Genomic DNA, 144,179 nt, shown 5'->3' on the forward strand with positions numbered 1-144,179 from the left:
GGACCTAGCTGGCATTTGGAGAAAGGGGGTTAGCTGTAAGCCACCAATTGGCTTAGAGGGAGGCACGTATCTCAGGGCCTGAGCAGCTCTGGGCCCCAGAGCCTCACTACTCTGTGCCAAGTTTCCACGTGATGGATTGTAACCATTAATTAGACACCTGGGTGATGCTTATGGCCCATGAGTTCAATCTCTGTTAACATTTTTTAATAAATTAAACTCTTCTGAAGCCATCTGCCAATGAAGGAGGAAGAACTAAGTGAGAGGCAGGTAACTAAATGGCAGCGTTCTGGCTCTGAAATCTTATAAACCTGAAATGAAATCCCCAAAAGCTATCAGTCTGTGTTGCTCCTGGGCGACTCCTTAACCTCTCTAAGCCTTGATTTCCTTATATGTAAAGTGGGAATAAAGTAGGAATAATGTTTCTTATTTTTATTAGAATTGCTTTTAGACTACACAATAAATGTTAGCTCTTATACTGTATTGTAATTACCCATTCTCTTGTTTGAATCGCCTAATAAACAATAAATTACGTAAGAATAGAAACTGACTTCCGTGCTCATCTCTTGGCTTAGGCTGGATTGCTCCAGAAGCACCGCGAGACAAGGATTTGAGAGCAATGAGTTCATTTGGCGGTGGTCCCAGGAGGCAGGAGTAGGGGACTAGGGAAACACAGCAGGAAAGGGGGAGGGAGTGGTGAATGCAGTGTCTAGCCTGCTACTGCTGTGGGTGGCTGAGGCCCAGTCCCATTAGGATCCTCTAGGACAGCATGCTTCAGGGATTTCCCACTGGAATGGTGAGCGAGCTGGGTGCTTATCTACCCAGCATGTCCGTGTTTGCACGAAGGTAAGAGTTGAGCGAGCGAGGAAGCAGGGCTGTTAATCTACTAATTCCCATTCACTCTTGGGTGAGGGCTGGTCTTGGCACATTGATTCTTTGGCACTTCCACCTGCCCTGGGTACCTGATAGAAAGCCCCCAGGCAGCGAGTTGCAGGAGCTTGCATAGAACATCAGCAGCAGGCACTGACACAGCCAATGCCCTCAGGAAAATGGGCAGGACACCAGTAGTATCTTCTATTTCCCTAGATCCCTGGCTCCTAGCACAATGCCTGGCACATGGCTGGTCAAAATAAATATTGAATGAATGAATAGAGGAAATATACACAGATATTGTTAACTATAATATAATATAGTAACTGATCAGAACAATGAAAAGACCATTAAATTAACAAAAGAGGTTAAAAAGGGATAAAGTTTACTTTTATTGAGGGGGTATCATGAAGGTTTTAAAGAGGCAACAGTTGAACCGGCTCTTTGAGGATAGGTAGCCTCTGAGTTTCTGGGAACCATAGGCTATATTCATTGTTTCTCTGGAACCTAGCATACTTAGCACATTGCAGGGGCTTAATACATTTTTGTTCTCTGGTAAATCTGGCCAAGTGGCAAGCAGAAGAAATGTATCCCAGCAGAGAGATGTGCATGAATAATGAAGACCAGAATGTATGCTACCAACTAGAAAAAGCAAGAAGTTCAGTTTGGCTGGAGTGCAAGTGCAAGCAGTGTCTGGTACGTTGGGATGGTAGATTGCAGTTGGAATAAATTAATATCTCATTGAGAATCCTGGACCTTATTACACGGTGTGGTAAGTGATGAGCCCCTGCAAGAATCGGAGCTCTCTATATCCATGTTGTGATTCTGGGCTTGGCTAACGGTACATTAGCAAATGTGATACAAGCAAAGCCTGAGAAGCACTTGCATATTGGGGCTTTCCTTCTCTTGCTGCACTTAGGAACCCTAAGATCACATTTGAAGAAGCCAAGGCTTCGCCTACCAGAGGATGAGAGACCAGGTACACCAAAGACAAGCTTTCCCCAAAAGGCTCCCATGCCAACCAGCCTACCCACCTTTACACCTATGAGTGAGGCCATCCTAGACACACCAGCCCCAGCAGAAGTGACCCACACCAGAAGGATCTAAGCAACTCTCAGAATTATGAGAAATAATAATTCATTGTTTTAGTCCACTAAGTTTTAGAGTGGTTTAGTATGCGGTGAAAACGAGTGATACAACTGGGGAGTTATTGAAGGGTCTTAGAGGAGGGAAGGATACGTACTGAGGCTTTAAGATTAATCTGAAAATATTTGCGGGATTTAGGGAGCAGTTGTTCTAGCTGTTTCTCACTGGAATAGGTAAACCAATCCTATACTCTCCCCTTCCCTGAATTTGTCTAGCACTAAGACTGAAACAGGACACACACAGGAACGCTTCATTATATTATGGATTCACCACCTAGAGCTACTTGTTCCAGAGAAGATGTGAGACTTGCTCTTTTGGATCTAAATTTCTCAAGTGCAGGGCAAAAGCCAGGGGTGGGATTCCAAGATAATAAGGCAATTGAACTATTACCACGTGCCAATGCAAGAGGGATACCAACAAAATAATCTAAAATTCAGGGCAGCTGAACTATAGAGAAAAATAGTTCACAGATGGAGTTCAGGTCAGGATAAAGGAATGGCTTTCACAACTCTGAGACAGAGCTCATGTTGGAGTTCATTATAGCTGATGTTTATAACCTCTTGGCCCTGACTCTTTTGCCCTTGCATACAGCCAGAGTTACTCAGCAGAACTGAAAGGTAATGAAGATTTGTGGAATTATTTTGATTCCAAAGCTATGATAAAAAGGCTAGGTAAGAAAGGAGGTGTAAATCATTGCCTGATTTTAGCCATGCTACTCTTCTCCCCAACTATTCTAAGAATTGGATGCATTATGCCATGCAAACAAATTCAAGGTAGAGACAGTGTTCCATAACAGTGCCCTTCACTTTTGAAGATTCCACGTTTACAAAGTTCATCACTGTAATCCTTTCAGCAACTTCATACTGCAGCTCTGGGCTGTGTGTGTGGCATTTTACAAATAACCCAACCAAGGTCACGACATGTGACTTACTAGAGGGCCAGAGCAAGTCAGCAACATAACCTGAGTTAGAAACCGCACCTCCAAATGTCCTATCCACATTCTCAGCTCTGTCCTCACTTAACTGCTTATAATTTCCCCAAAGATGAGAACAAGGATAATTCATGAAAATAGAAAAATTGCTCATGTTGTTTTCAATTCAATGTACTCTTCAGCATGCAAATCACATGAGACTTTAGCTAAGGTATGGGGCAGGGAGAGGGTGAAGAATTTGGGTTTCATGCTGCTAAACTTGATTTACCTTAAAAAAATCATAATCTACTATAATTATGATAAGGAACCCAGAACTGATGCTCTGCCCAACCCACTACTCCCGCTACACTCATTTTTCTAACTTCAAAGGGAACTGATCCTCTGATTACTGGTAAGCAGCCTTTCTGACGTGTGTTGAGAGTGTGAGTCTTTGTGTTTCTATGGAACCAATTATCGGCAGACCTGGAAAATTAAAAAGTTGAATTATGTTCTCATGGATGCATATTCAGATGCTAGGCACTAGTGCAGGGGAGAGAGTTCTAACAATCCTCTCCAGATAAATCCTCATCAAAACACAGGACTTCAGCAATCTGCTCTTTTCACTTGCTCAAGATTCAGGCTTCAGGTTTGGGTGTGGACTGTGTGCAGGGCCTATATTTAGTGATTATTTTGCATATGTTCTCTCAAAAGTTTCACAGATGCCTCACGCAGGCAGTTGGGGGTACATTTCCTTTTAGTGGAGACTATCTGTTGTCTGAATTTGCCAAGCCGCTCATGCACAGATAATGGATTTTACATTCAGTTTTGAGTGACATTGATGGGCTTTTGAATCTACGACAAGGAAGAAACAATTGTAGCAAAAGTAGACAGATATAATAGCACAGGATTAAGAGAAAGGAAACCACAAGCACCCCAGGTTTTATTATTAATAATAACATTAAATATCATTGCTGATAATGTTATAAATAATAATAGCAGATAATATTTATTGAGCACTTAATAGATGCCTCCATCCAAAAATCAGCTCTACCACTTGCTGTGGATTTGACTTTGGAAAGTGACTGTATTAGTCTTGTAGGGCTGCCATAACAAAGTACCTAACACTGAGTACTTAAACAACAGAAATGTATTGTCTCACAGCTGTGGGGGCTGGAAGTCTGAAATTAAGGTGTCACAGGGCCATGCTGACTCTGGGGAGTCTAGGGGATAATCTCTCCTCTCCTTTTCTGGCTTCTGGTATTTGCTGGCAGTCCTTGGCATTCCTTGGTTTGTAGATATGCCACTCCTGTCCATTGCCATCTTCTCTTTGTGTGTATTGCTCTCTGTGTCCCAATTTCCCCTTTCTATAGGGACTGCAGTCCTAATGAATTAGACCCCAACAAATGACCTGATATTAACTTGATTACCCCCATAAATATCCTATTTCCAAATAAGGCCACATTTTGAGATACTAGGAATTAGAACATCAATGTATCTTTTATGTGACACACATTTCAACCCATTACAGTTACCTAACCTTCCTCCTAACACCACTTCCCATTTATAAAATGAAGATATAAGTGCTGACCTCACAGGGCTGTGGAGAAGCTGGGGCTATGCATGTAGAAGGATTAGCACATTGCCTGGCACATGGCTGGGAGGCATCAAATGTTAGCTAGTATTATTATGAAATGGGGATATAGAGTCTTAGAGCTCAATTTAATTTGCTTTGCTCATAGAGAAGCCCATATGGATAACATTTTCCTCCAACTCTAAAGGGCATAATGATTTTTCATAGCAGTGTAAGTTGATTTTTACATCTTGTACTTTACAAAGCAACTATATATTTGAATAAAATTTACTTCTTATTTGAATATTGCCACGTATTCATACTATGATACAATTGCCTTGAATAAATACCTTACTCCCAGCAAGTAAATAAACCGTAAATGTTAAAAATCTGAACAATTTAAACAAGGCTAGAAAAGGCTCCTTCTATATTATTCCTAAAATAAAAGAAATAAAGATTCCAAAATGCGATATTGAACTCCCCCAACCATGCTAATGTAGGTAAACTATATTTCAGATATTGGGAAATAGCCTCATACACTGAGAAGAACATGGCTTTTAGATTCAAGTACATACGGATTCAACTTCTACCTTTACCCCTACAGCTCTGTGACCAGTGGGAAGTTATGTGACTTTGTTCAGCCTTGGTTTCTTCATCTGTAAAATTAGGAAAATAATACTCCTTCAAAAGTGAGACAGTCTAACCAGCAGTGGATGAATGGATAAACAAAATGTGCTATGTACATATAATGGAATATTATTCAGCCTTAAAAAGAAAGGAAATTCTGACACATGCTGTAACATGGATTAACCTTGAGAACATTATGCTAAGTGAAATAAACCAGTCATCAATAGACAGATACTGTATTATTCCACTTATGTGAGGTACCTAGAGCTGTCAAATTCATAGAGGTAGAAAGCATAATGGCTTTTGCCAAGGTCTGGGGGGGAGGGTAGAACGAGTAGCTACTGTTTACTGGGTAGAAAGTTTTAATTTTGCAAGATGAAAAGAGTTCTGGAGATGCCTGCTCATGATGGTTTCACAACAATGTGAATATACCTAATGCCACTAAACTGTACACTTTAAAAATGGTTAAGATGGCAAATCTTATGTTATATATTTTACTATAAATTTTAAAATAAATTTAAAAAATAAATCCTAAAACATTTTTTAAAATGTGAAACAGCTTAAGGAAATCCCCTAATGCAATGCCTAGAATAGAAGCAGGTAGCTATTAGACACATTCCATCTTTAATATTCTCCCTCCTCCCCACCATAAATAGTTGCAAAAATAATTGGAGTGTGCACATAGCCAAGGATTTAATGCCACATAGCCAAACAAACGCCCGATAATTCACTCACCCTTGATTTTGAAGTAAAGCTTATAAGAAGGTGAACCACATTGGATCAGGAGATAAGAAAACCAGTCCATATGTTGGAATTAACTTGTTCTGTGATTGGGAACAAGTCACTTAGCTTCTTTGGACCTGTTTTCTCATCTGCCAAATAAGGGGGTTGAACTAGATAATTTACATGAAATCCAAGTCCTTAGAGGCTTTTATTACATAAATCAAGTCAAGACATGGTATTTAAGAATGAAGGGTCATAGTTTAGCATGCTAATAGTTCTTCACGCAAAAAAAAAAAAAAAAGGAGGGGGAAATAAGTATCTCTTATCATGACAGCATGATACATTTGCTATGGAGGGAGGGAATAGATTATAAGGCTGAAAGGAGCAATTAATAGCAAAATGTCACACTATTCTATATCAAATGTTATTATTTAAAAGAATATGTCAGTTTTGCAAGATGAAAAAGTTCTAGAAATGTATTACACAATGATGTAGTTAACAACTCTGTACTGTACATTTAAAATGGTAAAGACGGTAAATTTTATACTATGGGATTTTTCGCCACAACTTAAAAAAGTAATATGGGCACCTATTTTCTTTCTTTAACACCCTCATTTTTCAGAAACAACACCAGTGGTTTTCAAATTTTGTTTTAAATAGCAAATTCGTTCTTCTAACAAAGTTTCATGAGAAAAATAAAAGTAAAAAAAAATGGAGTTGAAAGTGAGGCAAGAGATGGAGGTAACAAATATTCCCAGTCTGAGCCTCTCACGCTTGTTCCCTGGACCTGTTCCTGAGTTGTGCAAAGACTCCCCAGTGCTCCAGGAGGCGAGTTTGAGAATCAATGCTTTATACTCTATAAAGAAATGTAGGCCAGGCACAGTGGCTCACACCTGTAATTCCAGCATTTTGGGAGGCCGCGGTGGGCAGACCATGAGGTCAGAAGTTCAAGACCAGTCTGGCCAACATGGCAAAACCCCGTCTGTACAAAAACCACAAAAATTAGCCAGGTGTGGTGGCACATGCCTGTAGTCCCAGCTACTCAGGAGGCTGAGGTGGGAAGATCACTTGAGCCCAGGAAGTCAAGGCGGCACTGAGCCAAGATAGTACCACTGCACTCCAGCCTGGGTGACAGACAAGACCCCATCTCAAAAAAAAAAAAAAAAGAAAAGAAAAGAAAAGAAAGAAAGAAAGAAAGAAATGCAAATGGCCACTCACAGTGCATTCAACTGGGAATTAATAGTGGGTAGAGCTTTATTCATCTGAGCCTCACAATCCATCTAACCATTTACTGTAAATACTGTAAAAGTGGACCTTGGAGGGGGTATTTCTGTCTGCTTTCAGGAAGAGATATTATGGATGTACTAGAGGTTAAAAGATGCCTTCAACAACCCCCAAGTTTAGCACATGCTCAATAAAAATGTGTATAAATGACTGAATTCATGAAGGTACCCAAGCTCCAGGAAAGCCATAGCAGGAGAAGTATTTTATTCATCTATCCATTCACTCATTCATTCATTCAAAAACTTTTCTTTATCATCAATTATATTTCAGATTATTGTTAAGCACAGGGGATAAAAACACACATCAGATACAGTCTCTACTCTTCAGGAACTCACTCTCTGGTGCAAGAGACATGCTTCAACAGGTCATTGTAAAGAAATGTGGGAAAGGCAAGAATTATGCACAGAAGGCTATGGCAGTACCAAGCCAGCTGTGAGGGAGCCAGGGAAGACTTCTCAAAGGAGGGATTAAGAGTTAGCTGCCCAGCAATGGGGGAAGGTCATGGAAGGTGTAAACAAAATAATGAGCATGTGTGGGAAGCGGCTTGGTGTGCTGGGAAGCACACAACACAAAGAGGGAATGGGAGACGTGAAGCCACAGGCAGGGCTGTGGAGAATTTTGCATGTGAGTAGGGCCTGTCTGTATTTTTCTACCTTGGTTTGCCTGGCTCCTTTCATCCCATCCTAGGGAACCTCCACCTGACACTCCCACAGAGCTCTGAGTTCTATAATCAGTAGTTTACTCCCACTCCATGGAGAAAGAGGAAAGAACGCTAAGAGGAAGAAGGAAGGTGCCTTTCACCTCCTTAATGGAAGCCACCATAAAAAGTCAGATCAGGCCAGGCACGGTGGCTCACGCCTACAATCCCAACGCTTTGGGAGGCTGAGGCAGGTGGATCACCTGAGGTCAGGAGTTCAAGACCAACCTGGGCAACATGGTGAGACCCTATCTCTACTAAAAATACAAAAATTAGACAGGTGTGTTGCTGTGTGCCTATAGTCCCAGCTACTATGGAGGCTGAGGCAGGAGATTTGCTTGAATTCAGGAGGCAGAGGTTGCAGTGAGCCAAGATAATGCCACTGCACCCCAACCTGGGCAACAGAGTGAAACTCCATCTCAAAAAAAAAAAAAAAAAAAAAAAAGTCAGATCACAACATTTACCCATAAAAGAAAACAGCAATATTGCTTTATGAGTCCTTGATGGATTTCTGAGAGGCAGAAACATTTGACCTGAAGGTGCTGTGTGGAAAGGGCCCACTGATAACTCCTGCTCCACCAACTCCCTGGGACCAAGCTATCTATAGGTGCTGGGTGTTCATGGCTGACTTGCCCAGCATGAGGCAGGCCTGGTACCTCAGCCTCAGTTCAAGGCCCTCAGATACTTTGAGATCAAGACTTCCCCTCCTTAGGACACGCTACTTTCCAGCTTTATGTAATGAAAACATTCACTTCTGATTCAATAGCATTAGAAAACCCAGATTTCATTTCTCTTTACACATTCTGATTTACACCTGAATCATTCCCCTACTGGGAGTCTCTTTGGAGTTTGAATCAAAATGCTGACCATAATGGAGAGACTTCTCTATCGTATATGAACATCCACTAGATAAACATCAAACAAACATACATATGAAAATGCTGACATGGGGCAAACGGGAATGAAAATCTGTTAGCAAAGACCTCAGAATTCCCTATACTGTTTCTAAGCAGATAGAGATACAGATAAACATCCCAAATTTTAAGTTTTTTAATCTTTTAGTTGATAAAAATCAAAGCAGTGGCTGATTCCATGTGGTCCAGACCACTGTTCTCATCTAAGGCAACCTCAGAAACCCAACAGCCCCATTGAGTAGATTCAGACCACAGGTTCCTGGGAGAAGATGGATTTCAGAAACAGCAAAAATCAAAAGCAAATATCCTTTTGAAGCTTACAAAATCACTGTTTTAGAATCTGAATTATATTGGCAACCAGAGAGAATCAAGCATTTTCCTTCGTTGCCCAAAATACTAACATTTCCCTTGTAGAAACTGATTCTCAATTTCTATTTATTACAAAAGGAAGAAAAACATGTTGAAGTCTTACATTCTCCTATTTTTTTTCCTTTTCCATTGTCCTGAATAGCAAAGTACTGTATTACTCAGAACATGATTTTGCATATGCTATCAGATAAATCTGAAACATTTTTGTGGCTAAATTTAGATGTTTGTATAACATACTGGGGGGAAATCACTTAAGTGATTTTGGCACCAATACTCAAAAAACATGTTTTTACACTTACAGTAAAACTACAACAAATGTGTTTAATATTTGGTAAAAACAGAGAGACATGGTCAAAATTTGAAAATCAAAAAGTCTTAAATTAAAAAAGATAAGCTGATGGATCCACACACCCATGAACTACTACAACAATTATTTTAAAAAATATACATACACTGTTTTTAGAGCAGTTTTGGGTTCACTATGAAATTAAGCAGAAAATATAGAATTTCCATATAACCATCCCACCCCATACAAAGCTTCCCTGATCAAGATCCCTCACCAGATGGCACATTTGTTACAACTCATTAACCTACACTGATACATCCTTAGCACCCACAGTGCATAGTTGAATTAGGGTTCACTACAGCCTATGGGTCTTGACAGATGTGTAATGCCATGTAGCCACCATTATAGTATCAGACAGAATAGTGTCATTGTGCTAAAAATCTCCTGTGCTCAACTTGTTAGTCCTTCCTTCTCCCCAGTTCTGGACAACCACTGATCTTTTTCCTGTCTCCATAATTTTGACTTTTACAGAATGTCATACAGTTGGAATCACGCAGTATATAGCCTTCTGAGATGGGCTTCTTTCACTTAATAACATGCATTTAATATTCTTCCATAATTTTTCACTGTCTAGATATACCACAGTTTATTTATCTATTCACCTACTAAAGAAGAGCTTGGTTGCCTTCAAGTTCAACAATTTGCTTTTAAACTTAATTATTTAAACAGTGGCTACCTCAGAATAATTGCTGTCTTTATTTTCTTACTTAATTTCAAAGGTGACCAAGACAACTCTTAAGGAATGCATGAATTCCCTTTAGCAACAACCCCAACAGACTGTCAGATTGACTTTGCTTGCTTCTTCCTCTAATGATAACTCATTGTTTTCATAAGGCAATCCATTTCATTACAAGACATTTCTATTTATTATTAAACAATTCATCCTAATGGTGGGTTTTTTTCCCTACACCTTTCAAGATAAATCCAGTTCTTTTCTATGTGTTTACAAATGTATCTTTTTACATGAAAATCGCAGTATTTTTCTTTGTTTTTAACTTTTAGTTTCAGAGGCTTATGTGCAGGATGTGCAGGTTTATTACTTGGTAAATTTGTGTCATGGGGGTGTGTTGTACAGATTATTTCATCATCCCGGTGTTAAACCTAGTATCCATTAGTTATTTTTCCTGATCCTCTCCCTCCTCCCACCTTTTACCCTCCATAGGCCCCAGTGTGTGTTGTTTTCCTCTGTGTGTCCAAGCATTCTGTTAAAAGAAAAACTTCAGCTGAATTAAATTGAAAGGAGTTTAACTGAGCAACAAACGATTCACAAATAGGGCAGCCCCCAGAATCATAGCAGATTCAGAGAGACTCCAGGGATGCCTCATGGTCAGAACAAATTTATAGACCAAAAAAAAAAAAAAAGGGAAGTGACGTACAGAAATCGGAAGTGAGGTACAGAAGCAGCTGGATTGGTTACAGGTTGGCGTTAGCTTTATTTGAACACAGTTTGACACTCAGCAGTGTATGAGTGGTTGAAGTATGGCTGCTGGGATTGTCCGAGACTCAGCTATTGTTATAGGTGCATACTCCTAAGCTCCTAAGTTAGATTTTCAGTCTTGACTACCTATTACGTTAGGTTACAGTTCGTTCACAAGGACTCAAATATAGAAATATAGAGTCCTTCTCAGGCCATATTTAGTTCATTTTAACAATTCTCATCATTTAGCTGCCACATATAAGTGAAAACATGTGGTATTTGGTTGTCTTTTCCTGCATTAGTTTGCTAAGGATAATGACTTCGAGCTCCATCCATGAGAAAAATCTTAGTATTTTTCTATTGTTGAAAGAAAAAAAAGTAACAATTATTGCTTTATTGGTTTTTCAAGCACTTTTAAAATTTATTCTCTTAAAATATTTACAATAAGCAAAGACTTTCAGATGCCCAGCGCGACCCCTCCCAGAACCACCATCCCATCTGACCAAGCTTTCTTTCCTCCAGGATTAGCATTGCTAATTCCTTGAAGTTTGCTCTCAAAACATCTTTTGGGGTCTCCCACATCATTCTGGGCATCCTCCTTTAAACACAGTTTCTTTTTCTCTACATTCTTCCTCCAGAATTGGGCACAAGCTTCCATGAGTAGTCAGCTGAATACAGAGTAGAAGGAAACAGTGATCTTTCACGTGGAGTGAGTATACACGTTTCCACGACTGCAGTTGGAGACTGCATCAGCTTTCTTGCCTCGCCACTCTGAGACCACATGAAACCTGCAGTTCATTCAAACTCGCTCCTTCCCCATCTGCTCTCCTCCGCCCCCACACTTCATCACATTTTCCCCCTTAAGTTTCATCCTATTGCATTTGGCCCATTGTAATTAATCTGTCAAAGTAATTTTGGAGGGTATATCTGTGATCTAAAATGCTAGATCCCTCAAACTATTCCGCATTTACGGTTTTGATCAATTGCATTTAATTCACTAATTCATTCGTTCAACTAACATATATTGTCAATTATGGTATCAGACTCTGGGCGAGGCTCTGGGGATAAATAGTGAGCATTGGTCCCTGCTCTTAGGAAATATACAGTCTAATCAAAATTGCAGGTTATAATTGATCAGAATAATGAATGTGTAGCTACAAACTCTCTGAAATTAAAAGTACAATTTTATTAGTGGTTATAGCCAAGTATTCTAAGGTAGATAGAGGCAGGAGAGTGGTAAGGAAAGGCTTCCCTACAGAAATGATGATTGAGCAGAGACCTCAAAGACAGAGAAGTTAACTAGCTAAAGGGGCGAATGGGGGAGTGGAGGGGAGCAGTCCAGCCAGAGGAAAAGCCCTGGAGAAAGGGCCCTGGAGGAGAAGGAGCATAGCATAGTTCAGGGACCTGAAGCAAGCCCAGGGTGTCTGGAATGCAGAGCAGTGGTCACAGAAGGAATCCCACAAGGTGATGCCATAGACACAGACAAGGCCAGACCATGTAAGGGCTTTGTAGGGAGGGTTAATGGATTAATGATTTGGCTGCACTCACCCCATGAAGAGTCTCTCTGAAGCAGAATCCTTTATTATAAATTTAATCTTCATTTCCCCACATTTTCAGAGCCCTCCCCGCCTTTATCAGTCAAGTCCAAATCCTCTAGCTTGCCACACAAGGCCCTCAAACTTTGATTTGCCTTTTCAAGTATAATGTGAGCCCCTTGTTCCCACAGAAGGGACCAATCAAGTGGGGTATTTTCCCACCTCCCTGTCTTCACCTGGAATGTGCTACTGCTCTGCTCCAGCCTCAACTATGGTCCATAAATTGAATACATGGTCAGATGCAAGACCACGTAGCATCTCCTCTAATAAGGGCCCTGTCTTCTCAGAGTGAGACTGTAACTTCCCAGGGGGCAGGTCACATTTTTGTTATTTCTTTTGGATGCTACCTGGCTTCTGTGACTTTTACGCCCAATACATAGCTGATTCCTGTTTATAGATTGTATAAGTAGCCCCGCCCCCCACCAATAGCTCCCTACTGATTAAGATTACTGCTTTTGCACAGCAGCATGTCCTATGTAGTAGGCACAGCAGTAACACCCAATGATTGTGATTATGATTATTTTAAACAAATTTTAAAAATTTTTTGTAATTTCCCTGGAATAGGTGCTGTGGGAACTTCTGCATTAGGAGTCTTTGCACAACACAGAAGACAAATTAGGGCATGGATACTTCCTCTTCCCTAATGTTTAGGTAGTAGTTTTCAAAATGTGCTTCTCACTAGTTCTGAGTGATAGAAACAGAAGCTACCTGAAAAGGAGTGCCTAGGCCACATATGTTTGGGAGTATCAAGTTATGTATGAATTCGATCTACAGAACTCAGAGCATTTACCTATGGGTGAGTATTTTGGTTGCCCAAGAGAGAAACACTATGTTTATTCATTCATTCATTCGACAAACATGAGGAATCTACCATATGCCAGGTAATATGTGAGGTGTTAACAAAGGTATATTGGTAAATGTTTTAAAACCAGCTCTCTTAGAAAAATAAACTAACTAAAAAAACTAATTTGTAGTGTTTGCCAATTTCTGTGGTGTAACTATTCCCACATGGCGGATTACAAGCTATCAATATGACATCACTGAACTCTGAGTAGGGAAGAAATGCACAGAACCAGCACTCACCAGCCAGTACAAGCTGGTTCCAGCACAACATAGGTGATAACCACTAATGAATCAATAATGAGCAAAACAGCTATGCTCTCTGGCTTTGTAAACATCCAGTCTAGTGAGGGAGCAAAAATAAATAAATAAGTGAATAAACCTCATGAGTTAATGTACAATGAAGCTGAATTGTGCAGAGGATGGCCAAGGGGAAAATTACTGAGCCCTCTGAGACAGCCAACCACCAGAAACTAGGGAGATGGTCATGTGAGTCCTCCCACAAAAAATTGAGAACTAAATTATCGGAAGGAACCTGTCAGGGGAGCAAGGAAAAGAAAAGCATTTTAGGTGAAAAGAACAGCACAGGCAAAACCTTGAGCCTGAAAAGGCTCATTTAAGGACTCATTTAAAGGACTAAAAAGGCCATTTTGCCTGGACTGGAGTGGGTAGCGGGAGAGAATGAGAGATGAATTTGGAAAGGCAGGCACAAGCTACATGTATGGTCTTGGAGCTCCTAGTAGGGAGTTTGGATTTTAAAATGCAAAAGCAAGCACTTGAAGGTCATTTTGATTTAGTTTTAGAAGGAAGTGAACTCTCCCTAGCAGTTTTACAAGTTCACTCTGACTGGGTGTGGAGGATGGCCTGGGGCATTTTCTACTGTGTTTTGACTGTAATCCCTGCTTTCTCCAAGGATCTTTCTCCAGAGTGTCCCTCACAGTGCATTTTGGAAAATGTTAAATCAGGAGTTATAAAGAGGCTTGTAACGAGTTAATGTATAGGTTAGTACAAAAGTAAATGAAGTTTTTGCCATTAAAAGTAATGACAAAAGCCACAATTACCTTTGCACCAACCTAATATTATTTCTCAATCTCTCGCGTAGTAAGAAACAAACACTTAAGTGTGATTCATATGGGTTTTTTTCTTTGCTATTTCCTACCAAACCAACCTAGGCTTTCCCAACAGGCTTAGTAAAATCGCTACCATTCATGCAAGTGATAAAAGTGAAATTGCTTTTTAAAAAATCCAGTGAAAGACCTAAAGGCACTGTGAAATCCAAGTCAGGTGACACTGGCTATTGATAATTAGGCCCCAAACCTGGCTGGTTTCAAGAACAGCACTGCACAACAGAACTTTCCATCATCGTAGAACTTTCTACTTTCTGTATCTGCCCTACTCAATATGGTTGCCATTAGCCACATGTGACAACTGACCACTTGAAATGTGGTAATGGGACTGAGGCATTGAATTTATATTTTATGCAACTTGAATTCATTTAAATTAAATTTAAAGAGCCACATATGACTTGACCTGCCATAATGGGTGTCACAGTTCCAGAGGATATTAATGGCAAAACAAAAAGTGGTGACTTCCCTCTTTTTATATCTGAATGAAACCCCTGTTCCCAAATAAACCTAGTCCTATAGGAGAGAGGTAATACATTGAAAGCATTTTAAAGATCACTCAGCAATTTAGTCTCCTGATGCTATTTTCTGCCCATTCCCAGCCACCCTCCCACCCCCCATTCAAAGCCGTATATACACAGAAGAGCTTGTTAATGTCTATAAAGAATAGATTAGCATTATTTATTACTCATGCTTCTATACACATTTTCTCCTAAAAATATCACCACATTTTAGACATAAAGTCTTCCTCTTTTATGGAAGAAAAAAGTTAGAAGGCCACAGAAAACAAAATAGTCTTGTGACTTTGTACACAAGTTTGTTTTGTCAATATGTAGCTGCAATCAACTGACACAGCAACTATTGCCCAACCCTCCTATTTCTCATGTCACCACTCAGAGTTCCTTTAAATTTGCTTTGAGCTCCCCAGGCCCTTTTACATTACATCATACCAAGTGGAGGGATGGGGAAAATGGTCAAGAATATATGGTCCATTAGAAATTCCCTACTGACCTTCTATTGCAAGGTGTTTCTCAAACTATTCTGCTATTTTACAAGATAAATCTTTCTTATTGATTTCAGTCTTTAACACTCTAATCATGAAGAAGTGAGCTTGTAAATGGTCCAAGGCATAGGGTTGCAATTTGCTGGGTTCAGATGACGCTGTCCCATCGTTTTCCAGGTAGGCTTGCATTTCTCTCTTCAGTCCTTTATTTTTAACCTTTCCTGTTTCCTTCCTTTCCTCACCTGTCCAGGAAATTTTTCCTGAGTGCTTACTACGTGTCTGGTACTATGGCAGATGGGTCTCCACACTCATAGAGCAACGGAATGCTACCAGACACACGACAGCCTGCTAGGCAGCCCGAGAAGGTCTATAAACAGAAATGTTTGGGAAACAGATCAAAGTATTTGTCTCCAAGAAGAAAGAGGAAATGAAGAGATGGGCTTAGAGAACAAACACACTGGGCTTGAATTTCATCCAGAAATTTTGCCTTTGTAAAGGAAAAGGAAAATGTTTCCCAGAATCATCTTCAAGAACCACTGAAAAGATTATTTGAAAATTATTGAAAATCAAAGCAAATCTCAGCCCATCATTGAATAAAGAAGTTGCCTCTCTCTGAATAGAATAAATAAAAATCTCTGTGTTTCAGGAAGCTGATTGTTTAAAATTGATTTGTAGGCCATTAAAGTTTCCCCATATTGCCGACCGGATAGTCTGAAATCCTTAGCCAGGCATTTAAAGCTCTCCAACATTAATCTCCATCTTACTCATACAATTTCACATCTTTCTGCCCCCTCAGGAACCTTCTGTTACAGTCAGGTGGGTCTATTGACTATGTCCTAGATGTTAGGGTGTTCTTTGCCTCTGTTCATTTATTTTCTTTTCAAATTCTTAACAATTCCTTAAAGCCTAAGTTAAATCTGAGCTCTAATATATATCTTTGCCTAAACTCCCTAACTCTTTTGTTTGTTGGTTGGTTGGTTTGTTTGGTTTGAGACGGAGTCTCACCCTGTCACCCAGGCTGGAGTGCAGTGGTGCTATCTCGGCTCACTGCAAGCTCTGCCTCCCGGGTTCACGCCATTCTCCTGCCTCAGCCTCCCAAGTAGCTGGGACTACAGGCACCCACCACCACGCCCAGCTAATTTTTTGTATTTTTAGTAGAGACTGGTTTTCACCGTGGTAGCCAGGATGGTCTCGATCTCCTGACCTCATGATCTGCCCGCCTCGGCCTCCCAAAGTGCTGGGATTACAGGAGTGAGCCGCCGCGCCTGGCCTGTTTTGTGTGTGTGTGGTTTTTTTTTTTTTTTTTTTTTTTTTGTTTTTTTTTTTTTGAGATGAAGTCTAGCTCTGTCATCAGGCTGGAGTGCAGTAGTGCCATCTCGGCCTACTGCAACTTTTGCCTCCTGGGTTCAAGCGATTCTCGTGCCTCTGCCTTCCACGTAGCTGAGATTACAGGCACCCACCACCACACCCAACTATTTTTTGTATTTTTAGTAGAGACAGGGTTTCACCATGTTGGTCAGGATGGTCTTGATCTCCTGACCTCGTGATCCGTCCACTTAGCTTCCCAAAGTGTTGGTATTACAGGCGTGAGCCACCACGCAGCCAATTCCCTAACTTCTAGGGCATGCTCTTTTTCTCCTCGGAACTTGTAAGGCCCCTCTTGAAAATGATTCTTTTTTTTTTTTTTTTTTTTTTTGCAATGACAATTTATCATTTAGGAGTTAGCATATAATAGGTATGTCTGTCTAAGTCATAAGAGCAATGTATCTTATACTCTTTACTAGTAAAACATTTGTATATACATATATAGTATATAAAGCATTTTGACAAATTTTATCTCATTAAATTTGATCCCTATTACTTAGGTAGGTATTTTCGTTACCTGTGGACAGAGGGGAAAAAAGACAGGCTCAGAAAAGGGAACCAACTAACTTGGGATTGCACAGCTAATCAGACAGAGCTGAGTTTTAAATGAGGACTTTTGACTCCAAAACTAGTGCTCTTTCATCGTAACAGTAAAGAGTCTTCAAATACAGGACCCTTGATACAAACGCCTCTAACCACATCATAGCTTTAACCACATCGTAGGTATTTAGTGGGTAGTATTGAAAGATGAAGTGACTGCTGGTTAATGATTAAAATGAGGCCTCCTTCAAAATCAGCTTTATCGGTAATGCAAAAGAACTGAGGATGAGGATTCATCTTTTATAGTGCCATGGACAGTAATTTTTGGATTTAAAAAACAGCCACCAAAAAAATTATCTGTGCTTGTGGCCAAGGTTGCTCAAGATACATCTGAGTTTCCTAACCTATGGGTCTGGTTTTTTTTTCCTACTGGTTTCCAGCCACACAATCCAACCCTTAATGGTATAACAGTTCCTCCACAAATGGAGACAGATCAGAATAGACTATTAATACCCAAGCAGATGCAGAAACCACCCAGATGGATAATTTCAATGTTAATACAAAAATATTTAAAAGAGCTACAGAATGTCACATAGAGGATTAGCAATACAAAAGAAATAGAAGGCATTTATTTTTGGAAAAGTAATTTTTTTTCTGTGTATCACTAGTACATTTTAAATAGAGCTTCTACAGCTTACACACAAATTCTACTTTCTGAGAAAGAGGTATTTTGCATGGTAGGTAAGTGTGCTCCTGGGTTATGTATGCTTAATCATATTAGCTTCCATTTGCCAAATGTATCCTCTACTATGCATTGTGAGAGTTCTTTTCTGCTCCTCACAACAACCCTGCAAGCTGCGTGTTATTAGAATCATTCCACCGAGGAGGAAGAAACCCCCAAAGTGACTACAGATTGGTGGAATATGAGACTATATAAGAATTGTAACAGAGATTATACTATTACAGCTTGGTTGCGGGAAAACTTTTTTTAGTATGGAGAAAATTAATTAGAAAATCACATTTAAAGGAGAATTGAGTAATATAATAGTTAAGTTGGAAAAATCAAAATGAACTCAATTTACCTAAAAGGAAAATTTTTTTCAGTTTTTTTTTTTTCCTCTAAAATTGACCCAACAATGTCAGCAGCACTTTTACCTCATCAACTCTTTATGTGGATCTCTAGGGTCCAGATATCAGTTTCCAGTAAGTTTCTCCTGTAAAGAAACCTAGGATTATTAGAGGGTGGCTGATCCCCTGCCTTGAAACTGAGTAATATCAGGACATCCTGGCACAACCAAATTTGCTTAAAAAAAAAAAAAAAATGCTGCTCTTGAGAACATAGGGAAAAACAGTCAGCTTAACGAAGCTTATACTGACCAACTTCAGGTAATTTGAGGATCAAAAAGAGAAAAATAATTATGGCTAAATGGAACCGGTTTGAGTGTGTAAAAGACCATGATTCTATTCTGAAAACAAATGGAGAAAGTTAACACAAAGTGGTCTAAGCAGTCATTCTATTGTAAAAAGAAGAATGACTATAAATATGTATGTATTCTTTTCAATTGGTTATAATAATTAGAAGAGAGATTACATGTAAGTGTATTGTTTCTTCTATTTATTCTCCTGTACATCTGTTCATACGTTGTAGATATATACCTTCTGTCTAAGTAGAGAAAGGTAGATAAAGGAATTATGAGTCACACAAGTAGTTCCAAGGAACTTCGGAATGAAACTCCAAGTTAGGAAGGATTCATTACGGGTAGTAATCAGGCAGCATGAAGATGCAGTGTGTGGTCACACTCAATAACCAAACAGAAAGAGGGTTCTACAATACATTTTGAAATGATTAGTGAACCAAATGTCCTTGGAGAGCTAGATGCCCTACTGAGTATAATAAAATACTAAGTAGTATTTATCAATACTAATAAATAGATAAGTTTTAAACAATGCATTTAGGACAGGGCAATTAATAGTCATTGACAAGGCAGTGAAAATATGGTTCTGGCCTTGCAAAACTTTTTAAGAGTGCTTCATTTTGGAGATAAAAGAAACACAACTTACAAATATATAAACCTGTGGGAAGACATAAGATTAAACTATGTCACATGTATAACAAATAGAGTAGAGTTTTATAAGGAACCTACTCAAACGATCAGTTTTTTTTCAGTTTTTTTGAATCACTTTGGGATGAGCAATTCTACATAGATCAGAAATCAGCTGGCTGTTAATCCAGATCTTATGTTGGTTAATATGAGAAAGTATTGGGTGTTTGTTTTTTGAATCAGTGAAAACCTTTGTAATCCTGGGATGGCATCAACATAAATTCTAGTATAATTTTCAAGTTAAATTAAAACAAATGTTTTTATAACCCTATAAAGGTATTTAAAAACATATGTAGGAATAATCAAGAAATAAATCAGAGCACAGATAATTTTGAATAGTGTAAGTATAATTATAGGAATAAGTTTAGTAAACATTATAGTTATTTTGTCTACTTTAAGGTATTTATAGTGTTCAAAATTTTAGTCATATTAAAATTCTAATTTTAATTTATATATTCTAGGAGAATGTAATGAATTCCATTTGTAGTAACTTTTAAATGTTCCATTTGACATTTCAAATTCTGTTTATTAGAGCTGTAGGTTTTCATGTAATAAATTGAGAATCTTATAAAATATAGATAAACATTTTTATTCCTCTCTATTAAATAAACCCCCAGGAAATTAAGGCATCTCAGCAGAAGCAATCCGAGAGGGGGTAAATAATTTACCCTAGGTCATACTGTTAGTGAGTGGCAGATCTAGGACTCACGCCCAGATCCATGAACTTAAAACCTGTGTTTCTATCTTCTGCACCCCAACTCTTTGCAGACATTTTTTGAAGTAGCTTTTTCACATTACTTAGGACGCTGTTTTCTTTTTTTGTTTAGTAGTACGTGATTTAGGATTGTACAGACATAGCGCTCTGTACAGGTTCCCATAGGCTGCATTCAGCCATTAGAACTGTTGGTTTGGACCACGTAATTTTTTATTAAGAAAGAATTAACTAATTGATAACATTTTTAAGTTGGAGGATTGCCCATAGAAAGGTAGATGTCTAGCTTCTCTTGAAAAACTGGAAGATTTGGTAATATTGGGCCCTCATTGGCAAAAATCAATAGAACTGAGTAGGGGCTGCCCCTGGAATAGGACACTTGTCTCCAGTTTGCCACTGTCCCCATCCAGCCAGTTCACTAGTTTATGTCTGGCCCCTATGTGCATGAAACATGCTGTTTCTACTGCAAACTGATATACTGAAACCAATTGCTCAAAGATCCTCAAGTTACTGCATGCTTGTAGAAACCATCGTCAAAGGGGAATTTAGATGTTACAAGGCACAATGAAGAGACAGAATCTATTTCAAGTCCTTGAGAACCATGTTTCTTGAGTTCTAAGCCGCTGTTAAAAGAAAAACCTCAGCCAAATTAAATTTAAAGGAGTTCAGTTGAGTAAAGAACGATCCATCAATTGGGAAGCCTCCGGAGTCAGAGTAGGCTCAGACTCCAGTGCATCTGTGTGGTGGAAGAAGATTATGGACGAAAAGGGAAAGTGATGTACAGAAAATGGAAGCGAGGCACAGAAATAGCCATGTGGGTTACAGCTCAGTGTTTCCCTTATTTAAACACAGTTTGAACTGTTGGTCACCTTTGATTGGCCAAAATTCGGTGATTGGTACAACAGTAGACTGCAGTTTGTTTACAATTCCATTAGGTTATAGTTCACAATGTACAGAGAAACCTTTAGGCTGAACTTAAACTATGTAAGGAGGCAGATTTAAAATGTGCAGACTCTAGAGTCTCTAGAATGGTCATGTAACCTTCCTTCCCAAAGGTCCTGGCAGACACAAGGTCTCCTCATACCTGTTTGTTGAATACATCCATCCACTCACCAAATGGGTTTGAGCATCCACTCTGTTTCAGGCACTGTGGAATATGCACTGGATACACAGCAGTACACCAAATAGATAGGGTACCTTTCATCTCCTATCAGCCCCTAAGTGGATAATCATACCAATAATGTCTTAAAACTGTGACAAAGAAAAAAGTACAAGATGCCATGAAAGTGTATACCACAGGCTGCTTATCTTAACTTAGGGACTCAAAGCAGTTTTCTGTGGGAACGTGACATTAATTAATTAGGACCCACAGGGCACTGACCATCCCTTTCCAAATCCTGGTCTGCATCATTGTCTGTTCACTTGCCAACTGAACTAATAACAACAGTTAACATAAACTGAGGACTTAGTATGTGTTCAGCTTTGTGGTAAGTGCTTTACACAAATCAGTTATTTAAACTTCATACTAAATCTATGTTAAGACCAGTGTTATTATTTTTCCAGTTTTGTAGATGAGGAAGTAAGTGGAGGCATAGCAGGATTAAGTACTTGCCCAAAGCTGGAAAACTAAAGTCAAAAATCAAATCCAGATCTGCCCTCCTTGACATGCCATGCCCTTAACACTTGACTTTCTTGTAAAAGAGCCATTCCTTTTCTAAAGATGTCAATCTAACTGGTAAATAGCTGCATAGTAAACACACACACACACACACACACACACACACACACACACACACACACCAGAGCAGCTTTTCCCAAAAGAATAAATGTCAATATATCTTAACCCACTTTTCTCGTAATGAGTTGATCCAGCAATAACAAGAATATTCCTCAGGTAATGCCTTTTTATTGAGAACAAGTATGAGTTACAAGACATGATACAGTATCCAACCTCAGAAAGCAATTTTCAAAGATTGAGTATCTCCATTTTATGCTGCAAAATAATGAACACATGGACACCCCAGAATGCTTATCCAACATAGCTTGCCACGTTAGCATTTAAAATAGGCAAACATGTGCTGGGAGATATAAAGAAATGTAACTATACAGATGATTTCTTCCCTGTTTAGCTCAACATTGATCATTCGCTGTTAAGTAAACACTTTAACTTAAAAGGAGTCATTGAGAATTTGGATATTTCTCAAGGAGTCACACAGCAAAAGCTTACAATGGGGAGATGAGAAAAGGCAGTAGAATGTCTAGTCTTGCTGAAAGGCTGAGAAAATCCTTTCAGAATAAGTCATCTACTCCCAGCTACTCAGGAGGCTGAGGCAGGAGAATGGCATGAACCCGAGCGGTGGAGCCTGCAGTGAGCCGAGATTGTGCCACTGCACTCCAGTCTGGGCGACAGAGCGAGACTCTGTCTCAAAAAAAAAAAAAAAAAAAAAAAAGGAACAAGTCATCTACACAAGCAGGGAAGATCACTTGATACGCATTGGCTTTGTGAAATACAGGAATTTTCCCCCTTTATGCAAGTAAAATAAGAGGAAATATTTCCCCCCTTATCCAAGTGCAAGAAAAATCATTTCCATTAACATTAGGAACATAAAAAGATTTTCTTCCTAGCTTGCTCTGCAGCACCAAGATCTCATGGACTTTCTTAACCCTTCGACACTCACACCATTGTAAATAGTGCTTCCTGGGGAGGTTTGTAATGCAGCCTGAATCCCAATCCTTAAATACCCTGCTGTGCAGAGGGAATAACCAAAGCCAGAAAACCCTAGAACTATTTTTCCTCTCTCCTTCAAAGCCACCAAAACGTGGTAGAAGCATGAGTTTCTTCTCCTCTACCTTTTGGACTTGGGAAATCTGGACCTATTGACATGAGATAACATGTACACATTCTGCCTAAATATAATGAACATTTCAAAGGTTTCACAGAAAGCTCAAGCAATGCAATAGAATAGATCTTTTATGGGTTTTGTGTGTGTGTGTGTGTGTGTGTGTTTTGTTTTTTGTGGTTTTTTTTGCATATTGAGAGGGTAGGGGAGGAAGAAATGTTTTTCAAATTCTGTGATGTTGCATGATAAATTACAGCAATGTTTCTGAAGTGTATTTAATTACAAATTGACTTGAGTTTTCAAAAGGACAGGGCTTACATATAGATATGTCCTGAATATAAAACATTGCTGTACTAATGATATATTAAATTGTTTTATAGAACGAAAACCCTGCTTCTAGAGTAAATAAAAAAGTATCCACAGCTCATCATATATGCTGTGTGAAAGAGAGAGGTTCTTGGCTAAATTTCAAATGCCTGTGAGCACAAGAAAATGCAACCATCTAACTAAGCCTTGTGTTTTCATTCACTCATCCCACAAATACTTAGCAAGGGTTTACTATGGACAACACTCTTCTAGGTACTGAGGATACAACAGTGAATAAAATAAAGTCTCCTTCTCCAGGGACAGAGGTTCTATTTGGGGAAACATGATGAAAAGCAAATCAATGTGCAATAAAATGTCAAGGAGGGATAATGGTCTCTGCAGATGAGTTTTGCAGCAACAGAGGACAGGACGGAAGGTGGCTGGGAAGGATAATTGAAGGAAGGTCATATGAAATGGTTTGCCAATGTCATACCTCCTATCAAGAGGGTGATGAAATCCAGAAAGTGTCTTGAGTTAGAAGGCCAGGAGATATGAGCCCTCACTACACCCTTCTCACTAAGGGCTCATTTTTGTTAGGGACACTTATATTCAAGATCTTAGGCAAGCCTAGAAAAGCAAGAAGACTTGAGATATTAAAAAATTGGAAAGAGATCTCTCAATACTGTTTGGTTGAAGGCCCTGTCTTTTGCTTTATTGTGAAGCAGGAAAGAACAAGGGCATTGGAAGCAGAAAGACCTAAGTTCAAATTCTAGTTCAACCTCTTGTCTGTGTGACCTCTGGTAAGGTGCTTTATTACCTTTCTCACTTCAAGTCATTATATTCATCCATCAACTAGAAATCTATAACTGCCTCAGAAATTTCCATGAAGATTAAGTTTGATCATGCATGCAAAATTAGCTCAATGCTTGGCACATGGTAAACACTCAATAAATGGGATATGGCATTATTGTAGGAGATAACAAATAACACAATGCTAATACCTTTAAAACAAAGCCAACAAGCCTTTTACTTTCTCAAGATGCCCTTTCTCTTTTCCAGGTGAAAGAACCTGATTATTGTAAATTATTCTCTTTAGGCTAAATGGTACCTGTCACGTTATAGATTGGTCCACTAAATATTTTCATTTTTAAAATAACAGAAGTAATTTGCAGCTGTTCAAATAAGCTGAAGAAAAAAAAATCTACTGAAAACTAATGCAAGTCATTCAATGACTGGGTACAAATGATTTATAATAGCAGGGGCCAGGTTTTCCCAGGTTTGGACTCACATGAAGACACCAGTCAGAGAGAGAGAGGAGCCATGGGTACTGAGTGGGTGTGTTTATGTGCATTTGATTGATTGTATTCTAAATATAAATATTAAAATAAACTTTAACTTTGACTACTTCATGGATTATTATTACACCGAACTCTCTGCTAAAGCCGGCAGAGAGATTTAAGTGCTGACTTGAAATATATTTCTGGGTATATTTATATACCCTACTCAGAAACAAAAAGGAAAGAAATATTTTTAAAGCTTTGCAAGAAAACAACGTGCAGCAAAGAGGAGATTAGCCATCTGGTGACCACAGGCTCAGCCAGGGGAAAGCGTATGTCAGGAATGTAGACAGTACGCAGCGGACAGACATGGTGCTATTTGGAATAGAAGGAGTTCCCAAGAAGGATCTCTTACATTTGATCCATGAAGCAACAGGTGTTCTTGGAAATAGGATCCTAGGTTTGGCTCAGACCACAACCTCTGTCAAAATGAGAACAAACGACTGGAAAAATCACCAACACACTGACAATTCCCATTAACCTCTGGCATGGAATGACACGCTCTTATCTGCCCACAACTGCTGCCCAGTCTGCAGCCTGCATCTTGTCTCCATTTACAGGCTGTGGAATTACCCTAGCATCTGAAAATTCACCAAGAGCAAATATTGCTGCAACCTGCACCTCTTTGGTGACTAAGACCCCCCTGAGGCTCAGAGGGAAGGGCTGCAGATATATCTTGATGAACACACATCACGTTGCCTGGGCTTTTCAATCCAGGCAGTAATTGTCCCTCTTTGTTTGGAAAATGCACAGGGATTGAATATCCATCAGGTTAAGGCAGTAGATAGGGGAAAGAGGAGGAAGGAACAGGGCAGAAGTTGTTGCCACACATCTGTGGCCATGCTACTTTCTCAGCTAAAAATGTGGGGGTGTATAGTACAGCAATGACATCCTGGAAGAGGTTTCGAAAGAAGGAAAGGCTAATACAGGACACTGCCCAACCCCTAACCCAGGACCGACATCCCAAATTGGTGCAGACTTTTTCTTGGTTGTCCATAAATAGCCAATCTCAACGCAGCCATCCAGGCAGTCATTTCCAACTCATCAGACCTGGCACACAAGAAGAAATCTGCTTCACGTATTTTTGCATAAGGACATAGTATAATCTTTCCCCTGTAGGAGATGAATACCTAAAATAACCTTAAGCTTAGAGATTTTAACACCATTCATTCCAGGCTAGATTTTGACCTACATGGCACCATTCTAGAAATCACATAGTCCATAAAGGAAAATGTTATTGCAAAGTAGCAAATGTGAAGGCTTGAAATGTCAAGTGGATTTAGAGAAAAACTGCACGTCTAAATGGTAACAGGTGGCCTTTACTGTTCACACTCATTTTAAGAGAGAAGATCACAGGGGAGAACACGTTTTTCCCGTCAAGGTGATGAGGGATAATCAGGCAGGAGGTGAAAATTAAGTCCAACATAAGGATGTTACAAATCAAAACATTTGAAAAGGTTATAAAAATTTGTTTTCCATGATACTCAGAGGTTTTGAATCCTTTTTTGGAAGGAGAGTATGTGGAAATTATTGTGTCATTTCAACTATGATCTGTCCTTCAAATAGAAAAAAATGGGTTTTGCAGAGAAGGCCAAGTTGTATTTCAAGAGGGAAAAAATAAAGATAGTAGAAAATGACTGACAAATAAATACTTTGGTGACAAATACTTGCATGTGTCTTCTCTACAGTGTAATCCAACTCTATAAACAAAGTTGAGTCTATCCACATTTCATCGATTCACAGGTGACTTCCTACCTGGAAGAGAACTAAGCCTGGCAGCCAGCAAGAGGCTCACTGTGAAACCAAGGTCTTTTAGTTTTGTGCACAAACCATTGTCTTGTAGCTCCTTATTGGCTGTGTTTTCAATTCTTCAAATCTACCCAGTTTGCATAAGCAAACAATATTTCCACTACACCATTTGATGAACTAATGTCTTGTGCTATCAAAATAGAGAACTTTAAGACAGAAAACCTCTATGGAGGCCTCTAACCCATCTTCCTGCCAAAGTGGCATTTTTGCATAGTATGTATTTTCTAGTACTTTACTTAATCCCATTTTAAATACACCAAGCAAAGAGCCTTTCACTGCAGAAGTGCTCTTCACTGTCCAAGAGCTTTCCTTCCTTATACTAAACATACACTGAATTAAGTTCAAACCATTATTTCTTTTTACTGTTCCCCACCAGCACCCTATTTTGTCCCCAGTAACAACTGTTATGGAGAGAGAGGAGAAAAAGAGCAGAGAATTGATTGTCAGAAGGCTTCAAAAAGAAAACAGAGTTGAAGAACTAGCTTTTAATTCTGCGACAGAATTAATAATGCACGAAGTACTTTATGAGTTAGTTGATTTCCCGCAGTAGCAGATGAATTTTCTACTCAGTGCCCCCAGTTTTTTAAATGTCTTTTATGCTTTCTTCACTCCCACATGTTATGTCTCACCCTACTACATCCTTTGGGTGTTGATTTCCACAGCTGAGTGAACGCAAGATGAAAGAGTCACAGAAATTCTGAACGAGGAAGATCTATTACACCCATTTCATGGGAATAATGTTGTTTTTTATTTTTTCTGCCAGAAACTCCTAGAGGAATACATTTATCTTTAGCTATTCCTTTTAATGATTTTAAAACAGATTTACTATTATTTTATTGTATAACGAAATCCTTTACACAGTTGATCCACTAAAATAAATTCACAAGTTAGGTAAAACGATGTTTAGATTTTGACATTTCAATGATAATAAACAAATTAATCTTAAATGATCAAACCACTGATTAGAGTCGTATGATAGAATGATTTCTAAGGTACAGAGAGGTCACTCAAAATTCTAAGATCTTTTTAAAAAATTGTGTAACAATTTTCAATTCAAAAACTAAGAAGATGTGATGGGACTGACTGTCAGAGAGGCCAGTCATTCCTCCTATACATAAAGGAGGATATAAAATGGTCCCATGTATTATAATTTATGCCTGGAGAAATGCCCAGAATATTTCACATTTCTCCTCTCCATTTCATACTATTTCATAAGTATGTTTCATAAGTTTTCATAAAGTACTGTTTTCTTTTAACAACATGTGTATGCATTTGTGGGAGCCTACAAAAATGCTAAGAATAATAATAAATGAGATTTAGGAGGCATTTACTTTAATCCAACAACTAGAGTAAGCTCTGTAGGTAATAACACATTTCACCCTAACAAAATAGTTACAGGTTTTATATTAAAGTCATTTTAAAAATGAAGAAGCTGAGGTAAAAAGTTAAGTTACTTCTCTAACTTCATTCAGTTAAAACCATTGTGTCCAGAACCTATATGCCCAGCCACCATATTTCACTGCATCCCTCAAAAGAGCACCCTAAGTTGATACCGTCTATTACTCCACAGTTTTTTCTCTCAACCTTGATTGAACATTAAGAAGCAAAAGCTTAGTAGCAATTATATGAGTTGTTTGCCTTCAAAAGTTGCTAAGAAGAAATACTCAGCAATTTTCTGAGGCCAGAGGACCATTTCAAAATAACTCTACTTGTTGAATGTTATTTCACTCCAACTAAAATTATATATGGTCTCAAAATGGTATGCTTGGAAATAATTGGTACCATCTTGCCCATTTCTGAAATCAGGTCAAGGCAGTATTCCAAAGAGTGGTCAGCAGCCATCTTACACTAACATTCATCCTGGAAAGGATTAAAACATCAACAAGATGTAATTGCTTTATTGACGCACCCCTCATTCCACGGAATCCTCACCACCACACTGAGGTGTGGAGAAGCACTTCACTAGATGAAATGGAAGACACAGTTTGAATCAAGGTCTATCTGACTCCAAAAATTTCTCTTTTAACTGCTATACTCACAGAGAGCCTGAAAAGAACCTCTAAGCTTCTGGAGCAAGGGAAGGGCTTGCATGCAGTTTATCTTACTTTTGCAAGAATTAAAAAACCCTTTTCCATCTCAATTCTCTCTTTTGGTTATACTTCTTCCAGATAATCCATTCTCAACAATATGACACCCATAAATCCCTCTCTTCTCTGAATTCCTACAGAATCTACCTGCCACCACGATCTTCTCAGTCATTACAGGAAACTTGTGTGTTTACTGAATAGTGCATGCATGTTCCCTCCCTATAAACGTTTCAAAGGGTTTCTCTTATATTCTTAATAGATTGCTTATGACTATGAGATTCTAGAACAAGAAGGAACTCATGGACAGCATCTGGCAGAAACCAATTATTTTTACCAAGGAATAAACTAGTGTTAAGAGAGGTTAAACAGCATATCTCAGGTCACACAGCTAGTTAAGAAGCAGATTAACACCAGTATTTGGAGGTTTCTACTCCTGATCCAGAGCTCTTCACCCCATATCCAATTTTTCAGATGAAGAGAAGCCTCACAGGAGATTATACAGAAATACCTGGCTGCTTTCATGTGTTCATATTCACATGCTCAAGATAATTATATACAGGACTAGGGGGTGTGAAAATAAAAAGACCATCAGTAATATTTAAGAATTTCAGTATATAGGAGATTTGACAAGGACTGGAGTCAGAAATGTGGGATAACAAAATTTAGCCAAGAATAGACTGCAGAAACCCCAGGACAGTATACATGATATTGAACCCATGCAAACCACAAGGACCAATGATAAAAAAAAATGATACATGGATATTTAGAAACGAATTTCTTCTCCACTGGATGCCAGTGTGAATTTACTGAGAATAAGTCACCCTAAGCTAACCTCATTTCTTTCCTGATAATTTCATTACTGGTAAGAATTAAATCTACCATTTATAGGGGAATCTATTAGTAATGCCATGTGTGTATGTAATTGCTTTATTAGCACACCCCTCATTCCACAGAACTCTCACCACCACACTGAAGTGTAGAGAAGCACTTCCCTAGATGAAGTGGAAGACACAGAGTCTGAATCCAGGTCTGTCTGACTCCAAAAATTTCTCTTTTGGTTCTGCTATATTCACAGAGAGCCTGAAGAGAACTTCTAAGCTTTGGGAGCAAGGGAAGGTCTTAGACAGAGTTTATCTTAATTTTATAAAACATATGACAATCTTCCATAATCATGTATTGTTATGGATATTAGCATTTATTTTAAAAAATCATTCCTAATGAATGCTACATAATAGATTAATATTGAATTGGGGAGACGTCTTTAGGATAGTGACATGAAGTTCTGTTTGGGGATCAGTGCTCTTGAACATTTGATCAATACATCAGATTAAAATGCAGAACATATGTCTGCAAAACAAACAAATAAACAAACAAAATCTCTAGAACAGACAACTCTAAGAAAGATAGCTGTATAATGGCCAAGAAAATAAAGTTTCAAAAACATCTCCACAGGCAGCGATACTGGGCCAAAACTAATCAGAAGAAATTTAACAATTGTGAAAGTAGGTTCCTACCTTTAAGCTTAAAAAAAAAAAAAAAATCAGTTAAACAAAAGGAAGATGAGAGAAACTCAACTACAGAGCCATTTCTTTTTTTTTTTTTAATAGTAACTTTTATTTCATTATTATTTCATTATTGTCCAAGCTCCCCTTCCAGACAGAGAGTACGTGGGATGCCAAACTAACAGATGAGGCTGGATGGGGATGTGGATACAGCTAGATCATAAGCTGCTGATCTACCCTGAAAGGAAAACATCTGGGTTCAAGCCATGCAGAGCCCTACTGGGGTGTCACACAAAAGGGACTGGGTAGACCAGAGAGAAATAGATGCAAGGCAGTGGCACATCCTAGGAACAAGAGCCCTTAGGGCAGTGCTGGTGAATTTGGAGCCATGAGAAGGAGGCAGAAGTCCTGAGTTACTAGACTGGCCATGAGGCTTTTCCAGGCCACGAGCAGCCATAAGCAATAGTAAACAGATGAGTGTGGCCCTGTTCCAATAAAACCTCATTTATGAACACTGAAATTTGAATGTCATATAATTTTCATGTGTCGCAAAATACTACCCTTCTTTCAATTTTTTCCCTACCATTTAAAAGTGTAAAAAGCATTCTTAGCCTGCAAATGGTACAGATACAGGCAGAGAGCCTCTGTTCACCAACTCCAGTGGTAGACAATAGTTGAACAAATGAATGAATGAATGTCCTTTATTCAATGTTTTAGAGAACAGAGATAACACCAAAAGCAACGGAAGATGAATTTCAAAAGAAGAGAAAATAATTATATGATCATTCAGCTATTTTAGAACAATTCTGGGGAACATGTTAAAGTATAAAAGAAAACCACTAAAAATAGTCATAACTGTGCAGTAGTACCCTGGGCCAAAAATTGACTCAAGGAAATGTGGAATTTCTTCCAACAAAAAGAGAGGAAGTTCATCATTCCATAGCTTAAGACATTCCTTGAAGCTGAGGCCATTAGGAGGGATACATTAGCATTGAACGTGTGCAAAGAACAGAATACATTAGCATTGAACGTGTGCAAAGAACAGAACAGAGCAGCATTTCCATGACAGGACTGGGTTTCTAATTAGCAGTATTTCAGACCGAAACACAAAACTTTCTTTCCCCCAGAAGAAAGGCTTTTTAAAAATACATACAAATTCGCCACTGCACTCCAGCCTGGGCAACAGAGCAAGACTCCGTCTCAAAACAAAAACAAACAAACAAATAAAAATAAATTCTTTTCTAGGACACTTTGGATTACTATAAGGTGAATTTTTAGTATTTACTCCAACTTATTTGACTATTTCAATTTCATTCTGCTTGCACTGAGAAACTGAATCAAACTTAGCAGTACAAATAGCAGCAGCCCCCTTGTTGGAGGAGAAATATGAGAACAAAGCTAATGGGTTTCCTTATTAGATGTGTGCTTTCCTTGGAAAAATATGCTCCTGAGTTTAGTACCAGGGAATAAATTGCTCAGAGTTGAAGACTTTCCCATGAATCATGTACTGCAATTAAACACTTGAATGCTCTATCCATCAAATACTGCCTGTGTGTCAAATATTATGTTCATGAATATGGCGTGTAGTCCACTAATTTCTAAACGGACAATGTTAATACCGATTCCAGAGCAAGAGTGACAGCCTGGTTGTGTATTACACAGCAGAGCTTGCCATCATCCTCTTTACATGAAAAAATAATGAATCTCATGTCATTTGCAGGTTCTTAAAAGCAGAGCATCATGTGGTCACATGACAATATGAAGCCACAAGTCATAAATAGTAAATGCAAGCAGAATTTTCTTATCTTACGACTGAAAGCCCTTTGGTCCTCCTGGGACCCAAACTTCTTTGCAAAAAGTTTGGAAGTTCAAGGGAAGAAAAAAAAAGCCTCTGAATAGTGTGGTAAAGCAAGAGGTTCTTTTCTCTTTCCCCTGGAAGTCAGCCAGTCATTCTATAGCTATAATCATTTCTAGGATAGAAAAATCCATCACCTGTGGAAAACCTCAATGTGCTCATTTTCATAAGTAATAGAAATATTTCTTTTTTTCTAGAGTAACTCTAAGAAAGCTACTTTTCTAGAGTAGCTAAACATGCTCATTAAGTTTAGCATAGTACTTGTGTTAATTTCCTAGGGCTGCCATGACAAAATACCACAAACTAGGTGGCTTGAAGCAATTTAAAATGTATCCTCTCACAGTTCTTGAGGCAAGAAGTCCAAAACTGAGGTGTTAGCAGGGCCATGCTCCCTGTGAGATTCTGGGTAAAATCCTTCCTTGCCTCTTGCGAGCATCTGCTGGTGACAGCAGTCCCTGGGGTTCCTTGGCTTGCAGCCAGGTCACGCCAATCTGCCTGTGTTGTCACATGGCGTTCTTCTCCCTGCATCTCTCTCTCCTCTTCTTATAAGGCACCAGTCACATCAAATTAGGGGCCACCTTACCCCAGAATGACCTCATCTTAACTAATGACATCTGCAACAATGCTATTTCCCAAAAGGTCGCGTTCTGAGGTTTTGGGAGTTAGGATTTCAACACATATTTTAGGGGCACACAATTCAACCATACTAGCACTTCAGGAAATTTGACTCAAAAGATTTCAGGCCCAAAAGAGTTTTCATGTCAATGAAAAGCACAAGCACACCCTGTTTTATTGTGCTTCTCCTTATAGTTTTCAGATACTGCATTTTTTTTTTTTTTTTTTTTTTTTTACAAATTGAACATCTGTGGCAACCCTGCATAGAACAAGTCTATAGGTGCCATTTTTCTTCAATTTATTTCATACATACTTTTTATTTCAATGGCTTTAGGGGTACAAGTGGTCTTTGGTTACATGGATGAATGGTATAGTGGTGAAGTCTAAGATTTTAGTGTACCCATCACCCAAATAGTGTACGTTGTATCCAATATTTAGTTGTTTATCCCTCACCCCTCCCCTCTTCTTAGTCTCCAATGTAGGTGTCATTTATCTAACAGCACATGCTCACTTCAGGTCTCTATGTCACATTTTGGTACTTTTAACAATATTGCAAACTCTTTCATTATTATTTAACCTATTACAGTGATCTGTTATCAGTGATCTTTGATACAACTTTTGTAATGGTTTTGGGACACCATGAACCATGCCCATATATAAGATGGCAAACTTAATAAATACATGTATTCTGACTGCTCCACCAACCACCCATTCACCTGTCTCTCTTCCTCTCCTTGGACATCCATATTTTCTGCAATACAACAATTCTGAAATTAGGCTAAAAACCCTATGGTGCCCTCTAAGTGTTCAAGTGAAAGGAAGAGTCATTCATCTCCAACTTTAAATCAAAAACTAGAAATGATTAAGCTTAGTGAGGAAGATATGTCAAAAGCTGAATTGGGCCAAAAGTTAAACTTCTTGTGCTAAAAGCCAAGTTATAAATTGCAAGGAAAATTTCTGGAAGGCAATTAAAAGTGCTTTTTCAGTGAAGACACAAATGATAAGACACCAAAACAGGCTTATTTCTAATATAAAGAGTTTTACTGATCTGGATAGAAGACCACACTGGTGGCCAGGTACGATGGCTCATGCCTGTAATCCCAGCACTTTGGGAGGCTGAGGCAGGTGCATCACCTGAGGTCAGGAGTTTGAGACCAGCCTGGCTAACATGGTGAAACCTCATCTCTACTAAAAATATAAAAAATTAGCCAGTCATGGTGGCAGGTGCCTGTAATCCCAGCTACTTGGGAGGCTGAGGCAGGAGAATCACTTGAACCCAGGAGGCAGAGGTTGCAGTGAGCCCAAATCACACCATTGCACTCCAGCTTGGACAACAAGAGCAAAAAAGAGAGAGAGAGAGAGAGGAAGGAAGGAAGGAAGGAAGGAAGGAAGGAAGGGAGTGAGGGAGGGAGGGAGGGAGGGAAGAAAGAAAGAAAGAAAGAAAGAAAGAAAGAAAGAAAGAAAGAAAGAAAGAAAGAAAGAAAGAAAGAAGGAAGGAAGGAAGGAAGGAAGGAAGGAAGGAAGGAAGGAAGGAAGGAAGGAAGGAAAGAAAGAAAGAAAGAAAAGAAAAGAAAAGAAAAGAAAAGAAAAGAAAAGAAAAGAAAACCATGCTGGCCACAACATTCCCTTAAGCCAAACCCTAATCCAGAGCAAGGCTCTAATTCTTCAATTTTATGAAGGCTGAGAGAGGTAAGAAAACTGCAGAAGAAATGGTTAGAGCTAGCAGAGGTTGGTTCATAAGGTTTAAGCAATGAAGCCATCTCCATAACATGAAAGTGCAAGGTGAAGCAGCAGGTGCTGATGGAGAAGCTGCAGCAAGCTATCCAGGAGATCTAGCTAAGACTGAAGAAGGTGGCTACACTAAATAACAGATTTTCAGTGTAGATCAAAGAACTTTATGCTGGAAGAAGATGCCATCTAAGACTCTCATAGCTAGAAAGAAGTCCATGTCTGGCTTCAAAGCTACGAAAGACAGGCTGACTCACTTATTAGAGGCTAAAATGCAGCTGGTGATTTTAAGTGGAAGCCAATGCTCATTGGCTGTTCTGAAAATCCTAGAGCCCTTAAGAATTATGCTAAACTTAGTCTGCCTGTGCTCTCAAAATGGAACAACAGCACCTGAATGACAGCATATCTCTTTAAAGCATAGTGTACTAAATATTTTAAGCCCATTGTTGAGACCTACTGCTCAGAAAAAAAGATTCCTTTCAAAATACTACTGCTAATTGACAATGCAACTGGTCACCCAAGAGCTCTGACAGACATGTACAAGATGAATGTTGTTTTCATGCCTGCTAACAGCATTCATTCTGCAGCTCATGGGTCAAGGAGTAATTTCAACTTTCAAGTCTTAATATTTAAGAAATATGTTTCATAAGCCTATAGATTGTGATTCCTCTGACAGATCTGGGCAAAGTAAATTGAATACTGTCTGGAAAGGATTTATCATTCTACATGCCATTAAGAACATCTGTGATTCATGAGAGGAGGTCAAAATAAAAGATTAATAGGGGTTTGGAAGAAGTTTATTCCAACCCTTATGGATGACTTTGAGGAGTTCAAGATGTCAGTAGAGGAAGTAACTGCTGATGGAGTAGAAATAGCAAGCTAACTACGATTAGAAGTGGAGCCTGAAGATGTGACTGAATTACTACAATCTCATAAAAATGAAACAGGTGACATGTTGCTTCTTACGGAGGAGCCAAGGAAGTATTTTCTTGAGATGGAATCTACTCCTGGTGATCCTAATGAAAGTGCGTGCACATTGCTGAAATGACAACAAAGAATTCAGAATATTGCATAAACTTAGTTGATAAAGCAATAGTGCTGTGCCAAACCCCTATTAACCTCAATAGTGAAGGCACCATGTTCAAGAAGCTGAAGATGACACCCAGAGTCAGCAAATGAGATGTGGGGTTTATTAGGGGATTACATACAGTGGAGGGAGTTCAGTAGCAGAGGGCTGGACAGGAGAACCACCTTACATACATAAATGATCCCGTGGTGGTGGGCTGGACAGGAAGGCTGTGACAATTTGCAAACAGCATGCAGTTTACACTGCATTTTCACTTAATACGCTCCCCTTAACGACCTCCACCTGGCAACCTCTATTTAACCCCAAACTCAGGGTCTCAATCCCCAGTATGGCCCATGTTCCATGGGATGGGACAAGGACTCAGATGTTCCTCATAGGCAAGGAATTAATCTCCAGGTTGGCAACTCCTAGAATCCCTGTCTCAGAACAAATATTCAGGTGCATCTACCATATAGGGTCATTCTCAGGGTGTGTTTAAGTTAATGCTATCAGGTGCATTTACCATACAAACAGCAGAGTTGAAGAGGATTGACTCCAGTTTTGAAAGAAATTCTACTATGAGTTAAATACTATCAAACAGCATCACGTGATATAGAGGAATATTTCATGAAAGGAAGAGTTTATCAATGCAGCAAACTTCATTGTTGCCTTATTTTAAGAAACTGCCTCAACCATCATAAACCTTCAGCAGCCATTACCTTGATCAGTCAGCAGCTATCAACACTGAGGCAAGATCCTCCACCAGCAAAAAGATGACGACTCAAGGAGGGCTCAGATGATTGTTAGCATATTTTAGCAATAAAGTATTTTTAAATTAAGGTATGTACATTTTAGACATAATGTTATTGCACACTTAATAGACTACAGCGTAGTGTAAACACAATTTTTATATTCACTGGGAAACCAAAAAGTGTGTGTGACTTGCTTTATTGTAACATTCTCTTTATTGTAGTCATCTGAAACCAGACCCTCAACATCTCTGAGGTGTATGGCTATACTAAACAGAGGCCAAGACTAAATTAACAAATATTTGTGGTGAACTCCTTCCATGAAATAGAAAGCATAGATCCCTCTTCCTGGGCATCTTTTCCATTCCAGCCACCACACAACATGTCCTTCATACAACACTGCTAATCCTTTTACTGTTCTGCAAGGAAGATGTATTATATCATCTCTGTTTTATAGATGAGAAAAATGAGGATCCAAGAGGTGCAATGATTGGCCCAATGACACACAGAGAGCAAGACAAGCAAGCAAGCAAGATTCAAATCTAGGTTTGTCTGGTAGGCAAAGCAGTGGGTAAATGTATAGGGCCCTGTGACTAAATCACAATAAAACAAATTATTCTTATTAATTGACACTAGAGTGGTATCATTTAGTAATGTTGTAAATGTTCAGAGAAATAAATAAGTGTGCGGGCTGGAGGTCTTTATGATGTTTTATTCTGAACCCTTTCATTGACAAGGATGACCTGAAGAATCACCAGTTATTGAGCACTTACCATTTGCTTGGTCTTGTAGCAGATACTTGAGATAGAAGATTGAACAAGATATAATCTCTGCCTTCAAGATGCTTATAGCCTATGAAAGGGGAAAGCCAGGTAAATGGACAGTTAAAATTTGGTATAATAAGATTATAGGTAACATTTGCAGGACATTTATTCTCTTCCTGGCTCTATTCTAAGTGTTTAACATACATTTGTGCCTTGGTCCTCATATCAGACCTAAGAGGAGGTGCTATTTTATTCTTCATTTTACAGATAAAAAAAAGGTGCAGAGCAAGTTTATCTTACCTGGAGCCATATTGCCAGGAAGTGGCAGAGTAACTCCACACCCTTGGCTGTTAAATGTATTATCGTCCCAATAATATGTGGAAAAACAGAAGTTAGCACAGACGTTGCAGAAGCACAAAGGTGAGGCACATCACCAAGACCATAGAGTAGGCAGGAGTGCCTCACAAGGGGAGAAATACCTGAGCAGAAACCTGGAAAAGAGTGTGTTTACAGCAAATTCAATGACTTAAGGGAAAACGAGGATAATAATCTTGTTTGTCTCTAGAGATTGCTATATATATTAAGAGTGATAAATTAGGTAAAGCCCTTAGCTCAGTGACTGACAATTAGTAAGCACTCAGTACATGTGAGCTTCTGTTGCCATCACCAACACCATCCCTTGGCTGACCAAGAGCCCTGCTGGTGGAGGGAGTGGTGAGAGATTTAAGTATGTGATGAGTGGGGCGGTAAGGTTTACAGGTGGACTGAATTGAGTAGCAGGCATAGGATCAAGTGGGATGGAAGCAGGTGAATTTAATCCAGATTTCTCAAAGCAGAGTGGTTAAAAAAACACTTGGGAATATTTTTTTAATTGCAGTTTTTGGGGTTCCATAGCAAACAAATAAATGGAAAAAACTCTGAGAAGTGCAATACAAGAATATGCATATTTGAAATGCAGCCCAGGTATGAGATTTGGGAACTGCTGAAGTGCATGACCTTTAAGGTTCTTTCCAAGCATGACTTTCTATGATTCCAACCTAACCTGACATTTGATCGGTATCCAGAAGTGGGAAAGACGGATATAAGTGGGAAAGATGGATATAAATGGAAAAGAGAGAGGCAAGCTCATCAGAGTGCATCAAAGGCAAGGTCAATGACATTCTGATATAGTCACTGTGGCAGGGGATCGTTTTGATGCTGCCTGAAACAGAAGGCATCACATGTTATCTAAAAATTACATACCAAAAAAGTCTGTCATATTCACCCCAATGCTAAGCTTTAACTCATGCCTCAACTCAATCCACCTGTGAATCTTACCTCCCCTCCCACCACATACATGAATCTCTCACCATTCTCGACTCTCGTACTCTCCCTGAAACTCCTGTGGCTCCTGAGTCTTGCCCACGGCAATGGCGCAAGGGAGACTTAGGGATGCAGTGTGTCCTGGTATCTCTGTTACACACAATCCTTAGGAATTACATATAGTATTTTCATGTCTGACAGAGCAAAAATAAAATATCAGTATTCCCAGCCTTACCTTCCTTTGTCCTCTTGTGCAAAGTCTGTCTTCGATAGCTTGTTGGTTCCTGGGATTGAGGAGGTGGAGAATTCAGGCAAGGCTTGAGAGAGGCAATATTTAAAAATAAATAAATAAATAAAGACCTTAATTTTAAGGTCAGCTCCTGGTCTGAGAGATACTGGGTTTGAGAGAATTAAAGAGATATTATTTTAATAAAGGTGGATGGGATTTTCAGATTTTTATCTGCCTTGACATTATTCAAGAGATTCCAATAAAGATTTGAATTGTCTACATTACTTTCGATTGATACCTTGTATTTTTTTCAAAGGCAACACTGAACAAGTACTAGGGTATGTCGAGCGCCAAATTCTATTTCGGTTACATGCATTTTGACACAGCCGGTTTGATGAGATCAGATCTAAATGACTTGCCTAAAAGTCCCATGAGCCCAGGCTTATGGAATGGGTTCTTTTTTCAAATCGCAAGCTAGATGTTCATAACCTACACAGCTCCAACTGGCATATTTCCACAAGGAAGAGGGTAATTTCTACTTAGTTATAGCAGTTAATTTGCGCAAAGACACAGGTGTCAACTATATTTCCGTTTAATTTCAAATTTAATAGAAACCTGGGTCTTGTGCCATCTCTTTGCCTCTTAAGTGTTAATCACCTCCCCAGTTTAAAGGCATTTGCTAAAAATATCTGGCCTCAGTTTAACTATGTTCTCAGTAGAAGTTAATATAAATATATCAAAGTGACTTCTCTGAGGTGTAAACAGGTGTCATGGATATTTCACAGCTGGCAATGAAGTCTATGAGAATAAGACAGAATTGGGTTCAAATCCTGGCTCTATAAGTTGTTAACTGCAAGATTTTAAGCATTTCTTATTTGCCCTAAGCTTCAGCTCTTGCAAAGTGAAGCCAGATAACAATATCTACCTCATGAGATTGTTGGGATGAAGAATGATTTGATTTTTATAAAGTCCTTAGTGCACAGAAACCATGCAAACAAAGAGTCTGAAAAACACACTTTGCATAAACATACAGAAAGAATGCACAAAAACTTCAACTCCCCATTGGAAGAAAATTATAAATGTTGAAAATGTGATGTGTCAAAAACACATCAATCAACATAAATTTATGAAACACAAATTTTTATGTGATACATAATTTATTCTTCTGTTTATTATGTTAAAAATGTTAAAAATAACAAATTTTTCATGAAAAAAATAAAAATCAAAAATTCAATAGCTAATGGTGCTTCACCTGTTCCTCTTATGGCCAAGTGTAAAATGTGTTCTTCAATCTCCCAGCCCCTCCCAAAGCGTATTAATCATGTTTTATCTATGACAATGTGAGACAGGCTAATCCAGGTGAATCTGGATAAAATATGTTAATTTCAGCTTCTGTGTAGGTCACAGTTTCTGCTTGAATTCTAGCTTCCCCGGTCTAATAAAGGCAAATCTGAACAAATTTACCAGTCACATCTTTAGTTCTTCAGAACTAGTGAGTGATCACCTCACACTGTTAATGTCAACCGTTATGCCATTCATTTAAAAATCCTCAATAAAATACTGGCAAACCGGATTCAGCAGCACATCAAAAAGCTTATCCACCATGATCAAGTGGGCTTCATCCCTGGGATGCAAGGCTGGTTCAACATTCACAAATCAATAAACATAATCCAGCATATAAACAGAACCAAAGACAAGAACCACATGATTATCTCAATAGATGCAGAAAAGGCTTTTGACAAAATTCAACAGCCCTTCATGCTAAAAACGCTCAATAAATTCGGTATTGATGGAACGTACCTCAAAATCATAAGAGCTATTTATGACAAACCCACAGCCAATATCATAGTGAATGGGCAAAAACTGGAAAAATTCCCTTTGAAAACTGGCACAAGACAGGGATGCCCTCTCTCACCACTTCTATTCAACATAGTGTTGGAAGTTCTGGCTAGGGCAATCAGGCAAGAGAAAGAAATCAAGGGTATTCAGTTAGGAAAAGAAGTCAAATTGTCCCTCTTTGCGGATGACATGATTGTATATTTAGAAAACCCCATTGTCTCAGCCCAAAATCTCCTTAAGCTGATAAGCAACTTCAGCAAAGTCTCAGGATACAAAATTAATGTGCAAAAATCACAAGCATTCTTATACACCAGTAACAGACAAACAGAGAGCCAAATCAGGAATGAACTTCCATTCACAATTGCTTCAAAGAGAATCAAATACCTAGGAATCCAACTTACAAGGGATGCAAAGGACCTCTTCAAGGAGAACTACAAACCACTGCTCAGTGAAATAAAAGAGGACACAAACAAATGGAAGAACATACCATGCTCATGGATAGGAAGAATCAATATCGTGAAAATGGCCATACTGCCCAAGGTAATTTATAGATTCAATGCCATCCCCATCAAGCTACCAATGAGTTTCTTCACAGAATTGGAAAAAACTGCTTTAAAGTTCATATGGAACCAAAAAAGAGCCCGCATCTCCAAGACAATCCTAAGTCAAAAGAGCAAAGCTGGAGGCATCATGCTACCTGACTTCAAACTATACTACAAGGCTACAGTAACCAAAACAGCATGGTACTGGTACCAAAACAGAGATATAGACCAATGGAACAGAACAGAGTCCTCAGAAATAATACCACACATCTACAGCCATCTGATCTTTGACAAACCTGAGAGAAACAAGAAATGCAGAAAGGATTCCCTATTTAATAAATGGTGCTGGGAAAATTGGCTAGCCATAAGTAGAAAGCTGAAACTGGATCCTTTCCTTACTCCTTATACGAAAATTAATTCAAGATGGATTAGAGACTTAAATGTTAGACCTAATACCATAAAAACCCTAGAGGAAAACCTAGGTAGTACCATTCAGGACATAGGCACGGGCAAAGACTTCATGTCTAAAACACCAAAAGCAATGGCAGCAAAAGCCAAAATTGACAAATGGGATCTCATTAAACTAAAGAGCTTCTGTACAGCAAAAGAAACTACTATCAGAGTGAACAGGCAACCTACAGAATGGGAGAAAATGTTTGCAATCTACTCATCTGACAAAGGGCTAATATCCAGAACCTACAAAGAACTCAAACACATTTACAAGAAAAAAACAAACAACCCCATCCAAAAGTGGGCAAAGGATATGAACAGACATTTCTCAAAAGAAGACATTCATACAGCCAACAGACACATGAAAAAATGCTCATCATCACTGGCCATCAGAGAAATGCAAATCAAAACCACAATGAGATACCATCTCACACCAGTTAGAATGGCGATCATTAAAAAGTCAGGAAACAACAGGTGCTGGAGAGGATGTGGAGAAATAGGAACACTTTTACACTGTTGGTGGGATTGTAAACTAGTTCAACCATTATGGAAAACAGTATGGCGATTCCTCAAGGATCCAGAACTAAATGTACCATATGACCCAGCCATCCCATTACTGGGGATATACCCAAAGGATTATAAATTATGCTGCTATAAAGACACATGCACACGTATGTTTATTGCGGCACTATTCACAATAGCAAAGACTTGGAATCAACCCAAATGTCTATCATTGACAGACTGGATTAAGAAAATGTGGCACATATACACCATAGAATACTATGCAGCCATAAAAAAGGATGAGTTTGTGTCCTTTGTAGGGACATGGATGCAGCTGGAAACCATCATTCTTAGCAAACTATCACAAGAACAGAAAACCAAACACCGTATGTTCTCACTCATAGGTGGGAACTGAACAATGAGATCACTTGGACTCGGGAAGGGGAACATCACACACCGGGGCCTATCATGGGGAGCGGGGAGGGGGGAGGGATTGCATTGGGAGTTATACCTGATGTAAATGACGATTTGATGGGTGCTGACGAGTTGGTGGGTGCGGCACAGCAACATGGCACAAGTATACATATGTAACAAACCTGCACGTTATGCACATGTACCCTAGAACTTAAAATATAATAATAATAAAAAAAAAACATGAAATGCAACTGTTCCCAACACAAATGACGTGGGTTGGCTGTGTCCCCATCCAAAATCTCATCTTGGATTGTAATACCCACAATCCCCATGTGTCAAGGGCAGGACCACGTGGAGGTCATTGTATCATGGGGGTGGTTTCCTCCATGCTGTTCTTGTGATAGTGAGTGAGTCTCACAAGATCTGTTGGTTTTATAACCATCTGGCATTTCCCCTGCTTGCACTCACTTCGTCCTGCTGCCCTGTGAAGAAGATGCCTGCTTCTCCTTTGCCTTTGTCATGATTGTAAGCTTCCTAAGGCCTCCCCAGTCATGCAGAACTGTAAGTCAATTAAACTTCTTTCCTTTATAAATTACCCAGTCTCAGGTATTTCCTCATAGCAGTGTGAGAAAGGACTAATACAGTAACAAAGAAATGATAAATGTTTGAGATGATGGATATGCTAATTACCCTGATCTGATCACTTTAAGTACCAAAACATTACTATGTACCCCATGAATATGTACAATTATTAGGTTGGTGCAAAGGTAGTTATGGTTTTTGTCTAACAAAAACCGCAATTACTTTTGCACCAACCTAATATTATTTGTCAATTAAAAAACAAAATAAAATAAACAATTTTAAAAATGCAACTGAAATATATACCCTCTACCTTTTCTATTCCACCCTACAGAATACAATGGTAACCATGGCCAGATTTGTTATTTCATAGATAACGTACATAGTTAATAACCAGTGAGAAAATGGCCCATTGCTTCTCTTGTTAATGGGGCTAGTCCACCTACATGGTTTAGTTGAGACATTTATGTAAAAACTGTTAAAAATAACATTTTTAACTTTTAGCATGATATAGGCAGCAGGTAAAGATACGAAATTTGTGGTCCAAAAGGAATAGGAGTTCCAGCCGGGTAATTCCAGTAGTTACTCAAGAGCCACAACCCAGCGATTGAGCATGTGCATTTCTTTGGCCAGGACACAGAGCAGGCAAGGTCTTTTGTGTTGCAGATGATGCTCTGGACATAAGTTCAAAGCATCAGCAGAGAATCTGGCCCTAGTCCACTACGAATCCACCCTGGGGAACCTCCAGATAAATCGCTTTAGTCACCCTCAAGTTAGCAAGTAGAATCCAGGGGGTTTTATTCCCCTTACTTCTTTCCAGAGGAGGCGCAAAATACTCCCATGTCATGTGCAGCAGAATACACTAAAACTTTCCACTGTAAGTGGAGAACAAACTCCTCTTACTCCCCACCAAAATTATATTAATTGCATGGGTGTCACTCATTTGTCTTTACCTATCTGTTACATTAAGCAAACAGAGTCATTATTATTAAGAAGTCCAGGCAATCTATACTATATTAGTCAGGGTTCTCTAAAGGGAAAGAAGTAATAGGGTATATGTATATGTGAAGGGGAGTTTATTAGGTGAACTGACTCACACAATCACAAGGTAAAGTCCCACAATAGGCCGTCTTCAAGTTGAAGAGCAAGGAAGCCAGGGGTGGATCAGTCTGAGTCCCAAAACCTCAAAAGTAGGGAAGCTGACAATGCAGCCTTCAGTCTGTGGCCAAAGGCCCGAGAGCTCCAGGCAAAACACTGGTGTAAGTTCAAGAGTCCAAAGGCTGAAAAACTTGGAGTCTGATGTTCCAGTACAGGCAGCATCCAGCACGGGAGAAAGATGAAGGGAAGAGAGACAAGAAGGCAAGAAAGATGAAGGCAAGAGATGAAGGCAAAGAGTCAGCAAGTCTGCTCTTGCATCTTCTGCCTGCTTTATTCTAGCTGTGCTGGCAGCTGATCAGATGGTGCCCACCCAGACTAAGGGTGGGTCTGCCTCTCCAAGTCCACTGACTAAAATGTTAATCTCCTTCAGCAACACCCTCACAGACACACCAGGAACAATACTTTGCATCCTTCAATTCAAAAAAGTTGACATTCAATATTACCTATCGCATACACCAATTGGTTATTTATGTGAAATCTCAATTTAAAGGACTCCTGTAACTATTGGCAAATACACCTTGATTGGGTGAACACTACTTATTAGAAGAATTTACAGGCCGGGCGCGGTGGCTCAAGCCTGTAATCCCAGCACTTTGGGAGGCCGAGACGGGCGGATCACAAGGTCAGGAGATCGAGACCATCCTGGCTAACCCGGTGAAACCCCGTCTCTACTAAAAAATACAAAAAACTAGCCGGGCAAGGTGGCGGGCGCCTGTAGTCCCAGCTACTCCTGAGGCTGAGGCAGGAGAATGGCGTGAACCCGGGAGGTGGAGCTTGCAGTGAGCTGAAATCCGGCCACTGCACTCCAGCCTGGGTGACAGAACGAGACTCTGTCTCAAAAAAAAAAAAAAAAAAAAAAAAAAAAAAAAAAAGAATTTACAAATGAGAAGCCCATGAGCAGGATGTAGCCCAAAGACATTGAGTCATTCTACAGAGCTTTTAAAAATTTGACTTAGCTGCTATCTTGACATTTTTAAATAGAATATTTCACCCAAATTTTGGATTCCCAGTTTCTCTTGGCAAAGCCAGACCCACAGTCTCAGAAGATGGCAATCAAATAGGACTGAATAGCAGCTGCCCACTTTAGACAGGGCACATCCTCTGCAATTTGGCACAGTCCCTAACAGGCCACTTTGCTCACTTATCTGCCAGCCCCCTGCAGACATCTGGGTTTGTAACTGCTGGAGTATAGAATCTAGCAGTTCCGGGCCGGGCGCAGTGGCTCACGCCTGTAATCCCAGCACTTTGGAAGCCCAAGGCAGAGGGATCACAAGGTCAGGAGATTGAGATCATCCTGGCTAACACAGTGAAACTCCATCTCTACTAAAAATACAAAAAATTAGCCAGACGTGGTGGCAGGCACCTGTAGTCCCAGCTACTTGGGAGGCTGAGGCAGGAGAATGGCATGAACCTGGGAGGCGGAGCTTGCAGTGAGCCGAGATCACGCCACTGCACTCCAGCCTGTACAACAGAGCGAGACTCTGTCTAAAAAAAAAAAAAAAAAAGAATCTAGCAGTTTCATGAGCCAAACTAGAAAGCAGTAGCCCCTCAAAGAACTCTCATTTAATACAATTTACATCTGTCTTGCTGTGCTACTTATTATTTTTGTATCTCTCACAGCACAGTGCCTTTCACCGAATAGGTGTCATATATTTTGTCGAATAAATGAATAAATTAAAGACCACTGCTCATGTTCAGCAAAACCTCTCCTCCCCTGTTTTAAGCACAATACTTCATTTAACGAAGTCCAAGGTCATATTAGCTCTTTTGGCAATATTCAGCTGAAGCCCACCTCCCTTCTGCCACCCTAAAAATAAAATGCTGAAAATCACCTCTTTCAATCTATGGGCACAAACCCAGGAACATCTTTCAAGCAGCAGAAGGGAATGTTTCTAGTTAAGTGATTTTAGCAGATTTCTCCAGCCTGGTTTAGGGGATGATCCCAATGACCAGGGCTGAACCATGTCTCAGAATCTGCAATGCCTTTTGCCATCAGAGCTTCTGGCTCTCCTGATTCAATCATCTGGAGGACAGACCTAACGTGCAGACCAGCACAGCCATCACACAACAACATATGCCAAGGATGCTGAATGAACATTTGGCATAAAGTCAATCACAGAAACTGCTTGGTGTAGAAGAGATGGAGGGAGGGAGGAAAAGGAGAGAAAGCGAATTAATATGGGAAGAGTCAAGCTCAATGCTAATGGGTGACATTTTCTCCCCTAGGTACTTTTAAAGAAAGCCCTTAAGAGTTTCCCAAATGAGCAGACCGACTAACCTATTATGTTAACAGAAAATTAGAAATTACAAAGAAGTTTATCTCCATTTGGCTAATGTGGGGTTGCATGTGCTGCTTGTTGCTGCTTATAAACTCCAGGCCCCACAGTTAGCTTTGACATTTCAACCATGTTTTCTCAGGCTCATGGGCACAGAAGGATTTCTGCTTACTTAGCATGGCAAGGTATACATTTGTCCTGTCTCTACCACCTTTCACTGCCCTTGCATTTGCACATGGCAAGGAAATCACACGGATAAAGGGATTAAAATGCAATAATTTAGGTAAGATAAAGGCTTCAAGAGGATATGTTCTGAGTTGGCTCCTCTTATATATATATATATAACATTAACATTCACGATGGTAGGCTTGCAGTATAAAATGCAGATCAAAAACTAAATATTTGCTGCATATTTTATTCTAAGGGCATTACGAACCAATCTCGGCAATTTGTGTTCCCAAAATTTGACTACACTAATTTCTAGAAGCTTTTAGGAGATAGCCAAGACATGAAAAGATTAACGCTTGCATTTGGGGAGCTTACAATTTTGTTAGTAACTTGGAACACACCCAATTGAAACATTTAAATAGCATTACCAGGTCTGTACATGAAGCATAAATGAAGAAAGGCTAATGCAGACAAGTGTGTGCGTGGAACTTCTTATCTCTAAGCCAATGTGACATGTTTTCTTATTCAAAAGAAAATTAAAACGTAAATGCAGTCCCTCTCTGTGCTAGGCACTTGTGCACATATTATCTCATGTAACCTGTTCAAACTCCCAGAAGGTGGGTATTTCTGTTGGTGTAGATGAGAGAGCTGAATTTCAGAGAGGTAATCAATTTGCCAAGAGTCATCACAATAGCAAGAACTAGAGCCAGGGTCTGAGCTGCTGTCTTAAATCTCACTCCAGACCTCTCTGTACTACATCACCACTGCATTTCAGTTCAAAGCTTTTCATTTTGAATGCAGGGAATTAAATTCCTCAAAGGTAGAGAGGCTGTCCAACTGGGGATGTAAAAACACGTTAACATGACCAATTTATCCCAATTTAGCAGAACCTCCCTGGCTTTAGCGTGGCAATGCCACATCCTGGGAAAGCACTCAATCCTGGTTTTAAAAAGAACTGTTTTACATCTGAGACAATCCCTCAGTCCCAGGCAAACTGGGATGGTAACTCATGCTATCTGTGGTTTCCCAATGTATATGGGGAAGAGTCAACCCTAATGTCTCTTCTTTAACTTCATCCCTCATGTCCCCACCTCTGCCCCCACATGATCCTCTCAGGCCTTGCTAAAGCTGAGAGCCAAAAAACAGTTCTTAGAACACAGTAGAAACTCAACAAATATTTGCTGAATTAGTGTCCATGTTTGTCTAGTCTCCCAGTTCATAGGCCATCATGTTTTACAAGTAGCTGATGTTTGTCGATGTCTACTGAGTCAAATATAGATGAAATCAGTCCATAATTGATATGGTTTCGCTGTGCCCCTACTCAAATCTCAATTTGAATTATAACTCCCACAATTCTCACATGTTATGAGAGGAACCCAGTGGGAGGTGATCGAATTCTGGGGGCGGGTCTTTCCTGTGCTTTTCTCGTGATAGTGAATGAGTCTCACAAGATCTGATGGTTTTAGAAATGAGTTTCCCTGCACAAGCTCTCTTTTTGCCTGCCAGCATCCATGTCAGATGTGACTTGCTCCTCTTTGCCTTCCACCATGATTGTGAGGCCTCCCCAGTCACATGGAACTGTGAGTCCAGTCGAAACTCTTGTAAATTTCCCAGTCTCAGGTATGTCTTTGTCAGCAGCCTGAAAACAGACTAATACAATAATAAACATCAAGGGCAATATTAAAGAGCTAAGGGAGACTCAGAGGGAGACTCAGAGGGAGACTCTGTCCCTATGTCTTGGTGATGATGGAGGACTTGTGGGTTGATGGCACATTTATGAATATCACATCTCTGGCTTTTTCTCTCCCCAGCAGCAGCCTCCCCAAATCACTGCTCAGCTCCTAACACCATTTAGGTCCCATTTGGGCCCCCAAAGGTCCAAAGGCTAGGGTAGGTGCTCCAATGACTGCATCAGACAAAACATCTATTGTCTCAAGCAATGTACTAATAATTTAACATATATTGTCCTATTTAATCCTTGCAACGTGATGCAGTTACTATTATCATTCCCATCTAATGGATAAGTTAACTAATGCTTCCAAAAGTCAAGGGAATAAATCCAGAACCCAAGTTCTTGGGCAAAATGACATGGTATATCCCAAGTTATCATACAGTGATGTACATATTATGCCTAATAAGATGGCACCTCATTCATATCTGATGTCTTTGGGGTACCTTTATAACAGTTATTTTCTGATAATTGAGAGACTCTAGAGAGCCAAAAGATTATATAAACAGAGCTCTGTATAATTTAAGGTAGCTTAAGTTTGCCCACTCCTTCTTTTGACTTTTGGGGCTTTGTGCTAGGGGCTTGTAAATTTGAACTTGCACCACACACTGTAGGCAGTTTTCCTATCTGTAAGTACTCTCAACTCAAAAATGCTTCTCTTGAAAGACCCCAAATCTACTCTTCTGAAAAGAAATCCCATAGAAGACCTTCGTCAAATGTTCCCCTTTTTTTTCCCTTACCTCCCGTTTCATTTTATGTGAATTGGGTAATCTTGTATTGATATAACTAATTGAATAAATCAACTACAATGTAAATGTAGACAAAGCCATACTCCTTGGGTATAATATTAACTACTGATAATTACAGAGAATTTATTGGAATTAGCCAAGACCTACAGGAAAGTACTTGTTTAAACACCTCTACTTTAGTTTAACCTTGGAAAACAGAATCAAGGAATTTTAGCAGTAGAGAGAATCTTAAAAATAATCTAGTCTGGTCATTATCTGACTTTGATCTGCAGAGCTTTGGGGACCTGTTCAGTGCATGACCAGCCAACAAGGCACTATCATCCCCAAGGAACAGTGACAAGAGAAAGCCGAATAGGAGCTCCAGCTCTGGCCATCTTCAATGAGTGCAGATGGCAGGAACAGTGAGTTGGCCCAACCAGCACCGAGTCCTGACTTCTAGCTGGCTTCCTGTTCTGCACTGGGCCTAGGTTTGGTCAAGCAGCACAGCGGCACAGTGAGCTACATAAAAAGACAGCTATGGCTAGGGGCTTAGATCTTCTGACAAGGACAATGGCAGTATCATTTGGGAGAGGTGTGCAGAGTTTCTAACCAGACCAGAACGTAGTGTGATAGGTATCGAATGATGGGCAAGAATGACAACATTGATTCCAGCAGAAGAGGCACATGGGATGTCAGGGGGTTTTCTCTGGGGGCTTATTCCTGGCTGGGCAACATCCAGGTTCTCCAGCCCTTCCAGAGATCCTGTAGGCTAACTGGAACCTTTTAGTAAATATCTTCCTGCCCAATTAGCTAGAGTAGATTTGGTTGTTGTGACCAAGAGCCTGGATAAATTAGCTGTTATGCCTTGAAATGGTTTTTTTTTCTTTTTCCTTTCCTTTTTTTTTTTTTTTTTTTTTGAGATGGAGTCTCATTCTCTTGCCCAAGCTGGAGTGCAGTGGCACAATCTCGGCTCACTGCAATCTCTGCCTCTCGGATTCAAGCGATTCTCCTGCCTCAGTCACCCCAGTAGCTGGGATTACAGGCACATACCACCATGCTCAACTACTTTTTGCATTTTTAAGTAGAGACAAGGTTTCACCATGTTGGCCAGGCCAGTCTTGAACTCCTGACCTCAAGTGATCCACCTGCCTTGGCCTCCCAAAGTGCTGGGATTACAGGCATGAACCACCACAACTGGCCTAATATGGTGTTTTCTATTTAACCTATAAGTTCCGGGAGGAAAGAAAGTATGAATACCACAGATACTTTCAGTGATCTCATTCTACACATACAGAACATAGAGGGTCAGAGATGGAAAGTGATGAGTGGTGAGATTGAGTCTAGAATTCAGTTCTCACCAGAGGCTCACCAGGAAGCATTCCAGGAAGTGATTTGGCAAACCATATCCCGTATAACTGCCCCACCCTTAAGAATCAACCACGTGGCTCATGGCTGGCCCTCCATACGCCCCCAGTCAGAAAGCTCCAGTGTCATAAACAGAAATTTCATTACCTTTTACACATCAAAAATTTTTAAATACCCTACTTTCAAATATTATTTTGTGAATGTGACTGTTATTCTAATAAAATGTGAGCAGTAGTCCTCATGTTCCTCATTGTTCCTCATTTTAGAAAGAATATATCTGGGGACAGCTCGTTGGACACGACTTCAATCCATTATGTTTTTTGAATTTAGCATCTTTTCCCCAGTAGGCGTAGTATCGGTGTTGATATGGTCAAAACAGTGCAAGCCTTTCAGACTCTAGTATTATGGCATAGATAGAATCTGGGACTATATATCACATCAGAGTTGAGAGCTTGAGCTCTGGTATCAGATTGGTGATCCAGGGCATATAATCTAACTTCATTAAGGTCTCAGTAGCCTCATCTGAAAAAAAATTGAGAGTAATAAATAATATCTAATTGTATCATGGGATTATTCTAAGAATTACATAGAATTCAAGCAGAAATTGCACCATGCCTAGCACACAGTTCATACTTAATTAGCCATTATTATTACTGTTATTATGAAAACCAAAACTTGCCTGTGATGGAAAAATTCCATAACAAATTTCTTCCTGCTTTCCAGACCGAGATTCCTTCAGGAAGAACCGAAGTCTGAAAGGCAGAGGACTCTGAACTGTCTGGAGGGCATTTAGTCATTTGTCCCATGGACTGCTGGCAGTTCTGTTTTCTTCTCAGGCACTGAAGTGAAAGGGAGCAGGTGCAGTTGGCTGGTATATTCTACACTAGACATCATCCACATGGCACAGGCTGCCACAGTCTGTGGGAACCCCATTCTGGAAGCCCACCACTCACAGAGCCTTCCACTATCCCAGCATCATGATAAAATGGTCTACACATTCCACCATTTGCAAAGTACTTCCCTGAACAGTTTGATTTGATCTGGAAACTGAGGAGGCAGGCCAGATGGATGTTTTCACTCTGACTTCTCAGGGAGCATGTGAAAGCTGAGAGACTGTCAATGGCACATTGAGAGGTACACGGCTGGCAAGTGACACACTCAAATCTTCTGACTTCGGTTCAGAGCTCTCTCTCTCTAAACATATATATATATATATATATATATATATATATATATATATATATATATATATATATATATTCTCTTTTCTACACATCCTTGCCAAACTTTTCTTTCATCTTTTGATGATAGCTACTGTAACAGGTGTGAAGTGATAGCTCATTGTGGTTTTGATTTGCATTTCTCTGATAATTTGTGATTTTGAGAATTTTTAAAAAATCGACATATACTTGTTGGTCACTTGTACATATTCTTTTGAGAAATGTCTATTCAGATATTTTGCTCATTTTGTAATCAGGTTATTTTCTTACTATTGAACTGTTTATTTATATATTTTTGATATTAACCCATTATCAGATGTATGGTATGTATGAGACATATATGTTCTCCCATTCTGTAGGCTGTTTATTCACTCTGTTGGTTGTTTCCTTGGCTGTGAAAAAGCTTTTTAGTTTGATGTAATCCTATTCATATACTTTTGCTTTTGTTATCCGTGCTTTGAGGTTCATATATAGCAAAGTCGCAGACTCTTAAAAGTATATCCCATGAACTTCCGGAAGGCCTGAGGATCCTAATTAAAGTTACACTAATATAAGAGAAAAATCAAGAAAACGAGATTTTAGCCCAGCTCTCCTATTAACCAGCAGTGGGACCTTGGATAAGGATTTAAATCCAGTCAAATTTCCAAGATGCTCTGAAGTACGTGGACGTGTTGGCCTTCTTGAGATTTCAGTTTGCTCATCTATAAAATGAAAGGGTTGAGCCAGATCATCTCTAAGGCTCTTTATAGCTCCAGCGGGTCCTTACTGAATTGAATTACAATATGATCTTGCTTCTAGTAACTAGATAAGTCACCATTCATACATCACACATCCATCTGCAGCCTTCTTTCTCCAAGGCTACCAAACTCAAAAATTCAGTCTCCTTTCCAAAAGATAGCTTGGATGTGATGCAAAGTTTGAGCAAAGTGATACAGACTCAAGAGTACGATATGAATTGAATTCAAGAAAATACGGATTTCAACAGATGATTGGTCCAGTAGGTGAATCCTTAGTTATCCATGAAAATGCAACATGGGCAATGTTTTACTCAAAAGAGACTGTTAACATACTCAGAGATAACAAGTATGAGAGCTCTCTATTATGAAAATAAAATGAAGTACAGGCAAAATGGAGACAAACTTGACAGAAGAAGGTACTAAATGAAATGTAGAGGAAATTCTGTGGGCTTCAGTGTTTCTGCAAAATGTGTATAAGCCGATTGTGTCTACTCTATCTGCCAATCTTTCTTTTATAGCCTCATAGGCCCCTAGGACTAAAAGTAAGTGTGGATATTAAATTTATGATAATAGGGGCATTGAATTCCAGTGCAGCAGTCTCTAAGCACTTTCTTATGAGGAACAATTCTGAACTTCCTTAAAGTTTTATGGTTACTGAAAGAAGAAAGACGTTACTGAAAGAATAAGAAGTACAAGCAGCCGGCGGGGCAGCTGACAGTCTTCTTCTCCCTGCTTGAAGTCTCTGGGAGCTTCAAGAAGGCACTGTGTTGATGGTAATTAGGTTAGCAATCAACCAAGAAAAGTTTTAAGCTGAACAGAGAACTGGAAAGCACTGCTCTAGTAGCTGTTGTATACACATTTTGTTTGCTATAATGAAACCCTCCTACTTGCAGGATGTCCCTGAACTAGTCATTTTCTCTCTTACCTTACCAGACTCGTTATGAGGACTAAGTAAGGTAACAGCCAATGGTAGGAGAGATGACTGTGTTTCTAATGTACGTTGCCATATTGCTAATACAGATTGCAATATGTTGCACAATTTCTCTGTCTACTTTCTAGGCACATACTTAGCCTATATTCCTCTGCTTCCCTTGTTGTTAGACATAGATATGTAACTGGGTTCTCACCAATAATAATATGAGCCATTTCTTAGGCTGGCCCATAGAATATTCCCATGTGATCCTTTATTCTCTTTCTTTCTCTACACTCTGTGCAAATGAAAAAATGTCTATAGCCATAGAGGAGCAAGAAGCAAAAAATGGAAGTCACCTGGGCCTGGAACGACTAGGTAGAGGGTACCCGGCCAGAAACATACTCTGTTACTTGAATATGAAATAAACTTGCCTTATTTAAGCCACTGATGGTCTTTGGTTTATTTGTTCTCAGTGACCATTATATTAATACATTAATATTAGTGAGTGCTTGCTATATGCTAGGCACATACACACTTCTTTTTTCCTTATGATAGAATATACAAACATAAAATTTACCATCTTAACCATTTTAAGTGTACAGTTCAGTGTTACTAAGCATAACTAAGCATAACTAATGTTATGCAACCATCACTACCAGCCATCTCCATAGCTCTTTTCATCTTATAAAACTGAAACTCTACACCTATTAAATAATAACTCCACATTCCCTGCTCTCTGCATGCCCTGGCAACCACTATTCTACTTTCTGTATGATTTTGACTACTTTTAGTATCTTATATAAGTGCAATCATACAGTATTTGTCTTTTTGTAACTGACTTATTCCATTTAATACAATGTCCTCATTTCATATTCATGTTGTAGGGTATGTCAGAATTTAATTTTTTTAAGTTGAATAATATTCCATTATATGTTGATATGGTGTGGTTGTGTTCCCACCCAAATCTCATCTTGAATTGTAGGTCCCATAATTCCCATGTTGTGGGAGGGACCAAGTGGGGGTAACTGAATCATGGGGGCAGTTCCCCCACACTGTTCTTGTGGTAGTAAGTCTCACGAGATCTAACGGCTTTATAAGGGGAAACTCCTTTCACTTTGCTCTCAATTCTCTTGTCTGCTGCCATGTAAGACGTGCCTTTCACCTTCTGCCATGATTATGAGGTCTCCCCAGCCACGTGGAACTGTGAGTCCATTAAACTTCTTTTTCTTTACAAATTACCCAGTCTCAGCTATGTCTTCACTGGCAGCGTGAAAACAGACTAATACATATGTATATACCACATTTTGTTTATATAGTCATCCCTCAATAGGTATTTGGGTTGCTTCCATGTTTTAGTTATTGTGAATAATGCTGCTATGCATGTGGGTGTACAAATAATTCTTTGAGACCCTGCTTTCAGTTCTTTTGGGCACATAGAATTAAAATTGCTTGGTCATATGGTAATTTTAATTTTAATTTTCTGAGGAATTCCCATACTGTTTTCTACCGTGGCTGGATCATTTTATAGTCCCACTCACAGTGCACAAGCATTGTGTATTAGTCTGTTCTCACACTGCTGTAAAGAAATACCTGAGAATGAGAAATTTATAAAGAAAAGAGGTTGAATTGGCTCACAATTCAATTGAATTGAATTCTGCAGGTTGTACAGGAAGCATGGCTGTGGAGGCCTCAAGAAACTTTCAATCATGACAGAAGACGAAGAGGGATCAGACATGTCTTGCATGGACACAGAAGGAGGAAGAGAGAGATGGGGGAGGTGCTACACACTTTTAAACAACCAGACCTCATAAGAACTCTATCACAAGAACGGCTCTAGGGAGATGGTGTTAAACCATTCATAAAGGATTCACTACCATGATCCAATCACCTCCCACCAGGCCCCACCTCCAACATTAGGGATTACAATTCGACATGAGATTTGGGTGGGTACACCAATCCAAACCATATCAGGGTCCAATTTCTCCACATTCTCGCCAACACTGGTGGTTTTTTGTTGTTGTCGTTGTTGTTGTTGTTTGTTTGTTTTGTGGAATAGTCATCCCAATGGGCATGAGGTAGTATTTCATTGTCGTTTTGATTTGCATTTCCCTAATGATCAGTGATGCTGAGCATCTTTTTTATTATTATTCTTTAAACTTTCATTTTAGACTCTGGGAGTATATATGCAGGTTTGTTACATAGGTATGCTGCATATGCACCTCTTTATCCTCACAAAACTCCATGATACAGGTACTATTACAGGCACAGAGAACTTAGTAACTTGTTCAAATTCACATAGTGTGTTGAGCTGTAATGTAAATCTAGGGACCCCAAATCAAGAGCTCTGGCTCTTAATCGTTACACCAGACTGCCTCTCTCAATGCAAAAAAAAATTACTAAGTGTAACGTAATGACACAGAGTTAATTCTTAGTTTATGTTAACCATTGTTATACAAACAAAAGAGAAATTAGAATGGAGAGCAAACAATTAAAAACAAAGAAGATTCTAAAATTCTATCAACTGAAATCTTTACAAAAGCAAACAAATGTTCTTTTATTTTTTAGTAAGGTTTGGCTGGCTAAAGGTGAACAGTAAGGAAATAGAAAAAGTTGAATATGTTAAACTGATAATAAAGTGTAGTTTGTATCTATAGATCAATAACCAAAATAGTATTTTTAAACAAGTATGTTTATTATATGTGATAACAAATAATTGAGAAAATCCTTATTTCTCACCAACAAAAAGTTGGTAGAATTATGCAGCCATTAAGCGTTATAGCTTCAAAGACTTTTTAATGATATGAAGAAAATACTCATGAAATAATGTGATCCGATTACATAAAGACATTTATGGTTTCATTTATTTTAAAGAAGTTTACTGAGTACCCATTACATGGTATAGGCCCTGGGCTGGGAGCTGGTCACATCATCCCTCTCCAAAGAGTATACGGTCTAGCTTTCAGAGTAGGATTTGTAAATAAACTGGCTGTGTTCCTCTTCTAGGGCTTAGTTTCTTAATCTACAAAAATAAAGAAGTTGGATTTGATGACTGATATGGTTTGGCTGTGTCCCCACCCAAATCTCATCTTGAATTGTAGCTCCTATAATCCCCACATGTCGTGGGAGGGGCCTGGTGGGAGGTGATTGAATCATGAGGGCAAGTTTTTCCCGTGCTGTTCTCATGATAGTAAATAAGTCTCAAGATCTGATGGTTTTATAAGGGGCAGTTCTCCTGCACATGGTCTGTTGCCTGCTGCCATGTAAGACATCCCTTTGTTCGTCCTTTGCCTTCTGCCATGATTGTGAGGCCTCCCTAGCCAAGGAAACTATGAGTCCATTAAACCTCTTTTTCTTTATAAATTATCCAGTCTTGGGTATTTCTTCATAGCAGTATGAGAATGGACCAATACAATGATTGTCAACTTCTCTGCAACAACCAAGTTCTACAAGTGGAAATAGAACCCTTTATTCAGTCAGGAATAAAATGTTATTTGGTATATCTGCAAAGCTGCAACTCAACTAAAATTGCAACAGCACTATAAACCTATTAATGTTAGTTCCATTTAGAACCACCCACCATCTTGGTTTATCCAAGACTAAGGGGTTACCTGAGATGTTGAGAATTTTAGGACTAAAACCTAGAGATTCCCAGGCAAACTAAGATGGTTGGTCACTTTAGTTCTATGTCAAATTTTTAAGCTTAAATGCAAAAATGCAAAAACTAGTTTTAATTACAGAAATCTCAACGAATCCCTTTTTTTTGTTGTTGGGATGTTTCATATGCAGTAAAAAAAAAAAAAAAAAAGAAAAAGAAAAAGAAAAAGAAACCTAGAAGAACAGGAACTATGTATATGTAGTAAACTCACTCATTGTCAAAAATTCTTAGGGAAACAATATATTTGGTATGAAAGTTAACAATGATCACAATAGTCACATAATTTTAAGCTGCAGCCATCACCCTCTAAGAGCTTGCTGGTGGTTGTTTTAAAACTACAATTTTAGTTCAGAAATTGGAAAGAACTCTGACTACCAGTACTCTATTAATATTTCAATTAGAGACATATTTTCAACTTTGAAAAATTGCAGTTTTAAGTGGCATATGATAATTTTCTTTTCAAAAAACAGATGTTCTTTTAAAGATTATTCAAATACGATTATCTTCTGAAGTTTCATCTTTTTTCTTCTTCATTTACCACATAGATCAGTACAGTTAGGCTAATACCAATTATAATGTTCCTTCAAACGAAAGCTAAAGAACCTCGAGGGACTGGGTGCAGGAATCCAGAGGGGTTTGTAGTGTCTCAACACAGCCAATCCAGGGGCAAGAACTCTTTACATCAACAGTAAGACCTTGTTCTCTTGGGAACTCTTGGGCTCTTGTCTCCAATTCCGTTCTCCTTCAAAGATTCCAAGGTCTTCTACCACACCTTAATAAATAACTATTAAGTGCTTTTTTACTAATAAATTCAGGATCCCAGGACTGGGTGAGCTCACTAGGAGTAATTCAGATGGAGAGCTCTTTAAGCAAGAAGTAAGAGACTTGGTTATGCTGGTTCATTGACTGTATGTTTCCTCTTCATCCATCCCAATGACAAGGAGCTTTTAAGTGTCAGTTAACAAGACAGTCCCAAAACCCCTTTGCAGAGTTAACAATCTCTAAAATGTGGACCAATTACCAATTCAGGCAATTCAGCAAATTTGTAATAATTGCACCACATTTCGGACTCTTTTATAATTGTCATGCTCATGTGTCCTCTTCTGTCCACAGCAAGCCCCATCCTCTCACCCAAATTCCCTCCCCCCATCCCTGACACACGTCTTCCTAATGATAATGCTCTTCTCTCTGTCTGGAACCAAATGCATGTAGTGGTCAAGTAGAAATGGGAAAAGCTGCCTTTCTCACTCTTGCTTTGGGGAAGAGGGAAACTAGTTTAAATAAATGATATGCTAATTTGAAAAGAAATGAATTGAACAGCGGGGAGACAGAGTCCATTTCCTCCATTGGAGCAGCTAGTGCCTTTGAGATATTCTGTCACATGTGGAATCATTATCCCACCTGTCTGAAGTGATGTCTTATTTTAGTCTTCAATATCTGCCTAATAATGCCTAGAGTTTACACCTGTCGTTGAATGCTTACTATATACTAAACACTGTCCTAAGCATTTTATGTGTTTACTCCCACTTAACCACCACAATCCTTTGGGATAAGTACTGTTATTAACCCTACTTTACAGCCAAGGAAACTAAGGCTTAAAGAGACAAAGTGACTTGCCCTTAGGGATACAGCTTATAAATTGCAGGGCTGGGATCTAAGCAGTGTTGGCCTGGTTTCAAAATTCATACCTTGGTCCCTGACTCATACCATTCTCATGAAGCCTCTTCCAAAACCTGGAGGCTGTTCTAGATCTGGCCTCCTAGGAGCAACTCTCACCATCATTAATCAATTGCTCCAACTGCTCCTCCAAGACCTACCTCTATAAAGCTCCTCCTCGAAGGGCACAACTTCATCTCTCTTCCACTCCCAGGAAGTCAGGCTGGAAACCTAACACAGACTACCTAAGAAACCTGCATTCTCTCTTTCCCTGACCATTCGATTTCTGTACTTCCACCAGAGGCCACCTTCTATCAGATAACTCCATGCTATCTGCATGCTAACTCCATGGATAATCTGCATGAAAAGGGGGGAAGAGACCAAATCATGTTACAAAATTTGGGTAAGGGTCTAGACTCAACTTGCTTTGAAAGATCTTAAATCTTCCTATTCATTTGTAGACAGCAGTGGGCCTTTTTCTTCCTCTTCTCTGCACGACCTTCCAGCCCAAGTGCTAATATCATCTTTTCCTAAAGCCTTTTAAGACAAATTGTGACCATTTATGTCTACATGACACAGTTTCAGGATAACAAAGTATTAAGACACACAAAGACATCAAACATTTATCAGAGACTACGCCAGACACCAAGAAATTTTATAGGGATCAAGAACATGATTACTGACATTGAATTTATCCTGTGGCTTTGAAGAATCCAAAAGATGATTCTCTAATAATGTATCCTTCTAAATTCTCCAGAAGTTCTAAGCTTAGACATCATGACGAAATGTCACCACGTTCCTTTGCCAGAAGTTGTTCAGTACTGACGGGCTAATGATACTTTCGCTTAAAGCCGATTCCCCCAATAAAGGATGCCAAGGCTTCTCTGGAGCCCTATTCCGGGGCTGGCGACTTTGAAGTTGAAAACGCAGGTTCACGTGCAGTTTCCGAAGACCCATTCCCTCCCCACTCTCCTCCCCTTTCTCTGAGACACCCTCCACATAAGACTGCGTTCTCAGTCCTCCACCGCCTATTTAAACACAACTTCCACACCTAACAAATCAGAAAGCTGTAATTTCAAAGTTTCAGAAACGTTTTCGGAAAGCCTCCTCAAATGGGAAGCGGCTTCTCCACCGAGTTAAGCGTCCGAATCCTCCTTCCCGCGGCAAGGACACTGGCCCGGGCCAGCTCCGCGGAGGACGCCCCCGGGCGCGCACACACAGCCCGAGGACGCGCCCTGTATTTTAAGACGCAGGGTCGGATTTCACCCGGAAACTTCGCTCTCACAACCCCAGGCCGAACTGTGTCTGATTCTCAGCTCCCGAGCCCGAGTTCTACCTTGCAAAGAGATGTGGCCCCATTGTGCCTAGCTGGCCTCCTAGCACGGACGCTTTTTTTCTTTTGGTCTGTCTTTTGCTAAGAAACGGCAGTGCGCCTCGCCTCTCTACCCAGCCGCAGCCTGCTGTCCCCTAGACAAAAAGCGGCGGCCGGCTGTTCCCTGCAGCGACGACCGCGGCGGCGCAGCGCGGCCCGGCCACCCGAGGCCCGCCGCGCTGCGCCTTTGTTGGGCGGTCTACAGATGGTGCCCAGCACGGGGCTGAGCCGAGGGCGGGGGCGGGGGCGGGAGGGGGAGGCCGGGAAGGGGGTCGGGCGGGAGGGGAGGAGACGGCGGAGCAGCCAATCCGCGCGCGGCCCATCAGCTGACCGCCTTTGCTTACACCAGGTGCACGCCGGCTGCGGGGAGCACAAAGCGGGGCGCACCGAAGGCGCAGGCAGCTAGCGGCGGAACTAGGCGAGGCCCGTGCGCCCGCGGCTGCAAGCGCCCGCCGGGCAGGGAGAGGGGCCGGCGGCGTCAGCTCGGGCGGCGGCCACTGCGCGGCGGCATCCCTAGGCGCCTGGGGCGCCTTCCTCAGGACCTGGCAGCTCGCTGCCCCGCCCTCTGCACCCCACTTCTTCGACCCTCCTTCCCAATCCTGCCTCCCCCTGCCCTGGCCTCCAAGAGCCGATTGAGCCCAGCCTCGTGCAGCAGCTGTTGCTTGTGTCGCCGCCTCGTTTCCAGTCTTGGTGCTCTGCCGGGGGTCCCCCAAGGAGCCAGTGCGCGCTGCGGACTGGGAAGGAGGCGCCGCTCAGCCGGTCCTCCTCCTCGTCTTTCTCCTCCTCCTGCTGCTGCTGCCGCGGGTGCCGGGTCCGTGCGCACCCCAACACCCCCACCCGCTGGGCCTCGGGGTAAGTGCCCTGGCCGGCCGCGCCGCGGGGGAGGTGTGGGAGGCACTGTGGGGAAGTAGAGGCAAACTTGGTGGCGTGGGAGACTCTGCAGGGTCTGGAGAACCTCGGGATAAGATCGCGGGCCTAAGGGGGACGAGGGAGCGCGGCTCATGGAGCTGGGGAAAATGACGAAGTCGGGAAACGGGAATATAGTGCCCCGTTTCCCTCTGTCCCCCTTACCAAAAAACAAAGGTGTGGGAGAGCGCTAGTTGGGAAGGCAGACCAGAGAGAAATAGGAAAAAGGCAGTGACTGGAGCCGAGCCCGATGGATTTCAGGGGCCGACCAGGGGAGGGTGGTGCCCGGGGACTGGGAGGGAGGAGGGCTGCCGGGATGTGAACTGGGGAAGGCAGCTGGGGCTGGAGAACAGCGCGGAAAGGGTGCCCAGGGAGTTGGAAAGAGGGCCAAGCAAGAGGAGGGAAAGGAAAGTGACGGGTTATGGGGAGAGAAAAGAAAAAGGGTGTCTTGGCGGTGGCCTTGGTAAGAGAAAGGGGCAAGAGGCATAATGGACAAGGCATTGAAAGTATTGAAGTCAGAGCCTTGGGAAGAATCTACCCAACTCTCCGCGGTCCACGCAGGGACAGACCTCAGCCTGTGAGCCTTGAGCCCAGAAGGAGTGGCACCCTAAGGACGCTTGCCAGAGAGCCTAAAATGTTAGGGAAGCCTCATCCCCGCCAGGAACAGAGCCGGCGCTGAGTTCCCGGCTCGGCCGGGGTCAGAAGCGAGGAAAGTTTGCCAGCGAGTGTCCTTTGTGCTGCGTGGAGAGGGGTGTGGGCAGCCGCCGACTCGGCGCTTCCCCGCCTCCCGCGGCGCCCGCCTCCTGCCCAGGGAGTCCCTGCCTGGCAGGCTGGGGTTGGGGGGAAAAGTCCAGCAGCGGGAGGGCCGCTCGTCCCGGGACGGTTCCAGGGGAGCCCGCGCGGAAACGCGGACCAGGCGATTCGGCCCGGATGCCAGATCCAGAAGGGACCTTGCTTGCCGTGTTCACCGCTGTAGCCCCAACGCCAAGAACAGAGCCTGGCCGTGAGGGAATGACTGGCCGGGGTACAAATGGTTTTGAAGCACTTGAACCTCACAGGCAAAGGCTAAGAGTATAAATCCCATCCCACCGTAAGTATTTTCATTCCCAAACCTAAATTAGTAAAGGAAAAGTGGAATTCTAATTGGCTGAGGGAACAGGTACTGCCGACTTGGGCTTTTGCGTGGAGGATAAAAGACAACATGTTTTGTTTTGTTTTGCCATGACAGTCTAAATAATATTAGTGGAATAGGCTCATTATTTCATTTTTAAAAGCTAGGGCTGGAGGAGTGGAAAGTTCAGGAAGGCACTTTAATCAGTATAAATCTAGAGTAAAAGTGTTATTGGCTCCAGGGCCATATGTGTCCCGAAGTCTCTGATTTGCATGCAAATGTGAGCGGATCCTGGCAGATGTCTGGCCTCATCCATTCACATGAAGGAATTTGAAAAGACAAGGAGTCTTCAGTTAACAATAGACCTTAAGAAAATAGAATAAAGACACAGTGTGAGTTTTTCTGTTTGGAAATTCCATGGCTTGCTGACACCTTTATTCAAGAGACAAATTCTTTAAGTGCTATTGTATTGAAAGCTCAAAGTGCTGCTTGCTCTTTACCTGGCTGTATATATTCGTGCAGTATTCAAGCTGGATATTCTGTGCTAGTTAGGAAAAGGTTTGTGTGAAGCAGACAGTAACTTTAACCCACTTCCAGCGGCTTGAAGTGATTTCTGAATTCACCCCTCAACTTTTCGAGTTTTCTTTTAATAATTTGACTCTTGCTCAAATTTGGTACTCATCTTCAGAGCTATTCATTACAGTAGAAGATCGTTGTCGTTGACCGACATGAAGATCTCCTGAGAATGTCCACTGTCTGGTCAAAGTCATTTCTGTTCTTAAGGCACCAAACTTGTAGAACTGGAGGTGATGCAACTGTCCCATCCCTAGTTACCCTAATGGTTTTCAGGTCACAGAACAGTGAACGGGGAGGCAGTCGTGCAATAGACTGTGGAGCAAGGGCCTTTCTGCTGTGTCTAACATTAGCTGAGTGACCACACTGCACTGTTCACCTCTTGGCATTGTGCGACAGCTGAACAAAAGGCAGGCAGTGTGGGCCGCACGTGAGGCAGGCGATTTCATTAATACCTACGACTAACCAGCCCCAGTGGCCTCTTCTTTTGTCAACCTCAAACACTGTTGAAGGGAAAAAGAACTTATTCACGGAACAGCATTTGCCCCTGTATCCTATATATTCACTGAAAGGGACATTAAAATACAGCACCCCCCACCCCCCACCAGAAAAAAAAAGACAACATTGTTTTGGAGGGCCCAGTGTTTGGGGGGAGGGGTGGACAACAGATGTTAGTCTGCTATTTTACATGTTCCCTTAAGTTATTTTTGCAGGTTCAATGCCTTTTATACATAAGGCCATATTTTCCCAGGAGGGGAAAAATGAATTGAATCCATTTTCAGTAAGAAAATGTTATAGCCAAGTTTGCATTTTCTCTCTTAGAGCTATATAGAAGTCAGAAAGTAACAAATCATCATAATAAACTCTTAATTTGGCTCTTCACGCCTGGAATTCTGTCTTCCTGATAGAGTTGAAGGGTAACTTAAAATAAACTTGACATTTCTAGACTATAAACCATTTTGTTGTAAAGTTATCAAGGTATTTTTGAAACCTGGTAACTTAAAAACGACGCTCACATTTGTGAAACCTTATCTTTGGCAGTTAACCTGCCTGTGTAATCTTTACTCTGCAAGTCTAATGAAAGGAAAGATTAGAACTCATTCCTTGGTAAATAAAAGTAATAAAGTGTTTAATTATTAGAAAAGGATCATTCTGCTAAATAAAAGATCTCAAGACCGGATCCAACTGCAGACTGTGGTTCTAAAAAAATAACCTCAGCTAGCTCTGGTTAATGTCTGAAATTCTGGGAAAGCAAGGAAAAACTCAACCACTGATCTCTAGTTAGTCTGTGCTAAGGCTATCTTCTTGACCTAAACTGCTAGAGCCATTACCACATATTCTAAAGCAGTGACACTCACGGGAATATACTAGGTACTAAAGAAAATCGGTCTCTACAGAGTTATATTGCTACTTCCCAAGCCAGTGGAATATAAATAATGATGATAAATAATCAGAATGGTGGGCTTTTTATACCACCATAAGTAGGCCATAAGTCATAAATAAAATATGGTAAATTATAGGATGCAGATGCCATTTTTACAAGACTTGCATAATGCTTACTTAAAATTTATTTTTAAGTTACAAAATAATAGTTCTCTGAATGATTCATTTCAGCACTAATGTCAGGTTATTCAAATATTGTATTTAATTTTTAAAAATTATGCTGAACATCTACTTTGGGTTAAGCCAATCTGGAGATAAAGCAAATTCCATTTTAGAATCATATGATCATTTAGAGTCGTATGTTTCTGGGAACAATGAAAGTATCTTTAACTCATGAATAGAGCTTTGATTAATATTTAATTCAGGATGAAATTATATAGATGAAGTCAGAAAAACATTTATTCTCTCTTGTTTTGGCTCAAAGTACAGAATAGAGATAAAAGTTAAACCCTATCTGTAAAATTCAATACTTTAGTGACCAAGGGATCCATTTGTTCTCAAGTCTTTTTAGGTGAAGTTTGCTTTTTAATTTCTTGTTTTAGCATATTAGCATTCACCTGCTTTACAGATCTATTACAGAATGTAGCCTCCCAAGTTTTCAAATATAGATAAATGCATGATAAATGGTTTATTGACATTGCATTATAATCCATGATAAAATGATAAATGTTTCCAGACTTTATGGGCACCCTGTAGAACTGTTAAGCGTACTATCCAATAATTAAAATACATACCATTTTATGTTACAGTTTTTTAAAAGAAACAATATGCAAGCTTTACTACTATTGTGTGTTTTACTTTTTGAATGTTTTCAAAGCTCTAGGCAAATGTCGGGAGTTATTAACAATTTTATCAGTTGATTGATTGGTTAGCAAGCTATTATCCAGTCATAGCTGGAAGATCTTGGATCAGTTGCTTAACTCCATACCAATCTTCAATTTTGTCATGTATAACATAATCAAGTTGGGAGAATAAGGCTGGAAGGACTAACTGCCATAATCAGCGAGATTACTAAAAGGTTTATGTAAGCCATACCTCCAGTACCACAATTAACATAAACGTTTAACTTATATGGAACCATTTTACCTAGTGAACTGAGATGCGAAGAAGCTAAGGGTGAACTTGGAATAATACATTCCCAAGGTCCTGTCCACTCTGACTTCAGAGTACCCTCTAAAGATGCTGCTGTATCAGCTTAAGACACTTAGTTTTAAAATCTGTGGAGTGAAAACTGCTTTTAGAGTGGCTTATTGCCTTCCATTTATACTCTTTATTGCTCAGAGGTTGGAGTGTTATTTGAAAGCTCTGATTAATATAAATGAGTTGTAATTTTCCAACCCAGGCTGTCCTAGCTCACATCTATTATACCACTGGCAGACATGTGGACTCCACAGCTGTCCCCTCATTTGTGTATGAAACAGACACACTGGTGGCATTTTTGGTTACCATAGTTACATTAACAATATACATATGACATGACATCCTTCTATGTGAAAGGTTTCTGTGGCAGATATTTTGTAGACCTGGGAGTAAAGGAATATTTAAGTTTGGGGAACACATAAATTAGTCTGCCATTGTATTCTGGAGCCACCATTTCAATCCAGGGAAGAGAGCCATCCTACAGGGGTGTCCAGGAAAGGGCAATCTTGTAAACAAAGCTTTTCAAGGGAGCCATTTCCAGCAATGCCTAACCTCTTCAGGAGAATGTCCGTTGAATATTCATTTCAAAATATTTGCTCTTCCTATTTATGACTGCCCTTTGTGAGATAATGTATTAGCCTAGTCATTTTCAATTTGTAGGGGGACAGTGGGCAGTACCAATATTAGCATCTATCTCAGTAAGACCTAGGAAACAAAAAATGAGTTTGCACTATTAAGCAGTGAGCCATAGAAAGAATCATCCTTTAGAAAAACTAAAAAAGCTTTAAAAGAAAGAAAGGTGGCTTAATTGGTTTCATGCCTATAATTTTCCCCTCTAGAAAAAAAATGTTAGCATGGCAATAAAGAATATCATTAACCTGCATTGTTATTTCACAATAGTGATAAGTCTTAATTTGCATCCATAATAATCAGTGTAATCAAGTACTGTACAGAGAATCAGGAAGGCGCAGGCTCAATTCCCAGCAGTGACACTAATGACTCAATGTCTGACCTTCTGGATGTCCTGCAACCCTCCTGGTGCTTCACGGCCCTATCAGAGTTGTGCATTAAAGGATCCAGGAACACTGGTAGATGATTTAAATATTACCAGTGCAAATAATTTGATTTCTGTCCCAAGAGCTAGAATTATATGGAGAGCTAATGGTCTGGGCACAGCCCCTACCTTTCTGCAAGGTGATGTTTCTAGTCCCTAATTCCATAGCTAAGAGATTTTGTTGTTCTCTCCCTAGCATTGACAGTTGCTCACCACCTCACCTGGGCCCACCTGAGGGGAAAAATTTTACCAGGGGTACAGGAAGCCATTTACAATCATTAAACATTTGTTCACCCCACAAGTATATGTTGAGCACCTGCTGTATGCCAGGCGTTACAGAAAGCAATAAAACTAAAATAAGTTAGCTTGATTTTTCTGCAGCTTGTACATTGGAGCATTTTGTTTCCATCAACCTGTGCATTCTCCTACAAGTATTTCTTGAGTGCTCTGCATGAAAAAGGCATTCTGCACAGAGGATTTCAACCAAGGGTGATTTTTGCCTCTGAGGGGACATTTGGCAATATTTAGAGACCTTTTTTTGTCAGCTGCTGTCACAAGTGAGGGTAGAAATGAGGGTGGTATACTGGCATCTAATGGGTAGAAGCCAGGGATGCTGCTCAACAAAATGCACAGCACAGGACAGCCCCACAACGAAGAATTATCTGGTCCAAATGTCAGCAGTGCCAAGGATCCTGCCTCTGCCCTCAGTGAGCTTCAGTCTAGTCAGGGTTACAGAAAGGAGACTGACAAGTGCAGCATAGTGTGCTATGATGGTGAGAGTGCAGGCTACAGAAGTACAAAAGCAGCAGCCTTAATTCAGATGTCGGCTGCCAGCAGAGGCTTTATGAAACATACTGGTTAATTCACAGAACGGGCTTTTACCTGCCACACAAGTGCTCAGCGGGAGACGATTTTCGATCTAGCCTCGTTGAACATAAGTATGTTGGATGGTTGCTTGAGAGAGGGTAGACTCCTTAAGTTTGTCGAGAACTTTAAACTGAAGATGGAGTTAATTCCTTGTAGGACTTGGTCAGAATTCAGTGTGTCTTGAGTAAACAGGAGAGGAGGCTGGAAACAGAAAGTCGATAGCAATAAACGTAGGACAGCACACGCTGCATGAAGAGAAGATGCAGCTGAGTTGACAAAGCTGTCACTGCCTCATATTTTAGAGCTTTAAACTTTGCCAGATCCTTAAATATGTATCTCATTTGACCTGTAACATCCTGAGATACCAAATGTGATTGTTCTTTCTCCTTTTCCCCAATAACTGAGAGATCACAGTCATGGAAAGGTTCATTGTGACTGTGGACAAGTCACTCAATGAAGTTCATCTGTAAAAGAAGTGGTCTTGTGAGGCTCCTCTTCCTAGCACAAGTTGAATTTGTCTGGGGTCACGCATCTAGGAGAAGACTGGAGGTGGGCTAAGACATGAGACTCCTGCCTCTCTCAGACCTAGTGTCTTCCACTCAGATGGTAGCTGCTTCCTAAACTGTGGAGTCCTAACCGGTAACAAGAAACAAGATGACGGTGACTCAGCATGCTAGCTCTTGGGTTACCGAAAAAAGCAAGGACCTGCGACACATCAATTAAAAAGTATCATGCAGGGAAACTTCAACTGGGTTTCCCCTCCACCTAAGGATTAACCACACCCCCTCCCTAATGGCTTATCTTAAGCTGACCTTAGCCACTTAAAAAATACTTGTGACAATCTGGGAAGAAAGGTTCATAGGAGAGGGCAGCTAGAGTTAGAAAACGAGATAGAAAATAGGACAACCCAGAACATGTGGGAAGAATGGACATTTTTTAATGATTTTTTGTTGATTTTTGTTTTTTCTTTGATAGGAACATTTTAACTTTCAGAGAATAATGATCAGTGTATACAGATATTCACACATATAGAGCAGGGGAGACAGATTTCATACAAGCTTATGTTTGTTTGTTGTTTGTTTAGTAAGACTTGCACATCAGAACGAGTTTTGGAGAGAACTTTCCCTCAAGGTCTTATTTCTGGTTTCTCTGGGTTGATGAGTGTAAGGTTTCCTATGAGAAGTAAGACTGAGAAGCCGCACGACTACTCAAGGTTCTTTTCATTCTCTGTGGTTTCCAGGATCGGGAGTGAGAGTTAGGTAGGACTTCAGCCATATCCTGAGCGTTTCCAGGACACATGTGGAATCTACATGAACTCTTCGGACCGTCAGAGAACCATAAGGACAGTGCAGTAGCAATGACTGGCTTTCTCCAGGTTGTTATTCCAACTGACTGTGGTTCCATGCAGTGAGGACTACATGTAAGGCCTAACCCCCAAAGGACCAGTTAGCTTTGCTGTGTTCTACAGGGACATAGCCAGCTTCCTCACATACTCAGAAACTCATCCTTTCTCACGGGAAGGCCATGTGAAAAACGTAGGTCACTTCAAAGCCATCTGAAGGCAAAACACAAAATAGTGGGCAAATGCTGGTGGGATATTTTTCTCTTCATGCATTCATTCACACTGTCAAATTGGAGTCCCGGCGAACAAGTTCCCAAATGGCTTCACTACCAGGATGGATCTCTGTAGCGAGAGGTTAGTTCTATGCAAATGAGATGCTTTAGTGACCACCATTTTTCCTAACGTAGCATATAGTAGTAGCAGTAGAATAATGATATCCTACACTGTGCCTTTTCAACGTGTTAAGACCCACCACCAACACCTTATGTGCATTAACTCCTTTAATCCTTGCAGCAACTCTGTAATGTAGACAGACACCCACTTTATAGCTCAGGAAACCAAGGCAGACTGCAACTATGTAACTTGCCCAAGGTCAAACAACTAGTGTGTATGTAATAAATATTTGTCAAGTGGATGAATGAATGAATGGATACACATCTGTTTTAGAGGAGAGAGTCCTTTATTTGAATTCTCAGTTTATGGCATTCCTGCTTCCCAGGCAGGGCATTTTCAAGAACTGCCTCTGTGACTTGTGAATGATAGGGGACGAGCTGGTCAGTGGAGAAGCAGCGGTTGAACTTGGGTCTGTCTGACTCGAAACCTGTACTGTTAAAGTGCTTGGCTATGTTTCTTCCTCTTTAATTGCAGCGATAAAACAAGAGGACTGGACTACGTTAGCTTTCAGCCCATTCCGCTTAAAACATTACATAATTCCATATTAAAGTCTATGTAAAATAAATCACCTTTTTTTTTTTTTTTTTTTTTTTTTTTTACTACTTTTAATTTTGAAATCTAGTTTGGTATTTTTATTTAACCAATCATTGAATTATCTTTTAAAATTATTATTAACAACATATTTATAAACCCTCTTTAAATCATTTTAAAGGGATGAGAATACATACAGATTGCATTCTCCTAACCATTACCATCTCACTGCCTATTAAGTTATATCATCATTGTCTAAATTTAGAAGGTGTCTAAAAATTGAAAAGCATCTTTTGTTACACAGGGAAAAGACAGGTAAAGTGATTAATTTTGAAAAAATTACTGCCGATATTTGCAGAAATAAGTAGGTTGCTGAATCTAATGAATAGTATTGAATGATTTTTTTTTTCTTTAAGATGGAGCCTTGTTTCTGTCGCCCAGGCTGGAGTGCAGTGGCACGATCTTGGCTCACTGCAGCCTCTGCCTCCGGGGTTCAAGCAATTCTTGTGCCTCAGCATCCTGAATAGCTGGGATCACAGATGCCTGCCACCATGCCCAGCTAATTTTTGTATTTTTAGTAGAGACAGGGTTTCACCATGTTAGCCAGACTGGTCTCGAACTCCTGACCTCAAGATATCCACCTGCCTCGGCCTCCCAAAGTGCTGGGATTACAGGTGTGAGCCACCACGCCCAGCCATGAAAAGTACTGAATGATTTTTATGAGCTTCAAACTGCTAGCAGTATTAAAAACTACTGCTTGAGATTCGCTTCTAAAGATTGTTTTGCTTTAAGGTGTCCTTCGGACAGGCAAGTGAAGCATCAGAGCAATGTGTCAGTCATTGCCATCGTATTACAGGACGTGCAGCCCAAGGCAGGGGAAGGAGTGGGTAACAAGGCATGTCCTAGATTTGGGAAGAATTAGTTTCAGAACTGCTTCTCAGCTGTGTGATCTAGAGTGATTTCATGGAACCTCAGTATCTAAATCTGCAAAATGGGATAATAATAGAGCCTGCCTTTTAGAATCGTTGGAATCATTCAGTGAGAACATGCATATAAAGTCTTTAGAACAGTTCCTGTTCCAAGGTACATACTTAGCATATAGTAGCAATGAGTATAAGTATTTATGTTCACATCTGATATTTCTGCTGCTACAAGGTCTGCATTCTGAGGATGCTAATTCTGAGGCAAGCGGAGAGATTTTAAGGGACAAGAAGACTCAGACTAGGTATTTTATGAAGCCAGTAGTTCACATGGCTGTCACCTTTCGTGGTTGACCCCTAGATTGCTTTATATTTGTCCAGACATGAGAAATCTGGATTCTGCTGATGTGCCTTGAAAGAACTGGCAAACAGGTGAATACATTAGAGCCTTTTACTGTTTGTTTCTAGATCCTCTTCTGTATCCCACTCTCTCTTTTCTATCTGAAAATATTATAATGCCCCTAACTGGTAATTCATGGAATCACATTTTCCAAATAAAGAGAATGTGTTAGATTCAGAGCTATCATTCCACCAAGAAGAGCTGAATTTAAGACATTGTAACAAACCCAAAAGCTTCATCTCTCTGCATCCATTGTAACATTAAGGTTGTTGGGCCATGTAAAACTCTGAGAACAATGCTGAGCATCTTGTAAATGGTCCATAGACAATGCAGCTACCATTGTTATTGTTAATTCTTAGTATCATCATTACCTTGTATCTTGACCAAACCACAAGGCTCCTGGTTAGGACCAGATTACAACAGTGCAATTTAGCCACAAATCTTTCTGGAAGCAAGAGAAAGTCACCAGGCATGCTGGGCATGGTGGTGCACACCTGTAGTCCCAGTTACTTGGGAGGCTGAGGCAGGAGGATCACCTGAACCCAGCAGGTCCAGGCTGCAGTGATTCCTGATCACACCACTGCACTCTAGCCAGAGTGACAAAGCAAGATGTTGTCTCTTAAAAAAAAGGAAAGAAAGAAAAAAAGAGAGAGAGTCACCAGGCAAGCCAAATCAGGTGTGACCCTTAGGGAGATCCCTGGTGAATCCACAGAGGCCGGTTGCTATGAGTTGGCCTCCCTAGCACCTCCCATGTTTCAGCTAGCTGATTTTCACTTGCACATGAAGGGAAGAGTTGAGGATACCATTAACTTGATTTTCTTTGAATTCTTTGTGAGATGGAAATAGTAATTATTTGTAGAGAACTTCATATTCATTGTCTTGTTTAATCCTCATCATCAGTGCCTCCCAATTGCTGTGATCACATTTACAGGTAATTGTAGATATCCAGACTCTTAGCTCTGGGGGAAAGCCAGTACCGCACAGCTGGCCACCTGGCTACCCTTGCAAGCCAATAAATAGAGTTTTCTAAGTGTGCTGAGAGGAACACATACCAACTCTGGGAGTTATGTATTATCCCCATTTTAAAGATGTGGGAAAAAAAACCCGAGACAAGGATCTTCCCAGTATCTTACAGCTAGTAAGAAGTATGCGTAGGAACAATACTCTTAACTCTGGTTTTCCTCCAGACGGAGTTAGTCACACTGTCCTTGATTTTCCCACATCTCCTTGTCCTCACTCAAGTCTAGCATGTGTTATCTTTATTTACATCCTGTAATACCACCACCACCAAGCAGCTCCTTAAGGGAAAAGACTGTGACTGAGTCTTAGGTCCCTGGCACCTATGAAAGCATTTGGCATGTGGAAAATGTACTTAGCAAATATTCAGTCATTGAAAGAGGAAAGGGATTTCCATATCATATGTCTATTTCATTTTACCATATTGCTTCTTTAAAATAATTTTTACAAAGTTATTTCATCTGTATTTTGGTAGAAAATGAGTAGTTCATAAACCTGTATTATACTCAGAGATATTACTATGTTACTGCTTTAGAGAGGTTATTATAGAAAGTTGAGCTCATTTGGGAATGCTTTTTGTGATACTATTGCCAAGGAAGTGTTATTAATCAAAAAGTATTCATTAAATGCATGTTGAGTATCAAGTGCTATTAGAAAGGTGATATGAGGGTTGAAGAAAATGTACATGGTGTTATTTCTGTCCAGACGAGTTTCCAGACTCATTGGGGTGATAGAGTGAATAGAAGCAAATCAAAATAATTAAGTGATCATCTGTAGGAATTCTGCAACAAAGCAGAAAAACGGGCTCAGACCAGACAGGTTTGAATCTCAACTCTGTCACGTAATAGCTATGCTCAGTATTGGTTAAAAGACTCAATTTATTGCCCCCAAACTCATCTGTAGAAAGGAGAAATAATGTCTACCCATAGGGCTGCTATGAGAATGTACGGGAAAGCACTTGGTACAGTTCTTAGAACATGACATTCACTGCAATCATTTGGCGGATATCGACAGCCCCACTTGTATGCAGATCTTTTTCTGTGAGCTGGGAGTACAGTGGTAAGCAAAACAGATGATGTGTGTTCCTTTCCCATGTGGAGCTTGCCGTCTGATGTGAGATAAAAGCAATAATCCAATTATCACACAAGTAAGTGTAAAATGATGGCTGTGTTAAGTCCAGTGAAGAAGTACATGAGGCCAGGAGAATGTAACATAAAGCCTTCGAAGAGAAGACCTCCCTAAAGAAGTGACGTTTATTTTAAGCCAAAATCTGAAGGTCATGGGAGAGTTAGCCAGGCAAAGGGTATGGAGAGGGAAGAGCTTTGTAAGCCAGAGCCCAGAGGTGAGAAGGACTTTGGTATGCTTGATCAACAGGGAGAAGACCAGTGAGGCTTAGAATAGAATAAAAGGGGACCTTCTTTTCTGCCTACTTCCAAAGTGCACTTGGAGTTCAGAGAAGGCAGAACTTGTACAAAGTTCAGCAAACCAAGAGACTGCATCCTATACCGAAGAGATATGTCACCATAACAGAAGGGTTGAATTGGTGGAGAGGGAAATTGTGTGAGCAATTCTATTGAGTCTTGGCAGGTTGGGTGGCATGCCAGTGTCTTACATGTGTGGACTGGCATATGCCAAGTCGGGCACGCCAGGAAGAAAGTTTCTTCTCCATTTCTGTGTGGCTCTGAGCATGCTGATTAACTTCTCTGAATCTTGGTTTAAAAAAAAAAAAAAGAAAGATGTAGCACCACAAGTTTGTGAGAATGGGAAGATATAATGCATGTGAACATGGCACATAGTGTCTAGTAAATTAGCTTACTTTGTTTTATTTTCTGCTCTTCATTGCCTTTTTCTTCCCTGTTCTACATTTTCCTTTCATTGTAGTGAACCTCTGATTGAGACACTTGCTAATTGACAACACATCACCTGTGTTGCCCGCAGATGTAGATTTTTTATAGTAGTTTGGTGATAGCTGAAACATTTCTCTTGCTTGGCATGCAAATGCTTCATGCATGCACTATCATTCTCATTCATGAACTCATTGTGTAAAATGCACTTAGCCACATCTGGCTGCTGTTCGCATGAACAAAGGTGACTGATGGTGAGTGGACAAGATCTTCCACAAGCTTTAGATGGCAATTTCATTGGGGCTCTAATGACCATAACACTTAGTTGTTATTGATTTGTCCTCAGTGGAGAGATGTACTTTTCTGCCTGATCTTAATTATGGGTCATAATATTAGACCATTTCAACACTGAGTTAGCATTTTGCCCTTGTAACAATTTGTTTTGTTCTTTGTATTTGTTCTTTGTTCCATCTTTGTATTGACTTATAAGTAAATTTAGACACTATTACTAAATACTTATCAAAAAAAGATAGTGGGGATAGAGTTGGTTATTTTTCAGCAAGATGCTGAGTTATCCTTTATTGCATGCTTTATGGCAGTAAATCTTGGACTCCCCTGCACCCTTTTATTCCTAACCTGCTTTTCTCTCTGTGTCCCTTGAGATCTTAAGTCTTCTACTTACTAGATTATGAGAAAAACTCCCAAATTTCTCTCCAACCATAATGTCACTTCCAAACTCCAGTCCTTTGTTTCCAAATGCCTGCTGCATATTTTCACCCTGAAAATCACAACATCACTGAAGCAGCAAGAGGAAGAAGTGGTTTCCGGGATGCAGAGTGAACTGTGGCTGTACAAGAGGAGAGAGAATGTTCCTTTTGTAGAGGATCGAAACCCCTGCCTATTGACTCAGCAGGGAGGGAAGCAGGAGGAGAAGTACTCCAGCCTGTCTTTTCCCGCCCTCTTCTAATCATTCAAATGGAAACTCACCCCACTTCCAAAATGAGCTCCTGCCATTGCTGGCCCTTATCTTGTTTTGAGAACTGCTGTTACCACATCACTCAGGCTCAACCTTGAAATTATTTTTAACTCTTCCCTCCCCTGTCTGCACATCTAGTCAACTGCAGTATCCAATAGATGCCTCTCTAGTTATAGTTCCCTAGTGTCTTCCAAATATGGCACTTCTTCTTTGTTCCTGTGAACACCACCCCAATTCCAGCCCTTATCACCTCTCCTTTAGCTTATTGAAAGTACTTCTTAACCAGTTTCCCCCTATGTAGTGTGCCTCCTCTCTAGTCTAACATACAGCTGGTGGATTCATCTTTCAGAATTATAGACGGGATCCCATGGTTCCCCTGTAAAGAGGCATTAAATGGTCCCCCCTGGCTATAGTATTGTGCTGGATATTCTTGATGTCCCTCCAGTTCCACCCGGTACCCCTTTCCACTTTGCTTTGTACCCCAGGAATCAGATGTTTGTGGACTAGACCCATAAATGGGTCCCTTGCTTCTTGTTGGGTTCTGCATCCTGTGGTAGCTCACTCAGGGTTGCTTGCCCATCCTTTTTGAGTTGACTTTAACCTTGCCCATCCCTTATGCTATTGTTTGAATGTATGCATCCCTCTAAAATTTGTATATTGGAACTTAAACCCCAACGTGATGGTATTAAGAGGTGGGGCCTTTGGGGAAGTGATGAAGTAATGAGGGCTCTGCCCTCATGAGTGGACTAATGCTTGTATAAAAGAGATTGAAGGGAGTTCTTTAGTCTCCTTTTGTCCTTCCATCTCCTCTGCCATGTGAGGATGTGAGGACACGGCTTCAGTTTTGTCTTTGCCCCCTTCTGCCATGTGAAGACACAGAAAGAAGGCAGCATCTTCAAAGTAGAGAACAGGCCTCACCAGACACCACATCTCCTGGTACATTGATTTTGGATTTCCCAGCCTCCAGAACTGTGAGAAAATAAATTTATATTCTTTATAAATTACCCAGTCTCAAGTATTTTATTGTAGTGACAGGAGTGGAGTAAGACATCTTATAAATGTTCCCTTTTTAAAACCTTTCTTTATTCATTCCCTCTTTAATGTACCATCTGTTTTCTTCTAAGTCTCTGATAAGGATGAGAAATCAGAGAAAACTCCTTAGTGAAGCATAAAGGCCCTCCATATCTAGGAACCATCCTACCTTTCTGTCTTGATTTCCATTGCTACTGTGGCATAACCAAAATCCCATTCAAAATGAAAGCATTCCTATTTTGTCCCCTATTGGTGTCTGCTGCCTTGGCACCTTTACAGTAGTGGCATGCCTGTAAATGTTTAACAACTGGCTCTCTAAAAAGGTAAGCCCTCCTTTTTATGACCAATTGTAAGCTACCAGTGTGATGTCTCTGAACTCAGATTTGGAAAGAAATGCTCACAACTGGCTCAGAATACCACCGCTTTGTGTACAACTCCCCCTCCATCTGGGATGCTCCACAGCTCTCCCCACCTCCCCTGCCACTGCCCTCAGTGCCTTACACAGAAGAGTTGCTCAATAAACTATTTTAATTCATTTCTATCACTCCTGTGGGCATTTGGAATGGTACAAAAACCTACTTACTAGCCACATGTTGATGGTAATATTTGTGTACCCAGAATTTTTTGGTGAGTGCCAACATAGGTACTAGTTGGATTTTTGAGACTTGAAAACCCTGAAGTGAAAATAAACTACTTGCTCACATTTTATGCTAAGTTGCTGAAGCATACTACTTAATGTTGCTTAATTCTCCAATAAAATAATTCTCATTTTCTGGTCTTGTTTTCAAATTATGTCTTCATTATCCTCAATTAAATGTAATTTGAAGTAATAATAAACCACCATTAAAATATATTTCCTCACTATTATAACCATTTGAATGTTCTATAGTTTAAATTATGTCCCCTTAAATCAAAAACTCTACAGAAATTTTTAAGGTACGTGTGATTGCACTGCAGTTTACTCTAAAATTTATTTTATTAAGAAATAACCTTTCTTTAGTCTTTCTAAGAGACAACTTTAATTTTGCTTCATTTAAAACATTTCTATATTAAAAGTTCAAAATCCAGCTACAATTTCTATTAGAAAACTAGGAGGTAAACCAATAAAGATGATCTTATAATAGCACTGGATTCTTTTATATTTTAATGGTTATGCAGGACAATGTGGATATTCAACTAAAAGTTTTCTTTTTACTTTTAATAATAAACATATTAGTTGAAGAGAGATTATAGAATGCACTATTATTTGTAATGCATTTTAATGTTCTCAGCTGTTCCTTTGCACCATATGATTACACAGGCCTAAGCTGTGTAATTAAGGACCATCCACTAATGTGCACTGGTGGATTTATGGTGTCCAGGTCATCGATGATCTGAGCACTTTGAGTATCGGACCATTAGTTTCAAATGCATACTAAGATAGGGGAACACATTGGCATCAAGGAAAAGCTATAATAAGAAACTCTTTCAAATTCAGGGACATAACTTTCACCTGATTTTAATTTACCAAAACAATTAAAAAACCTGATTAACAGAAATCCTAATTAACTAGATCCCCTCCACCCTCAGTCCACTTTTAGAAGAAAAGGGAAGACTGGAAGAAAATAATTTAACCAGGGCTTTTGATTAAGAAAAAAAATTCCAATATGAGTTCATTATTAGGGCCTTGAAGAAAACTATGTCTTAATAAAAAATATATAACCACCCTTATTAAAGGCAAAAATACAGGTATTACAATTTGAAACTACAAAAGCTTTCTAGGAAACCTTCAGTCAAACAGAAAATTTAATTCGCAAATTCCCTGAGCATTAGAAGGTTTCACTCTACAAGTTAGTTTTCTTCTACGTGTCTAAAAGAAGGCCGCAATGTACTCTTGGGGTCCAATAAGACAATTAAGGCAGGTGGTATCACAGAAAGGTCCTGTGCAACGAACTTGGCTTTAACTTCAGCTGGTTCACCTATAGCTGTGGGAATTGTGACATTACTTGAATTAGTCATGATTCGCCAGAGAAAGAGAATGAATAGGATGGGTGATTGATTGATTGATAGGATAGATAAGATATGATAGATTTATTACAGGAATTGGCCTACCTGATTGTGGAGACTGAGAAGCCCCGCCACCTGCCATCTAGAAGCTGGAAAACCGATGTTCTGTCCCAGTGTTGTAAGAATGTAGGTGAAGCACCTTCCACAGTTTCTGTTTTGTATTCTGTTCCCCACCCCTGTCTTTGGCCACTTACTTAGAGACCCACTGTGACCCCCAAGCCTTCAGAGGGAAGGTTTCAACAAGCAGGCACACCTCTACTTCATTTCCTTGCAGTGATTAAAAATGTCTAGTTCTTTAAGTCTTTATTAGAAATAGTCATAAAAATTAGTTTAGAAAAGGAATTTGAAACAAAGTTTATTTTAAGAGTTCAGGGACAGATGGCTTTACTTTGCTTCTTTAAAAAAAGATGGCATTCAATGTGGTTGGGTTCTATCAAGTCAAAGGACAAGTACTGTGTCATTCACCCAAGCACTGCTGTCTTTAACCTTGACTAGCAGGAACTTTTATGTTAAATGTATGCACACTTCTGTATATCTGTCTTCAGATTTTAAAGGAACATTTTAATGTGGAAGGGATATGTTCTTGACATTTTCTCAGTCTAAAGTTTAAACAGCACTTCGTCTTCTAATGAGCGAATCCTAAGCAGTCAGGCTCTTTAGAGAAATATCACTAGATCAGAGCTAAAGGCTCCCATCTTAAGGACATTGGATATTAGTGGGTTTTTTTTTGTTTTTTTTTTTTTTTAATAAAAATGTTGTTAAAATGTCAGATAATTAGTACAGATTACTACTGGTTTAAAAAATATAACAAAAGACAGTACAGAGCTCTAGATGAGCAGAGAAAAATGCAATAAATGTTCTGAAATGAATGTGAAAATGTTAGCCATTTCCTTGATGAGGAGAATTATCCTCTCCATTACAAACTAAACTTTAATTCAGTCTGGGAGCAAAAGCAAATCTGATATAGTCTAATGGAATTGCTTGACTTGATCAGCATCCAAAAATCTATGGCTCGGTATTAGCCGCCTACATGTTGGCACTTTCAGTACCCACAGTGACGGGTCTATTTTTTCCACTGGTGTATGTGTAGTGTTGAATGTACAATCCGGAACCACTGTAGCAACCAGTTCCTTATGCAACATTGATTAACAGGGCATGGTGAAATCTGTTTGAAGTGAGGATACCTAATGTTGTACTGAGAAATACTTAACAGAAGTCGTGCAACTGGGCCTTCCAGGCATATTAAGCCTGCCAAAGTAAAGATTTAGCTTTTAACATTTAATCATGCAGCTAATTACAAAGCAATTATTTCATATAGACATATTACAGGAAGAGAATTAAAATAATCTGTAAAAGACTAAAATTAATTGATTTCATGGTAGTTTTTAATAACTTCACTTGCTGGTACTAAAAAGGAACAATAAAAACAGCCCAGTTGTTGGTTGATGTTTTGTTCTGTGCTGGGCCTTCTGTCAGTTTCTCAATTCAATTATGTTAAATTGCCACTTTTATGATTCCAGCTATGCAAATAGTCCATTTCTTAAAAAGAAAAACAAAACTTTCTTGATCTTACAAGTGATTTAAACAGAAAAAATTTTTTCCCTCATCCTACTTTCTTTGCCTATGATAGAATCTTGGGTTTAAAAGGGCTGTGAAAGACTAAAGGCTCAAGATTCTTCAAACTGTATCTGGTGTGTGACTTTCAGAACATGGGAGGAAAATGATTTTGGCACAGAGCTAAGGTAGTTCATGAATAATAAGAAGTCTAGCCTGCTGGATCCTAGAAGAAGTTACAAAGATCATGGAGCTTACCACAGCTTTTAAAGTTAAGGAACAGGTACCTCTGTCTCCCTATCTGTAGGATATACAGGCAACAGTAGAAAGCAAACTCTTTTCATAATCAATCATGTGTAGTAAGAGTACAACAGGGAGAAGCAGGGTGAGGAAAGTCAGGACCCTATTTGATAAAATAAGCATTCATATAAAAATAATTTAGATGGTAGCTAATATACATTTCAATTAACTACTTTACTTTTTTTTTTGAGACAAGAGTCCCACTCTTTCACCCAGGCTGGAGTGCAGTGGCGTGATCACAGCTCCCTTGCAGCCTTAAACTCCTGGCAACCGTCCTGCTTCGGCCTCCTAAGTAGCTAGGACTACAGGCACACGCCACCACGCCTGGCTAATTTTTATATTTTTTGTAGGGATGGGATCTCACTATGTTGGTAGGCTGGTCTTGAACTCCTGGGCTCAAGCAGTACTTCTGCCTCAGCTTCCCAAAGCACTGGGATTACAGGTGTGAGCCACTGTGCTCAGCCCAATGTTAACTACTTTAAAATCTTACACTTATTTGGTTTACTAGGGCTGCCATGGTCATGCACCACAAACTGAGTGGCTTAAAAAAATAGAAATTTATTATTTCACATTTCTGTAAGCTAGAAGTCCAAGATGAAAGCATCAGGGTGTCAACAGGGCCATGCTCCCTCTGAAACCTGTAAGAGAATAAGTCCTTGCCTCTTAGCTTCTGGGGCTTTGCTGGCAAATTTTGGCATTTCTTGGTTTACAGCTGTGGAACTCCAGTCTCTGCCTTCATTGTCACATGGTGTTTTTGCTGTGTGTCCCTGTCTTCACATCATTTTCCCTCTTCTTTAAAGGACACCAGTCATATTGGATTAGGGGCCTAGCCTATAGCCTACTCCAGTAGTGTACTCCTCATCTAAACGAATTGTATCTGCAATGAACCTATTTCCAAAAAAGGGCCACATTCTGTGGTCCTTGGGATTGGGACTTCAACATCTTTTTTGAATCCACAATCCGTAACTAACAAGCACTTTGACCCAGATCGTGGGATGGACTCATGGTAAATGATGTAGGCATTTTGTACATATTAACTCATTTCATCTTTTTAACAACCACATGAGGAAAGGATGCTGACACTACTCTCAAAGGAAGATGTGGAAACTAGAAAAGTATCATGTGTGGAGCTAGATTTTAATCTCAAATCTGTTGACTCCAAAGCCTATGTTCATTCTCATATTCTAAAGAGCTGCCTTCTCAGGGATCCTGTTTTCCCATTCTCGTTTTTTTGTTGTTGTTGTTGTTGTTGGAAAAATCTAGAAATAATTTCCTGAGTTCTCAAAAACCATCTCTACCTTTCTCACAATAATATTCATTTGCCCTGCTAGTTTTTAGAATTACTTTTACTTCATATCTTCTGTAATTATGTTGTCTAAGAATGTGATCTAGAAATGACACATATTTTTAATAGGAAGTAACTAAAATGCCTAAAGTACAAAACAAATAGGTATCACCTAAAAAGGCGTATTTGTTATTCAACAGTCATTTTCGAGTACCCCCTCTAAGGCTAGCATTCTACTAGGCCCTGTGTAGCAAATTTGCCATCAAAAGCTCTTAATTTCTAAAAAGTTTCATTCAGCCTTTTCTTTAGGGAATATGGTGGGAGTCATGACATTTCATACAGGGCTGAACATTTTTTGTTTAAGTTATTTTCTATGTAAACTGCTCTTCAGTTACTATATTCGAATACAGTAAATAAGGAGAGCAATGGTGTACTCTGATGCTTGAAAAGAGGAGCTCTATTCTGATGGAAACCTTTGCTTGCTTCCATCCTAAGGGTTTAGGTAAAATAATTCTTACGTATTTCCTTCTGGATTCAAATTACGTGAACTTTATAAGAGTCCATACACCTGTTTCAGACAGCCTTTGTTCTCTCAGGTATAGCAAGAGAAGTGCAATAAATGAAGAAAGGTCTAAATATACTTTGTGACGTACTCTGGTTGTTTCATTGAACACTTGCAGGCTAGTCACTGTGTTAAGTGCAGTACCTACCAGGATGAATAAAACATAACCTTGGACTTAAAGAGTTTGAGTCACCTCTGAGAACACTCTGAAGAGTGACTGGAAGAATGAAACAGTGTGACTTAGAGCAAAGCCATGGCTACCTGTGTCTTTGCTGACATGCCTGCTGGATCCTCTGAGCCTGTGAGTGGTGGTAGGTCAGAGCTAGACTAAGGCTGGAGTCTTTTTAAATGTGGTCTGCATGACGGGACTCTGGTGCTTTTAAAAATACACAGATATTCCCAGACCCCATCCCAGACTTAATAAATCAAAATCTCCATGAGGCATGACAGTGTGCATTCCCTTAAAACAATCTCCAGATTCATGAAAACTAAGTTTGGAGATCTAGGGCTGTGCTGCCTAGTGTGGTAGCCACTGGTTACATCTGGCTATTTAAATGCAATTCCAGTCAATTGAAATAAAATATAAAACCTCCATGTCTCATTCCCACCAGCTACATTTCACTTGCTCAGTAGCCACTCAGGAGCTACCATGCTAGGCGGTGCAGAGAGAATATTTCTGTCATTGCAGGAAGTTGCATTAGATAGTGCTGATAGAGCAAACACAAGTTAGCAACTCTCATTCCTCCCTCCCGGAGATCCACCTGTCTCTTTAGTCCTCCCTTTTGACATGTACCTTTTCTTTTTCTTTCTTTCTTTCTTTTTTTTTTTTTTTTTTTTTTTTTAGAGTAACTTGTGTACTTGTCTTATTCACTCCCCTTAAGATTAGAAGCTGTTTCAGGGCAGGGTCTGGTCTTCCTGGCCCTGTGACACAGTAAACACTCAATGTATTTTTAATTAAATCAGTGTGATTCAATTGGCATCACTTTATTGGATCTCTTTTGCATTTTGATTGACACTAGATTTCATCAGAGTCTAGAGAAAAGGATGGATCACAGAGCAGGTTTGTCTCAATCACAAACCGTAGGATGGATTTGTGCTAAATTGCAAGGTTTTCTTAAGCACCAAATGTAGGAGAGACCCACCAGAGCTGTGAGTATTTGCAAGCCTAAACCTGTTGTCATATTTGGGTACCTAGAAAGCACATTCGATTTGATTCAGCCAGCTGTTTGATTTATCTATTGAGTGCCCACTATGTAGATGTCAGACTCATTGCCTGACCCTGGAATGACTCACAGTGAACAAGAAGGAAACGGGTTCCTCACTCCGTGAGACGCACACTCTCATGCTGGCGTATTGAAATATTGGCAAGGACTCTCCCTGCCTAGACGGATTGGGATAGAAAAGCGATGTGATTTGGGTTCTGGCATCAGATGCCTGGATTCACAAAGAACCTCAACCACTCTGCTGTACTAGTTCCAAGACCTTGGGTAGTTCATTTTATTTTTCTGAGTCTCCATTCCATCACTCATAAAAATAGGAACATGATGGCATTCACCTCATAGGGTTGTGAGCATTCCATGAAATAATTTATGTAAATGATTCAGTGCAGTGCATGTTGCATAATAAGAGCTTAATAAGTACTAACTACTGTTACTCTTATAACTACTACTCAGCCAAAACTACCCTGCAATTAACATTAAGATGTAAAAAATGAGGTGTCTGCAAGGTTAGAAAATAATTCATTATTTGGAAAGGGTGTTTTCTGTCTTTCTTGAGCTCGCAGTTTAATTCCTGTAGTTTACTGTTATTTACATCTTTGCATCCCGAATGACTGAGATGGATATATAAATGTTTTGGTAGATGCCTATCTCGTGTTTTATTTTTTGTGTTTCTTTGGTGAAGGATTTAACTTGTTTGAAACACTTCTTTCCGGACAATTAAGAATATGGAAATGCTTCAGGTGTCATTCAACCTATCTTGGTGTAGAGAGATCACAAAGGAGAATTCTTTAAAGAGGCTCACTATTAACCTGCAAAACTGAAATCCTAATAACTAGAATGCAAATATTTAATTAACTTTTGTCTTATTAAAATAAATGTTTGACTTTTTTTCTTACCTTCAAAAATGGCATGGCCTTTGCAAATACATACTGGAAATGAGCTGGGAAGAGAAGGGTTGGATTTTGAAGGCAGCCACTTGATACTGGGGAGTTTGCAAGTTGGGCCTTCCTGAGTCCTTCCCACTCTTTTGTCTGGGGGAGAAGAACACTTTCTTGTGCACCTGTATATAATAGTGAAATTAATTTCAAATTCAGGACCTGCTTTATTCTTACTTCAGATTCCATGAAAACTGCCTTTGCTTTAAACTTTTTCTAATATTCTAGAAATCTGCTCTATCCTTACCCAAGGGATAGAGGGTATTTCTGTGGCACCCAAGCTGTTCAATGAACAGAGAAACTATCCCAGGGTCTTCACTGTAATTGGCTGGGCTCAAATCATTTGGGAAAAATTGGTGTTGGCTTTAGGAGCTATAAATGCTGCCAGGCAGCTAGACTACACTGTTGATACTTCATTCATTTGATTCAAAATTGGGGATTCTTTGGGATGATTTTGTGTCATGTGAGAGGTGGCACTTAGAGCACGGGCTTTGAAACCAAGACGATTCCATTTGATTCCTTCCTTCACCACTTTCTAGATGTTTATCTTGAGCACGTTACTTAATATCTCTATGCATCTATTTCCTCAGTGTAAAAAGGGGACAATCATAGTACCTAGCTCCTGGGGATGTTGGTTTTTTTTAAAAAAAAAAAAAAAAAAGCAAAAAAAAAAAAAAGCAAAACACCAAAGAAGGCCTAGTTTAAAAAGAAGAAAAGTTCCAGATAATTTTCAGGAGATTGTTTTCAGGAAATAAATTAATTTTCTTATCGGAAGAGTAGTTATTAACTTAGGTTTTCAGCACCTGACTCTAATTGTCTAAGTTGACGCCAAAGGAAATTTGTTGAAATCCTGCTATGATCCACTGCTCAAGACCTGTTATCTCATTTAATCTTCAGAACATCCAAATGAGGTAGGTATAACTATGCCCATCAAAAAGAGGGGGAAGCCAGGGCCTACAGAGGTGGAGTCATTTGTGCCAGGTGGCATAGGTAGTGCCAGGATGTGGACCCAGCTCTGTCTGCCTCTTGAGACTGTACCTTTCTTTTCAATTTCTTTTTTAAAGCTAAACACAGTTTCTCTTAAAAATCTAGGAGCAAGTGTTTTGCTCCCAATCAAGAAGTGCTGCTTACATGGGTATCTATCTTTTAAGAGTAGAAACCTGAACAAAGCATCAAATACACAGTACCTTGGAGCTGGAGCCCTAGTTTCAGCCCAGCCTCATCATTTAGAGGCAGGAAAGATGGCTAACATGCACTGAGCTGGAGTCAAGACCAGAGATAAGGTCCCTTAACTCTTGGTCCAGTGCTCCAGCCCTTGTACCATGCTGCTGCTCAAACTACCTGAGAATCATATAGGACTCAGAACCAGACAGCATCTATGTCCATGACTTACTAGCTTACTTGAGACAAATGAGTTGACTTCATTGTAAAGAATAGGGATGATCATACCATATATACATAAATCACTCAGTGTAGTGATTAGTACATAGTCTTTTATTAAAGTAAGTTTACTAGTAGAGTTAGTTACATTCATATTATTCATGAGGGCTTTCCTATCTTGAATGTCTAACTCCAACTCCTAATTATCTAAAAAATCTATACATTTCTTTCATTTGAATTTCTATGCCCTCATAGACTTTAAAGGCACATGTTCTATCACCAATTAAGAGAAGTTTAACCTATGCATTTTACAAATTATACATGCAATTCGGCTCTGCTTATATAGCACAGATCAACGTTACAATCAATTTATTGCCATGTTAAAAAAAAATCAATGAACATTGTTCAGCTGACCTGACTAATTTTTTGGAATAAGTTGGCCATCAGTGTAACTGATTGAAGTTGCTACACAACCCCCAACCTACCTAAGCAAAGGTCAAAATGGAGGTTATTAAAGACAACCAGCCACTGAACTATCCCTAAATTGAGTGATGTTTGCCTATGCTACTGATAAATGATTGATTAATGGAGCACTAAAGACTAATGTCATTCAAAGAATTGTAGGCCCTGCCCTCATGGTAAAGATGATGAATTTAACCCTAGACAAAGCAAAGCAGTGTGGGATTCTCTTATCTAGAGTGCAGGACAGGGTGCTTGGAGAGTGGAGCTTGGCCTCCAAATATGTGACCTCACCTCTCTGAGGTGTCCTCTGCAAAATGAGAGGTTATTGTAGATGTGTCAGGTGATCTGTAAGGCCGTCTCTACCTTTCACAGTTTGTGCTTCTGTGTATTTCACAGGGAGGCTAGCCTGCTTGCTTTTGATCAGTTGAAGTCAAGTTAGACTCTGAGGTCGACGTTATTCCCTAGGGCTCTTTCATAGACACCCTTCCCGTCCGTCCCAAGACCACCTTCCTGGGTTTGGATTTGTGCCAGCTGGCACTGGACTTTTGGCTTTTCATTTTTCTTTTGCTTTTTACATTTTCTGTTGTAACTCTTAAGTCCATCCAGTCCAGCCTACCCTGCTTCCCATGCCTGGCCAACCCTCCTGAAAGGGCTAAAGTGCCATCCATGCCCAGTTCCTCTTAGGAGCTGAATGAATTGTGACCCCAGCTTTTATGCTCGACTTGGAGACCAGCTGCGCCTTTGGGCTTTTCCCAGAGATGTTGGATGAGGCTGCACCTGCAGTGTGATGGATTTGCCCTCGCCTGAAAGAGGAAGGAAAATAAGGGAGAATCAAAAGATCACTTGTATCCATCCCCTTCTTTGTACACTAGTACATTTATATCACCCAAGTACACCAGATAATTTTTGTCTGTATTAATTAATAGTAATAACATACAAGAAAAAGGAAAAAAGGAAAAGAAAATTAGGAGGAGAACAATCTGATTTTCTCTGAGGAGCCAGTAAAACCACCCCAGAAATTTAACATGGCCAGATTAGGATACACTGAATTTGGGAGCAAGGCACTCTGGTTTTATTTTGTTCCCCTGGCAATTATCTGGGTCAATTTGGATCACCTAGGGGATCTCTAAGGTGCTGACTATCTTTTAAAGTAGGTCTTCTGAAAGAAAGGAGTGTAAAATGAATTTTTGGAAATGTAATTCTTAAAGCACTAAAGAAGTTTTCTTCTGAGCAGAGATTCACACCATAATAAACTGAATTTATAGATTTTTCACATATGGAGTATTTGCCAATACTATTTGAAAATGTATATCTAACCATCTAGTTACCATATATTCCCGTTAGCCCAGCATTATAGGTGCTGTTTTTATACTTATATTCAGAGGTTGCAAACTGGCCATGGGCCATAAAGGGACTCTGAAAGCAGATAGGTTCTGTTTGGCCTGCACAGCTAAAACATTTTGGGATGCCTTTTGGAATTCATGCACTCTCCAGCCTGATACATGACTACTGCTTCTTACTGTGTTAGACTCAACTCCCTACACCTACCTGGCCCTAGAAAGAATTAAGTTTGAGATCCTTGTCACAATCAAACTCCATCCCTCCAAAACAATCTAATAACACAAGAGAAAGAAAAAAGAAGGGAAGAAAGGAAGAGAAGGAGACGGAGGAAGCATTGCCTCTCTGAAAATGGTTGGAAGTAAAGTTTTCCATGACACCAGAGGAATGGGTTGACGACTTCCTGAGGTTCCTTTAGGTCTGGGAAGCTATGACTACTTAAGGTAAGATAAATAAAATAGGATACAAAGTTACATGACTTGTTCAAGGTCGTCCAGAAAGTTTGTGGTGAAGCCAAAATTAAGAATTTCTTTCCTGGCGAAGATCCTTGTTCTGTTGCCCGGCCTACTGAGATGTGTGGCCGCACTGCTTGCTGATGAATAATGTGGGCTTTTAGGAACAGTTCCTTATGCAAAAAGAGCCTCAGGAAGCTCCATTATATCCTTGCAAGGGGATATACTTTATTGTTTCCTTAATGCATTATGGAGACTATTATAGCTCTTCCTCCCATACGACCCTCCGTCTGTGATCACTAACACACACTACAGAGTGTTTGGCTTTGGATAATGTGTGAACCGGGAACATAATTTTGGAAAATTGTTGGAGAAAGAAATCTAAAAGTCACAAAGGGTCAGGTGCCAGAAAAATGTCTAAGAAACTAATGTTTTTAAAAATAGTCTGTGCAGATTCAGTGTTCAGAATGTATGTGCAAGGCCCTCTTTCCTTCCCAAGAAGAATCAAATACATCCTCAATACAAAATGTACTGTAATTTCTCTCTTTGACCACCCTGTACTGGCTAGCTACATTATTTAAGGTACAGAACTTGTACTGGATCATATCACAAAAGGCATTCTCTACTGATTTCAACTATCTGTGACTTACTTTCATCTTCAACACCCATGAAAAAGACTCAGATTGAATACGAGACATCAATCCGGTAAATAATAGTAGCTAACATCTACTGGGGGCTTGCCATGTGCCAGGCCCTCTGCCAAAAGCTTTACATTTAACAGTTCATTCTGATTCTCTCACAATCCTTATAAAGCAGGTTTCATAATCTCCATTTTCTTAAAGAGGAAACTGAGACTAGAAAATTTCAGTAACGTACCCAAGGTCACAGAACTGAATTTGAAACTGAATTTGTCTCTCCAGAAGCCACATTCTTAACTCTATGCTATACTCTTGTTTCAGACATCTGAAAGCCCTTGTTAAGTATCACAATCAGCACTGGGACCTGTAGCAGGAGGCAGAGTGGCCTTCAGGGACAGGAGGATCCTTCTGGGAGGTCCGTCCACACAGTGGAGTCTGGGTCCACCTTGCCCCATGGAGTAACTACAGGGAATGTTGGTGTTGAGGCAATCTATTTTTTTTAAACTCTGTAGGGCCAGAAGGAAATCTTGGTTGAACAAAAATCCCATTTCTCTATTATTCAAGCCATTCCTAAAAGTAAGGAAGCAAATTTGAATGCTGCATTAGCCCTGAATCTATTTGGAGCCTGAGAAAGAGCTAAAAGAATGTTTTTTATTTTAACATTATCTACATGATATGAATTTGGCCAATCCAGAAAGGATAAATAAAGTTCACGCCCTCAGAAGGCATTTTTCTTCATTTGGGGATCAAAGTTTTAGTTCTTTGCTGTGATTATATTATCTATGAGATGGAGATAATTTCCAGGTTGGAGGTTTGTGTTTTATAATTTGCCTGGAAAGGGTTTCAGTTTAGCTCTAATAAAATATTGGGTCTCTGAATTTTATTAATTCCAATGATAATGGTTGAAAATATAATGGAAATGACAAATAATAATGATAACAACTCTTTACTAAGCATCTACCATGCCCAAGGGCCTTAAAGAGATTATTCATTACTCCCAATAACAAGATGAAAATGAAATTCAAAGGCAAATCTGATAGGGTTCCAGAGGTTCAAAAATGAGTATTTGAGGGCGCACGATGTGCTGGATGTTTTCCCAGTGTGTTAGGGTTCTCTTAGAGGACAGAACTAATGGGAGATATATTTACATATATATATCTTATATATAAGCCACATATACTAATGGGAGATATATAATATATATAAACTATGTATATATTTATATATAATATATACATATTATATATATTTTATATACATATATGTATATATTAATATAGATGTATATCTTTTATATACATATGTATTACATGTATATATGTATATATATTATATATTATGTATACATAGTTTATATATATTATATATCTCCCATTAGTATATGTGACTATTATATATATAAAGGGAGTTTATTCAACCAATCACAAGGTCCCACAATAGGCTGTCTGCAAGCTAAGGAGCAAGGAGAGCCAGTTCGAGTCCCCAAACTGAAGAACTTCGGGTCCGATGTTCCAGGGCAGGAAGCATACAGTACGGGAGAAAGATGTAGGCTAGGAGACTAGACCTGTCTCTCTTTTTCATGTTTCTCTGCCTGCTTTGTATTTGCTGGAAGCTGATTAGATCGTGCCCACCAGATTAAAGGTGGGTCTGCCTTCCCACTGACTGGAATGATAATCTCTTTTGGCAACACCCACACAGACACACCCAGGATTAATACTTTGTATCGCCAGTCCATCCCTTGTCAACTTGAACACATCTCCTGAGACCATACATACAAATAAAGACAATAATGAGGGCATAATTACACCTAACATAATACAACTATCCTTCCTACAACCAGAAACACACTAATCCCCCAACCCAAATACTATTACATAAAGTTAACAATACTTACATGCTGATATGAAGTCAATAAATCTTATGTCACATGATAAAGGAAAAAAAAGATATTAGTACAGGTATATACATGCACAAACATGTTTTTAACAAGGAGGAAACACTCATGACAGTCAACAGTCCTTGTTTCTGCAGCTGGTCATGTGGTTGTAGCTGGTATTGATGACTACCTTCTTGTACTACCCATTCTATATTCCCTTTGCCTTCAGCAAGCACCTCATCAGGTTGTTGTTTTTTTTTTTTTTCTCCTGGTGCAGTGACCCAAACCTTCACTCCTGAAGGTCTGGGCCATTTGTAGTCCTGCCTGGATTGGGCTGTTGTAGTTTTCCGTTGACCTTAATCACAGGACATTGTAATACTAAGAGACATCCTAATGGATCTCCTGTATTCCATGCATACTCTCCCTTACTTTCGTTGTAGAGTAGCAGACTGATTTCATCTTGGTAATCTGGGTCAGTCACACCAGCCAAAACTGTAACTCCCTTCTTAGCCTCTTGACTTAAAGGTAGGGGGAGCCCAAAGTGTCCAGGTGGCAATCTTAAGTTCTAGTTTCACGGAATCATTGTGTCTCCAGGTGGCAGCGTTCCTCCCTCTGGAACTAAGATGTCTAGGCTAGCAGAACGAAATGTCGTGGGAACAGGAAAGAAAAATTTTGGTAGTGGATCACTAGGGGTGATGGTGAGTGGCGCCACTTCCACCCATTGATTCCTAGACCCATGAATTCTAGCTATGGGACAAACAGTACCATATAGTGGATGCTGATTCAGAGCATGCATGGCCTTCTGGAGAACTTTGCTGCAGCCCTGCAAATATTTTTACCTAGTTGGCATTTTAAGTGTGACTTCAAAAGGCCATTTCACTGTTTTGTCAATCCAGCTGCTTTAGGATGATGGGGAACATGGTAAGAGCAGTGAATTCCATGAGCATGAGCCCACTGCCACACTTCTTTAGCTGTAAAGTGAGTGCCTTGGTCAGAGGCAATGCTGTATGGAATACCATGATGGTGAATAAGGCATTCCATGAGTCCATGGATGGTAGTCTTGGCAAAAGCATTGCATGCAGGATAGGCAAACTCATATCCGGAGTGTCTATTCCAGTGAGGACCAACCTCTGTCCTTTTCATGATGGAAAAGGTCCAATATAATCAATCTTCCACCAGGTAGCTGGCTGATCATCCCGAGGAATGGTGCCTTATCGAGGGCTCAGTGTTGGTCTCTGCTGCTGGCAAATTGGGCACTCAGCAGTGGCTGGAGCCAGGTCAGCCTTGGTGAGCAGAAGTCCATGTTGCTGAGCCCATGTGTAACCTACATCCCTGCCATCATGGCCACTTTGTTCATGGGCCCTTTGGGCAATGACGGGGGTGACTGGGGAAAGAGGCTGAGTGGTGTCCATGGAACGGGTCATCCTATCCACTTGATTATTAAAAGCCTCCTCTGCTGAAGTCACCCATTGATGAGCACTCACATGGGATACAAACATCTTCACAGTTTTTGACCACTCAGGTCAATCCACATACTTCTTCCCCAGATTTCTTTGTCACCAATTTTCCAATCATACTTCTTCCAAGTCCCTGACCATCCAGCCAAACCATTGGCTACAGCCCATGAATCGGTATATAATCACCCATCTGGCCATTTCTCCTTCCATCCAAAGTGCACAACCAGGTGCACTGCTTAAAATTCTGCCCACTGGGAAGATATCACTTCACTGCTGTCCTTCAGGGATGTCCTAGAAAGGGGCTGTAGTGCTGCAGCTGTCCACTTTCGAGTGGTGTCTGCACATCATGCAGAACCATCTGTGAACCAGGCCCTAGTCTTCTCTTCCTCTGTCAGCTGATCATAGGGAACTCCCCATGAGGCCATCAGAGCAGGCTGGGGGAGAGAAGGCAGGGTGGCCCGAGTGGAGACCATGGGCATTTGAGCCACTTCCTTATGTAACTTACTTGTGCCTTCAGGACCTGCTTGAGCATGATCATGTATATGCCACTTCCATTTGATGATGAAATGCTGCTGTGCATGCTGCCTCAGGGGAGAGGCCACCACTGTTGCCTCAGGCAGTGCAGGGTTTGTCTCCTCAGAAAAAGGTGGAAAGGCCTATGGCAGCATGTGTTGGGGAGGGGATGTTGCCACTACTGGGGATGGGGAAGCTGTTTCTTCTGGCTAAAAAGGTTCCTCAGAGTTTACAAACTTAGTGTCCCCAGCTTCATCAGGGTCTTCCCACACATCCCCATTCCAAGTTTCAGGGTCCCATTCTTTTCCGATCAATGCCCTCACTTTAACTATAGATACCTGGCAAGGCTGTGCATGCACCTTTCATTGCATGTCAGCCGCTAGCATAAGAACTTGTGTTTGTTTTTCCACAATTTCAGCTCTTTCTCTTCAGGAGATAAGACTCAGGGCAGTCTTAGCAGATTTGAGGCTCAGTATCTGCTTCTGAAGCAAGGAGATAGAATCCCTGAGTTCATCATTTTCTTTCATCACTTTGTCCACCGAACTTAGGAGCAACCAACCAGCTTCATCATGTTTCTTGGTTCTCCACATATGGTCAAAGGTATTATATGTATAGGGTCACTAAACTCCATGCCTCTGACAAGCGGTGAATCAGCAGTGTCAAATGCATTTATTTTGCATAAGTCTCTAAATAGTTAACACCAACGACTATCAGTGTTCTCCATACTATTAGAAGTAGAGTCCTTAGCATTTTGGGGTCTAATCATATTAAGTAGCCAACTCCAGAAACCCCAAAATCAATGAAGGAACTCCATCCTTTAATATTCTGTTCCTTTAGAACCACTCCTGGTACCAAAATCTGTATTAGAGTTCTCGTAGAGGGACAGAACAGGAGATATATATGTGTGTGTGTGTGTGTGTGTGTGTGTGTGTGTGTGTGTGTGTGTGTGTGTGTGTGTGTGTGTGTGTGTGTGTAAAGGAGAGTTTATTAAGTATTAACTTACATGATCACAAAGTCCCACAATAGGCTAGGCTATCTGCCAGTTGTGGAGCAAGGAGAACCAGTCCGAGTCCTAAAACTGAAGAACTTGGAGTCTGATGTTCAAGGGCAGGAAGCATCCAGCACAGGAGAAAGATGTAGGCTGGGAGGCTAGGTCCTTCTCTCCTTTTCATGTTTTTCTGCCTGCTTTATATTTGCTGGAAGCTGATTAAATTGTCCCCACCAGATTAAGGGTGGATCTGCCTTCTCCAGCCCACTGACTCAAATGTTAATTTCTTTTGACAACACCCTCACAGACACACCCAAGGTTAATACTTTGTATCTCAATCCAATCAAGTTGACACTGGGTATTAACCATCATACCCAGGCCCTAGGCTGAATATTTTTACATAGGTACTTTTTTATCATAATGTACATATATGAACCATATATACTTAGCCTTAAGTTTAGCTATGGAAACTGAATCACAGAGAATTCTCAGCTTATGATAGGGTTACGTCCTGATACACCCATCTTAAGTTGAAAATATCATTATGTTGAAAATGCATTTAATACACCTAACCTACCAAAACATCATAGCCTACCTTGAATATTGTCAGAACATTTACATTAGTTTTATTGGGCAAAATCATCTACCATAAAGTCTGTTTTCTAATAAACTGTTGAATTTCTCGTGTAATTGAATACTGCAGTGACAGTTAAAAATAGAATGCTATCATATAGGTACTCAGATTTCTACTAAGTGTGTACTGCTTTCACACCTTCATAAAGTCAAAAAATTGTAAGTTGAACTATCGTAAGTTGGGGAAGGTCTACAGCTTGCACAAGGTGACACATCTAGTAAGTAGAGAAGCATAATTCGAATACAGAACACTTGATTCCTCCAGGGTAGAATTCTTTCTCCAACCCCAGAGCTGCCAGATTTTTTTTTTTTCCAGTAACAGAAATACAAATAACCAACTTGTTATTGTGAGTACATATTTCTTTTTTGCCTAACTTCATAAGAAGTTAATGCATATAAATCATAGTGCTAAGTCTCACCAAATATTTTTATTCTGTTGAACTAACTTCCTATCTAACACAGTTCTATGGGGAAAATGAGAGCGCTTGCCAAGTGCAGTGATGGTGATGATCATGCAGTTCATTGCCTTCAGAATTTTATACTCAGAGCAGAGTGTCCCAAATATATCTTGTTGGAAAAAAAAAGAAGCATCAAATGTAATTGTATAATTGTTTGTGGGACTTTCGAAATGCATCCCTTGCAAATTCTGGGCCTTAAAGCCATGTTTTGTTACTTAAAGGGTTTGTTTCTTTAAACCTCCAGACTTGTTTGTGAAACATCACCCTGGTAATTAGCAGGACATTTTCTTCGTACATTTGATAGATCTTGTCAATCAGCCCTAGAAGAAAGCAATTTCACTTTAAAAAAAAAAAAAAAAAATCTATTCCAGCTGTTTTTTATTTGTTGCAGAATTTAAATAATTAATTTGTATATGTTATAAAAGTTGGCCTGAATTATAATGGCTTCACTTTTTTTTGTGGTAAAAGCACTTAACATTAAATTTATCATCTCTCAATTTTAAGTGTACAGTTCAGTTGTGTTAAGTATATTCACATTATTGTGTAACAGATCTCTAGAACTTTCTCATCTTGCAAAACTAAAACTTTATTCCCATGAAACACCAGTTCCCTCTACCTCCAAGCCCTTGGCAACCACCTTTCTACTTTCTGTTTCTGTGATTTTGACTACTTTATATGAATGGAATCATGTAGTATTCACGCTATTGTGAATGGCTTATTTCATAATGTCCTCAAGATTCATCCATGTTATAGCATATGACAGGAATTCCTTTTTAAAGCTGCATAATATTCCATTGTATGTACACACCACATTTTCGTGTGTGTGTGTGTAGTAGTGGTTTTTACTGATTGGCACAAGATTACGGCCTATGCTTCCGATACCCTTCCCTCTTATGCAGCTCAAATGGAAGGAAACTGATTAACACATAGAAAGCAATAGCATGCTTACAGGTTTAAACTCCTTTTGTTTTTACAAAAAGGAGTGGGATATGGGGGTGGTACAATTTTAGGGATAGTAGCAAAACTCTCCCTAGACTAGAGTGGGTGGGCCTATCTGTCCCTTGTTGCTGGTACCACAAAGAGGGTGCATTAGTAAAGAAGGGGAAGGGTTACATGTGGTTGGCCTGCTATTAAGAGGGGAAGATAGGATGGTATCTGCTGTGTACCTGTCTTTGGCCAAACGTGGGGCTAGACTAAGTGCCCCTTTCTTCTTGGCCCTCCTACACAACCCAGCTGTACTGTCTCTTGCACCTATGGGAAGGAGGTGTGAAGGAAGCTGAGAACATCTGCCTTGAGAAGAAACGGGAAACCTTAGTTTCCTTTCACTTTCCCTCGACTGAATTCCACTCCCCTCAGCTCTGGAGAGCACTGCAAAAGTCTTCCTTAGGAGTGCTGTGAAGACGCTAGGGAAGATGCTGACCCAGGCGGGTAGCCCTGAGTGGGCAAAATGAAAAACTTGACTTTCCCTGCAGTATCAAGCAAGGTTGCTTTGTAAACAAACAAAACTGGAAAATAAGACTAAATACTAAGTCCTTGAGTGCATTTGGATTGGAGGCAAGGGCTGTATTACTCCATCCCCACCCTGCCCCATTTTATAAAAGTGCCAAGAGGTTTAAGGACCACAACCAACCCTACTTCCCTTCAAGCACCATTCCTTGGATTCCCCAGTTTTGTTGAGCTCATTTGGGGTTATTACTGCCACCCTCTTAAAAAATGACTCAGCCTGTTGGTTGGTCCATTTTCTACCCTTTGTATAATTATGAAACACACTCTCTAAATAGGAGACACATAAGCCCTCACTCTATAGTCCAAGGGACTAGGTGATATCATGCCGGGAAGGCTAAATTGTTTGCTTTCCTGGGTGGTCCTGATGTGAATGGACAGCAGCAGGGTTCTTGTGGGATCAGAGCAGTCTAGTTTGAGCCACCACACGTTTTTTCATTTTTTAAAATTAATTTTAATTTGTTTTAAGTTCCGGGGTACATGTGTAGGATGTGCAGGTTTGTTACATGGGCAAACGTGTGCCATGGTGGTTTGCAGCACCTGTCAACCCATCATCTACGTATTAAGCCCAGGATGCATTAGCTGTATTTCCTAATGCTCTCCCTCCCCTCGCCCTACCACCCAACAGGCCCTGTTTGTGTCGTTCCCCTCCCTGTGTGTCCATGTGTTCTCACTGTTCAGCTCCCACTTATAGGTGAGAACATGTGGTGTTTGGTTTTCTGTTCCTGCCTTAGTTTGCTCAGGATAATGGCTTCCAGCTCCATCCATGTCCCTGCAAAGGACATGATCTTGTTTTTATAACTCAGAAATAAGACCACCCATCTACAACCATATCATCTTTCACAAACCTGACAAAAACAAGCAATGGGGAAACGATTCCCTATTTAATAAATAATCCTGGGAGAATTGGCTACCCATATGCAGAAAAATGAAACTGGATACCTTATACAAAAATTAACTCAAGATGGATTAAAGACTTAAATGTAAAACACAAAACTATAAAAACTCTAGAAGAAAATCTAGGCAATACCATTCAAAACATAAGCACAGGCAAAATCACCATTTGGTGACAAAATCACCAAAAACAATTGCAGCAAAAGCAAAAATTGACAAACGGGATCTAATTAAACCACATTTTCTTTATCCATTCATTTGTCATTGGGCATTTGGGCTGCCTCCACCTCTTGACTATTGTGAATAATAGTTGCAATGAACGTGGGTGTACAAATAAATATCTCTTTCAGATGCTGCTTTAATTCTTTTGGATATGTACCCTGAACTGGGATATAATCATATGGTGATTATATTTTCGATTTTTTGAGAAATCACAGTGAACAAGGGTTACAATTTCTCTGCATCTTTTCCAGTGCGTGTTATTTTCTGTGGTGATAGTGTCCATCATAATGAGTATGAGGTGATACCTCATTGTGCTTTTTATTTGCATTTCTCTTATGATTAGTGATATGGAGCATTTTTTCATATGCTTGTGGGTCATTTGTATGTCTTTGGATAACTGTCTAAGTCCTTTGCCCATTTTTTAATAAGGTTATTTTGTTGTAGGAGTTTACAATATATTCTGGATATTAATCCATTATCATATATATAATTTAAAAATACTGTCTCCCATTCTGTAGGTCATCTTTTTTCTCTGTTGATTGTCTCCTTTGATGCACAGGCTGTAAGTTTGAAGTCATCTCATTTGTCTTTTGTTGTTGTTGCCTGTGTTTTCGGTGTCATATCTAAGAAACCATTGCCAAATACCCAAAAGCTTTTCCCTTATGTTTTCTTCTAGGAGTTTCAAAGGTTTAGGTCTTATGGTTAGGTCTTTAATGCATTTTGAGTTAATTTTTGTATATGGCATAAGGGAAGAGTACAACCTCATTCTTTTCATGTAGACATCCAGTTTTCCCAACACAATTTGTTGAAGAAACTGTCCTTCATTGTATAGTCTTGGCACCCTTGTCAAAGATCATAAAAAGCATGTATAGAAGGGTTTATTTCTGGACTCTGTTCCATTGGTCTATATGTCTGTCTGTATGTCAGTACTACACCATCTTGATTACTGTTGCCTTACAGTATGTTTTGAAATCAGGAAGTGTGAAGTCTCCAACATTGTTCTTTTTCAGGATTACTTTGGCAATGTAAAATCTCTTGATTTTATATGAATTTTAGAAATTTTTCCTGTGGAAGTTACCATTGAGATTTTGATAGAGATGGCATTGACTCTGTAGATTGTTTTGGGTGTTATAGACAGTATAACAATATTAAATTTTCCAGTCTATAAACATGGGATGTTTCACCATTGTGTTTATGTCATCTTTGATTTATTTTGGTTATCTCTTATAATTTTCATTGTACAAGTCTTTTGCCTTCTCAGTTCATTCCTAAGCATTGTATTCTTTCTGAGACTTTTGTAAACGGGGTTGTTTTCTTAATTTCCTTTTCAGATTAGTCATTGTTCGTTTATGGAAATACAACTCATTTGTGTGTTGATTTGTATCCTGCAAATTTGCTAACATCATTTATTAGTTTTAGTGGGTTTTTTGTGGAATCTTTAGGATTTTCTATATATAAGATTATGTAATCTGGGAACAGATAATTTTACTTCTCTTCCATTTAAATGCCTTTTATTTATTTTTCTTGTCTAACTGCTGTGACTAGAGTTTCCAGTACTATGTTGAATAGAAATGGCAAGAATAGGCATCCTTTCCTTGTTCCCATTCTTAGAAGAGAAACTTTCCGTTTTTCGCGATTGAGTATGATTTTAACTGTGGACTTTTCATATGTGACTTTTATTATGTGTAGGTACTTTCCTTCCATTCCTCGTTTGTTGAGTGTTTTTATCATGAAAAAGTGTTGAATTTTGTCAAATGGTTTTGTGCATCAATTGAGATGATCATGTGTTTTCACTTCTTTATTATGTTAATGTGATATATTATACTAATTGTTTTTCACATTCCCTTCCTTGCATTCCCGGTATAAATCCAACTTGTTCATAGTATACAATCTTTTTAATATGCTTTTGAATTTGGTTTGCTACATTTTGTTGAGAAGATTTGCATCAGTATGCATTAGGAATATTGGTCTGTAGTTTTCTTGTTGTGATAATGGATTTACATTTAAACACTATTAGTGAGTAGCTCCTGAGAAATGCCCTACATTGCAAACATCTAAACTGGCTTAAGGGCGCTATAAAAGTTGTTCTATGTATAATGTCATGTTAAAAACATTTGGTGAAATTTACTAAAGAGAATTCAGAATTAAATAGAAATAGAAATATCTTAACACCTCCTTTTGTATTAAGGATGTTTAATTCCTTGCTGCCAAAGGAATGTCTTGTAGGATGTGGAGAGGAAATTCTTATACATACATTCTTATAGAATGTAGAAGAAAAAAATGTCTTCCTCTGTGCTTGATCTGATTTCTAACATTCTGGGTTTCCATGGTTGATTGGTTGGTTGGTTGGTTGAAAAAGGTATGTGTGTATGTCAAAGAAAATTTTGAAGATTTCAACACAATTATCTCAAATCATATAATTTAAACTAAAATGGGGGTATTAGCTGTAATAATGTTCAAACTATAGCCCCATAAAGGCTATTTCTCAATATTAATAGACTGATTTGGAAGTCTCTCACACAACTTTAATACATATTTTACTTCTTGATACATTTCCTTACATTCATTTGAAACATAAAAATTAGTTGAGGCCGGGTGCGGTGTCTCACACCTGTAATCCTAAGCACTTTAGGAGTCCGAAGTGGGTGGATCACGAGGTGAGGAGATCAAGACCATCCCGGCTAATGCAGTGAAACCTTGTCCCTACTAAAAATACAATTAGTCAGGCGTGGTGGCACGTGCCTGTAGTTCCAGCTATGCAGAAGGCCGAGGTAGGATAATTGCTTAAACCCGGGAGGCGGAGGTTGCAGTGAGCCGAGATCGCGCCACTGCACTCCAGCCTGGAAGACAGAGCAAGACTTTGTCTCAAAGATAAATAAACAAATAAAAATTAGTTGAAATTCTATCTCAGTTATGAAAGGTAGCTTTATTCTTTTGGTTTTCTATTTTGAGTTATGATTGAGAAATAACCTGTGGCAGAAGTTTTCTTAGCAATTTATTGTGGCCGTTGCACCTGTTTCAAGATTCCTCTAAACAGAAACAAAAGTGAAATAAATTTGTGGAGTTAATAATAAAAATGTTATTCTCTGCGGTATTTTTTTTTTTTTTAAGACAGAGTCTTACTCTGTTGCCCAGGCTGGAGTGCAGTGGCGCCATCTTGGCTCATTGGAACCTGCGCCTCCCGGGTTCAAGCGATTCTCCTGCCTCAGGCCCCTGAGTAGCTGGGAATACAGGCGTGTATCACCACGCCTGGCTAATTTTTGTATTTTTAGTAGAGACACGGTTTCACCATGTTGGTCAAGCTGGTCTCGAACCCCCGACCTCGTGATCTGCGCCCCTTCAGCCTCCCAAAGTGCTGGGATTACAGGCGTGATCCACCGCGCCCAGTCCATATTTTTTCATTTCATAGAATATCCGGATAAAAGTCAGAGTCAAACTAGTTTTATAATACTGAAAAGTTTTGCAAATACAGGCATGTCACTTAATGATGGGGATATGTTCTGAGAAATGTGTCATTAGGTGATTCCATCATTGTGCAAATGTCATAGAGTATACTTACATAAACCTAGGTGGTATGTAGCCTATATGATATACCCTATTGCTCCTAGGCCGCAAACCTGTATAGCATGTTACTATCCTGAAGGCAATAGGCAATTGTAACACAATGGCAAGTATTTGTGTATTGAAACATAAAGGTATAATAAAAATATGGTACTATGAATACAACTTTATGGGACTACCATTGTATATGTGGTCCATCATTGGCCAGACTTTCCTTATGGTGGCACAAGACTACATAGTAAAGGGTGAAGTAACCAGACTTGGAGATGGGGAGGAGGGAGAAGAATGCCAGATGTATGTTTCCTCCCACCAAGACTAGAAGGCATCTAGTATCAGGCAACACACTTATTTCCTACTCCTACACAATCATTTCCTACTCCTGTCTCATACTTGCCAGAATCTGGATTTTTTTTTTTCTTTATTGTCAGACCAGTAATGCAGTTTTCGTATTTTGTATAACAAAAAAGTTGTAGGACTTTTTCTTCTTACTATGAAAATATGACTCATTAAATACATAACTTTTAGTACTGGCTATTTGTATTCTTATACTCTTAGTCACAAAGATCACTATGTTTTACAAAGTCAAAAGGTTGTTAATAGCAGCTAGCATGAATTCAGAGCTTGCTATGTATTGAGCACTGGGTTTAAACACATATGCTCGATTTTATTAGATCCTTATAGTAGGAAGGTAAAGAATACATTAGTCACTGAAGTTCGTCAGTGCTCAAGACTCAAGTGCACTATAGCAAGACGAACACCAGGAAAACATGTAACTCTGCTTTGACTACTTTAGCAAGTGAATGGCCCAGTTAGGGAAAGCAAGACAAACACTGGATCCATAATGGCTTTTTACAGCTGATAGGAATGCAGAAAAAATAGAGCCATTAACTACTAATATCATCTTTGCAAGCAGGTGAGCAGTACATATCTGACTTCAGAAGATTTTATTGAAATCAATAGATGATGGTTAATAAAAACAAATATTCTCAGCTTTCCTTCTTTCACTTGTCCTCTGACAACCACTATTTAGCTAAAACTAAATGGATTAGAGATATAAGATGATGAATAACAACTATTATTAACTTTTGTGAGCATATAATGTGAGTCAGCTACTACACTAAGAAGTTTACATAGATTCCCTTAATTTTCTCAATAATCCTATGAGAACTGTACTTGTATGAGCAACCCCATTTTATAACTGAAGATACTTGAGGCTTCAAGAGGTTATGTAAACATGTTCGTGGTCAACAGTCATTAAGCGGTGAGTGACATTCTCATGAGATTAATGAAATCATCTGTGTGAGATACAAATACATCTATTGTGTATGTTTGTGTTTTTAAATGGAGACCAGTGGTGTGACAGAATGAAGTCCTTTTATTATTCAGTCAAGATCTGATGTGGCTATTCGAATATAGGAAAAACTGATGTTTTCCTTTTTTAGTTATATTAAATTAACTTTAAAAATAATAACTTTATCAAGATATAATTCACATAACGTAATTTGCTCATTAAAATGTTTGAGTCAAGAGTTTTTAGAAGATTCACAGAATTGTGCAACCATCACCACAATCTTTAGAATATTTTCATCATCTCAAAAAATACTTTGTAGCCTTTAGCACTCCTCCCACTGTACCCCCCCATACCCCTGGCCATAGGCAATGACCAAATTACTTTCTGTCTCTGCAGGTTGTCCTATTCTGGATACTTTGTATATGTGGAATCATACAATATGTGATCGTTTATGACTGGCATCTTTCAAGCATGTTTTTGATGTTTCCATCCATGTTGTAGAATATTAAATTAACTTTTTGCATAAGAATAATTGAGCTAGAAAAGCATTGGCTGAATATGTCTACAGAATGTACCATTTAGAAAAGAAACAATTCCTGGAGACAAATGAGGTATTAACTAAAATGTAAAGATCTAAAACTTAGCTTTGAGTCTTTAATAAGCTACCATTCATGTTTTGCTTTTACTAGGAATGAACTTTTAATGTTTTGGAGCTATAAATGTAGTTTCTGAAGACATCTTTGTTTTTAAAGAAATGACATCTGCAGGCTTTTTCTTAGTGTTTCTAGTAAGTGTGTATGAGTGTGTGCACTTGTATGTGTGTGTGTGCATGTTTAGTGATTTACATGTGTATACATACAACTGTACACAGTCATATATGACTCTGGTGGTACATGGAGTCTAAATTTAATTATAAAATTGAAGGAGTTCTAAAATTAGTTTTAGTATAGTAAGTGGGATATAGTAAGAATGTCCTACTATTTAAAAGCCTATTTGGTTATCCTGAATGGATTTTGAATGTATTCAATACTAGATTTGTGAGTAACTGTGCCTTTTTAGTAAACAAAAGAAAGGCTGTAATGTAGAAAGTATATGGAATAAGCATAACATCTGTCCTAATCTAATTTTCAGGCACATCTCCAGACTTCAATTTGGCTGAAGTAACTCATGCCACAGACCTGTGCACATGCCTGGAATTGAGACACAGTTTAAAAGACTTCAGATTGCTTTCTGCCTTTTGAAAACTCCTGAAAACCATCCTTTTGGACTCTGGAATTCTACACAGCTCAACCAAGACTTTGCTTGAATGTTTACATTTTCTGCTCGCTGTCCTACATATCACAATATCGTGTTCACGTTTTGTTAAAACTTAAGGGTGTCAGGAGTTGAGCTTGCTCAGCAAGCCAGCATGGCTAGAATGAGCTTTGTTGTAGCAGCTTGCCAATTGGTGCTGGGCCTACTAATGACTTCATTAACTGAGTCTTCCATACAGAATAGTGAGTGTCCACAACTTTGCGTATGTGAAATTCGTCCCTGGTTTACCCCACAGTCAACTTACAGAGAAGCCACGACTGTTGATTGCAATGACCTCCGCTTAACAAGGATTCCCAGTAACCTCTCTAGTGACACACAAGTGCTTCTCTTACAGAGCAATAACATCGCAAAGACTGTGGATGAGCTGCAGCAGCTTTTCAACTTGACTGAACTAGATTTCTCCCAAAACAACTTTACTAACATTAAGGAGGTTGGGCTGGCAAACCTAACCCAGCTCACGACACTGCATTTGGAGGAAAATCAGATTACGGAGATGACTGACTACTGTCTACAAGACCTCAGCAACCTTCAAGAACTCTACATCAACCACAACCAAATTAGCACTATTTCTGCTAATGCTTTTGCAGGCTTAAAAAATCTATTAAGGCTCCACCTGAACTCCAACAAATTGAAAGTTATTGATAGTCGCTGGTTTGATTCTACACCCAATCTGGAAATTCTCATGATTGGAGAAAACCCTGTGATTGGAATTCTGGATATGAACTTCAAACCCCTCGTAAATTTGAGAAGCTTAGTTTTGGCAGGAATGTATCTCACTGATATTCCTGGAAATGCTTTGGTGGGTCTGGATAGCCTTGAGAGCCTGTCTTTTTATGATAACAAACTGGTCAAAGTCCCTCAACTTGCCCTGCAAAAAGTTCCAAATTTGAAATTCTTAGACCTCAACAAAAACCCCATTCATAAAATCCAAGAAGGGGACTTCAAAAATATGCTTCGGTTAAAAGAACTGGGAATCAACAATATGGGAGAACTCGTTTCTGTCGACCGCTATGCCCTGGATAACTTGCCTGAACTCACAAAGCTGGAAGCCACCAATAACCCTAAACTCTCTTATATCCACCGCTTGGCTTTCCGAAGTGTCCCTGCTCTGGAAAGCCTGATGTTGAACAACAATGCCTTGAATGCCATTTACCAAAAGACAGTCGAATCCCTCCCCAATCTGCGTGAGATCAGTATCCATAGCAATCCCCTGAGGTGTGACTGTGTGATCCACTGGATTAACTCCAACAAAACCAACATCCGCTTCATGGAGCCCCTATCCATGTTCTGTGCCATGCCACCCGAATATAAAGGGCACCAGGTGAAGGAAGTTTTAATCCAGGATTCGAGTGAACAGTGCCTCCCAATGATATCTCACGACACCTTCCCAAATCGTTTAAACATGGATATCGGCATGACGGTTTTCCTAGACTGTCGAGCCATGGCTGAGCCAGAACCTGAAATTTACTGGGTCACGCCCATTGGAAATAAGATAACTGTGGAAACCCTTTCAGATAAATACAAGCTAAGTAGCGAAGGCACCTTGGAAATATCTAACATACAAATTGAAGACTCAGGAAGATACACGTGTGTTGCCCAGAATGTCCAAGGGGCAGACACTCGGGTAGCAACAATTAAGGTTAATGGGACCCTTCTGGATGGTACCCAGGTGCTAAAAATATACGTCAAGCAGACAGAATCCCATTCCATCTTAGTGTCCTGGAAAGTTAATTCCAACGTCATGACGTCAAACTTAAAATGGTCGTCCGCCACCATGAAGATTGATAACCCCCACATAACATATACTGCCAGGGTCCCAGTAGATGTCCATGAATACAACCTAACACATCTGCAGCCTTCCACAGATTATGAAGTGTGTCTCACGGTGTCCAATATTCATCAGCAGACTCAAAAGTCATGTGTAAATGTCACAACCAAAAATGCCGCCTTCGCACTGGACATCTCTGATCAAGAAACCAGTACAGCGCTTGCTGCAGTAATGGGGTCTATGTTTGCCGTCATTAGCCTTGCGTCCATTGCTGTGTACTTTGCCAAAAGATTTAAGAGAAAAAACTACCACCACTCACTAAAAAAGTATATGCAAAAAACCTCTTCAATCCCACTAAATGAGCTGTACCCACCACTCATTAACCTCTGGGAAGGCGACAGTGAGAAAGACAAAGATGGTTCTGCAGACACCAAGCCAACCCAGGTTGACACATCCAGAAGCTATTACATGTGGTAACTCAGAGGATATTTTGCTTCTGGTAGTAAGGAGCACAAAGACGTTTTTGCTTTATTCTGCAAAAGTAAACCAGTTGAAGACTTTTGTATTTTTGACTTTGCTAGTTTGTGGCAGAGTGGAGAGGACGGGTGGATATTTCAAATTTTTTTAGTATAGCGTATCGCAAGGGTTTGACACGGCTGGCAGCGACTCTAGGCTTCCAGTTTGTGTTTGGTTTTTATTCTTATTATGATTATTATTATATTATTTTATTTTAGTTGTTGTGCTAAGCTCAGTAATGCTCTTCTAACTACAGTGCTCAATAAAATGATTAATGACAGGTTGGGGTTCCCCTGTGCTTTTACCAGTAGCATGACCCCTTCTGAAGCCATTGGTAGAAAGTACCTTGTCCTCCAAAAAGCTAACATACAGTTTTGAAGCAGCATTGAAACTTTTGTAGCAATCTGGTCTACAGACTTTTAACTCAAGAAGCTAAGGCTAGACTTGTTACCTTCGTTGAATGATGTTAGTTGACTGTACTGTAATGTTGTATCAACTGAATTGAATGTTTGCCTTTAAACAATGAATTTTCTTTTTCTTTCCTTTTTTTTTGTAATAAAGAGGCTTAGAACAAGCTTAACAGGCAATAGAAATATGTATATCAAATTTTTTAATGTAACAAACTACATGTTAATTGTTATCTTATTCTTTTTATCTTTAGTAGACACTTTTAAAAGAAAAGACAATTTTGTTGTGTTTAACTCACCAACACGTGGTGTATAATGAAGACAGAACTATAATAAATTAGTTTTGTTCTGATTTTTTAGAACAATTGCAATAATGTATCATTTATAGTTCTTCCTAGTTGCAGTGGTAATATTTTTCACATCCATAAAAACAACCACCAAAATAAATCAGCCTGTAGCATGTTGCTTTTTAAAGCTAGGCCCTAAAAGGTTTTAATTCTTTTTCTAAGGGAAGAAATGTCTATTTTAATTAAGATATTTTAATGAACAGGATTTCTGTATTTTAAATAGTACTGACTAGCACATAATGGGCAGTGGGAGGATAGTTCATATGAAGAAAAAAAGGTGTATTGTTGTATCCCTTGCATAAAGGTAAATATATATATATATATATATACACACACACACACACCCCCAATATATTCATATACGCACACATCCCAACCTGTCACACATAATTCTTGTGTATATATATGAATATATTGGATATGTCATTTCTGTAAGAGTTTTGTTAAAACCTGATTTTCTTTTGTAGTATCCACATTCTTCATCAAAGTACAAAAACATCTATGAAGTGTCCCAAAATGTATGACATGTTATTTCTTTTTAACAGTTGTCTATATGCTTAGACCCTAATTAGTCTGTCTATCTGTGTGGCGATATCTGCTGAGACAAGTAAATGATTAACAGAAAACAAAACAACTTCCATACAATTGATGTTTTTCATCCAAATATACATAGACAGTTTTGGAGAATTGTTTCAGGATTACAAAGCAAACGTGTGTAACATTTAGAGCAGATGGAACTAGGTTTAGGTAGAAGGCCAGTTCCACAAAGGGCAGAGGGATAGGATTTAATAGGTAAAGAAGAACCCATTTGAAAATAAAGGTTGTTTCAAAAGGCAGCTGCCACCAGGCACACACCATTCCATCAGACAGGTGCCAGACAAGCAAAAGCAAGGAAAAGTTGACAGAAAGTCCAGGTGATGTAGGCTGAGGTATTTTTCTTTGGCAATATCCTGGTTTTGTGAATCACTTAAAAAAAATCACTTTCTTCCCATTCTTAAGGGGTTTTGGCAAACAGAATTTCAGATCTTGAAACAAATGAGCTGCAACAGAAAAATAAGAAGTACCCGAGCTCAAAGCATCCCTTCCCAAAGCCTTCATTTATTGGTGAGAAAAACCTGGGCCCAGGGAGGGCTTGCAGCTTACCCAGGTCGGACTCCTGCTGGTTCAGTGCTCTGCACTCCATGGATTGTTCTAGGCCCAGCAGCCTTTTAGGTTCTTGTGCGGGGCCCCTCTTTTACAGTTCTGAATAACCTCTGGTGCGCCTGCTTCAAAAATGCAGTACATCCTCAAGTTCCCATTTACTCAGGATACATTTTATCACAGGGCAGATCAGATGGTGTCTCTATCGTTAGTACTGCAAAGTATGTATGGCAAACACACAGAATTGGAGCTGCGTTGAATGCAAATTTGGGGTATTTCCCTTGAGGAGTTCTTGTCTTCAAACGTCTGCAGAGAGTAGTGGACCATGCAGAGAGTAGTGGACCATATTACAACTTTCCTTTCCATCCGTGAACTATGAAAAGGGGTGGCACTGATTCATTAGACCCTCAGCAGCCCGCAGTTGCAAATCTGCGAGGCTTCATTCAGCCCATAAAGCAAATACTTGAACTTAGACAGAATGAGCACTTAAATACTGGTGCAATAAATGAAGGGGAAAACCTCAGCCATTTCTCCATTCTGAAGATATAGCAAGCACTGGGAAATCCGAGATTTTTCATCAACAATATCTTCTGCCAGCCCAGTTTAGGGGAAAAAAATCCCTTTTACATTTTTCTTCAGTAAAGTACTGGAGCTTACTTTTCCCTGTCTGTGCTAATCAGTTGATTTTCAGCTGATAGAAAACAAAATGATAGAGTACTTTTTTCCGTGGCCAAGTATTTTCTCATTTGTATTTAATTTGATAAATTAGACAGCCAGTGAAATTAGACATCAAACTAGGTCCTGATTGATAATGAATGTTATGTCACATTTAACAGTGAAGCGGTTATTATAGGTCACTTTCTAATTTCATATTTTCCCTTTTGCTTTCTGCTGCCCTCAGGGTATATAGTGTATCTCTAACCTGATTTTTCAAGGTTATTTTTGGAGCAGTTTCTTAAAACAGGCATTCCCTAACTTGCTCATTTAATTAATGAAAAATTGAACTGATGCCATGGATATAAAAACAAATGCAATGTTTGATTGCCAGTGTTTCTGATTTGGCAAAAAGGAATCATCGGCTTTTTTTTTTTTTTTTTGCAAAGAATATCAAAGTGCATATTTTCTCTCATGTGGTTTCTATTTATTCAATCATTCGTTTGCTAAGGACACCATAGTCAACCCTTTACTTGGTGTTTGCTTTCTATTTCTGTATTCATTTTCCAAGGCATTTTCTCTATTACTGTTTTCACCATTGTTGGGATAGGGGGAAACATTTTAGATCTCCAACACTTTGCTGGGAAAAACCATACTTTTTCCCTTTCTATTCACTGAAAGGGGAAGTGTAACTACTTCTGATGCATTCTAAGTACAATTGCAAATGCTTTCTTCACCTCAGTTATTTCACTCTCGCCTTGCTTGCAAATAGACTTTTTTTTTTTAATCATTCAAAAGGGATTAGCTTGGAGGAAAAAAAAATGTTTCTTTAAAAATTGGTGATTCAGAATCATTATCGGGAGGTCTAGAATAATTTTGGCCTGGAATCTCTGCAGGACTTGATCTAATCTGGTGTGGACAGTCCCCCTGCCCCCACCCCCGCTTCCCCCATATGCACTGATACCAACTTCTTTAGTAAAAAGGAGATGCTGAGGGAACTAATGATTTTTACATCTGCTTGTTCAACATTGCCCAGAACAGGTAAACAGAACTCAGTGGGTTTCTCATATTAAAGAATTCCTAGAAGACTTGACAGCGGGAGATGACAATGCAGGCTTTCTTTATGTCTTCAGATTTATTTATCTTTTCTTCTTTAAGAAACCTTATATGCTGGGAATCTGAGGTATATTCCAAAACTATACTTATATCAGGCTAAATTTTACTTCTAATCTTGAACTCCCCAATACTATTTTCTGTTACACACTCCTAAAATTTTGAAATGTATAGATTTTGTGGAGAAGACACCAAACTCACTCTTTCTTTAGCACTAAACCATGGAAAGCTTTTATAAAATTAATGACAAACTCAAGTGTTTAGCTCCAAAGCTTAAATGGGGAAATGTGAAGTTCATATAAATTGAGCAGTTTGCAAGGGTATCTGACATGCCTGAAAACACAGGGAAGAGCCAGACACAATGGCTCTTGCATAATTACCAAATTGCGGAGTCTGTGGATATGTTTATATTTAGGAAATCATCTAGGCCCCTCCCAAGTTTATATGGATGCCGTAAGACATGAAAGTGGCATTATGTAATTGCCCGCCTGACAGCCCATTACATCAGTTATATATTAAATATGAAGCAAATCCAGTATCATGCACCTCATGAAAGTAGTTCTGGTCACAAAGTGGGTCAGATCATGCCTCTCCTTTCCACCTAGGCCTCCCTGTCTCCCTCCCATAAGATTAGATTGACAAGGTAAATTTCTGCCTGGGCCCTGACAGAATGATCATGAATTCCTAATAAGGGGGGTATACTGAATTAATAAGGTAGCATTTTAATGCATCAGTCTGCATGTTAGCATGCCTCATTCATGTAAATAGAAGACAGTGGTCATGAGGAGAAGGAAAACAAACCATATAATTGGGGCAGACAGGACTACATTTTTACAGCTGTGACTTAAGGAAAAGTGAGGAGAAGCATTTATTGTGCATCAAGCCCTCTGCTAGGAGCTTCACATAGATTACTTTGAATCCTTTCAGTTGCCCGTGTTGTCCCTATGTTAGAGAATAGTGTTTACTCAGCCTCACAGAGCCAGGCAACTTGCCTGAAATCTCACAGCTGGTAAGAAACAACTGAGACTTAACTCAAGACTGTATGACTAAAACCAGTAGTTTTCCACCTGTATAATGGTCCACAAACCAAATCTAGGTCAGGAATAGAGAACACATAACCCCCAAATATTCAGCATTTGAGTCAGGAACAATGGAGCAGAGGCAAGGTCTAATTTAAGACTCAAACCTGAGATCAATATGCGGAAACCACAAGCCAAAGAGGAAAAAGTAAAGGACAGGTCTTCCATGGCTGTGACAACAAATCCATACAATGAACTGGAAGAAACTGAAGCTGCAAAAGAAAAAAAAAACTAGTCAAGCAATCAGTCAAAATGAAAGTGAGTGGGAGTAAAAGTAGGTCCCAAATATGGCCACATTTTGAGCACTTGTTATGCTTCAGATGCCGTGGTGAGCACCTGGCCTGTATTATCTTGTGGAATCCTTAATAACTTTGTAAAGTAGGTATTCATGTCCCCATTTTTCACATAGAGAAACTGAGCCTCAGTTCATCACTTATAAGTGATGAAGCCAAGCAGCCCTGGCTGTCAGACTCCCAGGCCCAAGACTAACCATGAAACTGTTCTAGCTGAAAAGGCACTCAGAGTACTGGACTGGCCATCTCATTGGCCTGGTGAATTCAGTTCTTTCCTGAGAATGAGGAACAAAGAAAAGAGTAGGTGTCATAATCTTGCAAGGAACCTCCCCACAGAAGGCTTGTTAATGTGGCATTTAATGCCATAGCCTTAGATAAAAAAGAAAATGCTACCTTGCTCTTTTTATTTTTTAACCATTAAAGTTAGTCTCCCATTTTAATCATATACCACATCATCCAGAGCAAAGACATGTTCTGATGCTGTAAGTAATTGCATCTTAACTTTCCTATAGATCATTCTGGGGGCTGAGGGTGCTAGGAGGATAAATTCCCTGGAGAACTGTTAGTGAAGAGTTTTATGCCTAATCCTGTGTCTTTGTGATCTCAGTCACCCTTAGTTTAAAAATGTATTACTTTCAATCTTGTAAGAGGCAGACTGGTTTAAGTATCTCCTGTGCTACTGAGGAAACTATGAAAAGAAGGCGACTGTGAATATTAACCAAAATATATGCTCTTATATTATTTTCCCACTTATCAGAGCACCACACACTTATTAACAGTACTTGATTTTACCAAATTTTATTCTAACTGGCTTAGGGGTGCTTCCACCATCATAAGATGGTTCGTGTTTGCAACTCATTTAAAAATAGCATTTTTTATTCTGATTGTAACAGTAGTATATGTTTACTATAGAGAATCTAGAGAAAAATATTTATTACAAATAGCATATAATTCTACAACTCAAAACCAGATGAGATTTTGGTACACTTCTTTCTAGTCTCTTTTTTCTCTGTGTATGTATTTATATATGTAGATATACATATAATTATAAAAATATATACCTTTATGAGTATAGAATTAGCATCATAGTATATATAGCTTTGTACACTTTTTTCTATTATGCAAAATGTAAGCATCTTTTTATATTATTAAACTATCTTGGAAACCATGGTATTAAAGGCTGTATAACCATCTATCATACGGATATTCAGTAATGGAATAAGTCCTTTTGGAAGCATTTTGCCTCTTCCATATCAAGCACCAGGGACATGAAGATGAGCCCACCCTGCCCCTGCTCTCCAGGGTGTAGTCACAGAGGAAGATAGACATCCACGTAAAGGACCATCCAGTATGATGACTACACGGAGAAGATGAAACGGCACAACAGCACAGGGAAGAAGATCCCTGGTCAGATTGGGGAGCTCAAATTTCAGATTTCACTACTTAAGCTCAGAATGAAAAGATGAGCTGAGGGCTTCAGAAGCAAGCATCCCGAGACAGGGCATCCTACGCAGCAAACAAATTGCCGTGATCACAGACTTTCCAAGGATGTGGAAGAAGTCTTCCCGGAGGACTTGGGGACTCTGGAGGCCTTCTGATAAAGGAGAAGGGGCTCCTAAAAATACAGGGTAACTACACTGCAAGCTGAAGTAGGAGAGAAACTACAGCAAGGTTTTGTGCAGAGGGGAGAGGGAGAGGCTGGGTTGTATGAGGAGCCTATGGTCCCCAGATGAAGCTTTATTCCCAGTTTAATTTTTTAAGCCATTCCACATAATCACTGGGGGGAGTGCCTTCCTGGTGAGATAAGAGAAGCTCGCAAGAGCAATTTGATAAACCTTCCAAGCCCTGGGGCCTCAGTGTGGAACCTCAGCTGTGGTAATATGTAAGACACAAGCATTAAACAGATGTGAGATTGCCCTAATTGCTTAAGACTATCCCAGTCAGTGGCTTCCACTTAGTACAGGTTTTCTTTGGTGTCTGTGGTGTCAAGAAAACCCCGTCTCTACTAAAAAATACAAAAAAAACCTAGCCGGGCGTGGTGGCGGGCGCCTGTAGTCCCAGCTACTCGGGAGGCTGAGGCAGGAGAATGGCGTAAACCCGGCAGGCGGAGCTTGCAGTGAGCTGAGATCCGGCCATTGCACTCCAGCCTGGGTGACAGAACGAGACTCCGCCTCAAAAAAAAAAAAAAAAAAGAAAAGAAAAGAAAATAGGAAGTGCATGTTTGGAAAATTGAAACTGATTTTGTGGTGTTTAAAAGCACAAATGAATCCTCTTCAGCTTGTCCTTTGCCCACTAAATACAAATATTTCTAGTTCACTTGCTTAGACAAAATTCTGATCCTTTTCTTAGTGTAACAAACAAGGCCTTATACTTGGAATAGTAATAAAGAACAATTCATACTTGGATACATGTACCCCCAAACTCCATATTGCACCCCTCCGTTTCCAAAAGTAAAACAGGTCAAAGACATTGTAGTATAACTTAATACAAAATACTTCTGAATCTAGATTCTACTCCTATGGGATTTTCCTTGGGTTTTTAATTGGATTGACTTCTGATCACAGAAATTCCTGATAGCAAGAAGAGATTGATAGAAAGGTTATTTTCCCGAATTCTGCTCTCAACAAGTATATGGGTGGACATTATACTTCTTGTTGTTTTGATCATTAGGAGATTTGTCCGAGGCAGATTCCATCACCACCTCCTCTGAATTATTGGTCTCTCTCTGGAGAAATACTCAACTGGCCATCTTACAAAAAGCTTAATTTCAGTTCATTTCCCCAGACTTACAAGTTATAGTTAGCTTCCCATTAACTACATAAATTGAGAGGAGCAATTTGTAAACAATGAAAAACACTGGACCATCCAAAAGCCAATAGAGGTTTGTTGAATGAATGAACTCATTCACAACTTTGACTTTGGAGTGAATAGTAAGTTTTTGCTAGAAGCAAATGCATTCATCCCCCTGGTTATACTTTGTTTTGTCTTGTAATAGATTTTTGGACTGTTGCAGAGAGCAAGCTGGCATTTGGTTGATTTGGGGAAACAGATTGCATTTCTTAAATTTTCTTTCCTTCTTTTCTTCCATATTGAGACCTGGGAAAATTTCCCTTAACTTCATTCCAAGTTTGTGGAAATCATACAACCCAGGACATCTTGCTTGGGCTGAGCCACTTGTAATGATCTGGGATTGTTTGGATTTGTGTTCAGCTCCCCAAGGTGCTACTCTGAACATACAACGTAACAGCTTACATTTTCTGGGCACATAGCAACTTTCAGTAGATTTGGTAACCATGCAGATGAGTACCTAATCTTCATAGTTCAGTGGGGTACACTTTCACAGTTCCTCAAACTCTGGAAGCCTTATTCAAAAGAGTACAGCCATCTTTTTTTTACCCCAGCAAATCTTGCACTTTGGAAATGAATACCAGAAATTAACACACAATCTTCCTCTTGTATCACAACTACCAAAGGTCAGGTTAGGGAGAAGTTTGGGAAGGAGTAATGACACCAGAGGAGGAAGGGAAAGAAAGCCACACAGCCACTGTGGAAATGTCAAACCGTGGAGATGGTGTAGTCAGAAAATACTGCTTAGAGGCAGAGTGGTAGACATCTCTCTCTCCCCCTCAAAGCTCTGTAACAGGAGATCCTGGTGGGAGTGGAGAAATTATAATTGAAAGTTTGCTGAAAGAAGAGCCTTTTAAACTGGCCTCTTAGGAAACAGTCCTTATCTTTTTCCCTCTTCTTTTTCACTTTCTCTAAGCAAAGCTGTTCAGAATTTCTACAATTACTCATAACACCTCTCTCATTTGGGTTCTCTTCTTCTCTGTAGGCAACATCCATTCTGGGGAGCGAGGAAAACTCAAAGTTGGATGTAGAAGAGTGGAGGCAGAGGTCTGGACTCTAAGGATCCTAAAATTTTCTTTTTAAGTTGTCCCCCAGGGAATATGGAAAGAGGAATCCAGAATAAAAGCTCTTTCCATGCATTAAAAAAAAAATGCATATGATAGGCTTGACCATCCCTTGGTTAGTCATCTTGAAGGTGAAAGAATGATGGATAAAGTCTAGAATGGCTAGCAGTCAGAGCCAAATGGCTTGGTCAATTAAATTCTAACCCTAGTCTTTTCTCTTCCTCCATGAAAAGTATTAAGCTAATTAAGCTACTTATCTTTTCTAATTTACTGGCTTATACTTCCACATCCCTACTTCTTGTTCGCTGTATTGCAGTTCCACTAGACTGCTTTTCAGAACCTTGGTCATACCTTCTCACATTCACATAGATCCTCTCACTGAAATGCCTCCTCCTTTTTCTCCTGCTTAATCCTCACTCTTTCCTTGGAGCTTTTTAGACAAAGCCTTCAAGGAGCTCAGATTAAGTTAGTTTTGCCTGTCATACCGTCTTATATTAGGCCGTTCTCTCCATCTTAGCAACCATCTTGGCTGCTGACTTTATTCACCACTGGAAGATATTTGCCTTATTCACTACTGCATGCCCAGGGCCTATGACACATGGCCCCAGGTAACTTCTCAATTGTCTTCTCCCCCGTTTCTAAATAATGAGTAAATGTATGCCCAACTTCTGACCCAAGGACCGGGCACTTAGGAAACACAATTTTAGGAGCAGCCCTGCAAACTCTTTTCTCTCACCCCAATTTTTTCCTGCTATTCTCCCCCACCACAATAGCATTTCTACTTTTCCTTAGAGAGCACAGTCCTTGTATTTATTTGCTGGGGCTGCCATAACAAAGTACCATAGACGGGGTGGCTTAAACAACAGGAATCTATTTCCTCATAGTCCTCAAGGCTAGAAGTCCAAGGCAAAATGTTGGCAGGGTTGGTCTCCTCTGAGGCTCTTCTCCTTGGCTTGTAGATGGCTGTCTTCCCCTTATGTCTTCATATGATCTTCCTTCCGTGTGTCTGTGTCCTATTTCCTCTTCTTTTTTTTTTTTTTGGAGATGGAGTTTTGCTCTCGTTGCCCAGGCTGGAGTGCAATGGCATAATCTCAGCTTACTGCAACCTCCACCTTATAGGTTCAAGTGATTCTCCTGCCTCAGCCTCCCGAGTAGCTGGGATTACAAGTGCCCGCCACCATGCCTGGCTAATTTTTGTAGTTTTAGTAGAGACAGGGTTTCACCATGCTGGCCAGGCTGGTCTCACACTCCTGACCTCAGGTGATCCACCCGCCTTGGCTTCCCAAAGTGCTGGGATTACAGGCATGAAGCACTGCTTCTGGCCCTATTTTCTCTTTTTGTAAGGACACTAGTCATATTATATTAGGGTCCACCCTAATGACCTCATTTTAACTTGATTTTCTTGAAACAGACCATCTTAAATATAGTAACATTCTGAGGTACTGGCAGTTAGGAACTTTTGGGAGACAATTCAACCACAACAGTTGGGGGTCCTGCTTGGATGACTATGTCTAGGTAGTTGACTGTCATTGTGAATCCTGGGTAGGGCATACCCTTCACAATGACATACAAAACAAGTTGGGCTTTTCTCACTCACCAAATGGGTGCTCCCAACCTGATATGTCTCATCACGGCATATTGATAAAAATTTGAGGAACCTTTATAGACCATTTAGTTCAATACCCTTGTTTTGCAGATGGAGAAACGGAGGCCCAGGGAAAGAGAATAATTTAGCCAAGCACTCTCAACCCGTGACTGGAGAAGCTGAAACTAGAACTAAAGCCTTTCCTATTTAGAAATAGGAAAACTTAAGCTTTCCCCCCAAATTTTCTCACCTTGCATTATGAGGAAAATTGCCTGAGGCTAATTTCATTAAGTCTGTTGTGGAGGAATAATCTACGGTCATATATATTTCTGGCTATATATATATTGCACCTTCCAACAGGCACCAGTCAGTGTTATCTTATAACACTGATAACCAGTCTTGCTGTTATCTCCTATAACGTGTAGAAGTTCCATTCTCTTTTTACCCCAACACCCTGCCTAGATCAACTGCGCTGAGCAAAACCACAGGCAGCAACCCTCAAGCCCATTTCTATTCTTCTGGATAAAAAATACATTTTTTTTTCAAAATATAGGGGTGTCATCTTTTTCCCTGCCATCTTGTAAGGGAAGATAGCAAGACAGAAATAACTCCTCCTAATCTTTTCAAATACCAAAGCATTCCACTTCCCATGCAATCATTTTGAAGCTCTAACATGAGCAAAAATGATAGCTGTCATGGAGAAAAGAACTCTTAGTTTGAAAAGATCGAGTTCTAGCATATAGAATCCCCCAAACCAGTTTAAATTCATGAGTCATACAATATATCTGACATGTCACCAAATCCTCCCCACACCCAAGGCTCAACAGTTTTTGAAATCTCAACACACGCTTTCTGAGGAATTTCAGTTTGGGATGAAACTAGGGATTCTGGTGGAGTGATCTGTACAGTAGTCACGGAAAGGTCCTTTCACTGAATAAATACTTTTTGAGCAACTATTATGTGTTGGGCATAATTATGGGTGGTCCCCTTTACTGGTTAGAGTCAGCATGGTAGAGAGGACTGACATTACCTCATCACAGAAGACACATCCCTCAGACCTCACCTAAGTGGAATTCCAGAGAGCCTCCTTGATTTAAGTGGCTGTGGCTTTCAAAAAGTGTTAAGGGAATTCAGGGAAAGGAGAGATCTCTTAGAACTGTAGAGGGAAAAACAGGGGCAAATATTTTTTTGTGGAAGGATTTAGAGATGAGGTAACACTGTGGCAGGGCCTCAGAGAACGGGGAGCATTTGAACTTGGGAAAGTCGGGGAAAGAGTAAAGAAAAGCATGAACCAAAGGAAGTCTGAAGGAAAATGTAAATTATGGGGTACTTGCAACAATAATTAGTTCAGTTGCTGGACTGGTTCAGGGAGGAGAGGTAGTAAAAATAACAAACTTTTTTGAGCCTTTACAATGTTCCAGGGACAATGGTGAGCACTTTATATGAATGATTGCATTAATCTTCAAAACAATCCTATGAGACAGGTTCTCTTGTTTCCTCCATTTTATACATGAGTAAACAGGAAGCTCAGAAAGGTTAAGCAATTTGTTCAAAGTCACAAGAGGCAGAATCAGGTATTTAACCCAGAATCAATGCTCATCACCACGACACTATCCTAGAATTATATTATGAGGAAACCTGTATGCTGGAGTGAAGGCCTGAGACTATCTTCTCTAAGTAGAGGGGAGCCACTAAAGGACTTTGAACAATGAGAATGACATAATCAATGTCATTCTTTAGGAGGGTCAAGGTAATAATACAATGATCAAGGATGAAGTGTCCAAAATACATGCAAAAAAGACCCCCACCAAGGCTTCTTACAAAAAGTTTAAAAAATAAATAAATAAAAGTGTAGCTTTCAAGCACCAAGGTCATTTCCCTGCTTCAGCTACCATTAAAGAACTGAGGCAGTTAATAATAGAAAGACAGTCCTCATCCTTCCCCACCTGTATTTCATGAATTGCTTAAGGACATCAGACTATGGGGCACCAGTACAGAGGGACGAATGAAGCAAATGTTCACTGGTGGCTGTTGGAAGGTGCAACACACAAGTTTCTTCATCTTTAAAACCAGCATGGAAGTAAAGATCAATTACCCATAGAAGTATGGGGACTACCTGTGACAAATGATTAATCCCAGTGAGTGGCCCTACTGCCACCTTGCTCCCTTTCTGCCTGCAGTCGTATGAGCCCCTTAGCTCTTTGGATATAAAGAGCTGGATATAAAGAGATGGATATAAAGTGGATGATGCGCTTTTTATAGCAATGTAACGCAACAAAATGTGACAAGATATGGAGCAGAAAAAACAGATATAAAAATTACTTCAAGGTTGCAGTGCTCACTTTTGTAATCCCAGCTACTTGGGAGACTGAGGCAGAGGAATACTTAAGGTCAGGAGTTTGATACCAGCCTGGGCAACATAGCGAGCTCCCATCTCTAAAAAAAATTATTTTTAACTTAGCTGGGTGTGATTGCATGTGCCTGTAGTCCCAGTCACCCAGAAGGCTGAGACAGGAGGATCCCTTGAACCCAGGAGTTCAAGGCTGCAGTGAGCTATGATCACACCACTGCACTCCAGCCTGAGTGACAGAGCCAGACTTTGTCACACACACACACACACACACACACACACACACACACACACACACACACACATTACTTTCCAAAAAAAAAAAAAAAATCTACATTCTCAATTATCCATTTCACTGATACTAGGTATACATGCTGAAGCTCCTTAAGAAGATTGTGCTGATGAAGTAGTCACTTTTAAGCATCTCATGCCAACTTATTTATTTGTTGTCTACAATTGGTATCTTAAAAATCACACGCATGGGAAATTGCCTATTTGGCTATGGAAATTCAAATGTTTAAGAGCAATTATAAGCATATTAGCAAATTTGCTCAAATTCTGTCAAAAAAGAATAGCAAAATTGTATCATGGATTTTCTAATTCATTCATTAATCTCTAAATAAATCTTTATTGAGCTACCATTTGTCAAGGGATACAAGAAAACAAAGCACGCTTGTTTCTTGCTGTCTTTGAATTTATGTTTTTGAAGGGCAACTAGATAATAAGTTAAATAATTAGTTAATTTCGGTTTATGATAAGTGCCATAAAAAAATAAGAGTACTGAGATAAGAATACTTGGTGTGAGAGAGGAAAGGTAGCCTATTCCTTCCCCCGCTTCTCCCTCCGTTCCCCGCCCTGCCCCCCCGTCCCCGGCCAATGGCTATCTACAGCACATTCTAGATCACGCTCTTATGAAAAGATTCAGTCCCCTGGTGCTGGCTTTGTAGCAATAACTGACTGTACTCTGATGAGGATGCTTTGTTATTTAAATATCTTCCTAGCAGAGAACTCACAGCAGTTTTCAAATGGCACTTCCACTCATCACTGCAGCACTCCTGAGAGGCAAGAGAGGTTCAAGCCTCATTATTTCTATTTAAGAAAGAGGAAGGGCAATGACTGGAGAACTACCCTCTGCCAAATATTAAGGAGCAAAGCAGCTGTGGGGTTGATGTTGTGGCTCAGCTCAGATCCCCCTGTTCCTAGCTTTTTACATTAGACCATTTAATTCTATCCTTCAATGTAAGTTGGGAACTAACATATGCCCGAAGGTTTTAGAAATAAACCAACTCAATCCCAACTCAACAAATGGGGCATATTTGTTACACTAAGTAAATTGTTTTCAATAATTATTATTACGAAGTTTGTTTGCCTAAACTCATACAATTTCCTATGTGAGAAAATCTAGTCAACAGAATCACAAACTGAATAATTTTGTTGACTGCTTCATCTGGCTTTTTCTTCCTTTAAAACAACAAACAAGTAACCTTACAACAGAAGTTTCTTTCACATGAATTCATGACCACATCAAGTGGAATTTATTATAAGGCAGCCATCATGAGCCACATTCAGAAGAACAGACTCAGTTATTTAAATACTCAAAGGACATATGAGAATAATAAATTAATGTTCTGGAAGGGTTAAAGAAGAATCACTGATATCAAGCCCTTCACATTCCAGACATGGTTTAAAGCCAACAAAAGTGAAATTACTTATCAAAGGTCTTACAACTTTTGAGCAAGACTCAAATTCTGTTTTCTTTAATCCAAATCCTGTGCTCTGGTACAGGTATTAGAAAGTCTCCTTAATAGTCAGTACATCCTTGGGTTTCCCAATGGACATATATAGACAGAGATATCGTGGCTCAAGAATTCTGAGGACACTTCACTTATCTCATAATGACAAGATCCATCATGGAGGTAAGCAAGCACAAAGACCCAATGACTCAAAACACCATACAATTTTTGTGCATTTAAAATTTTATCATAATTTTAAAGACATTCAGGAAAATTACAAGAATAATACAAAGAATTCTCATGTACTTTTTACCCAGATCCTCCAAATGTTAACATTTGACTACATGTGTTTCATTTCTCTCTTCTGAACTCTTTAAGAGCAAGTTACAAACACGATGTCCATTTATCCTTAAATACCTCAGTGTGTAATTCCTAAAACAAAGAATGTTCTCTTACATGACCACAGTACAATTTATAAAATCAGGACAATTAATATGGAGATAACACTATTATCTAATCTAGAGTCCTTATTTGGATTTATCACATTGCCTAACAATGTTCTTTATAGCAAAAGAAAAAATCTAAGATTAAGTGTTTCACTTAGTGTTCATGTCTTTTTAGTTTCTTTCAATCTGGAATAGTTCTTGAGTCTTTCTTTGTATTTTATGACATTGACATTTTTGAAGAGGGCAGGCCAAGGTTATAGAATGTCCCTCAATTTGGTTTTGTCAGATCTTTTTTCAAGATTAGATTCAAGTTTCACACTTTTGGCAGAAACATCACAGAAGTGATGCTGAGTTCTTCTCGGTGCGTCATATCAGAAGGCACATGCTACATATATATCCCATATTCCATAAGTCAATTAGGTCATTTGGTTAAGGTAGTGTATCAGGTTTCTCCACTATAAAGTTATTCTTTTACCCTTCGTAATTGTCTCATGAGGGAAATGCTTTGAGACTATGTAAATATCCTGCTACTCCTCAAACTTTCACCTACTAGTTTTAAGAGTCACTGAATATTCTTGTCTGGATTAGTTATTATTATGATGTTTGCCAAATAATGATTTGATAATTTCATCTTCCTTTCTACATTTATTAGTTGGATTTTGACTATAAGAAAGAGTTTTCCATTTTCATTTGTTTGTTTTTTGTTTATCTATGGACTCATGGATTCTTATAATACTCTATTCAATACATTGTAATTCTTTATTATGATTATTTATTTTGGTTTTCCAGTTGTCCCAGATTTGGCCAGTGGGATTTCCTTCAAGCTGGCACCTGTGTCCTTTTGACCTGTCCCTTTGTCCATCATTATTTGAGCCCTCAAAGAAATTTACTCATAAGAAATGACAGAAGTTAAACAAGCTATAGGAAGCAGACCCTGAGAAAAGGATTTAAATACAAGTATTTGGACTTGGGAGGTAATTCTGGGAGCCATTGGGCAGGAAATGAGGCAGTGAAATGGGAAAGGGAAGGAAACCAGGAAAGGGTATTTATTGCGCAAGTAACCAATATGAACAGCTAGGGCTAAATCTCACTTGGAGACCTTGAAAACAGCAGAACATATGCTTCAGTTACCCCACTTAAAGAATGAGGAAACTAGAATATTCATACACTGTGGTAAGCAGAATCATGTCCACCACCCACCAAAAGATGTCCATGCCCTAACCTCCAGATCCTGTGGATATATCACCTTACAAGGCCAAAGGAACTTTGTTGACATGATTAAGTTAAGGACATCGATACTGAGATGGGGAGATTAGATTGGATTAACTGGGTGGTCCCGATGTAATCACAAGGGTCCTTACAACAGGGAGGCAGAAGAGTCAGAGTCAGGAAAGGAAATGTGACCAAGGAAGCAGAGGTCAGAGCAATATGGAGCCACAGACCGTGGAATTCTAGAAGCTGGAAAAGGCAAGAAGTCAGATTCTTCCCCAGACCCTCCCAAAGGAACACACCCCTGACAGCCTGTTGAGATAGCCTGGTGGGACCTGTGTCAGACTTCTGACCTCCAGAACTGTAAGATAATAAATTGGTATTGTTTGAAGCCACCAAGTGTGTGGTAATTTGTTACAGCAGCAGTAGGAAACTAATATATATACCAACTCTCATCAGCCATTTTTAAAGGATCGTTCTGGGGGTATTTATTCACCAGCGCTTCCACTCTGCATGCTGTGATTGGAGGAGGCCTCAGGCAACGAGACACAGATGTAGACATCTATACTCAGACTGGTGTAAATTCAACAACATAAGGTCAGAGCACTGACTGCCCATACTACCAGACTTCCTAATCCCCTCCAACACTCTCTTCTGTTACAACAATTCAGTCGTTAAATAAGCAGTGAGGAGCATTACTGAAAGAGGCCAAAGCAGCACACTTTGATGTGTCTCTCTGTGGATCTCATCTCAATGTGTTACTTTCTTGCTGTGGGTTCTTGGCAATTTGAGATAGAGGACGTTGTCTATTATGACTGAAAAAGGCCCCAGAGAAAGACAGAGGCTTATAAAATTTTGGTATCATTGGTAAAACTTAGCTTCACCATATACTCTGCAATACTTAACAAGTATCACAGATAAGACCAAAGGTCAGTTTACAAACATCTACATGGCAAACCTAAGGGAAAGTGGATTTATACTAGAATAATGAAAGACTATAAAAATGTTCTTTAAAAAACTTGGAGAATGTTATTTTATGGAACTCTCTATAGAAGAGAATACAAGATGTAAGCAGTATATAAGGAAACAACTCAAGGAGAAATGAAGGCCAAGATGGGTTTGAAATATCCACTAACTCTCAACCTATGAGAGTTAGTTGCCCAATGTGAATCCCTGAAGTTCCTCTTGAGCATCCTCGGCTTATCCATTGTACCTCCTTCTACATTTTGCCTTCATTTTACATGCATGGCAGTAGGGAAGTATAATAGTGAGACAGACAGAATAGGTGGGCTACTTCTTTATTCTAAAGGCTATAATTTTTGCAGCAACCAATATACGTATAAACCATTGTACTTGTCCAAAAAAGCCAATAAATTTTAATAAAGCATGATCATTTCCAGAAATTCCTGAAAGAGAAAGTGCATATTTGATTGGAAACTTACCACTGAGTCTAGTTTCTAAGTCAATTAAGTTCATGTTATTGTATTAGTCCATTCTCCCACTGCTAATGAAGACATACCAGACACTGGGTAATTTAAAAAGTAAAGAGGTTTAATTGTCTCACAGTTCAGCAAGGCTGGGGAGGCCTCATGAAACTTACAATCATGATGGAAGGGGAAGCAAACACATCCTTTTTCACGTGGCGGCAGGAAGAAGAAGAGAGCCAAGCAAAGGGGGAAACCCCTTATAAAACCATCAAATCTCGTGAGAACTCACTCACTATCATGGAATAGCATGAGGGAAACTCCCCCATGATTCAATTACCCCTCCCACAACATCAGGTCCCTCCCACAACACATGGGGATTATGAGAACTATAATTCAAGATGAGATTTGGGTGGGGACACAGCCAACCATATCAGTTATTATCTACCCAACACAACCCTGACTCTACACGGGGGTTTAAGAAAAGTAAAGAGAATATTGCCCGATCATATTATTCTCCTGCTTAATAACTTGTAATAATTTCCTACTCTTTATAGAATATAGTCTATCATTCTAGGGATACCATATTATGCCCTTCAAAATTTGACCCTTGTCCACAGTCATCAGCCTCATTGCTCGCACTCCCCAAGTGGCTCCCTTATTCTTCCTCCCGTCTCATTCTCATACCTTCTTACGTTGTACACTCTGCTCTCAGCCAAACCATCCTCCTTCATGCACCACGCCACTGCAAATGCCCATCCCTCTGCTGGGATGACTTTTGCCTCCCAGCTCCTGCTTGGAAACTTATTTGTACACACAGAGATCTGAGAGGATTCTGTATACACCTTCGTTAATGCTCATGCCTGTAAGAATGAGTTTTCAAGGGACTGAGGTAAGGATGCCCCATGGCTGAGCTCTCGAGATGGGAACATATTCCTCTTCATACTTCAATACCTAGTACATGTGTGGCACATAGAAAACATTCTGTCAATGTTTGTTATATGAAGGCAAGAGTAAATATTTGAAGAGATGTTCAACATCTAATTTGGAAGGCAAGAGACACCTTGATATAGTGTCCAAAGTCTTAGTTTGAGTGTGAGCAGATCTGCCTTCCAATTCTGGTGCTGCCACTTCCCTGCTATGTAACTTTAGGCAAGTCATTTACATGTTCCAGGCCTCATCACACTTATTCCAAAACTGACCACATAAATGGAAGTAAAGCACTCCTTAGTAAATGTAAAAGAACAGAAATTATAACAAACTGCCTCTCAGACCATAGTGCAATCAAATTAGAACTCAGGATTAAGAAATTCACTCAAAACCTCACAACTACATGGAAACTGAACAACCTGCTCCTGAATGACTACTGAGTAAATAACGAAACGAAGGCAGAAATAAAGATATTCTTTGAAACCAATGAGAACAAAGACACAACATACCAGAATCTCTGGGACACATTTAAAGCAGTGTGCAGAAGGAAATTTATAGCTCTAAATGCCCATAAGAGAAAGCAATAAAGATCTAAAATCGACACCCTAACATCACAATTAAAAGAACTAGAGAAGCAAGAGCAAACACATTCGAAAGCTAGCAGAAGGCAAGAAATAACTAAGATCAGAGCAGAACTGATCTTTCAAAAAATCTTCCAAAAACCTTTCAAAAAAATCAATGAATCCAGGACCTAGTTTTTTGAAAAGATCAAGAAAATTGATAGACTTCTAGCAAGACTAATAAAGAAGAAAAGAGAGAAGAATCAAATAGACACAATAAAAAATGATAAAGGGGATATCATCACTGATCCCATGGAAATACAAACTACCACCAGAGAATATTATAAACACCTCTATGCAAATAAACTATAAAATCTAGAAGAAATGGATAAATCCCTGGACACATACACTCTCCCAAGACTAAACCAGGAAGAAGTTGAATCCTGAATAGACCACAAACAGGCTCTGAAATTGAGGCAATAATTAATAGCCTACCAACCAACAAAAGTCCAGGACCAGACGGATTCACAGCCGAATTCTACCAGGGGTACAAAGAGGAGCTCGTATCATTCCTTCTGAAACTATTCCAATCAAAAGAAAAATAGGGAATATTCCCTAACTCATTTTATGAGGCCAGCATTATCCTGATACCAAAGCCTGGCAGAGACACAACAAAAAAGAATTTTAGACCAATATCCCTGATGAACATTGGTGAGAAAATCCTCAATAAAATACTGGCAAACAGAATCCAGCAGCACATCAAAAAGCTTCTCCACCACGATCAAGTTGGCTTCATCCCTGGGATGCAAGGCTGGTTTAACATATACAAATCAATACACACAATACATCATATAAACAGAACCAAAGACAAAAACCACATGATTATCTCAATAGATGCAGAAAAGGCCTTTGACAAAATTCAACAGCCCTTCATGCTAAAAACTCTCAATAAACTAGGTATTGATGAAACGTATCTCAAAATAATAAGAACTATTTATGACAAACCCACAGCCAATATCACACTCAATGGGCAGAAACTGGAAGAATTCCCTTTGAAAACTGGCACAAGACAGGGATGCCCTCTCTCACCACTCCTATTCAACATAGTGTTGGAAGTTCTGGCCAGGGCAATCAGGCAAGAGAAAGAAATAAAGGGTATTCAATTAGGAAAAGAGGAAGTCAAATTGTCCCTGTTTGCAGATGACAAGATTGTATATTTAGAAAATCCCCTCGTCTCAGCCCAAAATATCCTTAAGCTGATAAGCAACTTCAGCAAAGTCTCAGGATACAAAATCAATGTGCAAAAATCACAAGCATTCCTATACACCATTAACAGACAAACAGAGAGCCAAATCATGAGTGAACTCCCATTCACAATTGCTTCAAAGAGAATAAACTATCTAGGAATCCAACTTACAAGGGATGTGAAGGACCTCTTCAAGGAGAACTACACACCACTGCTCAGTGAAATAAAAGAAGACACAAACAAATGGAAGAACATTCCATGCTCATAGATAGGAGAATCAATACTGTGAAAATGGCCATACTGCCCAAGGTAATTTATAGATTCAATCCCATCCCCATCAAGCTACCAGTGACTTTCTTCACAGAATTGGAAAAAACTATTTTAAAGTTCATATGGAACCAAAAAAGAGCCCATATAGCCAAGACAATCCTAAGCCGAAAGAACACAGCTGGAGGCGTCACTCTACCTGACTTCAAACTATACTACAAGGTTACAGTAACCAAAAGAGCATGGTACTGGTACCAAAACAGACATATAGACCAATAGAAACGAACAGAGCCCTCAGAAATAATAACACACATCTACAACCATCTGATCTTTGACAAATCTCACAAAAACGAGAAATGGGGAAAGGATTCTCTATTTAATAAATGGTGCTGGGAAAACTGGCTAGCCATATGTAGAAGCTGAAACTGGATCCCTTCCTTACACTTTATACAAAAATTAATTCAAGATGGATTAGAGACTTAAATGTTAGACCTAAAACCATAAAAACCCTAGAAAAGAGGCGGAGCAAGATGGCCGAATAGGAGCAGCTCCCGTCTCCAACTCCCAGCGCGAGCGATACAGAAGACCTGTGATTTCTGCATTTTCAACTGAGGTACTGGGTTCATCTCACTGGGGAGTGCCGGACGATCGGAGCTGGTCAGCTGCTGCAGCCCGACCAGCGAGAGCTGAAGCAGGGCGAGGCATTGCCTCACCTGGGAAGCGCAAGGGGGAAGGGAGTCCCTTTTCCTAGCCAGGGGAACTGAGACACACAACACCTGGAAAATCGGGTAACTCCCACCCCAATACTGCGCTTTAGGAAACAGGCACACCAGGAGATCATATCCCACACCTGGCCGGGAGGGTCCCACACCCACGGAGCCTCCCTCGTTGCTAGCGCAGCAGTCTGTGATCTACCGGCAAGGCAGCAGCGAGGCTGGGGGAGGGGCGCCCGCCATTGCTGAGGCTTAAGTAGGTAAACAAAGCTGCTGGGAAGCTCGAACTGGGTGGAGCTCACAGCAGCTCAAGGAAACCTGCCTGTCTCTGTAGACTCCACCTCTGGGGACAGGGCACAGTAAACTAAGACACACAGACACCTCTGCACAGACGCAAACGACTCTGTCTGACAGCTTTGAAGAGAGCAGTGGATCTCCCAACACGGAGGTTGAGATCTGAGAAGGGACAGACTCCCTGCTCAAGCGGGTCCCTGACCCCTGAGTAGCGTAACTGGGAGACATCCCCCACTAGGGGCAGTCTGACACCCCACACCTCACAGGGAGGAGTACACCCCTGAGAGGAAGCTTCCAAAGCAAGAATCAGACAGGTACACTCGCTGTTCAGAAATATTCTATCTTCTGCAACCTCTGCTGCTGATACCCAGGCAAACAGGGTCTGGAGTGGACCTCAAGCAATCTCCAACAGACCTACAGCTGAGGGTCCTGACTGTTAGAAGGAAAACTACCAAACAGGAAGGACACCTACACCAAAACCCCATCAGTACATCACCATCATCAAAGACCAGAGGCAGATAAAACCACAAAGATGGGGAAAAAGCAGGGCAGAAAAGCTGGAAATTCAAAAAATAAGAGCGCATCTCCCCCGGCAAAGGAGCGCAGCTCATCGCCAGCAATGGATCAAAGCTGGACGGAGAATGACTTTGACGAGATGAGAGAAGAAGGCTTCAGTCCATCAAATTTCTCAGAGCTAAAGGAGGAATTACGTACCCAGCGCAAAGAAACTAAAAATCTTGAAAAAAAAGTGGAAGAATTGATGGCTAGAGTAATTAATGCAGAGAAGGTCCTAAACGAAATGAAAGAGATGAAAACCATGACACGAGAAATACGTGACAAATGCACAAGCTTCAGTAACCGACTCGATCAACTGGAAGAAAGAGTATCAGCGATTGAGGATCAAATGAATGAAATGAAGCGAGAAGAGAAACCAAAAGAAAAAAGAAGAAAAAGAAATGAACAAAGCCTGCAAGAAGTATGGGATTATGTAAAAAGACCAAATCTACGTCTGATTGGGGTGCCTGAAAGTGAGGGGGAAAATGGAACCAAGTTGGAAAACACTCTTCAGGATATCATCCAGGAGAATTTCCCCAACCTAGTAGGGCAGGCCAACATTCAAATCCAGGAAATACAGAGAACGCCACAAAGATACTCCTCGAGAAGAGCAACTCCAAGACACATAATTGCCAGATTCACCAAAGTTGAAATGAAGGAAAAAATCTTAAGGGCAGCCAGAGAGAAAGGTCGGGTTACCCACAAAGGGAAGCCCATCAGACTAACAGCAGATCTCTCAGCAGAAACTCTACAAGCCAGAAGAGAGTGGGGGCCAATATTCAAAATTCTTAAAGAAAAGAATTTTAAACCCAGAATTTCATATCCAGCCAAACTAAGTTTCATAAGTGAAGGAGAAATAAAATCCTTTACAGATAAGCAAATGCTTAGAGATTTTGTCACCACTAGGCCTGCCTTACAAGAGATCCTGAAGGAAGCACTAAACATGGAAAGGAACAACCGGTACCAGCCATTGCAAAAACATGCCAAAATGTAAAGACCATTGAGGCTAGGAAGAAACTGCATCAACTAATGAGCAAAATAACCAGTTAATATCACAATGGCAGGATCAAGTTCACACATAACAATATTAACCTTAAATGTAAATGGACTAAATGCTCCAATTAAAAGACACAGACTGGCAAACTGGATAAAGAGTCAAGACCCATCAGTCTGCTGTATTCAGGAGACCCATCTCACACGCAGAGACATACATAGGCTCAAAATAAAGGGATGGAGGAAGATTTACCAAGCAAATGGAGAACAAAAAAAAGCAGGGGTTGCAATACTAGTCTCTGATAAAACAGACTTTAAACCATCAAAGATCAAAAGAGACAAAGAAGGCCATTACATAATGGTAAAGGGATCAATTCAACAGGAAGAGCTAACTATCCTAAATATATATGCACCCAATACAGGAGCACCCAGATTCATAAAGCAAGTCCTTAGAGACTTACAAAGAGACTTAGACTCCCATACAATAATAATGGGAGACTTCAACACTCCACTGTCAACATTAGACAGATCAACGAGACAGAAAGTTAACAAGGATATCCAGGAATTGAACTCATCTCTGCAGCAAGCAGACCTAATAGACATCTATAGAACTCTCCACCCCAAATCAACAGAATATACATTCTTCTCAGCACCACATCATACTTACTCCAAAATTGACCACGTAATTGGAAGTAAAGCACTCCTCAGCAAATGTACAAGAACAGAAATTATAACAAACTGTCTCTCAGACCACAGTGCAATCAAACTAGAACTCAGGACTAAGAAACTCACTCAAAACCGCTCAACTACATGGAAACTGAACAACCTGCTCCTGAATGACTACTGGGTACATAACGAAATGAAGGCAGAAATAAAGATGTTCTTGGAAACCAATGAGAACAAAGATACAACATACCAGAATCTCTGGGACACATTTAAAGCAGTGTGTAGAGGGAAATTTATAGCACTAAATGCCCACAAGAGAAAGCAGGAAAGATGTAAAATTGACACTCTAACATCGCAATTAAAAGAACTAGAGAAGCAAGAGCAAACACATTCGAAAGCTAGCAGAAGGCAAGAAATAACTAAGATCAGAGCAGAACTGAAGGAGATAGACACACAAAAAACCCTCCAAAAAATCAATGAATCCAGGAGTTGGTTTTTTGAAAAGATCAACAAAATTGACAGACCACTAGCCAGACTAATAAAGAAGAAAAGAGAGAAGAATCAAATCGACGCAATTAAAAATGATCAAGGGGATATCACCACCGACCCCACAGAAATACAAACTACCATCAGAGAATACTATAAACACCTCTACGCAAATAAACTGGAAAATCTAGAAGAAATGGATAATTTCCTGGACACTTACACTCTTCCGAGACTAAACCAGGAAGAAGTTGAATCCCTGAATAGACCAATAGCAGGCTCTGAAATTGAGGCAACAATTAATAGCCTACCAACCAAAAAAAGTCCAGGACCAGATGGATTCACAGCTGAATTCTACCAGAGGTACAAAGAGGAGTTGGTACCATTCCTTCTGAAACTATTCCAATCAATAGAAAAAGAGGGAATCCTCCCTAACTCATTTTATGAGGCCAACATCATCCTGATACCAAAGCCTGGCAGAGACACAACTAAAAAAGAGAATTTTAGACCAATATCCCTGATGAACAGCGATGCAAAAATCCTCAATAAAATACTGGCAAACCGGATTCAGCAACACATCAAAAAGCTTATCCACCATGATCAAGTGGGCTTCATCCCTGGGATGCAAGGCTGGTTCAACATTCGCAAATCAATAAACATAATCCAGCATATAAACAGAACCAAAGACAAGAACCACATGATTATCTCAATTGATGCAGAAAAGGCTTTTGACAAAATTCAACAGCCCTTCATGCTAAAAACGCTCAATAAATTCGGTATTGATGGAACGTACCTCAAAATAATAAGAGCTATTTATGACAAACCCACAGCCAATATCATACTGAATGGGCAAAAACTGGAAAAATTCCCTTTGAAAACTGGCACAAGACAGGGATGCCCTCTCTCACCACTCCTATTCAACATAGTGTTGGAAGTTCTGGCTAGGGCAATCAGGCAAGAGAAAGAAATCAAGGGTATTCAGTTAGGAAAAGAGGAAGTCAAATTGTCCCTGTTTGCAGATGACATGATTGTATATTTAGAAAACCCCATTGTCTCAGCCCAAAATCTCCTTAAGCTGATAAGCAACTTCAGCAAAGTCTCAGGATACAAAATTAATGTGCAAAAATCACAAGCATTCTTATACACCAGTAACAGACAAACAGAGAGCCAAATCAGGAATGAACTTCCATTCACAATTGCTTCAAAGAGAATAAAATACCTAGGAATCCAACTTACAAGGGATGTAAAGGACCTCTTCAAGGAGAACTACAAACCACTGCTCAGTGAAATCAAAGAGGACACAAACAAATGGAAGAACATACCATGCTCATGGATAGGAAGAATCAATATTGTGAAAATGGCCATACTGCCCAAGGTAATTTATAGATTCAATGCCATCCCCATCAAGCTACCAATGAATTTCTTCACAGAATTGGAAAAAACTGCTTTAAAGTTCATATGGAACCAAAAAAGAGCCCGCATCTCCAAGACAATCCTAAGTCAAAAGAACAAAGCTGGAGGCATCACGCTACCTGACTTCAAACTATACTACAAGGCTACAGTAACCAAAACAGCATGGTACTGGTACCAAAACAGAGATATAGACCAATGGAACAGAACAGAGTCCTCAGAAATAATACCACACATCTACAGCCATTTGATCTTTGACAAACCTGAGAGAAACAAGAAATGGGGAAAGGATTCCCTATTTAATAAATGGTGCTGGGAAAATTGGCTAGCCATAAGTAGAAAGCTGAAACTGGATCCTTTCCTTACTCCTTATACGAAAATTAATTCAAGATGGATTAGAGACTTAAATGTTAGACCTAATACCATAAAAATCCTAGAGGAAAACCTAGGTAGTACCATTCAGGACATAGGCATGGGCAAAGATTTCATGTCTAAAACACCAAAAGCAACGGCAGCAAAAGCCAAAATTGACAAATGGGATCTCATTAAACTTAAGAGCTTCTGCACAGCAAAAGACACTACCATCAGAGTGAACAGGCAACCTACAGAATGGGAGAAAATTTTTGCAATCTACTCATCTGACAAAGGGCTAATATCCAGAACCTACAAAGAACTCAAACAAATTTACAAGAAAAAAACAAACAACCCCATCAAAAAGTGGGCAAAGGACATGAACAGACATTTCTCAAAAGAAGACATTCATACAGCCAACAGACACATGAAAAAATGCTCATCATCACTGGCCATCAGAGAAATGCAAATCAAAACCACAATGAGATACCATCTCACACCAGTTAGAATGGCAATCATTAAAAAGTCAGGAAACAACAGGTGCTGGAGAGGATGTGGAGAAATAGGAACACTTTTACACTGTTGGTGGGATTGTAAACTAGTTCAACCATTATGGAAAACAGTATGGCGATTCCTCAAGGATCTAGAACTAGATGTACCATATGACCCAGCCATTCCATTACTGGGTATATACCCAAAGGATTATAAATTATGCTGCTATAAAGACACATGCACACGTATGTTTATTGCAGCACTATTCACAATAGCAAAGACTTGGAATCAACCCAAATGTCCATCAGTGACAGATTGGATTAAGAAAATGTGGCACATATACACCATGGAATACTATGCAGCCATAAAAAAGGATGAGTTTGAGTCCTTTGTAGGGACTTGGATGCAGCTGGAATCCATCATTCTTAGCAAACTATCACAAGAACAGAAAACCAAACACCGCATGTTCTCACTCATAGGTGGGAACTGAACAATGAGATCACTCGGACTCAGGAAGGGGAACATCACACACCGGGGCCTATCATGGGGAGGGGGGAGGGGGGAGGGATTGCACTGGGAGTTATACCTGATGTAAATGACGAGTTGATGGGTGCAGCACAGCAACATGGCACAAGTATACATATGTAACAAACCTGCACGTTATGCACATGTACCCTACAACTTAAAGTATAATAATAATAAATAAATTAAAAAAAAAAAAAAAAAAAAAAAAAAAAAAAACCCTAGAAGAAAACCTAGGTAATACCATTCAGGACATAGGCATGGGCAAGGACTTCATGACTAAACCACCAAAACCAATGGCAACAGAAGCCAGAATAGACAAATGGGATCTAATTAAACTAAAGATCTTCTGCACAGCAAAAGAAAATACCATCAGAGTGAATGGGCACCCTACAGAATGGGAGAAAATTTTTGCAATCTACCCATCTGACAAAGGGCTAATATCCAGAATCTACAAAGAACTCAAACAAATTTACAAGAAAAAAAATCAAACAACCCCATCAAAAAGTGGGCGAAGGATATGAACAGACACTTCTCAAAAGAAGATATTTATGCAGCCAACAGACATGAAAAAAAGCTCATCATCACTGGCCATCAGAGAAATGCAAATCAAAACCACAATGAGATACCATCTCACAGCAGTTAGAATGGGGATCATTAAAAAGTCAGGAAACAACAGGTGCTGGAGAGCATGTGAAGAAATAGGAACACTTCTACACTGTTGGTGGGAGTGTAAACTAGTTCAACCATTGTGGAAGACAGTGTGGCAATTCCTCAAGGATCTAGAACTAGAAATACCATTTGACCCAGTGATCCCATTACTGGGTATATACCCAAAGGATTATAAATCATGCTACTATAAAGACACATGCACACGTATGTTTATTACAGCACTATTCACAATAGCAAAGACTTGGAAACAACCCAAATGTCCATCAATGATAGACTGCATTAAGAAAATGTGGCACATATACCCTATGGAATACTATGCAGCCATAAAAAGGGATGACTTCATATCCTTTGTAGGGACATGGATGAAGCTGGAAACCATCATTCTGAGCAAACTATCACAAGGACATAAAACCAAACACCGCACGTTCTCACTCATAGGTGGGAATTGAACAATGAGAACACTTGGACACAGGAAGGGAACATCACACACCGGGGCCTGCCGTGTGGTGGGGGAAGGGGGACAGATAGCATTAGGAGGAATGTAATTACATTATTTACCTAATGTAAATAATGAGTTAATGGGTGCAGCACAGCAACATGGCACATGTATACATATGTAACAAACCGGCACATTGTGCCCATGTACCCTAGAACTTAAAGTATAATAAAAATAAATAAATAAATAAAATAAAATGATAGACTTGGACAGATGATGTCTTAGCTGTCTCTTAGCTCCAACTTTCTAAAATCTTAGAATTTTAGGAAATCTTGCACCCCAAAAACATCTAGACACCACGAAATCAAATAATAAATTGTGTAATCTAGATTCCTATGTCAGTAGTTCAGAGGAAGAGAGAATGGATGGGGAATTTTGCAGAAATACCAAGAAAACATAAAGTGAGGCTCTTCTATGACGTGCTAGGATCTGCTTCTTACCAAATTATGGATATAGAAATAGACCCAGCTGCACATGACTCTTTCTAATTATCCTGTTCTTCCAATTCTGCTTTTATGCATTTTTTTTTTTTTGCCCCCTCTCGCTCGAAACATAGTAGCTCTCGGAGTTGAAAATTAAGTTTTAATGAAGAGATTAAAATAAGTAACTTTGTTCCTAAAGAAACAAAATTGAGAGACAGCAATAACTGTACTGATGTAAGAATAGATGGCAGACTTCTGCACTGCACATTTTCAGCAAATCCTATTTTTCACAAAAATGATTTGCAAAGTTGGCATCTTGGAACATGAGAGATGCCCAAAATGAGAGTTCTGTATTTGAAACCCCCATTTTAGTAGCTACATTCTAAGGATTATGGGCTCTGGAGTCAAACTGTCTAGGGTTAAATACAGGTTCTGCCAGTTACTGAGACCTTGGACAAGAATTTAACCTCATCTTCAAAGTTGAGATAATAATAGTAATTATCCCTATGGGATACTACTATAAAAATCTGAAAGAAAATGGATGTAAAATAACCAACACAGAGCCTGCTTATAACCTATATACCTAGCCAACATTTATCAGGCATGTTCTAATTTTGAGGTACTGAGCTAGCCTTTGGAGGTGTAATTATAAGGAAGACTTACCTTTCCCCATAAAGAACCCATCCTTTAATAATGAAAACACCTATATCCCCTACTATAATACAGTGTTATGGTCAATACAAACATAACTCTACATGCAGAATGCCTTGGAGAGGGAAAACAGAGACTGAATAATTCAGTGAAGACAATGAGAAGGTTCAAAAAAGAGATTATTTTATGATTGATCCTTTAAGAAAAGCAGAATGTAGCTGTTTGGAAATGCAAGGATGAAATTCCAGTTGACAGAACAGTACAGCCAAAGGACAGAGATGTGTAAGTAAATGGTGTGCTCTTGGACATGCAGATAGTCTGGCATGACTACAGCATGGATTTCAAGGTGGGGAGTGTTAGAAATAAGGCTGTAAAGATAGGCTTCCTCCAAGTAGTAGCGAATTGACTGACTGATTCAGCAAATATTTATTGAGTACCTGAGTAAGATCAGAGAAGTATTATTATCTCAATTTACAGATACCAAAACTAATGTTCAAAAGATTAAATAGTTTGCTCAAGGTCACAAGCAAATTCTCCTTTCAACCAGCTTTTTTTATTTCAATTTTTATTTTAGATTCAGGGGGCACATGTGCAGGGTATATTGTGTGATGCTAAGGTTTGGGTTACAATTGATCCCATCACCCAGGTAGTGAGCACAGTACCCAATAATTAGTTTTTCCACCATTGTCACCCTTCCTCACCCCCTCTTATAGCAGCCTCTGGTGTATTTTGTTCCCATATTTATATCCATGTCTATTCATTGTTTAGTTCCCACTTATAAATGAGAACATATGGTATTTGGTTTTCTGTTCAGTGTTAATTTGCTTAGGATGATGGTCTCCAGCTGTATACATGTTGCTGCAAGGAAAATGATTTTGTTCTTTTTTATGACTGCATGGTATTCCATGGTGTACATGTATCACATTTTCTTTATCCCATTTGCCATTTGTAGGCATCTAGATTGATTCCCTGTTTTTGCCATTGTGAAAAGTGCTACAATGAACATATGAGTGCATGTACCTTTTGGTAGAATAATTTATGTTTCTTTAAACATGAAAAAATGATCAACATCACTAATCATAGAGAAATGAAAATCAAAACCACAATGGAATAGCATCTCACACCAGTCAGAATGGCTACTATGAAAAAGTCGAAAAATAACAGATGTTGGTGAGGCTGCAGAGAAAAGGTAACACTCACAGAATGATGGTGTATATGTAAATTAGTTCAACAACTGTGGAAAGCAGTTTGGAGATTTCTCAACTGTTGAATGGAGGACAGATAATCCACTAGGTCAGCCTGGGGAGAAGTCCTGTTTGGGAAATCTAAGAGGCCTTTACTTCTGGTGAGACCTACCTGAATTACAAATCCAGTATCTGTAAGGAACCAACCAGTTCCCAATCTAGGAATGAATGTACTTTGCAAAGTACATTTTGCTGAGTAAAGATGAACATCACAATCTGAATATCATTGACAATAGCTGAAACTTACCAGTTACATCCTACATTCAAGGCCCTTAATGTAAATTATTTCCTTTAATCCTCACCACAATTTGATAAAATAGATTAAGATGCCATGCAATTGTAAGGATTGCTACTATTAACTCTGTCACACAGATGAGAACATGGAGAACAAAAATAGATTTAGTGATTTGCCCAATGTCACACAGTAAGTAGAGAAAGGCAGGTTGGATATAGGTTTTCTGATTCTAGAACTGAAAACTTTCACCAATGGGCCATGTTCCCTCTGGCATCTCTGCAATTATGTGTCTTCACAACCTTGAGACCCAGGAATATTATAAGAACACAATTTGTCCTCAACTGACAGAAATCATGAGCAGTGCCAACTCTGGTGCCAACCCAGCTCTTTCCCCTGACCCAGCAGGAAAAAGGTATTTATGGTAGTTAGGTGAAGATAAAGGCATTTAAGGAAAGAATAGGGTTCTAAGGCATCCTATGCTTCATTCTACTTAAAGACCTTTCTCCTCCCCTCCTCTATAAACACCACAAGATCTGGCTTTACCCCTTACTACTAGTTCTTGTTACAGGCTTCTACAGATCCCTGTCACTCCCCATTATTCTTGGAGATCTTTCTTAGGTCCTGACTTACTGCTGCTTTCTCCAATACTGCTCCTGTCATCATTCCTGATGACTTTAATATTGATGTAGAGAATCCTTCCAGTTGCATGGCATCTTAATTCCTTGACTTCCTTCCTGTCTTCCAATGACCTTGTCCCATACACAGTCTCAGCCACTTACCCCACAGTCATTCTCTGGACCTCATCATTCCTAACAATGCTCCATATCTCAATTCCAAATAGTACACTCTGGAAAGCAGATCCATCGCCTCCTGTGATTCTTCATTCCCAACTAGGACAAGCAGTCTGCTAGTTCTAAAGCCATTTTCCTGTCCTTTAAACCTCATATGTCCTCACTTCCTTATTACCCAGCTTCTATGCCAGGTGTGTCATTCCTTGATGTGTATACAACCCCCAATTTTATGCCCCTTATTGTTTTTGTATTCTCCAACCAAACCCTACTCTAGGTAAATCCAACTCTTTACCAGCCCTGATTTTATACCTGCGTAGCTGAAATGGCTAGGGGAAGAAAACTACAACCATTAAAAATGCTCTGCCTTTAAGTTAAAGACCTTGAACCTCAAAGGGTTATAGCAGTACCCAGTAATCCTACTGCATCCCCCAGTCCATTCCCTCTCACCCTTTCCTAAGAGAAGTATTTCATGCTTTGTGTTTCCCCTAGCATCCCAACTCCTCCCATTCCCTCACTCCCAGCTAATGAATGCCCTTGCTCCTTATTTCATGGAGAAAACAGACGCAATAAGAAGAGAAATTCTGAATGCTCTCATAACCACATCTACCCTCCCACCTGCATTTGTGTCCATATGCCCTGCCTTCCCTCCTGTCACTCCTGTTTGCTTCCTGGACTCACTGTCCTTGCTTCTACCTAAATTCATTCCCCACAATTGCGCAGTAGGTGCCATCCCCTCTTGCCTACTTTAGGATATTTCCCTAGCAGTTGTTCCCTGTCTTTCACGCATAATTAAATTTTCCCTCTCTACTGAATTATCCTCATCAGCATTCAAGTGTGCTGTAATTTCTTACATCTCAACAAAACAAAACAATCTTTACTCACTTTTCCCTCTAGCTATCACCTCATTTCTCAGCTGCCCTTTAAAGCAAAACTCTCTAGTTCATCCCCTCCCATACTCTTTTGAATCCACTTCCCTGAAACTGATCTTGAAAAAGACACCAGTGGTTTCCATGCTGCTAAATTGAATGACTGCTTTAAAGTCCTCATCCTACTTGAAGTGTGAGCAGCATTTGACACAGTTGATCATTCCCTCCTCCCAGAAACAGTTTCTTCCCATGACAACTGAGAACTCCACGCCCTCTTGATTTTCCTACCTTACAGACCAGTCTTTCTCAGCCCCTTTGCTGGTTCTCCTTATCTCCCCAAACTCTTCGCTGTGGAGTACCCCAAGACTCAGTCCTTACACCTCCATCTGCACACACTCCAGTCTCAGGGCTTTGATTGTCACCTGCACATTCATAGTTGAAATTTCTACCTCCAGGTCACATCTCTCTCCTGAGTTCTAGTCTTTAATATGCATCTCTACCCTGATTTCTACTAAGCCTCTTAAGGGTAACATGTTTGAAACTGAACTCCTAATTTTCCCCCCAAACGTACTCTACCCCAAATTTCCCCATATCTGCTAAGGGCAACTCCACCTGCATTTTGTCTAAGTCTCAAATCTTGGACACATCCTGGCTTCTTCTGTTCCCCTCATACCATTCATTTGCTCTACTGGTAAATCCTGTTGGCTCTACCTTTGGTGCAAAATCAGAATCCAACCCTTTCACTACCTCCAATGACACAAACCCAATCCATGCCACCATCACTTCTCACTTGAAATATTGGCGAATTCTCTTGGCTCTGCCTTAAAAATATCCAGACTATGATTGGTTTGGATCAATTCACTATCATCTCTTGCCTGGTTGACTACAAGAGACTCCTAAATGGTCCCCTTGCTCCTGCCCTTGACCCTAGGCTAGAATGATCCCCTTAAATGTAAGACTAAGCATGGCATTCCCTAGCTCAAAACCCTCCAGTGATTTCCCAACTCACTCTGAGTGAAAGCCCATATTCTTACAACTGCCTTCGAGGCCCAGTTGTGCTCCTATCATTGCCAGCTACCGCTGAGACCTCGCACCCTCCGTCAGTCAGTCCTCTACTACTGTGCCTGTCTTCTTGCCATTGTTCAAACACTCCATACCCTCTTTCCTCTGAAAGTCTTTGTGCACTGGCTAGTCCCTCTGTCTATCCAATAGAACTCTCTGTCATGATGGAAATGTTCTAGATTTGTGCTGTTCTAGATCTGCTCTAGATCTGTTTTAGGTACAGTAGCTACCAGGCACTTGCGGTTATTGGGCACTTGAAATATGGCCAATGCAACTGAGGAATTGAGTTTTTAATTGTACGTGTTTTATTTACTTTAAATGTAAACAGCCACATGTTGCTAGTGCATACCATATTAGACAAAGCAGGTCTAGTGTGCTCTTTCTTGAGATACCTGCATGACTCATTCCCTCCCTTCTTTCATGTATCTGCTTAAATGTCACTTTAATAGTGAGGCTTTCCCAATCAAAGTACTTAATAGAGTAAGTCACTGCCACCTGGCACTCTTCATCCACCTTCCCTGGTTTGCTTTATTTCTCCATAGTAATTAGAAATATAAGCATACTATATGTTTTTATTTGCTCATTTATTTGTGGTCTATATCTCCAAACTAAAATTAAAGGTCCATAGAGGCAAACATTTTAGTCGGTGTTGCTTTTGCTGCTATTCTACCAGTGCCTAGAACAATACCTGGGACATAGAGCTCAGGAATTGCTTATAGATTCTAAAATCTCCTTTCCACCAATAACTTCTTGGCTGGTCTTGCACAAGTAATGGTCCATCTATTGGTCTCAGCTTTCTTCTTTCTCCTAATGTCCTCTATTATTGAGCCCTGTTTGTTTCCTTCTTAGTACTTACAACAATTTATAAATTCTCTGTTTGTTTGTTTACTTGCTTATTGCCTGTCTCCTCACTAAACCCAAATGGCAGGGACTATGTTCTTCTTATTAATTTAATGTCATTGTTGTTCAATAAATAAAGAGTCTTTCTGGGGTGTGAGGCAATAAAATCTGCCACCCAATAGGTGTTCACTCAGTATTTAAGATTTGCATTAATTATTTAATATTCAAGTGAAGAGTTCTAACTAGTTGGAATGTAATTAACTAGTTGGATTAGAGGTCTACAATCTACTACTGTATCAGTGAAAAATGTAGTTATGTTAATCCATATTTGGATACTTTTATAAGAATCATAGGATGCCACTGAATGGGTGTCCAATAAGGATTTGTTGAAGATTGCATTAATTATTTCATCTTCAAACATGGGTCAACATAATGGCACAGACAGCAGAAAAAGGTCAACTCTAGAGTGCCATACGCTTGTAGGACTGTGGACCCTGAGGAGCCCTGGAGGCTGGGAGGGTCCTCAGGAAGGGCTGGCATTGTGCCCACCTGTCAGATGTGATTGGGGGCCTGCAATCTGGCACTTTTTCATTTTTTCACCGTCCTGGCTGGTTTTTGTTGTGGTGGTGTTTGTTTTGTGGTAGTGGTTTTGTGAAAAGGCTCCGAAGGGCATTTCTGCACTCTTAACACAGCCATCTTTGTAACACCTGCCACCTGTGTTAAACGGCCACCCTTGCTCAGTCCCTTGCCCTCCTTCAGCCCCCTTCCAGGGGTCCAATGGGGCAGTTCCTATTAAAAGGCCCTTCCTTTCTTTACTACATGAAGCTTTAGAACTCGGCAGAGACAGGACACTAAATCGGCAGTAAACTTGTCCATTTACCTTTAACATTTCAAGTCCATAAAATATGCTTTACTGCTAGCAGAGAGTGGGGAGTTTTCCTATTGGCTTGACAGAATTTTTCACAGGGATTTAACACTTTCTAAAAGACATCCACTAAGCTCTCAATACATCTTCCATAAAATAGAACTGGGTCCTAAGATTATCACCTTTGGTTAGAAACCCAGTTTATCAGGATCAATATTATCACTTGCTTAATTGTTTAAAAAAATATACAATCACCTCCCAATCATTTTACTTTAGGAAAGGTTACACTGGGCTTCATTCTGATATTTTCCAAAGTTACCTTTCTTCTTCTTATGACCTTAATACTTCTAGCAAGAATCAATAATTAAACAGGTATTTGTGATGTGATTTTTTTAGTGTCAAAATTTAACTTTACTTTATAAATTGCTAAGTTATGTTTCTAATTCTGAACTGAGGCTCTCACTTTTTATTATTAAGCCTGTCTATCAAAAGCTCAAAAATTCAGGGAGCCTAAATTTTGTCTTTGACGCTGTACTGATGAATTGCAATGTAAATTTTCAGAGACAACAGAAAAGGGCCATCACTTATACACGTCCATTTTCAAAGGGTAATTTCTGCAGCTGTCCCTCTTCACTCTGAGAGTCTGAGTGACAGTCTATGCCCTTGGTTAACCAACCTCAGGGATGGTTGTTAGCACTTCCAGTTATTTACTGTCACTAAAGTGAAAGCCATCTTTTAAAATGTGTCCTTATAAATCCAACAGGAAATCCAAGTTTCCTATTGGTCCTCCTTCTGATTCTTCTCTGATTTCTTATTCTGAAAAACTACTGACAGCAGTGTACTAATTAAGTTTTTAGGAGGGAGACGCTTAATGATGAATTAAGATGGCATTTTTGCAGTGTTGCTAAGTGGCTTTAGTCTACAACGGACTCGGTGATCCCAAAACAAATTTCATCTTCTCTCTCATTGAAACAGTTGAAATCTTGGTGCACAAAGTAAATCTGGAAAAAAGAAAAACAGCTACTTGGGAGGCTGTGGTTCCAGCTACTTGGGAGGCTGAAGTTGGAGGATTGCTTAAACCCAGAAAGTCAAGGCTGCAGTGAGCTATGATCATGCCACTGCCCTCCAGCCTGGGTGATAGAGTGAGACCCTGTCTCAAAAAAACAAAAACAAAAACAAACACACACAGAAAGAAAGAAAAATAGATAAATTACAGAATGTAACTAATAATTAGGATCTTCTTATTTTCAAGGATAATAATATAAATTGAAGTTCTAACAGTATTGCCAGGCACAGAATGGATCAAACCTACTGTAATGAAAACTCAAAAACCACCTTTAATTAGAAAATAAATCTTCTTATATCACATAGAAAAATTTGTTCTTTTCCAGGCACCACAACTCATCACAAATTCCTTAAAACTCATCACAAATTGTGGAGACAAATGCCTAAGGTTTTACCTTACTTTGCATTCACTTCTTGGTAGGTTTCCTGACTGAATCGGCTACCCAGGAGACATTTCAACCCCCTTAGCCTGACACAGGGAAAGAACAGAAGGTGGGGAAAAATAACTGGGGAGGGGGAACTATCAATGATGTAAATTCATATCTGGCAGACTACACTTATTCAGCATGTCTCTTGGGCTTTTCTTAGTTTATATTCATGTAACACATGAGGACAGGGTCAAGAGAGATGGTATAGTATAGTGAAAATTATCCTGGTTTCATCAGAAGACCTTGATTCTAGTCCCCAACAGCCTCTCACTACCCTGTGACTCAGTGTCAACATCTGGCTGCCATTTCCCTCATCTACTAAATTAGAGAGGTTGGAAAATCTATTCTCTAAAGGTCTCTTTTGACCCTAACATTCCATGATTCAGTGAAATATAATGACTAATGTAAAAATACAGAGATAATTCATTCAATCAAGTTATATTGCCTCAATCGAAATGATTTTGGGTTTCAAAGTTCAAATGTAATTACAAAGAAATGAAGAGGACAGACATGAGTTGCCACTGGAAGCTAACAGGCATCACGGTCAGCAGCTCACTTTCCTGAAATGCACATTGACAATTAGCAATTAACGTCTTCTGGAGACAAGCAAATGATCAGGAAGCCTCTTGGCAGAAGGGAATCATAAAGTTTCATCGTACCACTTAACAGATATTTTATCACATGATAAATTAGGTACTTTTCCATCCACTGTAATAATATATGTCCTACAATAATTAGAGGTGATTCCAGGCCTGATGCACTCTGACTGGGTGTGATCCTGAAGAAACTGCTTGTTCAATCAGATTTTGGTAGGTTTGTGCCAAAAAGAAAAGATTCATGATCTCCTCTTATCTTTTGGTGCTCAGAAACAGAAAACTGAACCTTGCAAAAGGAATACATTGGTTCAATTATCTGCAGAGTTCAGCCTTAGACCTTGACCTCAGACAGGGCTGGATTCAGGGGATATCACAATGTCACTAAGATTCAGTCCTTCCCTCTTTTGACTCTCCTCTGTTCTGTGTAGTTTTATTCCCAGATTCCACAAGCAGCAATGTGGCTGACTGCTACGAGCTCTGAATCTACATCTTCCCAGGTTCAATTTCAGTGCAAATGAGTACTTGTTTCCCTCCAAAGTCAGAACAAAATTCCTGAACCTCATTACTACTGGCCTGAATTAAATCACATGGTCAAATCTGAACCAAGCACTGTGGCCCAAGGATACAACAAGCTGATCAGCCTGGTCCTTGGTCCCATGCCAGCCCCAGAGGTGGTGGGAGGAGCAGAGGTCAGCCACCCCACCACACACACCCTGCAAAGTGAGAGTGAGAGACTTTCCTCAGGGAATAGCCTTAGCTAGAAGCTGGATGATGGCAGAGTTCCAAGTTACAGATCTCTATTTCATGCCTGAAATAACATGAGATCCTAGAGTACAGTCATAAACTTAGAAATTATCCTAAAGATCTGAGTCCCATGTCTTTATGTAAGGCTGAAAATGCAGAGTATTGAAGAAACTGAGGCAATGAAGCATAGTGGTTAAACTCATAGACTTTGGAATCAGACATCCCGGGCTTTAAGTTCTGATTCTGCCACTTAACTAGTTCTGTGTCTCTGAGCCAGTTACTTTACTGACTGGAACCTGATTCTACTCATCCGAAAATAGGATGAGTCGTGGTACCCACCTCACAGGGGTGATGTGAAGATTGAGATAATGAATGTATAGCACTTAGCAGGGTATCTAGCACTCAGTCAAATAAATGACAGCCATTACTGGTAAAGAGAGGAAAACACTGGCCCAAATGCACACAGCTAGTTCATGGAAAATCTGGAACTAAAATGGGATCTCTTGACTTCTGGTTCAAAGCTAGTAGTGAATAGAGGTGAAATTTAATAGCACACAAGAGAGTTACATCCAAAATATCACAGAAAACATCAGTCTTTTTTCCCAAATTGCTACCTGGAGCTTCATGGATCCCATTTCACATTGCCATATAATGGTAACATCACCAGACCTTCTTTAAAGAAGTCGAGACAGGCCTGTCATTTTACTACGCTGACTATGACCAGGTGCATTCAAGAAAGACACAATTGACCTAACAAACACAAGCTGAGGCCCTTTTGGGAAGGTATGGCCACTGGTCTCAGCAGCCAAGTATTTGCTAAGAACTCTCTGTGAATCCAAAATTATGTGGAATATGAAAATAGAAAATACATTCTCTGCATTGAAAGGCCTTACTCTTGTTGGGAAATGGGTCAAGTGGAAGGTAGGGACTAAAAGTGTTGAAAGTGCTAAGGCAGAAGGGATCGCTGTGGGAAATGCATGGCTGCCTGTGATTAAGGACGATGCAATTGGGAAAGGGGACTCCAGGTGAGGAGTGCAGCATTAGCAAAGACTAGCAAGAAGACAAGTGGGAGAGTCAGAAGAGAAGCACCCAGGACAGAGGAAGGAGAAGGAAATCAAGCCAGGCAGTACAATGGTGGCTCTGGATTCAGGACTGAAGAGGCCACACATGAGTGGATCTGAAGGCTCAGGCTTGCAAGGCTGTGAGAGCAATGACTCCAAGTCACTCATCTCTTCGAAATGTTAATTGGGTCTCCAGCTCTTTACCTTGGTCCCTGAGACCTTCCCTGTACTGACACCATCTCCCACTTCGTTCTTCCTCCTCCTCATGCCCACCACTCTGCTCACTCTTTGCAAAACATGCGTGAGACACTGCAGTCTTTTCTCATTTCCATGTTCCATTTCTCATGTTTAAAATGCCTTTCCTCTCTTATGTCTGCCTCCATAGTTCTACAGACTATAATGCCCCAGTCATGTAACCTTATGTATGATTAATCATACCTTGAAATTGATGATAGAAAGTAGTTAATGAAGGACTTCCATATTCACTACCTCATGTCAGGAGACTTCCCAGAGCCTTTCACATTCCAAACTAGTAATCTCTCCCTCCTCTGAGTCCCATGTAGGAGTAGCAGCAGAAATAATAATAATAGTGATAATACCACCATTTAATA

General features: G+C 39.8%; 1 protein-coding gene across 3 annotated transcripts; it reads left to right on the forward strand.

The window, feature by feature from the left end:
* Positions 1 to 60,008: 60,008 nt before the first annotated feature.
* On the forward strand, positions 60,009 to 105,135 carry LRRN1 (leucine rich repeat neuronal 1). Of its 3 annotated transcripts, XM_074032750.1 has the most exons (3): positions 60,009 to 60,494; positions 101,156 to 101,370; positions 101,891 to 105,135. In XM_074032750.1, exon 3 carries the CDS (start codon positions 102,168 to 102,170, stop codon positions 104,316 to 104,318), a length of 2,151 nt encoding a protein of 716 aa, XP_073888851.1. In that variant the 5' UTR covers positions 60,009 to 60,494; positions 101,156 to 101,370; positions 101,891 to 102,167; the 3' UTR covers positions 104,319 to 105,135. The 3 variants fall into 3 exon arrangements, with proteins under 3 accessions (XP_073888851.1, XP_005547716.1, XP_015301690.1); XM_005547659.5 differs by lacking the exon at positions 101,156 to 101,370; XM_015446204.4 differs by lacking the exons at positions 60,009 to 60,494; positions 101,156 to 101,370 and adding an exon at positions 61,359 to 61,638.
* The last annotated feature ends 39,044 nt before the right edge of the window (positions 105,136 to 144,179 follow it).

This window comes from Macaca fascicularis, chromosome 2 (assembly GCF_037993035.2).
Source record: "Macaca fascicularis isolate 582-1 chromosome 2, T2T-MFA8v1.1".
In the NCBI taxonomy this organism is placed as follows: domain Eukaryota; kingdom Metazoa; phylum Chordata; class Mammalia; order Primates; family Cercopithecidae; genus Macaca; species Macaca fascicularis.

What these genes read in the sequence shown, in the direction of transcription:
- LRRN1 (XM_074032750.1), top strand. Translation starts at nt 102,168, where the DNA reads ATGGCTAGAATGAGCTTTGTTGTAGCAGCTTGCCAATTGGTGCTGGGC.